Source organism: Mesocricetus auratus, unplaced genomic scaffold (assembly GCF_017639785.1).
Source record: "Mesocricetus auratus isolate SY011 unplaced genomic scaffold, BCM_Maur_2.0 Super-Scaffold_100676, whole genome shotgun sequence".
NCBI lineage: Eukaryota > Metazoa > Chordata > Mammalia > Rodentia > Cricetidae > Mesocricetus > Mesocricetus auratus.
Window position 1 is genome coordinate 51,639,984 of NW_024429266.1, and position 144,179 is coordinate 51,784,162.

Sequence of the window (144,179 nt, forward strand, 5' to 3'; positions counted from 1 at the left end):
TATCTTTGTCAGTTTATAATAATATGATTTCTTTTCACCCTTTGTAACTCAGAAAGCACTGACACATCATCCCACACAAAAAGCCGATGCCCTGAAGACAAAAAGACCACATAGTGAAAGTAAAATGACAGAAATACAGATAAACTCTCTTATGCTCTTGGCATTTGGCACTTCAACATGAATTCAGAAACTTCCGGGTCCACTGCGATTCCAGGAAAGCAGATCCCACATTAAGATCCAAAATAATGAAACGAAGTTTTATTCTACTAAACAGCACCCTTGTGTTTGTTTTCCACTCCTGAGACCCATCCAAAGGTAAAGTGCTTTGCATACCATGCAGGGCTGGGCCACTGAGCTACATAGTCCAGACTAAAGGTCAATTGAGATTATGAAAGGACTAATTATGGTAGTTAATTGTGGTGCAGAGAGGCACCATAGTCATTTGGCTCCCCATCCCATGATGGATCATTGGTGGGATAATCTGAAAGCTAAGGAACTCAGAACTGTGGATGCTCAGCCATCTACTGGCTGTAAAGTCAATGTGTCAGTTTCAGAAGAGACAGTTGCATATCTCATCCTGTAACTAAATGCCGCTTCCATGCCAGGTGGATTCCAGGGCATGTACCAACTTCTTTAATGATGATGAACTTAATATCACCTAAGGAATTTAGAAATGGACAGAGTAACCTTGCAAGAAGTTACATGGTTTAGGAAGACAACTGTGTAGAGTTCAAAAGGTGTTGTCTAATTTCAATGTTACTACTAGTTTTCTCACTTCTCAAATGGACTTAACCATGTCTGCTTCTTCAGACTTTTGCACTATTTCTCAGAAGATTCAATGAGAAAGTCCTATAACTTCTTCAAACGTATGAGATAGACCCCGATGATGACACAGAATCTCAGAGACCTGTGATGTATCTCTCACCATCTCACTGCTATATATGTGTGTGTGGGATGGTGACAGTCAAACCAATGGTCTTGGCCGTTACTCTTTCTCCCTTTTTAAAAGAGCCTATAGCAGTCAGTTTTTCAGTAGACTGCCCCCTATAGTTATTTGTTTTTTACTTTAAAAACAACAAAAGCTGACTACTTTTCACCTCAGCCTGATGGACACATAGTTCATTCCACACAGAAGCGGGAGGAGTATAACATTTTACATCTGCATTTGAGTATTCTCCTCTTTGAGGCAAGATCATCACACATTGTAAATTTGTTTGCAAACTTCTGTAGGAGAGAATTAGTCACAATCCTTAGCTGCCAGTCTTGGAAGCCATGCCCTTCCCCTTGGCAAGCATGCTTCCTTTAGACAGTTACGCTAGTACTCAACATATTGGGTGGTCATGTGGATTGAATTTGATAATTTTCATGATTAGAAACAATTGTAGCAGAGAAAGCATTAGGTTATTGCTATGAGATTTCCCATTTACCTGTACTAAGTGCAAAATGTTCAAGGGTTTTAACATGCCCGAATGGAACAGTAGGAAGATGACATGCTTATAGGAGTAGCATTCCTATAGAATTCTAGCTTCCTGAAATGTTAGCTGATCATGTTATGATTTACCTGGTACTTAGAAGCTGCAAGTCAATAAAGATTTATGTAAACAGTACACTGCGTGATAATGTGCTCTTTTGACAGGCTTGTATTTCCTTAGTTCATAGATAAATTAGTAGATCTAAGAAACTTGCAGGCAATGTATAGTCAGTGTAAGAGACATCAACCATCAGTACCTTTGGGGAGTTATCTGGCAGAGTCATGTTTCTCTGAACTTCAGAGTTGCATCTTGAACCAGTCATATCATCTATAGATAATTGTTCTAATTCCAGTGCATAGTAACTCATTAGCCACCCTTTCTAACATATTATATTCATATCTTCATGTTCTGATCAGGACTCCCAGTTTCTGATCACAGTCTGTGACACATGTCTCTAATAACAGCTTTTGTTGTATCAATTCCTCTTTCCCATTTTGCCTTCTTAAAGGTACATGGCTTATTGAGTAGCTTAGGCATTCTAAGATTAAACTGATGAGATCAGGCAAGCCTAACTGCTTTGTTTTCTAGAAGTTAAACAGACTGCAAATTTACAGGATATAAGTAGTTCTGTTAGACAGGGAGGCACCACCAGGGAGACAGATGCTTATTAAGTTCATGGATTAGGGCAGGAGGAGCATGTGGAAGACTGCTTCCAGGGACCAGCTCTCAGCACTGTGATTTGGGCCCCACACTTGCTCTGGCAGCCAATTGGAGCCTGTTCCAGGGCAATCAGCAAAATCCTCCAAGTCCTTTTCCTTTCTGTTGCTTTCTTGCAGCTTACTGTAATGTTTAAGAAAAACATTTTGTTTCACTAGTTTTTTTAAGACTGCTTAAGATCTGTGCAAATTAAAAAGTGATATTAAATAGAATTATAAAAAAGGTACTGGCAAAAATGACCATATTGCTCCAGCTAAGACTTAGATACAGAAAGAATAGATTTCCAATAAATCTGCTTTATTATGGTGAGGTATGTACTTTGTATCACTAGCCTCTCTAGGTCTTTTATCTTGAAGGGGTGTTGGATTTGGTCAAAGGCAAAATTTACCTTCCCAGTGAATGGCTTACTAATACAGTGCAACATTCTTTGATATGTTTAACATAACCTTAAAAAACACACTCTCAAGGAACATGGGAAGTCTTTGGGGCATGTCTCCTCCCTCCCCATTATATTTTCCCATACCAATTTTCACGTTTGAGATTTTAAACCATTTTGTCTCTTTTCTTTCTATTTTGATATTGGTATGTTTGCTTCTGTTTCCAAGCATTTCTGTCTCTGAGTTTTACAGAGAAGTTGCTACAGGGGTATGGAGGAAAGGCTGAGCAGTTAAAAACATTACCTCCTCTTCTAGAAGATGTGAGTCTTATCCCAAGCACCCACATGGTGGCTTACAACCCTCTGTAACTGTAGTACCAGAGTATCTGATATTGTCTCCTGTCCCCTGTGGTCACCAGGCACAAGCATAGTACACACACACACACACACACACACACACACACACACACACACATGCACGCACGCACGCACGCACGCACGCAGGCATGCACACCACACACCACAGAGTAAAAACAGGTAAAAGCTGTGCTCTTTGTCTAGGTTTCTCAAATATTTTCTTACCTGTGTCCCTGCTACCTATAGGAAACTCAGTGTGAAAGAAAAGACATGAAACAGGTGACTGGGGAGTTAGGGAGTCTGGATTATTCATCATTGTCACACTGGGTACTAGTGGTGTATTTGTCTAACATTTATAATTTGACATCCTAACCCCCAAGAGCTCTCATGGTCATTATAGAGAAATATGACATTTGAAGAGATGCTTATGTATTGTGAGAAGCACACAGTGGTCACTTACCCAATATAACTGATGTCTTTAGGAAGAGGAAACAGTTGTAGATGAAACAGTGAAGACTGGAAGAAGGTAACCACCAGCAAGAGAGGACTCAGAAGAAAGCAACCCTGTCACATCAGATAAGGAATCAAGGACAGACCAAAGTAAATGCCACAATGAAGTCAAACTTGGCATACCTGAGTTCATTGGGGTTTCATAGGAGCATATTTCAGAGGTTACTTCCAGAAGCAGGGATGTCTCAAAGACAGCTAAGTCACTGAAAATAGTCACATGCCACTGTGGGTAATGACTCACAAAGGCTGGAGCCTTGGAGTTCTCTGCATGAACATGCAGTACAGACCCTTGTAACGGTTGCAGAATCTGTCCCCAGCAACTGTTTACTGCTCTGCAGCCTTTGCGAATTTTGCTTCAGCTTTCCCACACACATGAATTTTGTTGACTTTATGCATCTCGTGATCCTCCCACTTCTTCCTGGATGGAATGTTTCAACTTGGAACTGCTTGACCTCAAAGGAGTCATCCAAGAGGATGGAATGCTTCCACTATGAAGAAACTGCTACACCTCGTGAGAAAATGAAGAAAGAGCTTGTTGTGAACTGATGAATAGTTGAGGACTGTTCAGAATGCAAAATCTATTTTTGATGCCTTCATTAATATACAGTTTATCCTATAACTTATCCTATACTTAGTTGTAGTTGTATAAGTATACAACTAAGTTGCCAATAATGCTTCCTTTATATAAAGAATATCAACTACTGGGGATGATGGGGGAGATCCTACTTCTAATTGTGGGTCACAATACCACATGGCTTTTGGAGCTAAGCATGGAACTTAGAAAAATTTATCATAGTAAAAAGTTTATGAATGTGAAATTACAAAAAAATAGTTCAAGATGTGTGGTGGAGGCACATGCCTTGTATCCCAGCAATTGGGAGGCAGAGGCAGGCTGATGTCTGGGAGTTCGATGCCAGCCTGGTCTACAGAGCGAGTTACAGGACAGGCCTGTATTGAAAAAAAATTAGTTCAAAATCAAAGGCATAGTAAATTCAAGGTGTTTCTGGCAGTGTACATCACTGTCATACGGTACATTTTCACCACAACCATGGATCTGGACACACGGCAGGCACACTCTTCACTGTGCATGCCACCATGAAATGCCAATGGAAACATGATGGTTTAACTATCAGAAAACAAGATCCTTTAATATTTCCTATCATCATTCTTAAACATATAAGTACCAAATTAGTGCATTTTTGTTTTGTGTTGTGTTAGAATATTCAATTAAAAAATCACTGCTTGAGTTTCTGACTTGAATTTCAATTTAAATGAACTAAATGAGCTTGTCTTGGCTTAAGACATTTTTCAGTAAGTTATGACATGGCCCTCAGCACTCTTCTAGACTTTGGTACTTTGTACTTATGCAAAACAATGTTCTCTTTCCTGAAGAGAAGGGGGAGGAGGAAAATAAATGTCAAAATATTATGTCTAAATATTGATCAATTCTGAAAAATGTTGGAAACACATCAATTCTTTATGTGAACCTACAAAGCTCACCTATCACTGTCTCAAAATTTGTCTCATCTTTAACAAGTACTAAAATGACATGCATACTAAAGAATTGTTGTTAAACAGTTTCGTGGTTTCTAATGCATATTTTGCATACTCACTGTATATATTCACTTTCTGTTGCTGTGATAAAATGCCATGGTCAATGAAAATTTAAGCAAAGAAGAGTCTCCTTAGGCTTATAGCTCCAGAGGGAGAGTCTGTAATAATGGGGAATGCAATGACAGCAGGCAGCCAGAAAAGGAAGCTGAAGGATCACATTGTCAACCACAAACAAGAAACAGAGAGATCTAACAGGAAGTAACATAAGATTGAGAACTCTCAAAGCCCACCTCCATGACATATTTCCTCCAGCCAGGCTGCTCCACCTCCCCAAATAGTGCCGCTAACTGAGGATCAAGTTGGTTTCCAAATACCAAGGCTACGAGAGACTTTTCTCTTTTAAACCACTTCACTTCCATACCCCAATCATAGGAAATTTTCAGGGTGAAAAGGAGTTGGGAATAGAAAAATGTTAGAGTTTTCTGGCCTAGATCAGGATTTGAAATTTTTCTAGGACATCACTGGTCAGAAGGGCTTGTTTTCTTTGTGGGAGCACTGAACATTTGCTGCTGGTTTTATGAGAATCTCACCATGACAGTCACATTATTGTTCTTAGTTGTTACTGCTCTCCCTGCAGGGGGATTGTACTTCCTGCCCCACTGAGTTCAAGCTTAGCCCAGTGACTTGCTTTGGCAGTAGTGGGAGTGGAGTGGGTTCTTTATCAGTAGCAGCTTGAAGGATGCTCCCGTGGTCACACCATTGATCTTTTCCTTTTGAAATCTAATGGCATCTCTCTGATAGAGGCAACTTTTAAGCCTGAGTACTGGAAAGGCTAAATGCAAAACAAGACCCAAGTTAACCATACTCAATAGAAAAGTAATGCAAATTAAAGATGCCATGTGACATTGATAATTTTGGGTTATTTGTTACTGTGGCAAAATCCAGCACACGCTAATTGATACAATACTCCAGTGAAATTTCTTTTTTGGCCTAGACACAGTTAAAATACTAAGATGAGTTACAATACTCCAAGTCTACATTTATTTTCCTCCTCCCCCTTCTCTTCCTCTATAATTTATTTTCATCAATAGTTTTGAATAAAAAGAAAATTGCTTAAGTATGATTAGCATTCCTGAGTTCTTCTGACAGTATTAAATACAGGGTTCCCTCTCCACTTATCAAAAACAAATCATAGAAATGTGACTGGATGTCTCATGTCCAGTGCTGCCACAGCACATAGTCCTATAAACTCAATCCCAGAGACACACATTGGCTAGTCTAGCTTCTTACAGCCAAGGACTGACAAATCAAACTACAGAGATAATGCTAAGGGGCAGTTTCCATTATATACTTAAGCTTCTTCAAGGAATTTCAGGGGGTTATCATCAGCTCTGACACATTATTTTTGTCTTTGAAACATTTGGAAAATGACTCATGTATATAACACACACCAAAGGAAAACAGACATGAAGCATTTAGGGAACAAGTTTATAACTTCTCAGTCTGTTTCCAAGAACTGAAAGGAGACCCTGTAGAGGCATGAAAGCAAGCAACACTAGCTATCTACTCTCATTGGGTCAAAAAACAAATGTTCATCAGTACAAACTCTATGGAACCTAGGAACACATGAACTTCCAAATCAAAGTTATTTCATGACCACAGAAGAAGAAGGCAGGGTAAAAACTCACAGCAAAACTTCTCTCTACTCCCTTCATTTGGAAAAATGAACCTTTTTCATCAGGTTGTCAGAATTAAGTGGGTGTCCCCACTATTTTCTTCAAGTCCCATCACTTCTTCCTTTTTCACACAGAGATATGGAGGTGCCCTTATGTTTTTCCTTTCCCCCACAAAATACAAAAACACAGAGATGACTTATGAAGAATCTATGGCCATGACTTACTAACTCTGTCAGAAAGGGAAAGGATCCTGGTTTATCCATGGTCCTGTGACCTTGACTTTCAGGGTCTGATAGGGAGGTAAATATAAACTAACTCATTTTGCAGGAACTATGCAGTCACTAACCTTTGATTCCCTTCAAGAACCCTGGCCTACATTGCCTCTTCCCTCAGCCTATGTGTGGGGATGCTTGCTGAACTTTTACAGACAACATAGGGCTGATTTCTGATTTTTATGCTCAAATAAAGAATCTACTATATTGAAATTTAGTATAAGGTGATATCAGACAAGTAAGAATAATTTTAGCTCGCAAAAAGCTTAAACTTGGTAGTCTTTGGTGTTTATGGATGTCTTAAAATATGTGCTTATTCCTTAATAACTCCATTTGCCTATGATAACAACTAGACCTTTTGCATTCTGATGCCTGATAATTTCCATGGTATAGTTTATCTGATTTCTACATACCCTGCTTTGCAAGCCTACAACCAAAATAGCATTTGTACAATGCCTCCTCTTACTATCCACATACTGCTGTGGCATAACCACATAGAATGACCTCACTTTCCAATATACCCCAAGTACATGAATCCAGCTTCTGATGATGTCATTTCAGCCATACTGGCCCTTCTAATAAACCATCAGTTTAGATGAAGCATCTTGAGGAGGTATTTAAGCACTGATCTTATACATCTTTCTCCCAATATACAGCTTCATTTTCCTCCTTACTCTACATTCTACTATTACTGGGCTTCGCTTAAATCTGAAAACAATGTATATCCATGCACCAAGTATTCTATAAATTATTCTCTTTGGCTGTAAAATGTATTCTATCAACCTCTGTTTCTTCTTCTTTTCAGTCTCAATTCCTATAGGCATCTAAGCCAAATTATTCATATAATAGAAATTTGCATGCTTATAGAATTTCATACATGCATACATGTTTATTTATTAACATGGAGATATTAATCTTCTCCATACATGTTTTCATAGCCAAGAAGATGCAAGTTGTCATTTACTCAAAAGAATATCTGCTTCTATTCTTTAAAAATCATCACCATCTTCTTCATATTTCATTATTAATACATCCCTACTCATGAACCATTAGGGAAAAAGATTAGTTAAAGGCAACTCTTGATGGGAAGGGAATATGGAGAATATAGGAATTAACAGTGTTGAGAACAGGGAGCAAGAACACAAAGTCAAATGAAAGGGACACTTAGAATAAGAAAGCCTTAGAGAAAGGGAATAAAATATTTAAAAGGTTGTTGATCCCAAGAAAACAGGCAAGAGAAGGAAATACAATGAACAAGAAGAAAACCGACAAACAGTAAACAGCATTTAATGGGTCTTGCTTTCTCTAGCAAATCTCAGCAATACACAGAAATCAACGTAGAAAGAAACTCAATGTTCCAGGCCACTAACTAGGAGTTCGAGTGGCTTCTGTATCTGTTATTCCTCACACGTCAGACCAGAAAACACACACAAACACACACAAGATCAGATGGCTCTTCAGTTCATCAGGCGTAAAATGCCTGAAGGCTCTCTGGGGCTCACCATATTGACAGACAAAACAACCCTGCTTGTCAGATAACATCATTATGCCTTGCTTCGTGGGCACTTTATCTGACCCTATGGTATTCCATGGACAGTCCAAATGATATACACTTCTACGAAGCTTTGCTGAGACCCATAGTTTTGATCTACAAATATCATTGAGTATCATGCACATATTCTACAGTAGATTATTTTAAAATATCACTATTTGAGTATCAAGAAAATTGACACTTGACAAAATCTATTTTAGACTACATAATATTGTTTTGTATGTGAAAAGAATTTTTATATGAAAATGGCCATGTGTTTGGTGTTTTTTAACTGACAGTGTGCTGAACACATCTATATTTTCAGGGAAAGTACAAGATAATAATTGCTTAAAATGCTTACATGTAGGGGCTGGAGAGATGGTTCAGTGGTTAAGAGCACTGACTGCTCTTCCAGAGAATCTGGGTTCAATTCCCAGATGGAAATTCACAACTGTATGTAACTCCAAGACTCTACACCCTCGCACATACATACATGCAAACACTAGTAAAATAAAAACAAATAAATTAACAAGCAAAACAAAAACCATTTAAGTTTATATCCTTGTTTTTATTTTAAGCCAACACTAGTGGTATTTTATATCCCTATTGCAGTTCAACATTAGATGTCTAAAGAAATGTTTTAAAAGTACAAAACTGGAGGACTTATGGTTTCTAATTTCAAAATGTACCACTACAAACCACAGCTAAGGCAGAATCAAATTGGCACAAAGTTAGATATGTGGATTGATGAAAATTTCAAGGCTGGACCTCACTCAAGAAGTTCCCAATAAAAGAAATTGTCAAGCTTCATGGAAAAGAGTCTAAACAGAAAGGAGGCTGATGAATTGAGGACTTTTCTTGATATAAGCATGCAAGAATACCTTTACTACCACTGCCATCTGGATCCCAGGTGAATTCCCCTCACCCTTTCCCCATATTCTCATTTGTCTAGTGGCATGAGCTAGTGTTCTAAAACCTTGGGTGCGATGTGAAATTTGGATATAGCTCCTTTCACTCTAGATGTTTCCCGTCAGAAGTGACAAGTTATCGGTCCCTACATCCCGCTAGCCTCTCAAAGTGGAAAACAAACGAAGGAACCACATGAAAGGAGAGGTGAGGAAGGGAGGTTGCGCTGACCCATGGAATGGGAGATGACCCAGGGCATGGGAAATAACCCAGGGCATGGAAATGATACACAGCGTGGGAAACTCTGCAGAGCAGATTCTGACAGGTGACCTGCTTTGGAAGTGAATGCCCTTAGCTTTGTTCAGAGAGAGCCTAGTTCTCCTACCTGGGACTGGTTCATGCCTGAGGTGTGCGTTTGTTGTTTGTTTTCCTGTGGGCTCTGGTTTTAGCTCTTAAGACTCACTCTCTTTTCCCCTCTCTTTTATTGTTTCTGGGACACTCTCCATTTTGGGAAACTTCTTTATAGTTATATGTCAGGAAGAAATAGAAGATCTTCAAATGCTCCTGTTTTTAGTCATGTGATACCTTTGTTTGCTTATGCCTTTTAAAAGTGTTTCAGGAGCCTGATAGATAGCTCAGGGGAAATAGGCGCATGTTCCTTAAGCCTGACAACAGGAATTAAATCCCAGGGACTCATCTGGTGGACACAGAGAACCGAGCCTGGTGGATAGTCCTCTGATTTCCAGAGGTGGCTTCACATGCACGTTACGGCATGCCTGTCCCTAGCACATACATAAAAGGTGTGCTTAAAATATTCTATCTAAATTTTCTAGATTCTACTCATTTATATTACAAATACTTTGTCATAAAGACAAACTTCTAGTCTGGATTTACTTAAAAAGTTCATGTGGGTTCATAAACATTGGGTTTCTTGGTCCCATTATGTGTTCTAGGTAAATAGGACTGCCTACTAGAAAGCACATTTGTTCTCTTTCCTCAATATAAATTGTGTAGTTAGACTTGGTACTGGGGTATATGTGAGATTTTGATAGATGCAAACTGTGTTAGTTTGAGTTTCTATTGCTATAATGAAAACATGACCAAAGCAATTTGGGAAGTGTGATGGTTTGAAAAAAAAAAAGTCCCCCAAAGGGAGTGTTACTTTTAGGAAGTGTGACATTGTTGGAGGAAGTGTGACACTGTGGGGGTGGACTTTGAGGTATCCTTTGCTTAAGCTTCCCTCAGTGGGACAGTCAGTTGACTTCTGTTGCCTGCAAGACATAGTACTCTCAGCTACATCTGCCTATACTCTATCCTAATGATAATGGACTAAATCTCTGAAACTGTAAGTGAGCCACCCTCAATTAAATGATTTCTTTGTGAGAATTGCTATAGCCATGGTATCTCTTCCCAGCAACAAAAACCTGAACTAAGACAGGGAGAAAAGGGTTTGTTTGGCTTACACATCCATATTGTTCATCACTGAAGGAAGTCAGGACAGGAACTCAAACAGAGCAGTAACATGGGACTGGGATTAGGAACTGATGCAGAGGCCATAGAGGGGTACTGCGTTCTGGCTTGTTTCCCATGACTGGTTTAGTTTGCTTTCTAATAGAACCTAAGACCACCAGCCCAGAGGTGGCTCTACTAACCAAGGGCTGGGCCCTCACATATTATTCATTAATTAAGAAAATGCCTCACAGGCCTGCTTATAGCCCAATTTTATTGAGGCATTTCCTCAACTGAGGCTCCATTCTCTCTAATTACTCTTGCTTGTATCAAGCTGACATAAAACTAGCTGGCACAACACACTCCTTATCAATTTGATACACAAAAATTACTATTAAGCTACAACTTTTCCATTCTTATTCATTCCTAACATCTTACATTAATAAGAACATTATAATATAAAATATTCTATTAGAACCCCCCAGTTTTAAAAATTTAAAACACTTTAAAAATTCAGTCTCTTTTAAATAGCCAATCTCTTTTAAAAATCCAAAGAATCTTCACTGTGAGCTCTTATAAAAATAAAAATAAAGCCGGGCGTTGGTGGCGCACGCCTTTAATCCCGGCACTCAGGAGGCAGAGGCAGGTGGATCTCTGTGAGCTAGAGACCAGCCTGGTCTACAAGAGCTAGTTCCAGGACAGCCTCCAAAGCCGCAGAGAAACCCTGTCTCGGAAAACAAAAACAAACAAACAAAAAATATCAAAATAAATTAAGTTCATTTTTACTTCAAGAGGGAATATCCAGGGCACAGTAAAAACCAAATCAAAGCAAAACCAAATGCCAGAGATGTAAATTACTCAATATCCAATGTTTAGAATTCACTCATGATCTGGTCTCCTTGGAGAAGCTTGGGTCACTTCTCTGGTTCTGCCTGTGCCACACACACACAAAATTTGTCTTCTTTGCTAGGATTGGTTCCCCTCCACTGATGTTGTTCCTCTTCCTAGGTTATCCATGGTTCTGGCATCTCTAACATGCAATGGTCGTCTGCTGCAACTGGGCTGCCAAGCCTCAACTTCTCTGCATGATCCATTCAGTGCTGGGCCTTCAACTACCACTAAGGCTGTCCCTTCACCAATGGCCTCTCCCAGTGCCCAGCCTCAACTGCTTCGAAACCAGTACCACTTGGGTGGCTCTTACACTTCTAGGTTTGGCTGACAGCAAGTGATGAGATTTTGGCTGCCTCCTGAACACAGCTTCTGTTTGCTGACCCTGAAGAAACACTTTCTAGAAGATTTTACCTCAGTAATGCTGGTCTAGGCTTAATTTACCCTGCTAATTTCTCAGTTCCCGTGAACCAGCATTGAATATCCCAGCAAAGCAAAGATTTCATTTGAGTAGTTAGGCATCTTGTTAATCACAGCTGATTTTTCAGCCCCTGCTAACCAGAACCACAGAATCTTAATTAAAAATAGCAAACTGCCCAAATGGAATCTTTGAACTTCCCTCTGAAACTTCACAAGCCAAGCCACCATCATGTGCATGCCCTCAACATTCTTACTTTCCAAGTTCCTGCAAAACAGCTCACAAAGCGTTGAACACTCATTATATTTTCTTGCACAAAGTTCCAAAGCCCTTCCACAGTCCTCCTCAAAACAACATGGTCAGGTCTGTCACAACAATACCCCACTATCCTGGTACCAACTTGTCTTAGTTAGGGTTTCTATGGCTATGATGAAACACCATGACCAAAGCAACTCAGGGAGTAAAGGGTTTGTTTGGCTTATGCCTTCATATTGCTGCTCGTTATTGAAGGAAGTCAGGACAGGAACTCAAGCACAGCAGGCACCTGGGACTGGTGACAGGAACTGTTGCAGAGGCCATAGAGGGGTAGTGCTTACTGGCTTGCTTCCCATGGCTTTTTCAGCCTGCTTTCTTATAGAACCTAAGATCACCTGTCCAGGTATTGTACAACATTTAATGCAGGCTTAACATAGCTCTATCCTCTAATGTTAATCATTTGCCTATGACAAAAACCCTGGAAATCTTTTTCTGTGACCTTTTGAAATGTCCGGCACATTATTTTTGTCTATAGTGGCACAACCCATTGCTCAACCTCTCTCCTCTTCCCATCCTCCTACTCTCCCCTGCTCTAGGAACCACAATTCTCTCAACTTGTACAATATTTGTGATTTCTGATTGTACACACTACTTGGGATCATTTGCTCTCTATCTTTCTGTGCCTGCTTATTTTACTTAACCTAATGATGTCCATTTCCAGCCATATTGTGTACACAATAGAATTCCATTCTTTTAATGGCTGGGTAGTTTTCTATTATATGTATGTACCATATTTTCTCCATCATCAGTTGATGGACTCTTAGGTTGTATTAATATGAATAGTGCTGCAAAGAACATCTTCCTTCATTATACTGAATTAATTTTCTCTGGATATGTGCCCAAGAGTAGGAATGCTTGATCATATGTGATTTCTAATTTTCATTTTTTGAGAAAAGCACCTCTATCATTATGGAAGTCTTATAAATATTGTACAAGCACATACTTTATTTGATTTCTTTCCTAAGTCATATTTTAATTTTTACAATTTTCTGCTGGCAAGGCAACCAGAATAATTATTTTCCAACTCAGTAACTTCTTTTCTTCATACTTTTATATTCTTCTTGAAAATTCATCAATTCTGTCTTTAGATCATCTTTTTCTTTTATTTTGTTATACTGAGCCAGCAGCAACCAGCTAGTATGCTAAATATTTTACTGGAAGTCAGATTTGGTTAACAGACTTTCCTCCTATTATGTACCACATCTCAATTTTCTTTAGTCACCATTTTCATCAACCTTGTTATTGGATGACTATGTCTACAACTAAGGCAGAATCATGCCTTTTAGATTTTGTTATGGCTATCACTCTTCCTTGGCCTCAATATCTCTACCAAGTGTATGTTGCCACAGTGACTCTCTGACCACAAAGCAGCCTAAATACCAAGTTTAGTTTAGGAGCCAAGTGATCTTGTTGGTGTCTGTATGGTGATACACATGTGTCTGTGAGTACCAGGTAGTTCATGAGGTCACCTAATTCCAGGGGAATTTCACCTATAGGGATAACAGCAGCTAGCTTTAGCTAGGGTGATAATGGGAAACCTGTCTTGGCTTTTAAATTATCTATCCATCATTATCTTAAGGTCAAAATGTATGGTAAGTCTATTTTTATTTATTAAGCCAGTTAGAAGTTTTAAATAGTTTCTGCACACAAAAGCAATAGCTCTAGCATCAATATTAATTGTTATATCACCTTTATATTACATAATTATTCATTTTCATGTCTAATAATTAATGAAATTCTAATGCATGAAAGTATTTAATAAAAACTATTTACTGATCAGTTATATAATCAGTCTTTTGTTATGCCTGGTTTCCTCTCTTAAGGTTGGGTTCCTCTCAGAGATGGTAGCCTCAAGTTCACACTGCCCTTGCTGTCTCTGAAGAAGAGCAAGGCTGTAAGTGCTGGTAGCCTTAGGCACCTGAGCCCTGGAAACACCTGAAAAGAATGGAAGGTTTGTAACAAGCTCTACTGTGTAGCATCATGAATTATGTCTTCTCCTGGTTCTTCTGGGAGGAATTAGCATTCATGTTTATAATGAGACTGAGATTTAAAAACCCTAAGAAATCTATACTAAATTGCAGTACTTGAAGTTGGTTATTTTCAGTTTTAAACTGTTAGATTATAGAATTATAATCTAGAATTATAATAAAGATTGGACAGTAATGATGGCTGAAATAGATTCAATCTTTTATCTATGACAGAAGTGAGTTGATGAGCTCAACTTGGCTCCATTCCTACTTTCCAAATTTCTTTTAGATTTTATGATCTCTACCAAATCAGAACACTGATTGAGTCCCAGTGGATTGTCTATCTGTCATCAATACCTACTTTCCTGTAATTGCCTTGGCTTCAGGATAATCCAGTAGTTCATTTTCATTAAAACCACATAGGGAAGCTCTTATATTGCAAATTCAAATACAGCTATTCTGAGCAGAGTCTTGTGAGTTAAGGGCTGAACTCAGCCTGGTTATGTTGCTTGAGGAAATCTTTGTTTCTCCTAGGAATCTAACAGGAAAAGAGAAGTAGGGCCCACAACTAAGTAAAGCTCCCGGGAACTTCAAAATGAATCTAGTGAGCAGAGAGTGATGAGTCGCATATGTTTTCAATTTTCCATCTGTCTAATAATTTTTACATCATGTTCATGAGATTAAAATCATTACAAAGATACTTAATTCATTTTACTACAGTTTGGTCATCATGCCTACACAAGATGGATATAATGTCAACTCCTTTCAGTAAGTAAAATGTTTTCAGAGGATTTACTTTAGTAACAGTTTACAGAGATTTGTAGAATAGAAGCAAGTCATATACAGTAAACACTATTGTCATCTTTAGTTCTTGCCACCATAGCAAACTCAAACTCAGTGGGCTCCAACAAGCATTCCACATTCCTGTTAAGAGTGAAAAGGCAGGTGAGTTGATTAGACACAAAAGAGGAACAATTAGAACAATTAGACAATTGGAGGTGAAAGTTTCATGTGAAAAGAGAAACAATCAGAATATTCAGATAACAGGTGAAAGTTTCCTGTGAATTACCACATCCTTTTGTAAAGTCCAGTCCTGACATAGGACTGAGAACATGGTTGCTGTGTGGCTAAAACTTTCAAACTTTTAAAAGCACAAAATATCAGTTTGAGAAGTGTGGGTAGAAAGGTTGAGATTTGTTTTCAAACATGAATGAATAAAAATATGCCATCATTTCTGTCTTCTGTTCTTTTTTTCTTTTCAACCAATGACAATCTGCTTAAGATCAAGCTCTGTAGTATGACTTCCCATTTTCATGTAGAGGGGGCTTTTCTGGAGGACATTTGTGGCTAATTGATGACTAATTGGTATCTGAAGATGAAATAACATTTGTAAAGTGAAAGGATTATGCTATTTTTCAGGTGAACAGAATAAAATTATAATATGTAAGCTAGCGAGATGTCATCATGAGTAGTGAGGGATGCCTACATTTAGCCCAATGTTCTAAATTTGAACCCCAGAGCCCATGAGGTAAAAAAGGAGAGACGCTGGTCTCTGGCTTACACACAAACACACACATAGCTAAATGAATAAATAAATGTAAACAAAAATAAAATAGTAAGATGAATAGAAAGATGTTTGTCTGCACTGAGTGTGAGTTCTAAGTACAAACAGAAAGATGACTCTTCAGTTGTGGTGAGGTTTCCAACTGTGGATTCCTAGGAATGACATAATGAGAGAAGTCCCCCCAAAATTTACAATGCTGTTGCAGTGTGTCCGTTTTAGAAGAGATGTGGGATGGTCAGTGGATTGCTCAGCAGGTAAGGGTTCTTGCCTTCAAACCTGGTTATCTGAATTCAATCCCCTGCAAGTTGTTCTCTGACTTGTGTATCTAGAGAAATGTATGCATACATACATACACACATACATATGCACACTCACATACATGTACACATGTGCACACATACATTTTTGCACACTCACATACACACATTACATACAAATACACATGTATACACATACACACAAACATACATACATGCACACATCTACACATACATACTCATACATACGTACAAACACACATAAATACATACACAAACACACACACATATACACATACATACCCACACATACATACAAACACACACACACACACAAAGTTAAAGAAAAAAAAAGGAAATATGGAGGGAGCTCTCCAAGGCAATGACTCAGCCCTTGCTCATCTGATCCTACCAGGTGGTCTTAGCCCAATAGTGAAAACAGGAACAAGAAACAAGCTTTCGGTGGTACTGTGCCATCATTGCAGCTTTTAGGATCTTAACTGTCAACATTGCTTTGCAGCCTTTACTTCTTGTGATGTCTTTTTTTTTCTTCCCACAAGCAAATGGGTGTAAGTTACTACTTACCCACTTCAGTTTTCAAATACTTTAAAATATTTAATGTCTTCTTTGGATACATGAGTGCTTTCCATCATATAACCTGTCCTCCTATTAGTATTGTCTCTCCATGTGTGTCCGCATTTTACTCCAATCAAGCTGTTTTGGCTCTTTTAAACTTAATGCCGTTGTATGACTGTCCCCTGTCATGAGAATACAATGTCCCCTGATCTGAAGTCCTGGAAGTCGGGAGTTAAACATGGGTTGAGGCTAAAATCAAGGTTTCAGGAGAATTTCTTCTGGAAACTCAAGGGGGAACATCTGTTTCCAGAAGCCACCTGCCTTTCTTGGCTCTTGGAATTTATAGATTCCTTTCTCTGTCTTCAAAGCCCTAAGTGTGACATCTTCAAAGACTTTTGTATGACTCTGATATCCTTTTATTTCTAAGAACCTGTGGGATGACATTGGGACCACCCAGATATGCAGGGTAAGCTTTCCATGTCAGCGTTCTTAACTATAAAGGTTCAAATTTCCTTTACAGTATAGAATAATGTGTAGGTTTCTTAAATTGGAATATGAACAGATTTTGGGAAAGGTAATACTCAGCTCACTGTAATACCTCTGGGAACTCTCCAAAGCCCTCTCATAACTTTGTCTCTCAAGTACTAATTGTAATCAGAAAGTCAGGGTTTGGGAGAAAATTACCTGTTGTAATTCCTGCTAAGGTGATACCTGATAAAATTTAGGTTTTCTACGTTGTGGTGCTTGCACCCTCATTTCTATTATCATATGCCTCAGTTAACCAATGCCCCAGTTAACCTCTACTATGTAATTCCTTGTACCGACAGTTATATTCCATATACACAATATATGATAAATAGTTATGATGCAAGAAGCATCTGTTGTCATCATTTAACCATGAAATATTATAACACCATTTAAAAGCCTTGAGAATAGACGCTAATGAGTTTAAACACAAAGTTTCAAGAGAAAAGACAATACCCAGTCCTTACCATAATAAAACTGAGGTAACCTTCAAGGCTTTCGGAGAGAAAACAGAAGTATACAGAGAAAACAGAAGAATGAGTTATGGAGCAGTGAAATGAACAAGAACTCACCTTGGAGACAGCAGAGGCAAGACTTCTCAAAAATGTCTCCAGTGCTGACAGCCACCACCAGCACCTGTTCTTACCAAACCTGAGATGTGACATCAGAATCCAGTGCAGTTGGTCACACATTTTTGTCATAGCACTTGAATATAAATGATAAAGGTCTTCAGAGCATATTTCTACTGTATCCAATTTAACAAAAATAAACTTGAATAAGCGTATTTATATGCATAATGAATCTAAAGTATGCTTCTTAAAGAACATACATAGTTTTCAAAACATTCCTTTAAATGAACAGGAAGTTCATTCAGGGCTTTGAGCATTATGCACAGATCACAATGAGATCTCAGGTTGCAGGCTGAGAGCAGCTTTGGTCTATCTGGCAAAGCTTCTGTGCTCACTTTACAGCAACTTGTAATGAGCATTCTTCCTGCCAGCCTGGTCCCAGAGCTGGATCAACCCCAAATAACACACACAGACTCCATTAGTCACAATGCTGTCAGCCAATGTCTGGGGCTTGTCATTGGCTAATTTTGTCTTAGTATTACTTATAACTACTATATATATGGTCTTACCTTAATGAGGACACTATTAACTCCCTGCCAGCCTGGTCCCAGAGCCGCGAGCTGCATCAGTCCCAAATGTACATGCAGGACACTATATTAATTATGAAGCTGTTGACCATTCGCTATGGTTTCTTATCAGCTAGTATTGACTTAATTATTAACCCATTACTGCTAATCTGAGTATTTCCACATGGTCTTCCCTTACCTCTTAATCCTCTCGAGTTCTACATAGTGAATGACTGTGCCTCCATTTCCCAGAATCCTCCTCAACTCCTAGTTCCACCTATCTTGCTTCCCTATTGGCCACCAGTGCTTTATCAACCAATAAGACAAACATATACACAGAAGGACTTCCTCCATCAGCAACTGATGTAAAAAAAAAAAAAGATGAACTACAGCACTAATGGGGACTCCAGGCTTCCCTGCAAAGCGGTCCTCTTCACCACCGTGTGTGATGCTCAGCCTCTGGCTACATGTCTTTGGACTAGACTTTTTATAAGCTCAATAGATTGTTTCAGACCCTTAGCTGTTTAATTTATTTCAAATGAAAGGTTAGTGGGTTGTAAAGAGAACTGAGATACTAAAAACAAAAGAGAAATACTATCTTTTGTTGTTCCATTAAAATTTTAAGGACTATGGTAAATTGTTTTTAGCCGGTTTGTTATATTTGTATTGCTGTAACCTAGCGCTTGACATAATCAATCTGAAAAGAGGGAAAGTTGAAATTGCCTTGATAGTTCTTAACTTGGCAGAATTCAGAGTTGACAGTTCTGAATTCTTCAGGGTCAACTAGGCCTTTACTTTTGGGCTTACCGAAAGATATGACATTCAGGAGAGGGGCCCAGCAGTAGAGCAGGCTGCCTATGTCAGGGCTGCTGAAAACCAGGGAGAGGACACTGGAGTCCCATTGTGTCCTTCAAGCATATCCCTCCAATGACGTAAGTTCTTTCAGTAGGCTACTTCTCCTAAGGGTTCCACCACCCCACTGTAGTGTCCAGCCTGTAAGGCAAGGGGCTCCAGGGACATCCAAAAGTCAAGGTACAGTACAGGGGAAGCAAATGTGGCCCACTGTAGAGTGATAGTAGTCATGGATATACCAGCTGCTGATGTCATATAATGTTCCCAATTCTCTTAGATTTTATCAGGGAAGTGTGGTTCCTCTTCATCTCTCACATGGCTTACTTTGGTGATGCTGTCATAGGAATGGCAAACAAGCTTGTGGAGACTTGTCTCACAGGCTCTGAGCTACTGTTTAAATTCAGCTATTGTCCTCTTTTCCTGTTGATGCTGTTTCATGTAAGCCCTGAATCCCAGCCTGCATGATGGTCATCACAAAAATAACAGATTCAGTTTCAAAAACTCAAAACTTCATCCTGTGAGCAGGACAGTCGTGCGTTCATTCTCTGTCTGCAATAATTGTAAATAAAAAAGTAGGCAATGCAAGATAGCACAGTAGTTCAAGGCATCCTAACAGAAGACTCCTGTATTCTCTTGAATTTTCTTGTTGTACCTCCAGTAACCATGCTAACTTTTCATACAAATAGAAATATAAGCAAATACCACAGGATGAGTGTCTTATAAAGGGTCTTGGTAAATTCTGCTTGGACCCGTTCATCACACTGAAGGACTATAATGACAGCTTTGAGAGCAGGGAGAACACATTGAGCTTTTTTTGACAGTGGTCATAGTTGATCATTTTTATGTTCTTTAGAGCAATAAACATTTACCTAGAACATGCAGGCTTCACATGACATTGGAAAGGTTGGTTAAACTGTTTATAGTTAGTAAGGAATATAAGAGTTTCAGTTTGCAATTGATTCTGTAATTGAGAAGCTTCTAGAAACTTTCCACTTCAAAGAAAAATGCCAGTAACTTTTAAGGCAGTTCTTTCTTTCAGCATTCTTTTTTCTTTTTACTAGAGGAAAAGATTTTCTTACTCCAGGAGAGGAATGGGCTGAATAAAGACACTGATTCTGTATATATGTCTGTTTCCTGAAACTTCACTTTCTATTTAGTTAACTTGAAGCATTGATACTTAGTTTCCAAATATGGAACAACTGAGAGACTTGCAGAAAGATCTTAAGAAAATCAGAAGTGTCATATAAATTATAGTAAATTTCTTACTTCTTAGAATAGTTCTAGAATTCTTCTTAGAGATGGGAAGAATCCTTACCCCAACTTCCTCTTAGCTGCTTTAAAGTAAAAACAAATGTGGAAATAATTATATCCTCTAGGCAATGTGGAGGAAAGTAGTACCTTACATGGTTTATTTAGACCTCCAACACATCTTGAAATGTAATAGCCATTTTCAGTAGTTACATTTGTCCCCTTCTCATTGCTGTGACAAAATGCAAGAGGAAAGCAACTCAAGGGAGGAAGGTTTGTTTTGGCTCATGCTTTGGTACAGATCATCTCGGTGGTGGCTACATGGTGACAGGAGCTTGAGACAGCTGTTGACATTACGTTCTCACCCAGGAAGCAGAGAGAGATGAGTGCCAATGCTCACCTGCCTGCTGCCTGTCTTGGTCTCTTCAGACTCCTCCTCATGGAAGGGTGTGCTCAGATTTAGGGTAAGTCTCCATTTTTCAATTGACCTAGTCCAAATACTCCCTGATAAACAAGCCTAGACACTTGTTTGTGTGGTGATTGTAATCCTACGAAGTTGATGATCGAGATTGAAAAGTCAGTTTTATCATTTATCCTTTCAGTGTTTTAAAGAGGAGATCACAGTAATTATAACAAATCTTCTGTGATTTAATTCTTGTAAAAATTTATAGATCATTTCTGTATTATACACAAAACATTGAGTTATAAACATTGGAAAACATTGCAAGGTATGCTTAAAGTGTTACATTTTATCCTGGCAACAAGGATAAGTGGTTAAGATAGTTACATATGATCACATATTTAAAAAGGCATTAAAGGAAGAATGATACTTATACTTCTATAAATTTTATAAATTTATATAATAATTTTTTATAATTTATGTTTCTAGTCTGTATAGCTTAATGGGGACCTGACTTAATTCAGTTCCCAATGTCTTTATACATTAGAGACAGAAGGGATATTGAATGGCATGTAAAATGGGCAATAGGCTTCAATAGGCTTTGAGACTTGGGGAAAGGATATATGTGTTCTACTCTCAAAATCATAGGCCAAAGGACTAATCATTGCTAATGGCTTAACACATTGATCCTTATGGTTTCAGAGGACCAGTATCCTTATCTGGGAAATAGGTTGTAGTACTCAATTCACCTACTTCCTGTGTACTGAGTTAAATTAAAGTATGTAATCCTGTTCTTTATGAACCTAAAACTCCCAAGGAGTTTTTATTCAATTATAGAAAAACTCTCTGAGGTGATATGGTGATAAGTCTTATATTAATGGGGTGAGTCATATCAATCTTTGTCAAATTGACTGACTCAGATTTCATATTTGTTAATCAAGGAAGTTAAAATCAGTAATGCAAAATAGAACTCCTGCATAAATAAAATTGATTTTCAAACTAAATCCCAAAATAAAACTTAGAACTCAGGCTTAACATGAATCCCAAATCTTGGTATAAAATAACTCAATCAAGTCTGCTTTAAGACATATGATGTTCATAGCACTATATGATTTGATTTTGAAACTAATTTCCATTCTGAAAAGGATTCTCAAATTGTCACTCTCAACATCTGCCACACTGACTAGATGAAGAGAAGCTGTTTTAAATACTCTAGAACATGACTGTGTTACCAACTGCGAGCACCAGTCAGTAGATCAAGTCAGGACAGGAGTGATTTGCTCCACTCTCCAAATGCAACAAAGAACTTTTAGTAAGGTTTTTGCTAGTCTTGTGACTGTAGCATGCCACTCTTTCTCCCAAGAGAATCGTTTGTTAAACTAGTTGAGCGAGCTCAAATGTAGGCTATCCACATGTTAACAGTGACTTGTATGTACAAACATGTTAAGTTAAGAATTTCAGCTCCACTGTCATTCAGTTCCTCTTTGTTGGCTTGCACACACTGTAATGGTAGTCTGTTATCTCCTTTACTATCATCCAAAAGCAGTTTTCACAATACAGAATGGTTTCCAACATCCAAGGATTCTTGTAGATACATTAGAAGTTGAAGCAAAATTTAAGATGGGCTAAACCTTCTGATCAGCTCTACTGGTTTCCAGCACTTTCTCTCCAAGCACCCATCTCCATGTACAGAATGATTTTAGAGCCAACTGAATGGAAAGAAGTAAAGATCTCTGTGCTTTCATTTAGTTATCTGAAAATTTGATCATTAGGCTAAACGTCCCCAGTATGTTTCAATTACCTGATATAATGGACAATCTCAAAACATTGGTTGTATCATAATTAAAGATGTCCCCTGGTTCATGTTGACTGAGACTTGTTCCTTTTATGTTATACTTACTTTTTAAAATCTTTTTTATTTTAAAACAAATTTTTCTCATTTTATATACCAATCTCAGTTCCTACTCCATCCTGCTCTATCCACCTTCTCTCCATCCACCCTTCAGAGAGGTGAGGCTTCCCATGGGGAGTCAACCAGTCTAGCACATCACTTTGAGGCAGGACCAAGTCTCTCGTCCCTATATCTAGGCTGAGAAAGGTATCTCTTTAATGAGAATGGGCTCCATAAAGGCAGTACAAGCACTAGGGATAAATCCTGAGCCCACTGCCAGTGGCTCCGCAAACTGTCCAAGCCACACTATTGTCAACCACATTCAGAGGGCCAAGTTTGGTCCTATGCAGGTTCTCCTGCTGTCAATCCAGAGTCAGTGAGCTCCCATTAACTCAGGTAAGCTGTTTCTGTGAGTATCCCCAAAATTATCTTGACCCCATTGCTAATACTATCACTCCCCACTCTCTTTGGAATCCCAGTCCAGCGCTTAGCCGTGGATCTATGCATCTGCTTCCATCAGTTGTTAGATGACAGCTCTGTGATGATAATTCAGGTAATCACCAATCTGATTACATGGGAAGGCCAGTTTAGATACCATGTCCACTAATGCTGAGAGTCTTTGCTGATGTCATCCTTGTAGTTTACTGGAAATATGCTTAGTGCCAGGTTTCTTGCTAGAGCCACAATGACTCCCTCAATCAAGATACCTCTTTCCTTTCTCTCTTTCTCTGTCCTTCCCCATCTTGACTATTCTGTTCTCTCATGTTCTTCTCCCTCTTCCCTTCTCTCCTTCCCCTCCTGTCCAACCTCCCCTTCTCGCCCCTCTTCTCCCCCCATGCTCCCTCCCATTTTTTCTCAGGATATCTTATGTATTTCCCCTTCCCAGAGAATCCATGTATATCTCTCTTAGACTTCTCTTTGTTACCTATCTTATCTGGGGTCATGGACCATAGGCTGGTTATTCTTTGCTTTACATCTAATATCCACTTATGAGTGAGTACATATTGTCTTTCCGGGTCTGGGTTGCTTCACTCCATTGTGTAAATGTACTACATTTTCTTTATTCATTCTTTTGTTGAGGGGTATCTAGGATGTTTCCAGGTTCTGGATAATATGAATAATGCTGCTATGGTCATAGGTGAGCTAATGTTCTTGTGGTATGAGAGTACATTCTCTGGGTACATGCCGAAGAATGGTATTCCTGGGTCTTGAGGTAGATAGAGTCCCCCAATTTTCTGAGAAACTGCCTTCCTGATTTCCAAAGTGTTAAGCATAATTTTAATGAGAGCATGACCTTAAAAAAACATAAAAGTGCAAGGCCATGGCATACCTTTAATCCCAGCATTTAGGAGGCAGAGGCACGCAGATATCAGTGAGTCACAGGTCAGCCTGGCCTACAAAGTGTGTTCCAGGATAACCAGGGCTGTTACACAGAGAAACACATTCTCAAAAAAATCACAAATATAGTTTTAAGTAATGATAGGGGAGTACACTTCGTCAAAAATAGTAGAATTGATGTGGAAATTCAATAAAAGGGGTTTCTTTCACTGAACCAATTCACAATTAATAAGGAGAATGGACACTAAAAGAATTAGTAGCGTCATGATTAGGTTACCACAATGCCTATATATGTTCTGAGTACTAAGCTAAGGTATGTAGTTAGAATAATGGACTATAATTCATAGTTCGTGAATCAAAATCAGCCAACAAGAGACAGGTTATGAGTGAATGCAAAGAGGAGTCAAAGAAACTCTGAGCTGTCTATTCTGAGCAACTGGGAAGGCAGTTGCTAAATAAGATATTCAGGTTTAGTGAAGTAATAACTGGTTTCATTTTGTGTTAGTGTTCTTAAGATATTCTTGGACTAAAGAAAATGTTAGTAAAGTGCCATCATATTCAGGTATTGGCCTGATTTTTATCTTTCCTAATTCTTATAAAACTGTAATTACTTACTGTCTTATTGCTCAAAAGGTCACAGCTAGTATGATCACTATTATTATCAGTATAAGATGAATCTTGGAATATCAGCTCTTTAAAAAGTGTTTGCATTTGAGCAGCAGATTTAATGCATAATGTAATGTTTAACATCCTCCACCCTCAAAACACAAGCATGCATGGACAAACACACACATTCTCTCTGTCTGCCTGCCTCTCTCTCTGTCTCTCTCTGCCTCTCTCTGTCTCTGTCTGTCTGTCTGTCTGTCTGTCTGTCTGTATGTCTCTCTCTCTCTCTCTCTCTCTCTCTCTCTCTCTCTCTCTCTCTCTCTCGCAAACACACACACCCCAAAAGTAGAACTGTGACATGTACAAATGGGTGACATAAAAAACTTGGAAGATGTGTTAGACTGAAAAAGAAGGCTCTTTTGCAGTAATGTGTGTTTTTGGCTGCCTTCTAATTACAATACTGTATTAACTGCCTCCTCCACATAAATGCCACTAACTAATGTCAAGCAGGAGGTGTCAGTCACATTAGAAATTATCTAAGTTAAACATTACAGATGTTTTCCAGGCCTCCCAGATGAAACCTGTGACCTCAGAATATGGAGAGCTATTGCTGCCTCAAGAAATGTGGTTCAGGCACTCAAGGTGGAGTCTGGATGTGACAAAGGCATGAAAGGGTACACAGTTGGTCAGTCTTCTACAAATAACAGTCCATTGATTCACTGGCAGTGCTGTCAATCCCTGCTGGGTTTTGTGTGGTTCTGAAAGGCCACCCAGACCAATTGTAAGAGAAAAATATAGATAGATCACAGCACATGTAAGTCAGCTGCTGAAGTGAGAACCTGGGACTCTTCAATCTACTGGTTAATCTTCATAGCAGCATGAACACACTGAAATAATCAGTGTGAGGGAGGTGGGTCACTATTCCTTTAGAAATTTCCCTCTTATTTCTGACTAACCCCAAATTGACTTTTGAATCAGTATTTGATCAGATGCAAGTTAACTTTATATGCAAAGCTCATGCTAGTCTCAAGACAGAATGATGTTTTTATAATTTGTTAAAAGTTCTAATTCTTAGTGATTGATAGTGGTTTGTTAGAGTCTTATCCACTGTAAAACTCTTAATCTTGGTTTGAGACATGCAAAAAAAGAAAAACTGAACTTAGTTGACATGTCATTCAAGGTTGGTAGAAGAAGAAGGCCAGACCAGACCCCATGAAAGAACATTGTTTCTGCAGTTTAGGTTTATAGAGTTCAAGGAATAGTTTAGACCCAAAGCCTCCTCAGGACAGGCCACACCCACCATGTTCCCACTGCCTTCTCTAGTAGGCCATTTCCACACACATTCTGAGAGCTCAAACATGCCTTAGTGCCTCAATATGTCTTTATGGGCACTTTCTTGGTATTTCAAGAGACAGACTCTTTGTATGTAAAAATATAGCAATCATTTGCCACGTTCAATAGCCATAAAAGTTCCCAATTTTCTCCCCAAGTTTTGACACATGACAAAGATGTATCAATACTATCAACCACTGGTGAGTAGTTCTGAGAATTATTCAATTAGTAGCAAAACATTTAAAAATTTCCAGAAAAGAACAGACAAAGAATTCCTCAAAATAAAATAACTTTATTACGAAACAGCAATGTGTTCACTTGAAAAAAATCATCTTTTCAGAATAACGACATGAGAAGAGGAAGAACATAAACTTCTTAAATCCCTATGTCAATTCTACTGAACATCTTGACTCTTAGGCAAACCTAAAAGCAAATCTCATAAAGTAACTCTACTATTTTACACTAAACAGGTCTGCAGATGCCTTCCACTCAGCAGGAAAATTGTTAGGTTGAATTGTCACCCTTGGCTCCCCATGCAAATTCTTTGTATGTTCAGAACTTGCTATATTTTAGGGCATTCCTGCTGACCCTGGCATCTTGGAATTGCATGGATATAGCCTGTTATAAGAGGGTCAGTGAGGACTGTGCAGGGCTTTCCTATCTTCCCATCATCCCTGTTTTTCCATCATTGATGTTGCTCAATAAAGATAGGCACTTCAGCGTTTCTAAGATTGTGTGGAAAATGACAGAAAACCCAATAAAAGAGGAGTCTACAGTTTCTTTAAACATGCTTTTCAAAATATAAGCTTAGGCAAGGACAGTGTATAGGGAACTGTGAAGTCTCAATCAATTTTAGCTACTGAGGTTCTGCCTAGCTGTCCACCATCTTCCTGGCTCACCCAAATGATTCATTGACATGGATTTGGTCCTGACTGGGAAGCTGGATCGTATGTTACAGAAAAGAAGAATCCTGCCTGAGAATTATGCACTTGTAATCATTATTCTACACAAGGAAAGATGCATGCATTCACACATGTAAGCGTGTTTCTTTCTTCTCACAGTGAAGCTCAGTGACAGTGAACAGCAGACATGGCGTCAGAAGGTGGGAAAGAGCTCGGTTTTGGATATGTTAGCAAAACTACTGTCCTCCCATCTCTGTGGTAACTTTCTGAGAGAAGTAATAGTGGGCAAGGATGTCAAGGCAGATATAATGATTTGTCTGTGTTATTTAAAAAGTGAGGCTTGCTGGTATCTCAAACTTTGAAACCTTGATCAAGCCTCAGAATCAGCTTACTTTTGCTAAAATAAGGTTGTGTTTTCACATATTACTTAAAATATATCCAGGTAAAGATAGCAAAATGTTGGCAGTGAAATTCTGTTCTCCAAATAAAGCACTTTTGCTTGGCAGGTGCAGTCAAACCACAGACAGAAAGCTTCTCAGAGCTAAGGCATCCTCTGGCTTGAGTCCAAGGGGTGCACTCAGATCCCTTCTTAAAAAGTATGTTTTGAGCCATCTCTCATTGATTTATAATTTACTAGTTTTGTTAACTACAGAATACCAAAATCAACTGAATGAGAAACATCATTTTAATTAATAGACATGATAGTTAAAGTAGTTGACACAGAGTTTGATATTTTTGACATTTCCCATATTGATTTCATGCAGTCTCACTTATAAGCTAATTTCCTTGCTCAGTAGATGGTTTTCAATGCAGAAACTCCTAACAGGCCAGAGTGTAGAGAATAAGTGGTTATGGAGTGTTCAGCTACAAATGGGACATGTATATCACACTCCTCCCCTCTAAAGCTCAGGGACTATCATACAAAGGGGGTATAAACTTATATGAACCAAAAGTGGAAGGCCAGAGGAAAACAGTATCTTCCAGTAAAGAAAGGGCAACTGCACACACGAACTCCTAACAGCTGCAGGTGCCTGCATTGGAGCTGCACAAGACCAAGCCTGTTAACTTTGTAATGTGGAGAGAAGGGGAGCCAATGGACTCCAGTCACAAACTGAAGGGCTATCACAGCAGAAAGCTTCTGGAGTAGGTAGAATTAAAAAAAATTGAGGCCCCTTGTAAGATGACCATACTCCAGAGTATGGCCCCACACTAGTGAGTATATGGAAAGCACAAAATTGACAATGTGTGTTATTGAAAGATAAACAAAGAAGAATTAATGTAGGGAGGGGTATAGAAGTGGTTAAATCTGGGAAGAATGAGAAAGAGGAGTGTGGGTGACTGTTATTAAAGTTCATTTCATGCATGCATACAGTTCTTAAATAATCAATAAGTATCTATTAAAAATAAATTTAACATAAAATTTAGGGGCTAAAGATACGGCTAGTAACACTTGCTGCTTATGTAGAAAACCTGGGTTCTTATGACCCACATAGTGGCTTACAACCATTCATAATTCCAATTCAGAGAATTCAATGCCCTATGAGGGCACATGGTGTGTGTGTGTATCTAAAGGCCAGAAAATGACTTCCATGTAACTCCACAGGCATTATCCACCTTTAAAAAAAAGAACAGATTCTCCTTATAGGCCTGGGAGCCACTAGGTAGGCAGACTGGCTACCCAGGAAGTCACAGTGATCCACCTGTCCTTATCTCCCCAGTATTTTCCATGTGCCTCTATGCACAACCTTTTATCTTATAAGGATTCTGGAGCTCTAACTCAGGTTTATGTGCTTGTAAACCATAACCAGATGACAAAACCTATTTCTGAATAATGACACAATTGATTAAAGGACATAGAGAATTCAGTCTCAAACTGACTTTGATATCTTTCTGTCTGCCTTTCATAGTACTGGAAGGAGCTAAGCAGGCTGCTGGGAGAGAAACATATCAGAGGTCTTATCCATCCTGGATACTAGAACACTGACCTGCCAGGCAAGATGTGTCCTTGCTATGTCCAGACCCTTCCAGTTTGGAATAAGAATATATATTCTGTTACTGTATGATTAGAAACAAGTAATTTACTGAAACATTTTATATATTAAAAAAATTGGTTTACCACCATACTGTTCTTAATGCACCTGATCTTGTCTGATCTCAGAAGCTATTCAGGGTCAGGCCTTATTAGTACTTGGATGGGAGAAAGTCTGGGAATGTTTTTAATTTTAGAGGTGCTCGCAGCTAAGCAATTGCCTTGATAAATGTGGACTCTAGCGTTTTAAATTGTTTGAACTGTTGGCTAGGGACATTTAAAGTTGGATCGTTTTTTGTATTATGAAATGAGACCAGGGGACAAAGGGTGGGAGGCTTTGATTTGAAATGATGTGTTTGGTGTCAACTTGGCTAAAGACAGGGTTCTGATAGTTCATCTGCATTATCTGCTTCAGAGTTACAGTCTCCTAGGAGAAGTGAAAGGTTACCTTGATTAGGTTAGTTAAGTAGCAAGGGTGGCTCCCTTTGAGTACCATCCTCTGCTGAACTGGGATCCTGGACTGTATAAAATGAGAAAGTGAGCTGAACACAGGCATTTGTTCTTCTTTGCTTCTTGACTGTAGACACGATGAGATCAGGTGTTTCAGACTCATGCTGCCTCAGCTTCTCCACCATGGTCAGTTGGATCCTTGAACTATAAGCCAAAGCCAACCCTCTCTCCTTTATGTTGCTTTGTCAGGGTATTTTTATCAGGTGAACAGGAAAATCAACTTAGACAACCAGCATTTATTTTATGCTTGTATTGAAGTGAAGGGTTTTGAAAGAAGAAGGAAAACCCAGCTGTGTCAATCCAAGTCCTCAAAAAGGCAGACTTGGAGATAGGATCCAGCTTGCAAAGGTTTTATTAGGGGAAATGCCTGTGTGAAGGAACACTGGGTGGGGAGGGAGCCAGGAAAGGCTGGAAGAGTATTCAGACTATGAATCAAGCCTGAACTTCATAAAGGAGAGATGGAAGAAAGACCGGGTTGGACCCTCTAGATTACTTTACAGCTGAAAAGAGCTTCAACAGACATGTGAGGGACATTTCAAGCTCAAGTTAGTCATTAGAGAGGTGATTGCTGAGGTGCAGTGGGCATGCCTTAGTCACCAAGATGTCCACGGTGATTGGCCAGAAGCAATTCAGGCTTAGCCTGCATGAAAACATTGCTGAATTCAAACAAATGCTAAGGGATATCTGTAACTAAATCCCAAGTAGCTGAAGGGTGAAAGCTACATCCTCACAGCTGTCACACCGGCTAATGAATGTCAGAATTCCTGGGCCACCCAATCAGAGCATCTGCCCTATAAATGCCGTGCCTCATTATCAATAATCTGAATGCTTCAAATCCAGGTTTCTTGGGATTAATCTTTTAACAGCTACCATCAGGTGTCCTTACCATTTACTAATGATAGATGGCACTTTTCAGACTTCTTAAGCATACTAGTTTTCTGTCTGTATAGTAAATTACTGTAATCTTCACTGCCTAAAGAAATAATTATTACTATGTTCTAGACATGCAGGTCATAAACCCAGGTTTCCTCAAGTGAGTCCTCTGTTTAGGATGTAAGAAGGTTGAAATCAGTTTTTTCTTGGGGGTGGGGTGGGGGGAGGATTGGCCATTTATTTGGAAGTTCTTGGAAATAATTCACTTACAGGATCTTTCAAAGTGTTAGTGAAATGTAGTAGTGAAATGTAGTTCCTTGTGGTTGTAGGACTAAGTCTTTGTTGCTGAGAACCATGAGTCCTTGATAGAATTCAAAATCTGCTCCTATAAGAAGTCCTTCTACCTATTGCTTCACACTCTTTCTTGTGTGTGTGTGTGTGCTGTTTTGTGTATGTACATCTGTGTATATACATGTGTATGTGTGCATGAATGAAGAAGTCAGAGAGGAACACAAGGTTCTTTCTCTATTACTCTCTAGCTTAATTTTTGAGAAAGAGTCCTCACTGATCCTAGATCGTATGATTGGCTATACAAGATTGCAGAAAGTTCTGGAATTCCTCCAGTTTCTGCTACATCAGTTCTGGAGTTACTGATCTGTGCCACCATGGCTGAATGTTGACTCAGGTTCTGGGGTTCTAAATCCAGGTGCCCGTGCTTACCTATCAGGCAGTCTAGTGGCCATCTTCCCAGCCCTTACTTCCTTTCAGATTTCTGACTTTCTCTTTTGTTGTCCACTGGAAGGAACTAGCTTGTGTTATTAGGTCAGGTTGACCTGATGAATAGCTGTTTTTTTACCTGCCAGAGTGTTTTCTGGTAGAATCACTCACCATTATGACAGACTTTCTTTGACCACTAGTCCCCAAATCATGACACAGAAACTTACTATTAGTCATAAAGTCATGAATGTTCAGTCTTATCTCTTATCTTATGCTTGTCCCACTAGCTTTTATAATTAAATTAACCTATTTCTCTTCATCTACATTTGCTTCAGGGTTTTTTACCTTTCTGTATGTCCTACTCTGTCTGTCTGTCTGATGGCTGCCTGGCTGGCTACCCTAGTCGTCCCACTTCCTTGTTCCTTCTCTCTTCTCTCTCTCCTCTCCTCTCCTCTCCTCCTCTTCCTCCTCCTCTTCCTCCTCCCCCCACCTCTCTCTCTCTCTCTGTTTTCTCTCTCTCTCTTCCTCCTAGTTATTCTTTCTGCCTGCCAACCCTTCGCATCCCTCAACTGCCTAGCTATTGGCTGTTTATCTTTTTATTATACCAATCAGACGCCTTAGCAGGCAAAGTAAAACAGCAACACACATTATCATAGGTAAACAAATGCAGCATAAAGAATTGTAACACATCTCCACCTAGTTAAAGTAATACTCCACAGCACACCATAGTGATACATTATGTTTGCATAGGGAATCACTTCAAAATATGACAGGCCACAGCAAATATCCCTGCATTTCTCGGTTTTCTTCTTCCGGGTCCCTCTGTTCTGCTCTGCTTTTTTTCCCACGACTTTATCTGATACTGGACAAAACATTATTTCCCATAACAGATCAAGAGCAGAATGAAGCAACCACAGCAAACTATTAAATGTGGCACACTTTTACAGTTGGTTTAGCATAGCCGGGGTCTACATGACCACAGCAAATACGCAAGCTGGATGGTGAAATACTTTCTTCCTGGTCAAGCATTTAGTACTTGCTTTGCAACATTCTTCTCTGTGTCTGTTCCAAACAATTATCTTCCTCCTCCTCTTCCCCCTCCTTCTGTTGTTTGCTGTTCTTCCCTCATCTGTTACTCCTGCCCCTGGTACTCAGAAGGAAATGGACATTTGTGAGAGCCTGCTTGCTCCAAGTGGTCCTTTGTTGGAGTAGCCCTTTCCTTGCAATGCCCCCAGAAATTTCTCCAACCTCTGAGGTAATTCATGTTCTAGCAACAGGCAGGCCAAGCATGAACAAACATGTCTATGGAGAATGCACCATCATGTCACTCACGTAGGAGAATATGCAAATTATACTTTTCCTTGTGTACATAGGCAATCATGCTTCCAATCCCAGCATGTAAGTGCTTTCTCAGATTCAATGTCAGATGTGAGATTGCCTCTTTCACTTCCCATTTACATGCCAAGGCCACTGTGTTAAGTTTTACAGATTCTTTCTTGTTTTGCTCCATATAAACTGTCTGATACTGAGTGGCAGAGCTTAATGAATGGACATTTAAAGAACATGCTGGTAGTGGAAAGGACTACTTCTGTAAAATTTCTACCCCACAGTCCCATAGTGTTCATACTCCAGTCTGTTTAACTCACATGATGTTGAATTACCTTTTATAGTTAAGCTAGTTTATATAAACTTAAATATTGACTTCCATGTATGGGTTCTATCAACTCCAAATATTGGTGAGGATAAGAAAACAACATCAAAAAAAACAATAATGAGCAGCTTTTAAAGTCTCTTTACAGGAGCTCTTTGTCTCCTAGTCTCAGAATCCCTTGTGCTCTTTTAATACCTCAAATAAACATGGACATCTGATGCACTGTGAAGCACCTTGCCAATGCCAGACAATTATAGAAACACTCATTACAATAATTCCTGTGAGTTGACAAGCATTGTCCATCACAAGCACTAAAGAACCAGATAACTATAGATTATAAGAAAATCTGGTTTTGTTAGCTGTAAATGTAAACCTATTTTCTTCATTAGTGCTTTTAATCTAGGGCCTGGGTGGAATCTCTGATAGGCACTTCTTTAAGAATTTCAAAGTAAAGTATGGCAATTTCCTTACAGAATTCATCTCTTAAGCCCAAGAAAGACAACCTGGAAATGAGTAAGTGGGTGCTGAACATGAGGCAGAATACTTAGGATATAACTCACCTTCCTTTATGAATATACTCAGAGAAATACAAAACAAAGCATTTGTCATCACTCATGGGGGACTAGAGAGTCAAATGTCTGTTCAATTAAGTTTTCTTGTTATAAAACAGCCTCTTCTAGGAATCACTAATAAATCTTTATTCAAAGTTCTTCAACATGATAAAATAATGTCTTTTGTGTTCTCCAGAGTTGATTCTAGGAAAATTAGTTGTTAAAAATATAAATAAAGTTGGCAGAAATGGTGCATGACTAAAGATAGGCAGGGAATACAAGAGGATCAAGATTTCAAGGTCTACCTTTGTTACATAGCAAGTTCGAGGCCAGCCCAGGCAACATGAATCTATGGTGTGTGTGTATGTGTGTGCGAGAGAGAGAGAGAGAGAGAGAGAGAGAGAGAGAGAGAGAGACAGAGACAGAGACAGAGACAGAGACAGAGACAGAGACAGAGACAGAGACAGAGGAAATCAGCTTATGAGCCATTTAAATAGTTCACAGATGTATGCATAGTTAGGAGAAACCTAACTCAACAAAGTTGTTCTCTGACTTCCACAAGTATATTCTGATGTGTGTGACCCCATTTTGTAACACATAATGTACATACTGTAGTGGTTTGAATAAGAATGCCTAAATGCCCAAAAATGACTAAATAAGTTTAGTCACCAGAGAGTGGAACTATTTGAAAAGATTTTAAATCTAGGAGGTGTGGCCAATTTCTGCTCAAAGAACAAACTTAGCACAGAAGCTTAAAAGTATTAGGAAATGATAAATTCATATTCTGAAAGTCAATTCCCTGTCCCAAAGATGGGATGTTTGGGCTCAGTGATTATTCTAATTTGGTTTTGGTTGGTGTGATAAAACATTGACAAAAACAAGTTGGAGAAGAAAAGGATTTATTTGACATATAGATTCCAGTCCAGCTGGAGAAGCTGAGGCAGCAACCTCTGAGACCACAGAGGAGTCCTGCTTATTGACTTGCTCAGGTACCCATTTTAGACAGCCTAAGTCTGCTTGCCCATGGATGACAACACCCAGAGTGAGCTGTGTTCTCCATCAATTAGTAGTCAGGAAAAACACCCCACAGATATGCCCAGAGACCATTTTGATGGAAGTAATTCCCCAAATGAGATTCCCCCTTTCCAGGTGTGTGGAGGTTTGTGTCAAGTTGACAAAAGCTAATTTACACCTTTGTTAAATATAATAATGTGTATGTATTATTCAGACATTTAAGCTTTTGATGCCTGGTGTTTGTTTTTTTTTTTTTACATTGCAGACATCATCCAGGTATATTGGAATTCTGTGGTTTTAGTTACACCATCTCTATTCCAGGCAAGGATAATTGCCTCCTAAAGTAAACATCTCAAATAGCAAACCACTGCTTCTAACCACTGCTCTTGCTCTATGCCTCCAGATTCTTCTGGGAATTTCTACTGCTTAGGAAAATAGGCCAAGCCTTAACATGATTTGTTCTCCCCCCACACTATTTATTTATTTATTTATTCATTTTTCTGTTTTTTTAAATTCCTCCAAGCTCTCCCCATCTCCCCTCTTCCCCATATCCATTTCTTCTTCAGAAAAGTGCAGGCCTCCAAGACACAAGCACCAAACAGGACAAAAAAGATGCCATTAAACACAACAAATGCCCTCATATTGAAGATGGACAAGGCAACCCAAAATAAGGAAAAGAGTCCCCAAAGTAGGAAAAAGAGTAAGAGATACACCTGCTCCCACTGTTAAGAGTCCAACAAATACACCAAGATAACAGTCATAACATATAGGCAGAGGACCTGCTGCAGACCCAGGCAGGCCCCATGCTTACTGCTTCAGTCTCTGTGTGCATGTATGAGACCTTCTAGTTGAGTCTGTGTTTTCCATCCCCTCTGACTCCTACAATCTTTCCTCCACCTCTTCCACAGGGTTCTCTGAGCTCTGAGAGGAGGTTCTGATAGAAACCTCCAGTTTAGACCCTGTGTAATGTCAAGCTGTGGGTGCTCCCATCTTCTGCCAGAGAGCCTCTTTGATGACAACTGGATAAGGTACTGATCTATGACTATAGCATAATATCATGAAGAATCATTTCATTGATTTTCTTTTTTTCCTTCATGTTTTGTTCTATCTCAGGTCTCTGTGACATCCAGGCAGTAGAGGGCACAGGCTCCCCCTCTTGGTATAGGCTCTAAGTTAAACCAATCACTGGTTGGCCTCTACCACAAATTCTCTGCCACCATTGCCCCAGCACACATTTCAGGCAGGAGAGATTGTAGATTAAGGATTTTGTGGCTGGATTTGTGTCTAGGTTTTTCTTTCTGTAGCCTACAGAGAACCTTCTCTTGCCAAAGAGACTAGAATGTAGAGGTTTATCTACTCTTGAGTGGTTTTTCTGTAGCCCACCTCCCCAGGGGGCTCTGTTTCCAGCGCATACTGGCTCCTCTCATTCTTGGAATTTCCAGGTGCCTGGAACTGTTATTCTCTTTAACTTGCATGTTTTCTGTATTAGCTCCCTAACCCCATTCCCTTAACATTTTAACTTCTTTTTTTAATCTACAAGAGGAAAATATTCCACTAGAGCAGCTCAGGCCATCTCAAGACCAAATTTTATTGCAACTAACTCCAAAAAGTTGAAGCTATTAAAAGACTTGGACTTTGAATCCCTTTGGTACATCAAACCTTAACCAGATATAACTAAGCACTCTTTACCAACTAATAACTGACGTTTTTATTTCTCACCATGAAAAGACCTCAGATTCACTTATTCTGTCTCAGTAAAGGAGGTTTTAGTCTTTAACACATTATCAATACTATTCCTTCCTAAGTATTAAATATGTTTCACTTTTCCCTATGAGTTAATGACAGAGGTATGTGTTCCTTTGCTTTGCACGTTAATAAGACTCAGCTGTGTTTTGACTTTTTCTTCTGTTTCAAAGGCTCTTGTGGTTGGGCTCCTTTTCATTTTCTAGTCCTTTCTTTTAGAGCCTTCTAATTACAGAAGTGTGGTTGAGTTCTTCCTCCATAAGTAGACTTCGTGTTCTAGGAGATAATGACTATGTCTATGCTTGCTCCGGTGTATCCCAGCACTTAATTGTACAAGTAAATGCATGGCTTCCTAGCGCATATATTTAAACAAATGAGTAAATAACTGTTGATTTCATGACCTCAGGTTCAAAACCAAGAAAGTGCACACACATGTACTACTTTAATTCTTGGTAGTTTGGGATCTTGAAATTTAGGCAATGGTTGATTCTTTTTTCTACTTAATAAAGATGGCTCAGTCTTCACTGCTGTATTCATTTTTGTTTATCAGTTGCAGAGGCCATCTAATGGTCTGGAGAAAGTCGATCTCAACACCCTTTCCTTCTGACATTAGGATAACATGCCTGAGCAGCTGTGCAGCACCATGGCTGCTACAGAAATCCCTCTCTGAAAAGCTGAGGCTATCATATTACAGCTCAGAGTCTGGGATCTGATTACTCTTGGTATAGAGGCCTGGAAAGCTACAAATGTCATTAGTAGCCTTTAAATGACTTGGCTTGGCTTTCAAAGACCATCTCTGCTGTTTGCCTCTGTGATCTCTCGTGGCTGTAAATTCTATAAATTGGACATATGTGTTCACAGGGATGCCCATTCCTTGAAAGATTCTATGCATTATTGCCCCATTATTTGAAGTGAAATCACAGGCTGCACCTAGGAATTCAAATGGAGATCCATGTCCTGGAATGAAGTGTGTGTGAGCACTGACACTCAGATTGTCTTCTACACTCTACCCACTACTCTCTTCTATTTAACTGCTCAAGCACTTTCATTCTGCATCTAATTTTAATGTGCAATTGTAAAGCATTTGTTAGCACTTAAGCAGCTGGAGGAGGTTGCCTAAGGTAAGAGGATTGATAGCACAGAGCAGGCATCTTAAAATGCCTTTGTGTGATTTGGCACTACTAACTAAGCCTTTGTGTTCATGGTTCCAAGCTGTCTGTTCAGGGATTAGAGAAACTCAGGCAGTGAGCAAACGGGGATATTTTGTTCCTGTTACTTGGTGTTGATATTTCAGGATATTTTTGCATGGAAAGCATATACTTAAGGAAGTCTGCAGTTATTCAAAATCTTCTTTCTTAAAGGGGCTGGAAAAAGGAATCCATTTGTCTAAGGATGATGAAGTGGTTGGAAAGTATGATCAACAGCTATCAAAACTATTATGTCATGGAGGAAAGCCAAAGGATTTGTGAAAATGCAAATTTGATTACTGCTTAACCAATGTCTCTTCTTACTACACCTTTGAGATTAAGAAAACTCAGTTTATGTCTACATGTTGTCCTCACCTTAGCGAAAATCAGGAGTCCAGACTTAAGTCAGCACTTTGGCTAAAAGTGACCACAGGAATCCAAAATAATCTGAGAAAATTCTTTAAATAGTTGTAAACTTTAAGCCATTAAACTATGACAACCAGTACCAAAAACTTTCCATATGTTTTATGTGCATCACTTTTCCAGGCTTAATTTTTTTCTCTATTTTTAAATTTAAATTAAAAACAATCTTATTTTATATACCAATCCCTGTTCCCTCTCCCTCCTGTCCTCCCATGTCCCCCACCAACTCCCATCCTACCTCCATCCCCTCCCCAGGGAGGGTGAGACCTTCCATGGGGGGGCAATCAAAGTCTGTCACATCACTTAGGGCAGGACCTAGGCCCTTTCACATGTATATTGGATGAGAGAGTATCTCTCCATAGGGAATGGGCTCTCAAAATCTGTGCACTAGGGATAAATACTGGTTCCACTACCAGAGGTCCCATAGACTGTCCTGGCCTCCCAACAAACATCCATGTTCAGGGAGCCTTCTAGGAATATATATATATTAAGCAGTGAAACCCAATCATGACAGTCTGTAGGTACACTCTTTGCTTATTGATCCTGCAATAAATCCTAAATACATGTTAGCATCTTAGCAGTTGGCAGTGTCATAACTGATGATATTTAAAAATTATGAACCTTTCCTTCTTTTCCTTTCCTTTAATGATGGTTATATCCTGGCAAGAGTGTATTCTTGGCTTTGAATACATGTATTGTGGAATATGATTTTAAGATGTGTTATATTTGTTTATGCTGTGGAATATTTGTTTAATGATGCAAGGATATGTTGCATTCTTGTATGTTACCTTTGTTAAACTCTGTAAAGCTATGCTATTTTGCCTGCCTAAAACACCTGAGTAGTCTAATAAAGAGCTGAACAGCCGAAACTACTCAGGAGAGGTATAGGCAGCGCTGCCAGGCAGAGAGAATAAATAGGAGGAGAAATCTAGGAGAAGTAAGAAAGGAGAGGAAGACTCCAGAGGCCAGCTGCCCAGCCACATGGCCAGACATGGAGTAAGAAGGAAAGAAAGCCATATAGAATAAAGAAAGGTAAAGGTCCCAGAGACAAAATATAGAAGAAGAGAAATGGATTAATTTACATTAGAAAAGCTGACTAGAAACAAACCAAGGTAAGGCTGGGCATTCATATTTATCCCCATCTCCATACCTTCCTCAAATACATGACCTCTTTTAGTAAACAGCTTCAAGTTTAATTCCTGTTGATTCCAATTTGTGATGTCCATATACTTTTGCTCCCAAAACTATATCCCCTGGAACATGGTTGATCTACCAGGAGATACCCTCTAGAGAAACCCAAATATATTACTCTGCAAAGAATCATCTATTATTTTCTTAGAAATGGTTAGCCATCTGAATCTACACCCTCAGCAATGGACTGTGAACTCTACAGTATAGCTCTCAGTTTTCCCTCATTGTAACATTAGGTGCCTTAATGTCTTGTCCTACTTATAAAATAGGATCTTCCTTCTCAGATGGTTTTGTGAGGATTAAAGGACAAGATGTACTTGTGTTGCTGTGCAATTTTAACAAAAGTAATTTCATTTAACTTTATTTTTGTAAGTTCATCATATCTTAAGAGTAACTTTTTATGTTTTCTTTCTCTTGTAAACCAATGTTTTAGTGTTTAGTTCAGCAAATAAGCCAACATTGTGGCTTGAAACACAACACAGCAAAGAAAGAAGGAGCAGACATTTTTATGTGTATCCATGGAGATATGCCACATACTTACAGGTGCCCATGGAGGCCAGTAAAGGATGTTGGATCCCCTGGAAATGGAGGTGTAGGGTGTTGTGAGCTGAACTTTGTCCCTGACTTTCTTTAAAAAATCTATAAGATTGGTAATTCATAAATTTCCAGAAAAAAATCACTACATATTTCATGTAACAATAGTACAAGCACATTGTGAAAATAATCAAAGCCACACAAGTACTTAAAATGTTAATGTTTTATTATGCCTTGAAATCACGTCTATGTACATGAACAGTATAATATTAAGAACATATTTACATATAAACTTTTATATTATTTCATATTAAACACTCAGACTCCTTTAAAGTAACCTAAATGATAACAAACAATGTCCTTATAACTTCAAAACGCATTTGTGTAAAGGTTTCACATCCCTATCAGAGAAATGTACATTGAAAACATAATAAGCTAACACCTGACACCTGTTAGAATGTACATTAACAAAAACATAAATGGTAACAAGTGGCAAGAATGGAGAGGACAATGACAAGGATGTAGAGAAATAAAAAAATATTGTAAACTTTTGGAGGCTGTAAATATGTGCAACTATTTTAGGAAACAGGATGAAGGTTCTTAAAAAAATGAAAATAGTATCCCTATATGTCCTAGCATTTCTATATCCTGTGTGTATGTGTACATGTGTGTGTATGTGTGTGTGTGTGTGTACTGAGATAGGCATTTCAAAGAGGAATTGGCACTCTGTCTTCATTTCAATATTATTCATAGTAGGCAAGCTATGAAAACAAATAAAGTGTCTTTCAATCAATGCATGGGTAAAGAAAACATGGTGTATGCTTTTATATATGTGTAAACATATTTATGTAATGAAATATATGTGCATAGGAAATTATGTAAATATGGATATAACTGAATAACTTTATAATCAGTGGGATAAAGAGACAAGAGCTACATGATCTCACTAAATGTGAAACTTAAAGGTAATGATTGTATTGAAACAGAGCAGAAAGTTTATCATCATGGGTCGGGTGGGGAAAAGGATGTCTTACTAAATTTTAGTTCAACTAGAGGAAGAAGTTTTAGTGATCTACTACGCTATGTGTTTAATCATAATATCTAGACATTTCCAAATAATAAAGTACAGGTTTTAACATTATCACTATAATAAGCAATGGTGATAAAGTAGTGAGTAAGTTTATTAGCTTGGTATGCTCTTTCTGTAATATATAAATTTATCAAAGATGTGCTATACTTCCCAAATATGCATAAATAATATTTAGTAATCAAAATAAATGATAACTGAGAATCCCAGAAATTAAATCACTGATGTCAAATATTTTAATATTATTTGTTAATAATATCCAATTGTTTCCACAAAGTTTATCTCACATCACTTCTTCTTGAACACTGTATGGTTCTGATGGCCAAGAAAAAAGGGTTTTCTTCTCAAGAAAGTAGGGTTATCTAGAGTACAGGTTAGTACAAGGCATTAAAGATCATACAGAACCTGCAATAAATAGCAAGAAGCAGAGTACAGATGTCTAGAAGACTCCATTCTGGTCAAGAAACTTCTTGTATTAACCCTAATTCATTCATGTCTTGAGGACTATGAAACATTTCATGCCTGCTTCCTATTGTTTTTTTTCCTTTGCTAATCATTTCTTGTCCTGATTTACAGACATACACAGCAAGATAGTTGCTAACTGACTGAATCTTCATGACTTTTAGCTATGGTACATATCTACTACAGCATGAAGGATTTGATAAATTATAGTTCAAATCCCTAAGAAAGGGAATATATAAATCACATCCTAGCCCTGGAGTGGTTCTCCCGAGGACAGGTGTGTTTCTTTGGCTAATACACAATAGCTAGTAGATGAAGATCACATGTTCAAAAAAGAGGTGGAATGAAGGGAATAGGAAACCAATTGTAAGCATATCAAATGTAGGATGAAAACATTCACGCTGGGATCACTCAGTGTTGCCTCTTGTTCCTTACCCTACTTTATTAAAATAAAGTCACCTATATCTCATTAGTTCATGTTTGGATTTTCATGAATGTTGCAATATTTTGAATCATCTTTGTATCACTCACTGTTACTCCATCATTACTCTGTTAATCCATTGTTTGCCTTGCAAATTATCATTTTCCCTTGGAACTTTATACGTAAGGATTTATATATGCAGGTTCCTAAGGCTCTCTCACTTGTGGGCCACATGTCTTCCTTTTGCACTTGCCTTCTCATTGAAGGTGACTCTGATATGCTCCAGTTGAGTGCAAGCAACATCTTCCATCATTTTCTTCTGTTTTGTTTTGTGTGAATATTGGAAAAATTCCTTGTAGTTTTGAGAGTACATATTTTATTACTTTTATTTTAGATTGTATTAGACAATTACATGTAATTCCTTAAGGAATAAAATAAATTTTGAGACTGTGTGAGAAGTTATAGATATTTTGTTTTGTTTCATTTAGTTAATATTCATACCTTTCTCACAAGAATATTTTACTATTAAACATATTAGCACATGTTATTCTATCCAGGGTATACCAGAATGTTTTAAAAGCATCATCCTATTTAAAAATATCCCTTTCAAAGACCAGAGAGATAACTCAACAGTTAAGAGCATTTACAGCACCTCCAGAGGTGAGCTTTTTAGCACCCACATTGTGATACAACTACCCACTAGTTACTCCAGTTCAAGAGAATCTTCTCATTCTTATGGGCACCAGGCACACATGTGATATATACACATGCGGACCAGATACTCATACACATAAAGTAAAAATAACAAACTTTAAAAATCCTCTTAAAATAATGTTGATAAAATAGAAACAGAGGGCTAATAATAGACATAGTGTTAGCTAGAATATTAGAATATTGCATCTCAGAACAACATATTTCTGGACTGAAGTAGAGAAAACTACACCAAAGAATGGGAATTTTAGTAGGATATCAAGCAGTGAGGGTCTTCAGGACTTTGTTATTGAATGCTCTGAAAAGACAGGAAACAAGATGTAGAAACAGGAGATAACCTCAAGACCTATGGTGTGGGCTACTCAGTTGATAGAGGATATGGTTCTCATGGGGAAAGATCAGAATAAATATGATTATAGTGAGACTCAGACCTATGAGCAGACTACAGATTGGCAGGTTTAGGAAATCCAACTTGGAGGCAAAGACTTTGGATGTCAGCGACATATTAGCTGATGTTCACACCATGCCTGTGCGGGACATTCCTTCAGTTCATGAAGCAGAAGAGAAGAAATCCAGGAATCCAAGGGTATACCTTACTAGGACACTTACTTTTAGATTTTAAGCAGCTTAAAAAGCAAATACAGAGGCTGAAGAGATGGCTCAGTGTCTAAAGTGCTTGCCTCATAAGCATAAAGCCTAGTTCATACCCTGAGAACCCTTGTGCAAGCTAGTCAGGTGTTACAGCCACTTATAATCCCAGTACACTAGCCAGCAAAACTGAGGGTTAGTGAAAGACCCTGTCTTAATATATAAAGTGAAGTGTGATGGAGAAAGATACCTGATATTAACTGTAGCTTCTCTTCTCTCTCTCTCTCTCTCTCTCTCTCTCTCTCTCTCTCTCTCTCTCTCTCTCTCTCTCTCCACACACACACACACACACATGTGCACCCCCATATATAAATTCCCATCACACCTATACAGCAAGCAAAATAAACCAGAAAACAAACAAAGACAGACAACATGATAGAAACCTAAAGGTGAAGAGTGAGGTCAGGAGGGTTAAGGAGCCTGGAGTTTTGGAGAAAGAGGACCAAAGTGCCATGTATTGAGATCAGATTTAGGAGGGTGGTTGGCAGAAAAGCCTAATGGTTGCTTGGCAATTTGAATACCACTGGTAATTTGGCTTTACTAAGAGCAGCTTCCACTAGAGAAATCTACACAAGTGGGAAAGAGTAATGTTTAAATATGTCAAATTATAGGTAGGAGAAGAGTGATGAGAAATCTATAAATGTAGACTCAACTGCAGGTTACTAAATGCTATTTCCAAACTCATAGCTTTTAGAGAGAGAGAGAGACAGACAGAGAGAGAGAGAGAGACAGAGAGAGAGAGAGAGAGAGAGAGAGAGAGAGAGAGAGAGAGAGAGAGAGAGAGAGAGATGACCTGTGTAGTGAATGAGGCAAGGAAGGACGGGGACATTTTTTTCCTCTTGAATTTCTTGGGTTTTGCTTGAGAATAGAGAAACTGAGACCTGTCACATAGTAAGTGGAAATAGCCAGATGGTGGGAGGAAAGGAAAGACCTGGAGATGACTTAGGCAAGGCAGTAGCTTGTGAACTAACCTTGTATGATACTGTAGTATTATTCTGAACATTAGAGCAAGGTCCCAGAAATGCCTGAAATGGATGTCAGCAACAGGAGTGGAATGTATATAAGACTTAATACATCAAAAGAGAGGAAGGACAATGTCTGACAGATTTTCCAATGAATTAAAGCTTTCTAAGTATATAATGCACAGTTGCTGTATATAGAACATACAATAATCCAAACTGCTCTCTGTATCATAGATGACGATGAAACTAAACAACAAAGGTTCTCTGTGAAATTATAGAACCAAAATCAGGAGGCACACGCACACAAATATCCTGTAACTTGACAAGATAGGTCATAGAATTAAGTCTACCAATTCAGATTAGGTTCTTAGAAGGAAAGAGACAAATAAAGAGGGTAAAATCTCATCTTTAGTGTGAGGTCTCTAGGGAAGTAAATCTTCTGCATGATTATCACAAGCACTTGGATAGATGCTTAGCTACTTATGTACATTTCCTCTTCTTATCAAATTCCATATAAAGTGGAAGTATTTCAGTGATTCCTTAAGCAGAATGAAAGACTTAGCCATTACTGCAAGTCCAAGTCTGACCAGGAAATCTAATGACAGATGAGAATATGACTATTATGTATGGTGTAAAGATATGGGTCACAATGGCAAGGGGGTATGACGCTTCTTTCTCTTGCTCTTCCTTTCACCCACACTATAGAGCAGGAAACCGTGCCAACTCAGAGCTATGCTGTTGAACCTTGACATCCAACACTGTGGCATTTAGAAGAAGTCCCTCATTTGTAACACACAGAAACACAGAAAAGCAGTGTTCTTGTATAAACTACTGACTTCCTAACAGAGATAGAATTGTATGACACAAATTGAATAAACATACCTGAAAATTCAGACTGTAGAAGTCAAAGTGAAGAACAGTGTCCATACCTCCAGAACCTCTCTGGGGGATGGAACGTCTGTTGATTGTGACGGCAAAAAGTGGGGCCACAGTTGCATTCATTGTTCAGTGAGCTTTTCTACACAGTTCAACCCACCGACAGCAATGAATGTTGATTGTGACCTTTGTAAACCATCTCTGCACAGGCGAAGGTAGTCCTGGTGGGTCCTGTTTTGGAGTTCTGTCTTCAGCAAACACAAGAGGGCCATGGAGTAGATGATGGTTAGCTACAGGGTACAATCAACGGTCGATGGTTTTTATTTGAATTCCAAACTCACCGACAGCGTTGAATGTTCACTGAAGCAACCAGAGTGGTGCTGCTTTCACAGGATCTGGAGGTGTCGGGGGTGGGCGGGAGGCAGAGGAAAGCCCAGTCCTTTAAGCAAACATGTCACACATTTTAAACCATTTCAAAAGGGTAAGGAAGAAAAGAAGTAAAGAAGTGGTATTCTTCCAGCCCAGAGTTTGGCAAGCCTCCATTTCGTGCTGTGTGAAAGAAAATGATCTGATTTTTTTTCAGAAAAGAAAAAAAAAGCCTTGGAGGGGATGAGGGGCTTAGTTCCAGACTGTTAAAGCAGACAGAATGTATCATTCAAAGTAATTTGAGCTATCAAATAAAAACAATATCTCAGTATTTCATGTTTAAATATTGGTGTTCATATATTAAGGATAGTCAGGATGCATGTGGATTATGCAAAAATGAAACAGAATTCACTTTGGTTTTCTGAAATAAAATCCCAAATGACATTGGTCCTGTATGTTTGCTCTGTACATGGGATAACGATTAAATATACAACAAAGTTTTTAAAATTAATATAATTTCCTTTAAATATATTTTCTTACAAAACAATGTACAAATTAAACCCATTTTTCTTAGCCTTTGACACAAGATTTCAAATGAAAATGAGTGCAACTTACAAGTAAAACACAAGACTTATCTCTAATCACTTTGGTTGTTAACGTCCTTACACTGTTGTTTTTTATGATTGCATGGAGCTGAGCCTCATTTCTATCCATTTTCTAAATGTTTTCTGAGTAACAAGTATTTTTAAGTTAATATGAACTCTGCTGAATATGTACTTACAACTGCTTTCAATCATCAATTTCAACAAAATTCCCTTTGTGTGCTTCAAAGCCACAGTAGGAAGCCACTATATTATACTAAAGTAGAATTTTATGTGGCTTTAATGAGAAAACAGATAAAAATTTTGACTCTGACTTTGAAGCTGTTCCTAGTTTTATACAAATTACTGGGACCATTAATAAAATACCAGTGACCCGCATAGTCCAAATTTTTAGACATACTGACATTTCGTTAACTTAGAATACTGTCTGCTAAACCTGTAATTGTTTAACATCGTGTAGACAAAAGGATTACGTGACAATTTTCTCTAATTGGTATTTTGAGGTAAATAGGGTAATGATCTGCTGACACCAGGCATTGACATAGCAGATAGTCATGGGGCATGAAATTGACTAACATGAATTTTCCTGTGTGGCTCCCTTGGAGATAAGCAGTTTTCCTGCAGAGGACTACATTTTGTGTCAGGAAAGCATCTTCTCCTGGGATCATCTGTTTGTATTATCAATTTCATCTGAATGCATGTCACTGCTGTTTCCTTGCCTGGCTACTGCACTAACATTTAGGGGCAACATTTCATTGTTTTATACTCACCTACTATCTCCTTCTACATTCACAGTATTTGGACAAGTATGATGAGGCAAGAGACTCTAGGTCATTAGTATTGTCTTAACTCAGAGTACAAACTTCACCTACAATCAAACAACTTTCATTCCAGCCACAACTAAGAGCAAAGCACAAGCAACTGAGGAGATTCCAGAACTGTGTAAAAATTATTTGTGAAGACTTTAGCCCAAGCATCTCGAGTTCTTATAATAGAAGAATGGAACGTAATATCTTCATATTTTGAGGTGTAAAGGGATTCATGTCTAGTAAGGAATTAGATTAAATAGCACATCATTTACATGTGTAAGAGTAGCAGTAGAGCAATGACTGACTCTTTTTACCTACAATAGCAGATGAACTTTTCACATAGATATATTTTGTTGATGGAAGAAACCTCTCTTAACAGTTTAAATATTCTCTCCATGGGGAAAGGGCATGTCTGCTCTTGCTCCGTCTGTCTTGCTGAGATAAGAGTAACTTCAGGACTGTGTTCTAAAGGGGAAAATGTCTACTTGGCTGATTTAGCTTACCTTGCCACTAGTTTATGTGATGCTGATTCCAATCAATACCAATTTCTATTAACTAACCTCTTCTTCACTGTTATTTTTCCAATTTAATCATTGGCTGAAATATTATTGTTGGGCAGTATTGAAATTTTTACATTTTCTGTTAGAAGGTGCATGGTGTTATTTTATTTTGTTTTTGTTAGCAAATACTTTGATTCTAGGATTCTGAATTCCTTGCATTAAGAGTCACAAGAAATACATCATTTATATACAAGTATCTGCCCATGTCTCCTTCATGATTTTGAAAGATCTTTACACAGGTTAAAACTGTGCATGGCACCAATGCCAAATTTATTTTAGCTTTTATTTTTCCCCGTGAGACTTCGGGAGCATTAAGAAATTCAGTTTTGCTTAAGGTTACTAGGTCATAAATAAACCAAAGCAATTTCTTTGCTTTGAGCAAGAGGGTCAGAGAATACATGAAATACCACTTTTAAGCAAAGCAAACTTTAACATGAATTGACAGAGGAGCATGAAAAAGAAGCACAATGTGCCTCAGTAAAAGGCCACGGGGATTTGAAATGCTTGGATTGTCTGTTTTAGAAATAGATTGTATATCCTGTTTGATGACCTGTATTTAATTTAAGTGACTGCCTTTGCCAGTCCTTCCAGAGGGCAAGTGTGTGAACTAGAGCATCTCGATGTTAGTCTGCAGCCCTTGCCTTTGCCTGATGCCTTGACCTGAATCGGGCATGTGGGCATTGATCTAACAAATGAGAGGGAATGAGATGGTGCTACTGTGTGCATTTTATCCATACTTCTAGTCAGCTAGTCAGCTGGAAATTGTCATAGGAGAGCCACATACTCAGAAGCACATTTATACATTAGTTTTCTTTTCTGTCGTGAATATGACTCTTCAAAATGCAAGAAGAAAACAAAGAGTCACACTTGAAACAGGAAACATTACTGACCCCTCCCCTTCCAAAGCAAGCATATGCCACCTGTGAAACTCCATGATGGTGACTCCAGCACTCCAGCATGACTGGTAGTGGGTGGCCTCAAACTGCCTTTGTCATGTCTATGTCTGTTTTTTGGGAGGTGTCTGTTTCTTGGGAGGTGTTGGGGAAACCACATGGAATGGCTTAGCACCAGCAATTTTACCTTCCCAGTCAGACAGGTGAGTGTACAAGTTACAAGTGCTCACTCTAGGCAACTATTATCATAGCCATGGGGTTCTCTGCCTACCATAGTAGGAAAGGCAAAAGCATCGAAGAGGTCAAAATTGACTAAATATAGTAGAGAACATAGGCATAGGTCTCCATTGTGTGAGAAGGGAAATTAGGACAAGCATGCTGAAGTTTCACTGAAAGACAGCCTCCCTTTAGAAATTCAGGCCCAAAGGGATGGTGATGCTCTTCCAATGGCTTCATATTGATTGATAATCTACATTACTGACCCTATAAGATGTATGATGATTTTGCATTGGAGAAAGCAAAATTTCCTATCAGTCTTCGTACTATTTAATAAAATTGCCAGTGATTGAAAAAACTTGACTGATTTTTAGTGAACATGCCAGCCACATTTACACATAAGAACCCCACTCATAAGTGATTTGTGCTGCACATTTAAAAGCTATGCACAAACTGAAATGTTTACAGTAATTAAAAAACATAAAAATGAGCCAGTACAACTCCAACATGAACTTCACTTTTATTTTCTGATAACTTAAATAAAAAGAAATCTTTCATCTCTTTCCTATTACATGTATTGATTTATTTGGGGAGAGGGCCACAGCAGTCTAGGGCTTGCATATAGAGGCCAGGTAATGACTCTCAGGAGTTGGTTTTCTCCTGCCACTATACGATTCTGGGGATCAACCTCAAGTCATCAGGCTGGGCAGCAAGAGCCCTTACCTGCTGAGCCAGCTCACAGCTGCGCTGGTAAATTTCTTTAGTCTCCTGAGATGCAGTCACACTGACCTCAAATACTTGGTGCCCCTGTGGAAGCTTCTATAGCGCTGGGACTATTCATTATCCATTTTTTGCTTGTATTTATTTTTTGCCTTGAATAATTGTTTAGCACATATACTGAATTTCAATATTTTTAGTAGTTTAAGTGCACATACATCTCTATCTCTGCATGTAAAAATTCTCTCTGCACACTATATGGAGCATCTTTGAGGCAATATGATAAAATTAATACACAGAGAGTACTAGAACTCAGGCAATGACTTGGGGTTGGCCACATGCTGACTTGATTATATAACCCCTCTGCCTGGATAATATCTTCATGCTGAAAATGTTCTCATTTAGACACAATTGTTTCTATAAAACTGAGTGTAATAGATACTCTCTAAAGTTTGGCATTCCAAAATAATTATTTAAAGGACAAATTGAATCCAGGTTCCCTCAGTGTCTAATGCTTTCCCACAAAAAGTTTTCAACCTTTAAAATTGAGATACTCATATATAGACATGCATGCACATATACAATTTTCTTATGAGTAGCCTCAACGTGCTTTTTTTTTTAAATTGCACGTTTGCATTCCCAGGAAACCAGAACTCTCTGCAGCAGTGGTGTTCTTACCTGTCTTGTAGGTGGTTATGACTGACAACAGGAAGAGCTCTTCCTAGACAGGTACTTTGGAAAACGATTGATGTGTACGTAAAAGTTACAATTAAATTTAAGCTCTTCTAAAGTTAGGAGCCCTCACTTAACCTAATGTATCTCTGTCTTTATCGTCAGCATTTACTGCAGTGTGAGGATGCAAACAGACTCAGGGTAATTATTCCTGATCATCTGTCAAAATGGTTGTCTGTCCTTTGGCGTATGTTCTATGATGCTTTGATTTACAACATGATACCACATAGAAGTGCACAAATGTTTAATTGTGCTTCAGAAATGTATTCAATCATCATTTTAAAAATGTTATCCACTAGAAAACCCTTTCCATTCTCTCTCTCTCTCTCTCTCTCTCTCTCTCTCTCTCTCTCTCTCTCTCTCTCTCTCTCTCTCTCTCTTACTCTCCCTTTCTCTCCTTCTCTTCCTCCCTCTCTAGCATGTGTGCATGTGCTATCTTTATTTTCTGGTAATTATAATTTTTTTCTAAAGCAAGAAACGAAGGGCAGGAAAAAGGGAGAACCAGAAGTTAACTTCATTTTCCTCAAACACAAGAACTTCTATTTTAGACAAACTGGTGCTATCCAAAGTATATTTTTATTTTCGAGTAATTATTTTGAGATTATAGTATAATTACATCATTTACCCCCTTCTCTTTTCTTTTCTCTCTCCAAACCCTCACTTAATTTTGGGTAACTAATTGGTGTGTTCTTCTCTAGGGAAGCCTATTTCTTCCTCTCTCAGCATTCCTTACTTGCCTATGGTTCTTTGACTCTGTGCTAAATAAGAGAAATAACTCATTGACAAGAAAAATTAATTGGGTGGAGTTATGTTTTTATACAAATCACAATAATGTGAAACCTAGAATAAACAATGTAATAAGTTATTGAAACCATAGTTGAAATGAGAATCCTGTTCATGATGAACTTAGAATCCTGTGATATCTACAAACTGTGGCACTGCCATAATGAACAGTGTTAACTTTCCATCAAAGAAATGCCCTGTTCTTGGTCCTAGACTCTGCAACAACAGTTGACCACTCCATACTTGACCAAATATTAACAACATGAACTAATGAAAATTGAAAATAACCCATATATTGGAGGAATATGTCTTTTTCTGTAAAAAATCACACTATTTGAAAAGAAACAGACCTCTTATTTATGCAAATTGTTAAAATTTGCTTGTTAAAGAGAACCAATACACATAACCAAAAAAGCAACACAAAGCTAAACACAAAATGTCACTCTATGCTCTTAAGGTTGTGTTTCACTTGAAGCAATGCATTGTATTTTTCTATCTAGAATCTATAAGACTAGTTAAATTTTTATTTTAAGAACACAATTAAATACCTTACATATTTTCTGAGCTCTATTCAAAATTTATTTCTAACTTAGTCTCTTCAGCCTTATTTTATTTTTGAACTCTATTCTCTGCTTACTACATCACTAAAATACCTTACTGCTTTTACAAGATATTGTGGATGTATTTCTGGCTTCATAAAATGTCCAGGCATCTGTTCTCTCAATCAATAGGGAACCAAATGTTTTGTGCATTACTTTTTGTGAACAATGCATATACTATAATGTATCTCCCATGGGATTTTAGTGAGTCCTGTGTTTGCTGTCAAAAAGCACTTGAATGACTAAGATTGTGGGAGAGGGTTTAAATGTAATAATAAATAAATACATTTAAAAGAAAATCTGTGTGAATTAAAAAGTATGGTATTTAAATCATAGTAGTCATATTCCCTCTCTAGGTAACTATTCTGCACTGAATGTCAGAACATGACAAAATTGAAGTACAATCTACATTTCTGTAAAATATTGATTATAGCATGAATCATATTAAATTATTGTGCTTGGAAACTATGAAAATTAGCTAATAAGAAATTCCTGAATCTTCCCTATTGGGCTACTTTCTTCTCAATTTTCAGATTTTGGAAAACTGACAGGCATAAGTTTTCAAAAATGAGAGCCTATCAAGGACAGAAGGGAACAACCTTCTATATTGTTAGCACAAAGTGGGAAATTATGGTTTTACTTTATTGTGTACAACTCTAATATGATGCCCTGTGACCATGATTAATCCAGCTTGGAAATATTATGACAAAAACATGATGTGATGTCATTGTGCCGTGCTTTTCAAAAGTATATTGAACTTAACTTGTAAGCAACTGTCTCCTCCTTTGCTCATAAATAGTTATTGGAGTTCAATGCAGAGGAAAACCGACACCATTGACCTGTTTGTATAACTGCTTTCACCAATTCATTTACCATTAATAATATACAGGGTTTATGCTTTCAGTTTTCTTTACATCAAGAAGTGCATTGACTTGATAATTTTGGTTCAAACTCTGTTAAGGTACTTTAGAAAATTCCCCCTACAAATGCAAGCAAACACACTATTATTGGCAGTTTCCTGTCTTAAGGCTGTATTTTAGTATTGCCTGGAGGCTGATAAGCAGCTGCAACATTCCAAATATGATGCAATGTTTCGAGTTGTGAGTGAAGCATACAACTGCAGAGGCAGTTAAATTCCACCTGGAATAAAGTGCCATGCATATGCTGACCTTGGAAAAGTAAGCTTACTTAAAGAAATTCAAAATGTGCACATTGTAAACATATCCACAAGTGTGCACTGCTTTGTATAGTGAATGGTGGTTACTATAATAGCAAGCAAAACAGCATAATGTGCAACTAGAGGAGGAAGACAGATATTTATTCTTTAAAAACTCACTTATATTCTCAAATTGGTACTGAATCAAAAATATTGAATAATTGTGAACAAGCCTCCAAGCTTAAAACAGTGATGAAATCTGATGGCCACTGCATCCTAAGCCCTTCCTCCTTTTTATCATCTAATGTCTAAAAATTCTATTTATGTCTGTTACAAGACGACATATGAAGACTGTTGAAACAGTTAACTTCACTATTGGGGCTCCACGTATCCCACATGAACTGCACCAATGCAGCCTTCACGAGCTGCACTGGTGCATCCTGCATGGACTGCACTGATAGCTGAGTCTTGTTACTCCTTCTAAGAAGTTTACACACAGAAAAGTTGAAGAAAGAACATTTCCTTTAGACAAAGTGTTCCATTAAAATCAGAAATTTTCTCTCTTACACAAATGGACCAGACATTTTCTTCAAGCAATATGAACAGAAGATTACATTTTAAAACCTCTACATATTTTTATTGCTCTTACAGTACCTTTTGACTAATTTTATACTGATTTCAATGATACTTTCAGTTCCAAAATTTTTTCTATAATATTTTTGTTGAGCAAGGTGTAACTGTGGAGAAAGGCATTATAATATGTTGCCCATAAAAAATCCAAGGATTATTACAATTTTTATTTAGTTAAAGGCAAAATAGGGCAGAACAGTGAAGCAGGAAAGTGATCAGGTTGAAGGAAGTCTGACTTCCTTTTAAAAGGAGCCAGAGCCCTCTGCTTCTGTTCTTTTTTGTATGGTCCCATACATCCTATGACAGGTTGGTTTGGGTCTCATCTGCAGCCCAGCTGTCCTGGGCCATGAGACGTTTCTGCTGTCTGCTCTGGGACTGCAGGAAAGCATACTTCACTACTTACTCTAATCTCACCCTGAAGTTTAGTCGTATGTTACTGTCTCACTGAGGTAAGCTCTGACACAGAGTTCTCCTCTCTAGTCTGCAGGTTTTCCAAATTTCTTGCCGTCTGGTGCTCAGGGAAGACATGTAGCTAACACTGCTCTGTTCACAGTAATGACTTTCAGTGGTATTTGCAGTTACACAGATAAAAATCCATGTAAACCAAGCTGACCACTTGCTTTATTTACCAAAGAGTACCATTGATTAATTATAGATCCCCCTGCACATGACCATCCCCCAAGCCATTTAACTCTGAGGGAAACAACATTGTTCAGATATATACCTAGGAACAATTAAACCAAAAGGCAATCAGTGTTAACATAAACATTGAAAGTCAGTAAAAATGAAAAAATAATGTATTCCGCAGACAAATTAAAGCAACCCACAGGTTCCCTTAATAATAGTTTAAGTTGCTGTGGATTTTATAGTTCTCAGAAAATGTTCAAATGATCTCAGTACTTTTTAATTGAAGTATTTTAGTTGAATGATATTTTCTCTCAAAGGACACCAGTAGAAAGATTGTTAAACAGAAAATACCTTATCTCAGAATATGCATTTCCATTCTTTTACTAAATTCAGTTCGTATCAATGTCTATAAAAAGTGATGATCAGGTCTAGGAAGATATCTTAGTGGGTTAAGAATGTTTACTGGCAAGGCAAATGACCTGAGCTAAATTCCCAGCACCTATGTTAAAGTTGAACATGGTCCTCTATGCCTGTAACCCCAGAGTTGGGGAGAAGATACCAGGAGTGTGCTGAGCAACCAGCCCAGCAAAAAATGGAATGCTTCAGGTTTGATAAGACACTCTGTTTCAAAAAATAAGTCATACACTGATAGAAGCTGATACCTGACATCCTCTCCTGGCCTCTTCTTGTGAATTTACATACACAACACACACACACACACACACACACACACGCACACACACACACACACACACACACACTCGCTCACATGCACATATGCACGCACAAACACACCACACATACAGGCATACCACATATAAGTTGACAAGCATGTTACTGTCACATAATCTCCTTTTTCATCTTTCCATACTTACAGAACTTGTGATCCTTGTATTTTTCTTAAAAATGCATGCTTTGAGACAGGATTTCTCTGTATTGCTTTGGAGGTTGTCCCGGAACTCGCTCTGTAGACCAGGCAGGCCTCTAACTCACAGATCTGCTTGCCTCTGCCTCCCAAGGGCTGGGATTAAAGACATGTGCCACCAATGCCTGGCTGAAAATGCATTTCTTAATATTACATTTCTGCTTATTGCTCAAAGGGAGACATTTTGAAATTAGTCACCTAAAAAGATAGGACTCCCCAGACTTGCTTCAAACATATTGGGCTGGCCTGTACAGTCCAATCCATTTCTCCCCACATCTTACATTTAACCAAAGGAAACTATAATGAAATTCACACATGCATTATCCCTCTGAGGAGAGTTTGGAAAATATGCTATGTATCAGTCTACTACTTTTAGCTTTTATTTTCTAGTAAAAAAATTGACAACTTTGGAAATCACATTTCAAAATGTTTCTGTATTACTTTGTAAAGCAACAAAATAGTGACTCAGTAGGAGTTTGCTAACCTAAATATTCATTTGTAAAAAGCTTCAGATTGTAATCTCTGCAAGGTGTTACATGAATTATGATGAATGGACTGTGAAATAAATTACTAAAAATTTTAGAAAACAATCCTATTTTTTGGTGTCCCCCAAAAGCATACACTGACTTCTGCATTCCAAATGAGCTGTGAAATACCTTTTAACTTATTCTAAGTTTTGCATGCTACTGTAGAAACATTTGGGGACATTCCGTTATCATCTCTTTGACATTAGATAATTAAGATCAGAGGACTAAAAATATCCCTTGAACAGACAGGGTATGAACTAATAAGCTCTCACTCCTGTTATGGGAAATAGCTGCAAGCATGGGCTAAAGAAACAGAAAGGACTTCAGTTTTACTCAGCCCCTAGACATAACTTTGACTTAGTTTGAAAGCAGACTTTTCCTAAGTCTTTGTTGCTACTAAAGATGTCTTACTGGAATGGACAGTAAAAATTTTAAATTAGATGTACATTTATTATTATAAATTCAGAATACTTTGGGAGAAATAATGGATTTAAGATACACACAGCATACTGGAAATTAAAAGCACATGTCTCCTAACATACAGTACATTCACACACTTGTCAACAGCATACATTTCCAAACATGGCCTTCTTCTTTAGCACACTTGAATGGGTCTACTGCAAGGTGGGGGTGAGAGAGGAAGGATACATTTATTCAAAGTTTCTCAGTGGGTGAAACTACAAAAGCCCGAGTATTTACAGTTAGTCCAAGTGTGAAGAAATGCTTCTATTTATGACTGAATATAGCACAATGACGTTTCCCAGAACTTATTTTCATGCTTTTGTACATGTGAAACAGAATATGTTATCAGACCTCATTCTTTGATTATGATATGTGTAAGGATGCTGCATAAAAACAATTGTTCTGACAGAAATTTTCTGCGGGAATAATGCTGAGCTTGGAGGATGTGGTAGCTTTAGTTTCTGGCTTAATACCTTGCTTTGGGAAGCCCCACATAGTAAATGCAGAGAGTTGCCAGGAAACATTAAAAAGATACAGGAAGCCCTCATGAATAGGAAGATCGAAATAGGAACACCCCATTTATACTCAGAAGTAAGCATGAAAACCCCTATTACTAATTCAATCAACAGTCCAGTTACGGAATAAAAACATTTGCCGCCCCACTTCAATACAAAGCTTCCTTTACTTGAGTATGGTTCTTAATGGAAATACAGGGAGGGGAGAAAGATGAGCATGAGGGAGGGAAGATACTGGGAGGAAATAAAAACAGAAAAAGAGGAAGAACATAAACAGAAGCTTTCAAAGCTGGGGAGTTGCCAGTGCAACAGATGGAGATGGTTCCTCTGGACCTGGAGCAGCTCAAAGGGATGAAAGGGAATCATGTGCGGTGGGCAGTTTGCCTATAATCCCAGCCTCAGGGAGGCTAAGACAGAAGGATCAGGTGGTGGATTGGAGATAACCTGGGCTACACAGTAACAATCTGTCTCACAAAAGTCCCCAAATTAAAATTAAGCAAAGCATCAAGAGACAAGAAGACTGAAGGAAGAACAAACTTGGACCATCTGAACATGGGTTCTTTCTGTAACTTCGAGTTCCACTTCAGTTGAGATGATAGCTCCGATGTGCTTGTGCAGTAGAATCCTCCTATTTCTTTCTTAATATCAACAGTAGTGCTCTAGAGAGTTGGTACCTAACTAAACTGAGCTTGCACTTTTTCTGCCCATGTAGTCATTGAGTTGATGGAATTGCGCGCGCGCACACACACACACACACACACACACACACACACGTACGCACGCACGCATGCACACACACGTATGTAACACCATCAACTCACTGCTTCTTAAATGTATCTTATTCAATAGCAGCTCTATTTGAAGATTAAAGGAAACCAAAACAAAACTGGCCATTATTTTCCTCTGTGAGAGTGAAAATTATACAAGGGTTTGATTTATTTTAAGAAACTGTACACATGAGGGGTAGGTACTTAGCAAAGCCTTTATACTTTAGATTGATAGGTACTATTTTCAGTGTAGACTTTTAGATAAATATAGGTAGAAATTTGGACTATTTACCTGTCATCAGCTAAACATACAAACACAAACATTCGCTCAGGAAAATGTGGTAACTATAAATGAATAATTATAAGTTAATGGAAAACTATTGAATTCTAATGAGAAAACTCAAGTTAAGATAGCATTTATCATCAAAATAGATTGGTGTGTAGCTTTCCAGTTGTTTTGAATTTTACCATTAGGTTTAGTTTAGTTGAGTTTTCTTTCCATCAAAGAAGAAATGGAGACTTAGACAGTGTAAGTGACTTGCCTTAAATTCCTCCAAAATGTACCAGGAGTAAGGAGTGACTGCATAATCCAGAGCCCATGGTGACCTTTAACTCCTGTCCCCATTGGTGCTTGGTGAAGTTTGTGGGTCTTGCTGTGTGGTGTTTTCCAGGTTCTATTCCACAGACTCAGTCTTTTTGTGTGTTTATTTCTGTTAGTTCAGCACAGAGATAACACCTAGAATTTTGTGTTTCCTCATGACAGTATGTATGTACTTCCTCCTTGCTTCTAATTGCATTTCTCTCCTTTTCTTCACAAATACATTTAAAAATCTGAACTTCAAAGTTATTTTAGATCATTTTCATCACACTGTAGCCCCACGGAAGGCTAACACCTCTAGCCAGGCCACTCTTGCTTCTACAGGATAGCCACAGGCAAATACATTTGATCTTAAACTGTCATGAAACATCAATGTTCACTTTGTCTCTGTTGTTCCTGAAGAGCAAGTTTACTTAATGGATTATCTCTAAGACACAAGATTATATGTTTGCAGTTAAAAATAAACTATTTAAACCCCTGAATATATTTCCTTCCTCCCCATTTTCCTCCTTCTTCTCTCTTTTAATTGAAGCCATTACCTTGCTTCGTAATATTTGCAATGCAAAAGAGTAAACCAAGAGTTAAATAGAGAAATAAATTGTGCTTGCCGAAATTCTCACTGAACCTTCAAAATGATATTTTTCCATTATTAATTGATGTCCCGAACTAATGGAAAAATGTTCCAGTCCTACAGGACCATGTGAAAGGTCCTTAAGACATACCTCCAATGTCCATTTGTACTTAGGAATTATCTTGATTACTACACTGGATTGAACTTTATTTTATGTCTCAGTCTCATACACAAGCCTCCAACCTAGCAGCACACAGATCAGTAGATTCTCAAAACACAAAGCCTCCTCTCTAAGACTGTAGACCAAACTGTAACAGTGAGAGAAGTGTGTGGCATGTATAAAGCGAGTTCTCTGAGGCTGCATCTGGGTGGGCTCAAAGCTCATTCCAGAGGCCTGAACTGACAAAGTCTGCAGCTTCTCAGGAATGGAGACCCTGTGTGGCACGAGCAGCTGAAACATGTGTTTCTAATGGGATCAGTGAATACAGAGGGTATTTACATCTGTCTGATAAGCCGATAAATGAGTTTCCAGCCCATAAGTAAATTCACTTTGAAGTAAAGAAGGCCATTGTTAGTTCTTTTGGTTTTTAACAAATTTATTCTCTGTAGATAATTTCTCTACATCACGACATGGACTAAAACGAAGAGGTCAGATAAAGGGAATACCTTTTCATTTGAAATGAAATCTAGACCAAATTAATTGCTTTCCATTCCTCGGAAGCAGAGCAGTTAGTTTCCAATAGCATATTGTGGAAGGACGCCTCTGCCTGTCCACTTGGGTCCCTCAGTCAGCTGATGACCTAGTTAGGGCAGCTACCCACCATGCTGCACTCTGAGCAGGGCTGGGAGCTTAGGGTAGGTGGAGCCACAGAGGCTGAGGAAAGCTGGCCATGCTGCCTTGTGACCATTTTAGAACCTCAACGCTGTGGTGACAGCTTTCAGGTGACACACTGGAGGACCCAAGCATACAATCTGCCTGAGGCTCTGCTTTGTTCTGGCTATACATTCTTCTTCAGGACTGGCCCATAAATCAGAGGCTCAAGTCTGTGGAAGTCAGGCTCTGTGAAGCCTAGGCAATTGTCTGTATTGGGCTTCTATGCAAGGTGATTAGGAGCCTTGCAGGGAGGGGCTCAAAGTCTGAATTATATAACAGCCATTAATTAGGCAGCCAAAGCTCAAAGTAGGGAAATAGTGAATGGAACTAATATCCAATGTATAGCAGGCATTCTGTCCAATCACTTTGGACAGGGAACATAATTAAAAGCCTTACATATTCTCTGCTTACTCCATGCAGATTTCTTTTCTATCAATTTCTGTAACTCTTATTGAGCCTAAGTGCAGTATATGCTTTTCCTTTGATAAAATCTGCGGAGTGCAGTGTACTCACTGGTACCCAAGAATTGCAAAATACACATGCACAGCTTCTGGTTTTAAAAGCCTCAAAGATTCCCATTTTGAGTGTTTTTATGAAGTGGTTTCCCTTTTCTCTGGAAGCCTTGTAGTAACACAGACGGTACCTTGCAGGGTAATACTATGTGAATTGAGAATTTACTCTTCTAAAGTGCTATTATCTTTATTGAAAACAGAGAATGTGGTGAATGTAGAAAATAATAAATCATTTATATATATAAAGGCATGTACTTAAACATGAGTTTTACATTTATCTGTTGCCTTCTTGCTTAGGAGTGGATATTAAAATACACACCACTTTGATCCAGATGGTTAAGCACCACAGAACATTTACACCAAGGCAGCTCATTTTGAGGAAGGAGGGATGACCAGGCTGCTAGTGTTTTGGTATGTTTATAGGCTCAAACAATAGATTACAACATAGTGTCCGCAGAAGAAAATCACTGTTATTTCAATGACTGAGTATTCAATAAATTTCAAAGTGAATAAAATTCCACAACCTGGAATAGTGGAGTGATATTTTAGATTTTACACAATAAAATTATAATTCATCTTTATAATTTATCTACATATATTCTCTTAGGGGGACTTTCCACAATCCCTTGCTATTCCGAATCGCAATTTATGGAAGTCTGTGCGTTTGCTGTGGTAGTTATTAATCACACGGAGAGGAAGAGAGTGGGCATGCTCATTTCTCTTTCCATCACCATCACCTCTACCTTTTGACAGTCTATCCTTGTGACAAATTCCTTCTCTTGAAGACCTGGAGAAGCTTTCAGAAGCTCTCCCTGCTCAGTTTGGTAGGGTATCTTTTCAAATCAAAGTCCATGGGTGACGGGAATTGGCTGATTTGTTTTATTTTTCTTCTTGCCTCTCTGTCCTCACTCTGCTTCATTTGCAGGATGTCCTTGCCATTAACAGAGCATGCTAGTCAGAGGTCACCATCGGTGGCCTGCCACATGCCATCTTTTATGCCTGGAGTGCTGGACCATTAGCTAGATTAGCTTTTCACACTTCAGTCATGTCTCGGTTCAAAGTGACCCTTTGTGGCGTGTCTCAATTTTCCAGGAGAAACAGCCTACTTCTTTAGTCTATGTGGTGACTACATTCCACTTCACTCAGTCAGATAGATCACCACAGGCCATTGTACTAGACACTAAGGCAGGCATTGTCAGTTAAGTTATGGACAACTCATTAAATGTACACACATATATCAACCATTTCCCCCCTAGGATCTTGGCACGTGACCAAAGAGAAACCAGTAAGAAAGAGAGAAGGAAAACACACAGGGACTAAAGGTTTCAAATAACAGTGCAGAGAAGAGGCTGTGAGCCGAAATGAGGGTGCAGTTAACACCAAAGCAGGTGGGTTTTCAGTATGAACGTGACACATAGAAGGGCTTACCTTCACATGTCTGTAGGAAGAAAATGTAAGGTCCACACTAAGAGATGGGGGCTGGCGGAAGCTGGGCTCATCAGTCCATCAGCTGATTGTCTGTGTGTCCTGTTGGAAGGGTGCGTCTGTCAGAGCAGGGACTCTATTTCTGTGGTTGACTACTAAATTCCTAGTCTGCAACAGAAATTTCTGATCAGGAGTGGTTGAGTACATTAAACAAGCTAATTATTTTTTAATCTACCAAGGAGGAAATAGACACACAGCAGTTAAAGTAACAGCTGTAAATAACCTGGTTCTGGGAGGACACTTAAAATAGAGCCACCAGAAAGTTTGCTTGTGCTGCCCATGGTCTAACCACTGCTGACTGCTGTACCAGAGGCTCCAGGACTCTCTGCACGCAGGAAGCCATGGAGTACTGACTAAACAGGAGGCAGAAAATCCTCTGGATCATGTATTTTTATTCTTGGTCTTAAACTGAGATGTAGGGAGGGTGACAAGGTTGCCAAGGTCAGGTTCAGAACTGTCTGAATCAAGGGCTGCCGTGATCATTGCTGCACACTCACAAGAAAAAAAAACACCTTGTCCTGTTCCTTTCATTTGTGACTGTGTGGTTTTGGATAATATCTTTTTCTCAAGGACTCAGTTTCCTTAGCTGAGACATAAAAATATCTGATGAAGGTACTCTAAATATTTCCCTGTTTTCCTATTTTTATTGTTCTAATTTCCACATATCTTGCTGCTGTGTTACTATAAATTCTTGGGGGGAAAGAAGTATCAAATTTTGTTTTTGTTTTTGAACAACTGGAGCAATTTCGTTCCCCTAAAGAGATGAACCGAAATAATCTGCAGTAAAAAGTAGAAGCAATCTAGGGAGAGTGAGCTGTTTAGAGAAAGGCAAAAACACATATCGTTAGTGAAATGTGGCTGGACACAGAGCGCAGAGAGACAGGAGGGAAGTTGGAACTGCTAAGCTTGGACTCCAAATACGTTAAGTTTTCATAGCTAGGTAGGCACTTTGGACTCCAGTCTGTGGGCAACAGAATGTACAAACAGTTTGTACGGTTACCAGAGATGAGCATATTTTTCTATTTTCTATAGCTACATGATAGCTTATGGCAGGAATTCATTTGTTTTTTTATTCTATGATGCTTTCTTTGACAAGTTTTTTTTTTGACAAGGCAAGGTGGACAAGGAACAGACACTGTTTTGAAAAGTCACTGGAATAAATTTCAAAGGTGTAAGAATAACATTGGGAAACCTTCCTTCCTTTCCTCTCCTCTCTGTCAGGCACTGAAACCCTATAGCAGCCACAGCATGTGGCACGTTTTCCATTTAGCTGGTCACAGGCAGAGGGGAAGACAAACACAGCAATTTACTGTCAAAATTACAGGACAGTAAAGACAATGTGAAAGTTAAAGGGTCGATTGGGTTTTTCAGGAAAGTATTAGCATGGGAAGTTGTCGATTACAGATGCGAACTGAAGAATCACTGGATCCCTGGTCAAGACACTAAGGAATGATAAGAGATGTGTGCCTATGGGAGCATTTCCTAAACACACATGGAATGGCTTTTACCTTTCCACTTTCTGCCCTCTCCTCCTCCACCACTTCCTCCTCATTCTTATTTATGCTTTGCTGCAGCCATCTGGGTGGAAATCCCACAAAGCTTCCTTTAGAGCTCATCTTCCATGGTCATCGTACAGCCTGGCACTCTTTGTTGACCCTCACGTGGGATGAGCCAGGCATGCCCTTCACTGTGAGTGGAGCACTACGGTTCTCTACAGCATACACAGTCTGTAGCATACTAGTATATTTACAAGAGAACTTCATTAAAAACAGTAGAGTTTCCATTAATTACCTGTAAAAAGCCTTCAAATTTTACTAGAGATATATTTCTTAATGGATGCAGTTTTTGTTTTTTTATGCAAAAACATACTGAGATTTCTGGGGTTTGACCATATAGAAAGTTGTGGTTACGTCAACATTTAGGTTTTATGTTAAATTTATCAAGTTAGTGGGATATAAATATTTACAAATTGAGTGAAAATAGCTAAGCATGGAGATACACAACTCTAACCCCAGCATCTGGGAGTGTGAAGCTAAGACAAAAGGATAAATGACTTTGAGGGCAATCAAGGTTATGTAGTAAGACTCTGTACCCCAACACTTGAGAAATTTGCCCCAGGAAAACCAAGTTCACACCACAGGGATAAATTCTAGAAAAAAACTACACTGTCAATGTAGTAAAGTCTGAAATGAAATTCATTGTAATATTATAGTAATTATTCATAAAAACCAAAGAATCAGTATACTAATGCTTCAACTTAAAAAGTCACATATGTTAATATATAGCCAAAAATCTACCTTATAGTAACATGCACATACATACTTAACAACAATTTTATAGCTGTAGGGGTAAGTTCCCTAGAAATGAGTTGGCATGTCAGTTACAAGCTTGACTTTTCTTCCCTTCAGCCTGTTATAATTTTTGAAAGATGACAGATACAGGATCCCTGTTGTCTCCCCATTCCTTAGTCATTCCTCTCTCTTTTTAATAAACTACATGCATCCCCTTTCACTGAAGCCTTCTATTACTCACCTTGCCTCATGATGTTTTAGAATGGTGTATCAAGTAATTTCAAATTGAATTTTTAATAAAAAATACAATCACTCTGGTTTTACTTTGTGTGTATTTTTATAAAGCAAATATTTAAAAGTGAAAGGAAGCAAATTAAAATAAAAGAAGATATGTTTCCCAAACTTGAAAACAAATGGAATTTAGAACAATATTTTTACCCAAGCAAATGATCAAATTAGTGGTCAGTGGCTTGCTTTTTGAAAATTAATGTTTGAGAAACCACTAATTCTGGAAAAATAAATAGACAAACCCCAAAAGCCACCATGGAAGTACTTGGCCCACAACTAGAAAACCTTTTTTATTTTATTGAGAAGAGAAAAACAGAGTCCAAATTGCCATTCTTCTCAGGAAATTGAGAATGAAGTTGTGCTGTATTAATATTTCAGAATGTTTGTATGATTGATAGGTATACCAAAACTAACTTATCTGAAATATTTTGGCATTGTTACCATTTTTAACAAATAAAATATCTTTTTCTTTATCTCATCATAGGCTAATATTATTATTATTACCATAATATATTTTACGCTTCAGTTAAATAATCACGATACTTTCTAGTGCTAATAAATTAAAATGAAATCAACTGAAGAAAAACTAAGATGACCCAAGACTCCTGATCAGATAGAGACTATAGGAAATCTAGTGACAGCTTGTTACATTTCAGGATTCTTGAAGATTTCCTGGGTAGAACTCTCTGGGTGGAACCCAGCAGCTGTAGATGTTAAAAGGACATTTGTTATACAGGATGTGTAGTGAGAAGTAAGAGGTTGTAATATCTATTTTCTTACTAAACACTTTGGAAGGTAGTATATTTTAAGTACTTCACTAATATTTTATAAATTAATAATCACATAAGTTATTTGTTATTAATTGAATTATTTAATACTGTCATCACCTTTTTCTCTCTTCTGTGTGGAAAGAGATTACAACAGAAGAAGTAAAGAAATGTTAATGGAATGACAAGGGTTGGGACTTCTTTAGTCACATAGAAAGACCTGTTTATTTGCATGTGAGAGTGAAAAATGATAGTCCAGTTTTTTTTACATGGATTAATCCAAAGGGTAATGAGTAGTTAACTTCTGGGGATTTGTTTCTGTGTGTTAAAGCATGAATGACATTTCTATTCAGAGAAATTCAATAGCAGTGAATTGGAAAATGGCCCTGGTGAAAATGACTGAATTTCTTCCTGGACAGGTAACTAGGACTTTGGAAGATCCTCAAGTGTGCTGTTATCTTTAGATTAAAAAATGAGCTTAGGGGCAAACCCTTGGAATTCAGTCTGAAGCATCTATGAAATACCTACTGTATCAAGCCAACACATGGAATTTGTAGCTGGGAGCAGAAATGTTTTAATTCTACAAAAGTGTTTTTTTACTTGTATGCCCATACTTAAAAGTATCTCAACAGTTCTTCATAAAGGCAATGAGATTAAGACTTAATTGTTATGTTCTTAAACCCGACAAATACAAAATGGGAGCCTTACTCTCCTGATAAAAGGTTTGCAATGAGATAGGAATAGCGAGGTATGCCAGCAATCCCAGCTTTTTGGAGGTGGAGGCTGGGAATATTTCCACAATGATTTGGAAGCTAGCTTTGGATACAAGAGCCCATGTCTCAAAACAGGCACACAAATGAACAAACGAACTAACAAACAAGTTAGTGGATTGTGGCTAGGTGATGGGTTTGATGGTACACCTGCTTTAAGACTGAGGCAAGAGGACTAAGAGTCCAAAGTCAGACTGAGCATCATAGTAAAACAAAGAAAAAAGAAATTTGATATAAAACATGTTGTATACTTGTCATAATCTATTTAGGTTGCATTCTATTTACATGGATTTTACCTGTCTTTTGAAAACATCATGGTTTATTAGCTTCAGCAAAACCAGTGGTGGCCATGCAATGCATGGATTACAGGGAACTGTAAAGGACCAATACTCCAAATGAATACCACACCAATTCTTAGCTGTGAGATAACCAAACATGATGTCATCTCTCAGAGATCATCTCTTTGGGGAAGATGTTCAGCCAACTGCACTGTGATCTATCTACCACAGTGCTTTTGCAAGGATTCATTCACCTTGAGACACATTGTGTTTGAAATAACTTTGATACCAGAAAGACATGAATTGACACTCTGTCTTTGTCCCTGTATAATGGATGGATTTTATGGCCCTTATCCTTTCAAAATCTCACTTTCATCCCCTCTAAGATTGGCATGGAAGAATTAAATGAGACTCCTTAATGGCTGTAGACTTACCTATTCAGTGTTTATTAACTAGTGATTGAGGCAAATATTTTAAAAGTGTAAAAATACTTTCTGACTAGTATTTCATCTAAGTGCATTCCATCGTTTGAAGAAGAAATGAGAACTGTCTCTATAAGGTGCACAAGATTGTGTTAGAAGAGAGAATTCTCAGTTCTACAGCCTGAAGTTAAGAACAGCAAAATGGATATTAAATCAACATTTAAGTTTTAGCTGCTGAAAAAGAAGAAATATTCATATCAGTTTAAAATTTTAAAAAAATTAGAAATAATGATCTCCTACCTGCTTTCTGCTGATCTGAAGAAAGTATTAAAAGGAAAACAAAATAGCATCCTACATCACAGGTGCTCATACTGATTCATACAAGCTACAAAAAATCATACCCAAAATGAATTGGGAAAAAAGGTTAGAGTTATTGTGGTGGTGTATTGTTGTTGTTGTTGTTTGTTTTGTAACACCATTATTTATAAGAGAATAAGAATGACAGAACCTGGTGCTCCCTGATCATAGATTAGATAGCTGGATGAGCAATGGATATGTACATACAATGAAAGATTATTATTAAGTCTAGAAATGGAGGGATGTTCTTCCCCTAAATGAATGAAATCTGGGGGCCTTGTCATAATTGAAATGAGTTGCTCAAGACAAGGAATGCCATATAATTGTTCACACAGTGTAACAGAATAGTCAATTTCACAGATACAGAAAGTGCACTGGCAGTTGACGCGATGCATTGGGCATGTGTCGTTATGGGTATGCAGGTTTATTTTGGAAGAGGGAGAAAATTCTACAGCTGGATGGTAATTTGAACTGTTCTTTACATGAATTCTTTGTAGCATTAAAATAGATTTTTCACATGAAGTACAAATTCTACCAGTGTTGACCTCATATAATATAAAGTGAAGTTGGATGAAAGATGAGGCTTTAAAAAGTTACTCAAGCAGCTACCAATATGTCTTCATATTCACAAGCATATTCCACATTTTTAGATTTGTAAAGAAATTCCAGTTGAGTTTAAAATTACACTACTCTAAATTGTTTTACTTATTCTGCAAGCACCACAATACTCCTAGAATGCCATTATATGACTTTAATGCCAGCACTGAGGAGGCAGAAGCAGGCGATTCTCTGTGAGATCTGTGATAGCCTGATTTACATAATGAATTCTAGGCCAGGAAAGTTTCATAGTGAGACCATGTATCAGAACAAAACAATGTAAGACATATAACTAAGCCAACAGGAGACAAGAAGCATTATACAGTACAGAGTGAGCAGGCTGTATTTATATACTGAGGAATATATATATGAACAATGAAAGCAAAGAGGCCAAAGGACATGAACTTGAGAGAAGGATAAGGGTATATGGGAAGGTTTAGAGGGAGGAATGACAATAAGGAAAAATGAAAATAAGTGTAACATGAAATATTTTCATTTTAAATCATAAAAATTCAAACTTAAAATGCACAGATACTGTTGAGCGAACACTAGGACTAAACATAGTAAGCAAACATAAAAACTATGTCCTGTGGGGGTTAAGACAAGCAAATAAACAAACAAAAGCAACAAGTACAAAACCAAATCTAAAATAAAACCCATGTACAAACTAATACTCCAGAAACCTAAAGATTCAGAAATTACTGATATACTACATATTTGATAGTATTTCTCACCCATGAGTGACACAATAGACACAAGAATTGTGACATGACGTTTCTGATGACTGCATAAAGAAGGTAACTCAAATGTCAAGAAGAGAAGGAGAGCCGAAATTAGGCATGATTACATTCTACTCAGCAATGAAATACATATGGTTTCCTGACATAGGCAGCTATGCACAGGAGTCCTGAAAGTATGACTTACAGGTTCATAGCAAAGCTATTAACAAAATGCTACATTTTATAAATCTTAGAAATGAAGCAACTGCATCACACAACTGCAAAGAGAACCTCAAAACTTAGGGAAGTGGTAGCGCGATGGGAAAATCTCACATAGGTGGCATGTAGCCTGCTCCATGTGGCCTCATTCTTATCAGGCCTGGACTGGATGGTGAACATTTCTTTCAAGGTGTAACACGATCATTCTGCAAAGGAGATATACAGCAACGATGAGGAGGAAGTTCTCGGGAGAAGAATATGAGTTGGGAGAACGAGGGAAGATGTGTCATCCAATGCGGCACACCTCTAGCTTTTATATAAATGGATTTATAGGTGTTCATCACACTGCATATGCTCAATTGTGTTTACCAAGCAATGGACCTCCAGAAATAAGTCTGTCCTGCATCCTAGTGAGGGAGGGAGAGGAGTTTAACAGACTAAAGTTAACTGTTATGTAATGTGCAGAATTTCCTCTCTATGATTTTACTTCCCAGTATGGCTACTCTATCATTCCCATCACTTCATACAAAAGAAAAATTCATTTTAATAAAAAATTACGCCAAAAAATCTAGGTAAACTACTCATCATGATTTAACCCAATTCAAAGGAAAAATTGATTGTCCCTATTATTAATAAATATTTCTGCAATTCCTCACCTGGATTCTTAGAGAGGTAAATATTCTGTGGGATCTTAGGCATTTCCAATTTGAGAACTGTCTGCACAGTAATTCTTTTCTATTCCTACTCTCATATAGCTTACACACACACACACACACTAAAGTTGCCTAGAATTTTCAGAATTTTAAGAATTTGCTTATTTGTAGTAAATGGCTTTTTCCAAAACTGAGGCAAAAATCTTCATATAAATATTCTCAGCTAAAGCTGACTTATTAAGACAGTTTCAGATTACTTAAAAAATAAAACCTCCCATGGCAGTATTAAAGTCACTTATCTCACACCTCAGTCTGAGAAAGCACATTATGTAGAGGCTCATTATTTTGTCATGTGATTTAAACCTATTGTAAATACATGAAGTCCATGCTATACTATAAAGAGTGAAAGAAAAGTTTGCCATCCACTCAAAAAGGTAGCATGTGTTCTTGGGAAAGAGTTTATCTCTTTGAACACCAATAGTACAGGTGTATAGATACATGGGTTATTATATAAATGATTGGATGGGGTGAAGGGGTAGTGCTTTTATAGAAAGTGAAGCGTCTTGTTTGGTTATCTGTAGGAATACTGAGTGAAATGCTAATTTTCAGAAGGGGTTTATTGTGAAGTCACTGTAATAAACATTATGTTAAAGTACATATTCCAATTAAAACTTTTTTCTTGGTTGACATTTGAAAGATGCCATCTGTACAGAATGCTGCTGTCCCAGAATACAGAGCATGGTGTCTCTTTTTATATATATGTATATATGATAGATATTCTAGTCTAAGTCAGCCTTACATCCAAAATCCCTGTTATTCTCTATTGAAAATAACATTTTTCATTTTCATTCATTGTGTGTGAATATGACATATATGTGATATATTAGATATATGAGGATGCTAAAATAAAATTACGGGAGGAATATATAACACAAAAGGAAGATAAAAACTATAAACTAAGTCAAGATATTATAAATAAATCTTGTCTTTTATCTATCTTGATTAGTTAAACAATAAACCTAGTTTAAACGACAATTTTTTCGCTTTTGCTATCAAAAGAGAAAAAGAAGGGTAAGCATATTATATGGATTTTAAAACTGTGACATATCTGACATAAAACTATGACTGTAATGTGGTGTCCCTTCAGATGAAGTGGTGTTTTCACTGCGTGGCTGCAGAAGGCTGTAATTTAAATGCCACTAAAGACACGTGAGCTCTCACATGGAGGCAGGAATGCTGTGAAAATTTTGGCCTGTAGTCATGATGCAGATCCAATTGTTCCTCTGATCTCTCAGTGTTGAAGTCTGGTCTCCAGAAGGAAAACGTCTTTGTGCTTCTGTCTTAAACTTAGACAGATTTCATTTTCCATCAGAGTCACTTTGTTCACACCACATAAAAAGTAAAGCACATTTCAGGGGGTGGGGCTTCATGCTCTCCCATCCTTATTTCAGGCTGCATTACGATTGTGTAGTGATGAAAACAATGTGCCCAAAATAACGGCATCTGGTTTAAAGAGCCTAGACTCTGTCTCCATGTGTTGATAATGACCACTTTCATGTTTTTATACTCGGAAGTCAGAACTGTGTAGATTGATGTTCTTCTCTGTAATTTTTCTTTTGGATCAATGGAGAGATATTTTGCTCATGAGACTAAGCAGGGCATCAAGACTTATTGGTCTCTGAAGAAACTCAAGAGCTAAGAGTCTACAGTAAAATATTCACCACACTGCAGCAAAACATGTGCAGTCCCTGTCAAGACTCCAAGTGAGAGCTATATTTGCGAAATGTTAACATTTTTACTTTAAAATTTAATTGTAAAAATGTATGATAACTTCTCAAGGGAAGGGCATTATCTGAAAGATATTCCTAGTAGACTCACTATGTTTCCATGGAAAATCCAACAGCAGAAAAGCCAGTCTGTTTTAGACATCTTCTGGTGTATGTGACAGTGTGAAATCTGTTCTCAAATCAGCTATTTCAGATGATGAGTTAGTGACAGTTTTCAAATATAGTATATTTTAAGTCTTACACATTTGTTTGGTGACTCTTCCTTTTATTTAAAAAACGAGTAATAAATTCTTTAAAATATAGAGGGTTAGGATTTTTTTAACCAAGATTCATTATGTACATCCTCATAGTCAAGAATACATTTTAGTTTCTTTTGTCAGTGAGAACTTTGCAGCAACTAAAGACACACTATTTAATAGCCAACAATACTATTTCCAATATGGAGATGTAATTCAGTCGTATTATGCATTCCTGGTACATGCAATGCCCTGGGTTGAAACCCAAGCACTACAAAAAATAAAATCCATCATCAAAATGTATAATATGGGAAAATCTTGATAATGAACTTTGCCAAGGTTGGCTTAAATACTTTAATGGTGCAATGTCTTGCACATAAATCATCTCAAATTTTGCCTTGTTACATTTTATGTTGGGACATAAAAGTTCTGACATTGAACTTTGAAACTAAGATGTCTTTGGAAAGTCAAAAATGATTTCTGAGGTGTGAGAAAAACCGAAAAGGATAAAGAGAAAAGCTTAAGCAGAATTTCTCACACAAATTGTATCCAACAGAAACAATTCAATGTCAGTTTTGCAAAACTCTCATCAACAAGCAGTCAACTAAAATCAAGTCTGGAACTACTCAGTGACATCTCCCTTAATCTGGCCTTCTAAACAGGTGTGAACAGTTTGTAATCTATGGAAACGGGGGCTTCTCTCTGTGTGACCAGCACTCAGGTTACAGCAGACACTTCTGTTGAAGGATCTTTATTACACAGCTGAAGTGCAATCTCCCTGAGAGCAAGCCTTTGCATTCCCCTTGGCACATTCGCTCACTGATGGACCTTCCACTGCAGACTAGAGCACCCCAGGTGCTTTTGTTTAAATAGCAATGAAAAGGAGCATTTGCCCATATGCTGAAAAACATTGGTGGTGTGTGAACAGACCATCATAAACACAATTCTGCTTTATTTGATTTTGAAAATACTTCACCTGTGTCTCAATGCTCACGTATTACACAGACCAATCTAAAGTTAGCTCTTACACATTCTGTAGTGTTGAAAAATGAATTGTCACTAAGAGAACACAATGTAGAAGCATAAAGGCTGCAAAGCAATTGGACAAGATGAACTATATATTTTGTATATGATTTTCAAATGGGTTTTAAAAATTTATATAAACATCATTCTGAACTCTATAATTGCTATTTACAGGGAGATGAGCCTCTGGCAAGGTTTTGTAGAGTAGTGAATGTAGAAAAACCAGTCACTATCCAAAGAAAGATTTGTTTCAAAATGAGTTAAAACCTTCAGTATAGAATGTCATGTTAAAATATTAGAATAACACCCAACAACTTCAGAGGAATATCATCCAAAGCTAACACAATTTTTAAGCATGTATAAAAGTAGTATCCCATGAACATATTTTAAATACACTGTCAAAAATGTTAACCAAAATAGGATATTAGATATTGCAGTCACTACCTATATGATATAAGCCTGCTTTAATCATTTGAAACAAACTGTTGAATTATGGGAGATGACTTATTAACTATGAGCACAAATTTAAAAAAAATCAAGCAAAGGGAAATTTGGAATTAAGTAGCAAATTAGGGCAAATTATATGCTGTGGAGTGTGTTTTAATATGTTGGAGTAAATGAAAGAAATGATAAATTGATAAACAGAAATAAAAATACAATTAGTACACTAAATAAAAATCATATTCAATTATATTTTTGTCAAGTGATGCTGTAAGTTAGAGCAATCCTTAATCTATTCTGGAGCAAATCAGTTTGGTTTCTAGAAGATTGCTGGCAATCATTTTGATTAACAAAATGATTGTAGAGCATTAGAAAAACCCATCTCACTCTTAATTTTGTGAACAAAACCCACTAATGCCCTTAAAATGAGGATAATCATTATGGCTTTTTTGAAGATCAGTTAATAGTAAGTCCATGTAGCACACACTGCTTTTGATCATTTTCAAAGAATAAAAGTGAGCCATGTAAACAGCCATAAATGTTCGTCAACTTTAAATCACAAAATCATTCCACACATTTATTAGTGTCAAAAGACAGTTGGGTTTTCCTGACAATTAGTGATTCTGTACTTCATCTGGGAAACTAGATTTTTTTAGCTGATTCTCGAGTACTTGAAATGTGTTTGCTATCTGAAGTACTATATGAACAAATACAGAGTGCTATGTTTCTCACAACACTTACTACCTAATTCTCTCCCAACAGTTTTAATAGGAGAGTGTATTGAAGCATACATCTTCCTAACTAGCCTTAATCATTTGAGAAACTGATGGCAATAAAGTCTCAAAATCAAAGATAAGAACACTAAAAAGAACACTGAAAACCAGTGTACATCTAAATAAAAAGTAAAAATGGCTAAATTCAAGATACTTCCCCAATATGTGTGTGTGTGTGTGTGTGTGTGTGTGTGTGTGTGTGTTGCTAAGCAAAAGCCACACCACCTGGAAATAAGAGGTTCATATTGTGATGTGTCACACATGAATATATGATTCTAAAGTATGTGGTAGCAAGTAATGTTTTTGCCAATAGCCTTGGTTTTGAGCTCCCAGAAAATAGCAAAACAATGAGTGTTCTTTGGAACATGTGCTTAAATTCCTGCAATGGGGCAGGAATCACAGCTGTGACAGTAACTGGGGGCTTCCAGATGTCAAGGCTGTAAGGACGCTGAGGTAATTGCAGGAAGAAAGGGATACAATTTTGTTATCACAGATTATCCTCCCCCTTGGAAACCGTGGATCTGGCATCAATGCCAGGACTTTGGATATGCACATGACAAGCTGGAGTTCTTTATGTTAAAGAGATTTTTACTTTTGCCTCTGTGGAAAGGCAGGGGGCTAGGATTGTTAAATTAGAAAACGTAGAAGTGAGGGGCTCAATCCTGCATTATTATATTTGTAAACTATTGTAGTTGCCTGAAAACAGGAGTCAACTTATAAACCTAAATCTCAAATTTAGATAATGTTTGCAAGGTGTTGGAGAACAATGAAGTATAGTTATTAGCATTCCAATATACTGCTTATCCACTGTATTGGAGAATATAAAATATTTACTCAGGAATGAATAGGCACTTGTGCTCAAGGTTCTTCGAGTAGCAGTAATTGAATACAGTAGGGGATGATGACTTTGTGATATTCAATTCACAACAAATACTTTCTATCTTCCTTTGCTATGCAGTCAGAACAACTACAAATTTTTCAGATCTCTGTAAACTTCCACAGATAAACCTAAGAGGCCATATTCCTATGAGGAATCTTAAAGCATATATGCTTTAGTGTGGCTTAATTCACTGTCAAACATAATACATATGTATTGAAATAAATATTAATGCAATTTCACAGTATCTTCTTTTGGAATATTTATGTTGTTTATTTGGCTAAGTGACTCTGTGTTTCTGCCAAATAAGCAAAAGTTGGTGGCCTGGTGTACAGGGAAGAGTTGCAATTCAATTTTGGATTCATTCTCTCCCAATCACAAAGAGATGGGCTTCATATTGTCTTCATTACAGCTGCCTTCATCTTCTCTTAAAACATCAAGCATTCCATATTTCCATAGTTTCTGTGGAAATCTGTACAATAACATCTGACTAGATGTGGTGCAGGATAATCTTCGGCTGAATGGTCACACATCACATGGGTCATTCTTACATCATGCTTCATAGTTGTGTCAAACTAGGGAGTTAGGTTTAGAAGTTGACTTCTGTCTTAAGATGGACTAGTCTATTACATCTGACTCAGGGACTTCTCAGGTAGCTGGTTTACTTTGAATGCCTTCAAATACTGTACAAAGGATAAGAAAACACTCAATGACCATGGGGCTCACACTTCTCAACGTCTCATCCACAAGATTAACTGATTAACTACACCAGTACTTCAGATGTATGTCTTCCACCATCATTGTGGGGAGCCCTGACCATCTGCCAAAATGGGTTCTGTAGTTCTGGCTAGTATATGAAACAGATTATATTCCATGTATTAGTGTTTAAATAAATGTAATAGAATCCTGATGAATTTTAAGTAACAGTATTGAATTAGTACAGACTTGCAATACTCATAAATAATAAAATATTATATAAGACTGAGAGATATTAGGGTAAGGTTGAACACTAAGAGAACAGAGTCAATAACTCCTTGAGATTAGGTGGCACATAGATAATTAGGAGAAAAGATGGATAAAATATTGATGTCAGATATTTTTAGCATTGTATTACTATATAGTATGCATTTTAAAATTAAGCTGATTGAAATTTGTATTTGGGAAGGGATAACCTGTTTTGTTTATCTCTTAAAGTTTCTTGTCTTTCAATAACACATCAAGGATCACATTGAAAACAGCCTCATTTATAATCCATCTATTCCACTGGTAAAGCAGTCAGTCTATTACAAATGAGTATTCCCAAGTCATGAATTTATTTACTTAACCCATATAGTCTTTGCCATTTCTACAAAAGGGAAAGATTTTAGCTCAAATGAAGAGTTGGTTCATGAGTGTGTGGAAAGCTGTAAGACAACGACCATCTGACATCGCTGGAGGTTGGCTATGTATGGAGATTGCAGGCTCACCTGAAGATATACTGTAGGCCCAAACTGAGCAGTCTGTGTTTTCACAAACCCATTGGGAATTTCTGATACAACCAAAGTTTGGGAAACTCTGGTCTAAAAAAATCCATGATAGTTAGAAGGGGCTTTACTAACAAAGTTGCTGAAAACAGTTTCCCAGTCTATCATTTAAACCAAATTGTAATTTCTTCTTAATGTGAACTCATTCACTTCACATGCAACACCTACTAACAATAAGTTCTCATACATACTTACATACATATATATATATATACATATATATATATATATATATACACACAAACATGGTATGTTTAATTTTTTCTGCTTCCACATCACCTGGAAAAGGTCATAAAGCAGAAAACCACAGACACCTTAGAAAAATTGACAGAAACTGAAACAAACAAGGAGAAAATCATCCTTGTAAAAACATATGCACAATGGGGAGGTCACAACATGTACACACATGTGTATATATGTGTATGTGCAAATACATATGCAGTCTCACTCAATGGACAATTACAACCTTACGCAGTGTGTTACTCTTCATCAGTTTATACATGCAGATTATTCATGTAGCATTTTTGTTCATGGAATGTCAACAACTTGGAAAAGAACTAAGGCCATGGAATGTATTTTCTCTGTTGTTTGAATCCTAAGATGCAGAAGGCACTTTCTTTTGATGACCTATCTTCTTAGTCTCTGTGTGACTATCATATTTTTATGTTTTTCTTTCCAATCAAAATCACCACCAGCATAAAATAAAAGAAAGGTGTATCAAGTTTGTAGTTTCTCTACTACCTCCTTACTACATAAAAAGAACCAAATTTCTCAATTCACATCCCTGATAATCCTACATAATCTCTTCAAACTTTCATTATTGTTCAACATTTTATGTACATTCCCAAGAACACTGCTTAATAGAGAAATCCCAAGCTGACGACAAAATACATTTAGAACTCTTTCTGTGAGCTCAGTTTCATATACAATCATTCAAATCGTCTTCTTCTCTGTTATCAAAACTCTGTTCTGAACACATATTACTATATTTAATGAAAACACATGAGAAAAGTGTTTCTTTTCAAATGGCAGCAAATATTTTATGTCAACATAGCTAGATAACTTGAATCGTTTCAAATAAGGCATTAGCCCACATTCCATGACCCTTAAAATACCTATGTTACCACATGAGTGATGCAAATGATGAATTCACAGTTAGAATTGCAGTTTAACATACATAGATAAAATATTGTTCATCAGAAGCATTTGTGTCAGAGCTGTTCTCTCTGTTCAGAAAATGGCTGCACACAAAGTTCTATTAAAGTGAGTTCCAAGATCTGATATAACTCGTTTTATGTATAGATCAAAGAAGAAACCCAAAATACTTAAACAGGTAGTATTCAGTCAGGTAGATCTTGTCAGTGAAGGGTGCAGGCCTATATCTGAATCTGAGGAGCTAGGAGAGGGTGGGACTATAACACAGTAGGCAGAAGCCAAAGCTGCTGGACCTCCCCACGAAATTATCTGGGTTAAAATATCAGCAAAGGCCAGGATGAGTGACCCTGACCTAGAGAAAAATAACATGTTCTCCACTCAACATTAATTGGTCATAGTTACTCTAATTCCTGTGCCCACGAGGGAAATGAGAGCCTCCACGTCAGTGGTGTGGCCCTGTGAGATGAGCGAAATTCCCCTCTTCTCCACTCAAAGCTCCACTTCAATTTCTAAGGCCTCCAAAGAGTTTCCACCCTAGTGCAGAAAATACAGATAATTGATTTGCATCAGCAGGGAGTCTGTACTGAAGGTTTCTTTCTGTGCTGAAATTCTGAGTTATATGTCTCATGCTCCACATGAATGCCCATCTTAGTTAATCACCTTCTTGCGAAAAAGCAAGCTGCTATATAAGATTGCACGTGCTAACTTCGATGGTAGTAAAAACAGTGTTCTTGGTAAGACCATATGTTATCTGTAAGTTTTCTCAATTCAGAATTATATGCTAAAGCGTTAGCCTGGTTTCCATATGAGATGAATTATGATTAATACACACCTTTTAGTGTGGCTTTAAAAATCCTAAGAGCTCTGGAATATGTTCAAGTGTGCAAGATGTGACCTCTCCCATAAGTGTTCCTACATCTCCCTGACTGAAGATGCCTTTCAAAATATAGTATAATTTTACTACATAAAGTTAACACTGGAGAAATATGACTGATAAATTCTGGTTTAATTATTTTTTCTTCCTTTTTTATTTAACTTAGAAATAAGCTTGCTTCACATGTAATTCCCAGCTACCTCTCCCCCACTCCTCCCCTGCTTTCCCCACCAAGTCCCTCAGTTCCCCACTCAATTTCCACTGGAATCCCCAGGGAAGGTGAGGTCCTCCATGGAGGATCTCCAGAGTCTGTCATTTCATCCAGGGCAGGGCCTAGGCCCTCCATCAAGAGTCGAGGCTGAGAGAGCATTCCTTATTGTGGGATGGGCAGCCAAAGTCCATTTGTATGCCAGGGACAAAATAATACTTTAGAATTATTGTTTTACTTAGGTGCAACCCCAGTTTGTGAGATGTTTGTCCTGCATACATAGCAAATAGCATTTTCTGCTAGAGACTCAAACCACTCAATGGTTGCTATTTTGTCAAAATGTTCGTGTTGCACTGAAGAGACAGCTGTCTTTAAAACATTGCAATCCAAACATTGTAGAAATATGGTGCCCTTATTTTCTAAAATCACTTAGGCTTGCCTTCTTAACTTTGTCTCAAAAATCAACAACAAAAAATTTTCAAAATTTTAATGTACATAAATATTTATTGGTGTACTTAATATCCTGTTTTTAAACATCATTCCAATCATATCTTCCAGAATAAACTGTATTTGGCACAGAATTCTGCCAATTCTTCTAATGAGAGGATGTATTGGTTTATCTATCATGCTTCTCCTCCTTGATCCTTCAGCTAACATTTCTATGAGAATATTCATAACTGAGAAATTGGGCTGTCATCTCACCCAGTTGTTTAAAAACTATGATAATGAAAACAAGGAATGAATTTCCAAAGGCTTAATATGACTTATTCAGTAACTTACCTTCCTTTCTTCTGGGCCTCCCTCCAAGCAGTCAAAACTATAGGAATGAATGCTGCATGTGTCCAAAATATTTGATTATGAGCAGAATTTTTCCAGCTTCATATGTATACAAATGTTAAAAGATAAATAATTGAAGTCAGTTTACTGTGTGAACAATATCCTCAGGCAATTTCAAAAACATTCTTATTTGTGTTGGATGGTAACTCCAGTTAGCTCTATGTAGCTATATTTCTCCCTAATCATTTCTACATCAACTCAGAGTGTGTGTTTTCTTGGTGTGCATATATGCAAACTTGTAATTAAACCAATGGCACTTCCAGCTAGTCCTATGTCATAGGAGCTACCTTCAGGACTTCCTGATTCTCACCTGATAGAAGTCACATTGTCCTATCATCTCTACAATTCCGTTAAATTAAAAAAAATAAGGATAAAACTAAATAATGAACTGAAACTCCCAAAAGCATGGTGAATACACACACTAGACAGGCCTCTGGATTTTAGCACTTTTAAAATCTGTGTATTCCTGAGATGGGTCTGGCCAATCTACAACCCCAGCACAGAGAGTGCATGTGTCTCCGGTTCACTGGGGATGCTTTTAGATGCAGTGTCTCTTTTGAAAACATGTTCTTTACTTTTTTTCCCCTTTTTTCTCTAGGAGCTCTCAGCAAGCAAGGACAGAAGTCAAAGGACCTGGTAGATGTTGCTTTTGTTTTGTTTTGTTGTTCTTTCAATTAGGAATTATGAAGAAGGAAAATCAAAATGGAGCTGTCAAGGACTAGGATACAAAGACTGGGAAGTGTGTCACAGGCATGGGGTGGTGGGCGCGTGGTGGGTACTAACTGGGGAAAGCATTCAGTGAGGATTTCCCATCATACCACATAGCACATCCTGAAAGGCAGGGTCCTGCATACCACCAACTGGGCAGCCTGTTCTTCTAGGCTTCAGGCTCCAGTAGCCATGGCTTATTCACCTGACTACAGGAGCTGATATTACGGCCATCACACAGATAGAGATTATAACATTTTACCCTTCATTTTATTCCTCTTACATACAACTGTCTAGTTCCAGCCTGTCTGACTACTTAATGAAGTTTTGTTTTGTTTTTTTGGTGCAGGCAGGGGATGGTGGCTTTACTAAAAACAAGTAAAACACAAACTATTGTATCTTTGGGGATACATTATATACAGAGAGAACTGTAGACAGTTCTGAAATTTTGGATATGAAGGAAAATAAAAATAAACAGACAAACACCCTGCTGGGAACATAAAACAGCACAGAGGACACACAATAATGACCCTCATAATTGAGATTGTCATGTGTCTTATTAAAGGCCGTCATTTACCTAGATGTCTCTCTTGATAAAGATGGTAAGGTGCTTTGCAGATTCTTGTACAAGCATGTTTTCAAAGCCTTGCTGATCTATTTTCTTGTGTGTGTTGCATCATTGGGTCCTTCAAAGGGCTTCGAGGGTTACTTTTATATTTAAAAAAGCATGAAGATGAAAGCTGTCATGTGAGTGCAGCTTTGCATTCAGTGGCACCAAGATGCTTATTAGAACGGCCCTGATGAGACAGTGGGAACATTTCCCGCATGCCGCTCCTCCACTGTGTACTGAGGTGCTCTGGCTGCTGGCTCACTTAAGTGATGCAGCCTACATTTAACAAAAGGACAGTAAATAACATAAATTATAAAAGACATCTGCCAATGAGAGCAAGAAAAGGGAGAAGAAATGGGAGAAATGGGATGGAGGGGGAAAAGAGAGGAAAGAAGGGAAAGAGAGAGAGAGAGAGAGAGAGAGAGAGAGAGAGAGAGAGAGAGAGAGAGAGAGAGAGAGAGAGAGAGAGAGAGATCATGGAGACATTGGGTCAAAACAGAAAGGAAACTCAACACAAAGAGAACAAAGTGTTTCAAGTGAGCTCAAAGAAATGACGTACCTTGATCACATCCTAATTGTAGAGTACAGTGAACCAACCTCTACGTTTCACAGAGACATGCACATTGCTGTGTTCCTACTGGATTGCCACTGAACATGTAGATGGAGTTGCTTTCAGCCTCCTTCATGGATTGGTTCTTGTGTCCAGAGCCTATGCAAAACAAAAATGACTCTCTGTTGAACTCAGGTCATATCGAGCAAATTATCGTAAGTTCTTTCTGATTCATTTTTTTTATTTAAATTAGAAACACGCTTGCTTCACATGTCAATCCCAGCTTCTTTCTTACTTTTTATGAAGATGACTTTCCATCCATCAGTCCATAGGGATTGCTCACTTTTACCATCTTACATTCTGCCTTCTTCATGACTAGTTTTAGTCCCAAAGATCACCAAAGTTCTCCACTGCCATAAATACACCTTTTCCAGTAACAGAAGACCCTGGTAAAGGTAAACTAAAAATGTTGGCTATCTCAGCCTCTGAATTAATTATCAGGATTGGTCTTCTCTGCAATGCATTTCCCACACAAAAAAGCATCTAAAATATTTTTAAATGCTCCAATTAGCAATGAAATGTACCTTCATTCTAAAATATCTTAAATATGTTAGTTTTGTTTATATCATCTCATTTCTTTAAGAGAGGAGCTTACCTAGTGACAGCATGTTATTTTTATGTCATTCTTTTAGCCTATCATCATTGTTGAAGTTGCAAGTTCTCAAAAATAGATTTTGTGATTCAGCAATGTGATATATTCTTTTAACTGGGCTAGAGGCAGGCAAGTGACTATAAAAGAGTTTCCTTTCACTAGTGAATTAGAGAATCCTAGCAAATTGGAAACAAAGGAAAAATAATCCCCCAAATAAAAAAATAGTTTCTTATTTGTTTGCTGACTTTCTTAGGTTTGTCATTGTGTATTTTTTATTTAAATATATTTATATTACCTTTATTTCCAAAGTCTATGGCTGTCTTTCTTCAATTACTATTATTTTTTAAATCTCATGCTTGTCTCCTTCCCAGAACAAGCTGTTTTCATTGTCTCCTGGAGCTGAATTCTGGGGGCCTCTTAGGATGCAGCTAAAGAGGAGAACCTGTTGGCTGGCAGTGTGAGGAAGGGTACCAACCATTCCACACATCCTCCTGACACAGGCCATCTGGGGTGGGAGGAGGATGAAGAGGCCTGTTTTCTGGTGGGAAGTTTCCTATCATGCCATTCTACCTCAGCCCGTGTCACTCGGGTTAGTAGACTAATGGTCAAGGGAGAACAGGGAGAGTCAATATGTATGAGTAAACATGTGGGGTACACATTAAGAAAATCTGAAGCAGAGTATTGCACTCTGGGTCATGGAGATGATGAAACATTATGAAATGTGCACACACCCATCAGCACAGCAGTGTTCACATTTCAGAGCTCTGGGCTGGTTTGTGTCAATGGATGCAAGAGGGAGAGAAAGCTGCTTAGCACGCTGTACACTTGTTTTTAAACAGTAAAATATCTCACACCCTTTCCCCTTACCACAGGAATTTGCATTTAGAATAGAATGTTTCCTCCAATGATTGCTCTCCAAAAGTTATCTGTAACCTGCAAAATCCTTTATATTCTAGGCAGGGGAATTGAGATGTCATCAGGGAAAGGTTGCAGCATGACTGAATAGAGAATAAAAATTATGCTTCCAGACAAACTGGTGTTTGTTTCTCAAAAGCATATTGACATATAGGTAGAGTATTTTAATACCATACATGAAGTGTCAATTTTGCTAATATTATAAATATCTTTTAAAATATTAAAATACACAACTCCCTCCCTTGGACATGATACCTGCAGTGTCCTGAACTGTATATTTTTGTGAATAGAGAGTTTATATAAAATATTTTAACAGCAGTGAGATTTAGCTAATAGTTTCGTTATCCTCCACAATATTTCATTTTGGATTCTGAAATATTTGCTAATCTCCCTTTCTCACTCTCTCTTCCTCTTTCTCTGTTTCTACAGGCTAAAGAAATTTAAGAATTGTAGGATCTTGGAAAAACTATAGAAAAATACAAAATATGTTCATTTGCTTGTTTTTTAATTTGTTGTAAAACATTTTTAAAAATTAAAACATCGTTAATGCACTTTCTTGGTCTATTACCCCTGACAGCTGCTATTCATTTTATCTTAGCTTGTTAAAGGTACATTCACATTCTTTCTTAAGTATATTAAGCTAAGTTTTCTGCAAACATTGAACTCATTTTCTGAGTAGTGTGGATGGGCATCCAGGCAGACTAGTAGACAAGCACAATCTTTCTCAGGAGATAGATTTTCTTTGTCTCCCCATCCTGGCCTTTGCACCTACCTTTGCCTGGCATGACCGGGAGGCCAAGCAGATGGCCTTTGCTGTGGAAGCAAGGGCTCTGGGCCCATAAGACAAAACCTACAGGCTTGGCAAGGCTGATATGCCAAGGTTTCATCTCTAATAAGGTACTCGCTGTCTCTCCAGTAATGACATCCTGGGGCTGCTAGAAGTAGATTCTTTCCACAGGAAATACACTCATAAGAATTTAATACTATTTTGCTAAACCTTAATTCAATAAGGTTTTAATTAAAAAATAATATCCCTCTTACTTTGTAGACCCAGCGTCGATTTCTCCTTACCCAACAGTCATCTATGATGAATATCTCTTTAAAAAGCTCTAAAGTAATTTACCTTCATAACCACGTGCTTAAACAAATAAAACATCTTACCATTAGATGTCGTTTATACTGAAATACTTTTAGGTTAAATAATATTTGTTAGGTTTTGATGCAATCAAGTGAAATTTCAATCTTCAGAGAGATTCAATCCTGCCTCATGGAGACTGCACATGTGTCAACTTTCAATTTTTCTCACCAGTGTTTTACACATGAAATCTATTTTCCTTGAGAAAATGGAATCTTTGTGTCTTTGTCTGGAAGGCGCGCTGTGCTCAGGCGTGTTCTGGCAGAAGCTGTGACTGCCAAGGTCCTGGGGGAGGGGTCTGGCAGTCATTTGTCAGCTGTCCTGCATCTGTAATTTCTGGCCACTCAGCACTATCAGAGGGTCTTAGAAAGAGGCGCGAAGGGTGGGGGAAAGAGCTTGTCATTGATGAAAGCCAAATCCCGAATAACTGCCTGATACTGATGACTGAAGGCAAAGGGAGAGCATGAAAAATTTTTATTGTGCTTTAGGAAATGGCTTATTTATGAAATTGCACATGGTAACATTTTCAGACCCCACTCTAGAAAGATTCTGTCCATATTGTGTTACCAATTTCACTGCTTTTACCACGGCAAGGGCCCAAGAAAGAAAGTATTTTAATTTTCCTCTGGTGGCTTCTGGGTATTTCTGCTCTTACTCCCTTGTACCAACACTGACAGCACAATTAAACATCTGCATTTTAAAATTGAATTTTCTCCCCTGACCATTTTGCTTTGCTTCTAAAATTTCCAGATGTTTTGGGTTCTTTATGATTTTAATGTATGCAAATATATTTGCTCATATTTTAGAGAGGAGGGAGTAGAAGGAGGGGGGACACACGCACTTCAAGGGGCAGGGAAGCATATACAAAAACAGGCTAGATGGACTAACCAGATGTTTCCATAAGAAAAGCTTTGTAACACTTCAGGCAGTGTTTTTCCTCTTTGTAGGTTTACATTAGAATACATTTTGTCTCTTAACATTTTACTATTTTAGTTGAATTTTCCAACTTAGTTAAGTGAGTAGAGTTCAGAATTCACATGGTTCATCTGCAGACGACCCAAGCATATACATTTGTCACCTCAGTGTCTCACAACTGGGTTGAAGCTGGTTTTGTCTTTTCAGGCTTTTCATTTCAGTAAGAGATCAGAAGTTGTAGGGCAGGAGAAGAAACACATGCATTCCAGCTGAGCTTGCTGCTTTGTAGGCATGCTAAAGGGCTGGTGAGTATCTTGTCTGAAGTGTCTGAACAAGAATTACATGAGTGTCCCTAACATTTTAAGAAAATCTGCTTCCCATAACTAACAGGAAGCTGGTAAACAGACTCCTGCCTACAAGTGAATCGCCAACAGTAACAGAAAAAGAAACTGGGAAGGCAGCAACTGCAGTGTGGGATACCCAAGTGGTTCAGCACAGAAATACTTGGAGATGTGCACTCACGTAATCCTTGGGTGTAAATGAGTACTCATTTTCCATTCCTGACTGTTCAAGCACATTTTTGGCATGTGCAGCCATTTCTCCCACTTCATTATCTGCCAGTGATTTCAGGACCCTGACACGGTTAACAGTCACAAAAATGGCAAGGAATTATGCAGGAAGACAATACATTTGAAAGGTATTGTTTTGAGATTTTTAAGGTCCATACTTAGTGTACCTTTTAGGAAATGGTAATAGCTAGTAAGGGAATGTGTGTACATGTAAAGCGTTTGGGGAAGTGGATGAGTAGATTTACAAGTCTTGAACTAAATGCATCATTAATTAGACAGATAACAGGGCAGGGCGATTGACCCACTTCTGCTCAGAGCTCTGGGTTAAGCCCTCTGAGAATTGACAGGTCTTTATCTTCTAATTGTATCAAAAAATGGGCACTGTCTGATCCCAGTCATGACCTTGAAAGCAGCAAACTGAAGTGATGTGTGGTGTCCTTATTCTAAGGAAAGTTTAAAGTCAAACTAAAAGTTCGAAGTTTCAAAAATGTAACTAGATGCTTAATTTATCTTTCATTTTTATAGTGAAGTGTTTCATCTCTTAAGTAAAAAAAAAACAAAAAGCAAAAACAATTAAATCCTGTAAGGGAAATGTGATCCTTCTGAAAATGTTAACTATGAGGCTCAGATCAATCAATGGTGGATTTCTGACTTTGTAAAAAGAACAGGAGAATAAGGAGTGCTATCAAAAGCAAGGGGCAGTTTCGCTCATCAGGTCATGTATTGTGTCCTATCGTGTGAAAAAAATGCATTTGGGCCATCCTGCCACAGCAAAAGCCACACTTCCATGGTGCCATGGAACTTCAGCCATTTGCTCTGTTAGCTGCTCCCAGGAAACCATGTCTTAGCTCCAGAGAGATAAAAATTGACATTGTTCTTCGAGGCAGAGTATGTGTAATGCACATGCACATGGCTGACACCGGGACTAAAAACCTTGTTATCTTAGCCAAACCTTCAGTAATTACATCTTTAAGGCAGGAAAATGGTAGGAAAAGTTAGCTATGCCTAATTGTTTCCGTGTGTTTGTGTGAAGAGAAGTGAATATGTGTCTCCCTTTATCTCTCTTGCATCTACATTTACTGTGCAAGTTGTAAGCAATGAAATGAATATTTAAGAATAGTTAAGTTGGAACAAATAAGAATACAGTTTTGTGAAATTTTAGATAATCTAGAGATGAGAAATAATACAAAAATTCAAGTAATTATAGTTAAGGTGAACTTTCTTAAGGAATAGATTGACAATGTTTACCATTGTTTGGAGTAGAATTCTCTCAGATCTCCATAGACAGATACATAAAAAACAGATTCATGCTCTTTCTAAGTTGATGTTTTAGAAAGCATAAAGTACATCCCATTTGTTTTTAAAGTAGAGATCTTCTTGGAAGCTTGTTAGCGATAAACTATAACATTTATAATTTATTAGTTTATATATTAAATATAATTTTTACACAAAAGCAGATGAGGGCTGGAGGTGTAGCTATATAATAGACTACTTCCTATGTCTGGATTTGGATACTCTAAAGTTAGTGAAGGGAGAGGAAAGAAAAGAGGCAGAGACCAGAGGAAGAAGGATTTTAAATGATCTATTTTTGAAGGTTAACTCATCCTACTATATGCTCATGCTGTGATGTGTAAAGATGTTCATTTGTGAAAATGATTTGTCCTAAGAAAGATGTAGGTGCTGTTAGTGCGCAGTGGAGTAGTCAGAGCCACTGAGATCTGGTTAGGCTGGTTTTTTGGGTTGTATAGAACCCCTGATTAATGTGAAGATGAATATTTGCTTCCTTTAGTTGGTTCCCTCAAAACATAATTGTTAGACCCTAGAACTGGCTCATGGGGAAATTTTAGCATACTTTAGAAAGAGAACAATATCCGGGCAGTGGTGGCATACACCTTTAATCCCAGCATTCGTGAGGCAGAGGCATGGGGATCTCTGTGAGTTGGAGGCCAGCCTGGTCTACAGAGAGTGCTCCAGGACAGGCTCCAAAGTTACACAGTGAAACCCTGTCTTGACAAACAAGCAAACAAAAAAAGAAAGAAAGAGAGTAATAAAGATCCCTGTGCAGAACTGTCACACAGTCACTAAATCACCTTGCCTGTACAGGAAATTATTAAGAATTTAGTGATATTTATGGATGTGATCAAACACTAGGGATCTTAGGTAAAGGGAGTTGTTGGATCTGGAGACCAGCTTAGTTTCCAGGTGAGTTCCAGGCCAGCCTGAGCTACGGAGTGAGATCTGTCTCAGAACAAAAACCAACAAACAAAATTTGTTTTACTTCTTGAAAATATGTAGAAGAAAACAGTGCTATGGAGACATGAATTCAATGTTATGTATTCTCCTGGACTTGGACAAGTATTTGTATCAAATGGGGCCATATGCATAGCTCAGTGAGGGGGTGATTGACTAGGATGTGTAAGATCCTTGGTGGAAGAACTAAGATCCATGAGGTAAAGTCGTGTTAGTACTTGGGACCTGGTGTCTTAGCACAGTCTCAAACAATACAGACACATGACACTCTCCCATTTGCTCATGCCACCAGTGTGTGACAGATGATTTCTCTGTTTTGTTTTCTATCTTTCTTCCATTTTTCATTAGGTTTTGTTTTCGTTTTTGTTTTTGGAAACCTGCCTCAAAAGCACCTAGACTCTGCTTCCTGAGTTTCGCCTCTGCCATTTGGTCATGGATAAATTTTCTTTAATAGGTATTTGAAAGAGATAAAAATGCTTGAGTATAGGAGGAAGCTGGCAAAATTAACTTTAGGACCAATGTAGTACATCTGGTACAGGATGGATTTGCAGTGCAAGCTGCATGGCTCCTGCGGTTTGACAACCATGAACTGGGAACCGGAAAACCCTCATTAACAGATCTCACAGAAGAGCAATGAACCAGCTACAACATTGGTGTCTTTCAGATAATCCAGTAGTTTGGACAGTCCCTTCCTGTTCCTTCTAAAGATCTCTTATCATCAAGCGAACATCTAAGACTATCTCACAGTTCCTCAAATAGGGATGCTCTTTCAAATTCTGGAGATCGTTTTGTCTTGCATTTCTGTGTACTTTAGAGACCACTTCCCTATACATTTCCTGTCATTGTCATTTTCTAAACATTGTAATCTGTAATACAAACTGAGCCTACAGGAAGAAAACACGTTATTTTTGTAATATAATAATGTGCTAGCAGCAGAAACTATTAACGTCGAGGAGCAACATCTTTTCAATCATGAATCAGCGTTGGTTACAATGGACCTACATTGAAGTAACAATTAAAATTTTATGGGCAGTATAATTATACGTCCAGAATGGACACATAAAGTGTCATTAAATGTCAGAATATCACTGATTTTCCCATGATAAATAAAAGAATCTACTCAAGATATATTTTAAAAATTGTCTGCCTTACAATCAGAACGAGACAGTGAGCTATCATTGTTGCCAATCAATTTATTCTTTCTGCTTCCTCTTTCCCACCATTTAAAAAGAGAATCAAATCCACTTGGCCACACACAGTAAACTGTGTTTAGAAATTGTAATTTTAGAAAGAAAATGTATACCATTTGTCTCAGTGGCTTAACAAGTATTCATAACACATCCCAACCTTAATACATTAAAAATACTAAATCTTGGACTCTTGTTTATTTATTTGTTCATTTGCTTAAACCAAGGTCTATATGAACACTTCAGAAAGCAATTTTAACTACAAGTTAAATCTAAGTAAGAAACATGAATGTTGTTCAAAAATGTCCCAAATTTAATAACTTTTGGATTCTCTGAAGAGTCTGTGGAAAATCCAAGCACACATGAGTCATCTCAAACTCTACTTGCCACCTGGTAAATGACTTATTGAAAATTTATTCTCACATGAGCATTCGTTTCCCTTAGCAGAAAACCAGAGAATGTGCGGGCAGCTCGTGAATGGAATGGGTGCTGCATCACTCTGCGTGGGATGCAGCCGCTCTAAGTTTTCAGTTCCCCTTTCAGGGTGATATAGGCATGCCTACTCCCACCTAGAAACCAGAAGCAGGCAAAACAACTCTGCCTGCTTCTAGCATTTCTTTGTCCCCTGCCTGAGTACCAACCAATCGCTCTTAAAACAGGCGTGTGCCTAGTTATCTGGCAAATCCTGCTTCATTGGTTATCACATTTCATAGGGTAGGAGGAGCAGTCATTTTTAGTTAGTTATATCTAGGAAGAAAGATGTATTAGAAGAAAAAATATGTCTCTTCTCTCTGGTTTACTGTAAACATTTTCCTATGGTTCTTTAGCAGGACAGAGTGATAAAGCCAGAATCACTGTATAAGCGAGAGTCCTATAATTCATTATGTTTACAAAGAATTTCTTCATTTTCATATTATGTTACTAGTTTCTCATCTACAATCTAAGAAGTATTTGCTCATGACCTAACATCCTGTAAGAAAGTATCTTCTATGCTTGTTTTAGGCCTAGTAAACTTAGACTTAAATATTTAAAATATTTGTGGTTTTAAGAGATAGAATGTTTCGATGGAATTGGGACATGCTGGACCCTGATCTGGAAGAATGTTACCATGTTCTATTATCATCCTACCTCTACTCACTGGAATCAGGACAGAAAAGTTCAACTCATCTATTATCTCCTCAAATTATATAAAATTTGCAACAGTCCTTAAGCATGCTGAATTTCATGAACATTATCTCCAAAAAGACAGAATTGAGCATCAATAGCTTTGACAGAACAAGTTATTACAAACTGCTTTTTAGCAAATTTGTGTGAATCCACGGTGGTGTCTCCACAGCAAGATAAAGCACTCATTTTCCTTCAATTAGATACGGGATCATTAAAGACAAACTGAGTTTTCATGAAAACAAAGCAGACACACCTTGTAACCAATGACCCTGTTCACAGAAAATACCCAGTGTGCTCTTGGTTCTCCTTGGTGAGGGTGCATTCCTCAACTGATGAGGTTCCCTTCTTATTCCAGGACAGTCCTTCCCCATTTTACTAAACAAAAATAACCCCAAGAAGAAGAAAGTAAGAACTTCCCACTCCTTGCAGTCTTCTGTCTCCCACACTTACATACTTCCTCTAATCAAGGTTCAAACAATGCTAAGGAAAGTATTTGTTTTAATATAAGATTAGAGGAAAATATCCTTAAGGGAAAAACAGAACACATCATTACTAGAGCAGCAAAGGGGTTAAAATTATCTCTGAATACTTAAAAGGTGTTCACTTCACTTCCTTTAAGAATAAGCCATGGGAAGACATTATTAGACAAGCAATTATTTAGCTTCTCATAACTAATGGAAAGGGTTTTCTGCCTGGTTACATTGAACTTCACTGATTATTTAGAGAACAAGGTTTGTACCCAACTCTGTCATTATTCCTTCTCAGCCAAACAAATGAAGGCTGTGAATGGTGCACAGTGCATTAAGCTTCCATAGGACAATGCTTGGAAAAAGAATTAGCCTTTGACTCAGGAGGCAGATTCTACATGAGTCAGATGTGAGCCTAGTGGAGTGTGTGAAGTGAACGCCGTGGAGGAAAAATAACTCAGTTTTATGCGAAGGGAAGACTTTACTACTAGTATCTACATTTCCTGTTTAAGAAGTGAGCAATTATATCATGTTCTATCATGCTAAACACCAAAATGTCTACGAATTACTAAAATTTTATTTAATAATAAGAAGAAAAGAATAGACTCAGACTCTATAGTTCTGATAATATGCATTCTTTAGTACAATATAGTCATCATAAATGAATTTATGAATTTATTGATGTGTTGAATATCGGCATGATTGGTTAAAGAGGTATTTTGAGACAAAAATATGTCCTTTATTAAGAATAAGCAAATGTAAGAATGACCAGGACTCGCAAGAACCTTACATTTGAACATTTAATGATATTAATGTTTAAATTTACATTAGACAACTTGTTATGTGTATCTTTGGATACCCTTTTATGACTATGTAAATCTGAAACGTGTGTATTTAAAACCCAAGTAGCACAGAAAACACAGCTCACAAAGACCAAGAATGGCCCTGTACATAATATTTACTAAAGGTCCTCAAACTGACTTGCTAAATGGAATTCAAAATATAGCTGAAAATCATTATGCCCATCTTTTCAAAACATATTAACAGTTCTTTATAAAGCCAACCACTTAAAAAAATAAACTTTTTTTCTAATTCTACTAAAATACTTTATACATTAAATCAAATCTCTTCTTGGATATGTAGAATTGAAAAATAAGTAAAATTTGGTGGACAGAACAGTATCCTTGAGCTACGGGATCTTGCCTGACTTGTGACACAATGAATGTTACCCTGACCTCTCAAAAAAGCTAGGCTAATCCTGACAGTGAGCTCTCTGGAGAGTAAGTTGGAGAATAATTATCTTATGAATATAATTCAAAGGAATCCTCTCATAAAGGCAGTTTTAAAATCTACATCAGATTGAATCTTACCAAACACAAGTCTTAGTGAAAATTACAAGCTTACTGACAATTTAACTGTATCCAGGCTCTGGATATTTCTCACCATCTCCACCACTATTCACCCTGGTAAGCACACTATTTTAAGCAGGCTCCATGATAGACCCTTACTCAATCCTTCTGGGCCTGCTCTACAAGCAGCAGTCATAATGTCTGTTGACAATGAAGATAAATCACATAGAAACCTGTTCACATTCTTTAGAAACTTAAAAAATAATACACCAAATCTTAACCATAGCTCTAAGCAACCTACATGACCTCCCACCCCAACTTGTTCATTGTATAGCTTCCTACCTCTTCATAGTCAATCTCTATTGATGATGATAGCCTCTTTACTCTTGCTCATTAGCCACAATGACATTTGTGTTTCAGGACATTTGTACTTTTGTGTCACAGGTCTGGAAAGAACTTTTTGAATTCATGTTTTGTCGATATCCTTTCATTCAAGACTTAGGTCAAATACCCCACCTCTCGGGTACATATTTCTTGATATATATGTGTATAATTTCACAGCTCTCCTTCACCATACTTTGCTTTCTCTTCTTAGTATTTATGCATATAGGATCATATTCTAATGGGTGTTTATGGTGAGCTAGGAAGTTGCTAACCATTCATTTATCATTGTCTCCTCAGCAGCAAGAAGAATGCTTGGGTTTAAGTATGTGATCAATAAATATTTGTTGGATGAAAAAGAATGACAAGCAACCAGATACAGAATTATGTGCATCACAAGAACTCTTTGGCTTATTTATTTCTTGAATTCCATAGCCATCTCTTCTCCTGGTCATATAACGGTTCTTCTTCTTCTTCTTCTTCTTCTTCTTCTTCTTCTTCTTCTTCTTCTAAAGCCTGATTCCTTCCTATGATTTATATGATGAGTACATTTATATGATTTGTACTTTGTAATGTTTGATTGATTGATGCCATTGTCATTTGTTGAGTACAGACTTACAAAGTCATGGGAATTAAGGAAAATGCAATTTATATAATATAAATCAAACAATTCCTACCTGATTTTCAATTACAGAGGAAATTTTTATTCAGACTTTTGAAATAAATAAGGCTGTTTGACTGCTATCATTCAGGCAGAAAGAACTTGGTGCTCTCAAAATTTCTAGAGATAGTTCCATCATCAGATTTCCTATTTGATGTCTGCAGGCTTTTTCCCCTTATTCTTTACCCATTAATTCAGCATTTCAATAAATATTCAATTGGCTTTCACTATATCAAGGGCATACTGTTGAGTAAATGAGAACTCCATTTACAGAATGACCTTCAAAAGATGATGAGACAATACAAAAGGAAAACATGGTAAGTATCCAGGACAGAACAGAGCATTAAAATTATTGGAATTCAAAGTAGGGATTCCATTGGGCAAGGATGGATATGGGTGATGCATCTAGAGTGATTCCATCTCAGTTGGACTGTATTTCACGTTCAAAAAGTAGTAAGGAAAAGTAATTTCAATAGGAGGAAATAGCGAACTTGAGACGTATATGGAAAGACAACAATAGCTCCTCCACATAATGAGAGGAAACCTTGGGCTGTGATTGTTTATATACTTACACTCTCTATAGAAGAGGATTCTAAATCTTCTATAAAAGCTACATACTCTTGGATATACAGTGGATACATGCTTAAAGTGGAAAGATTTCTATTGTTTTCTCTGGTTTATAGTTTAACACCAAAAGAAATTCTCATTGACCAAGGTCAATTAGAGAAGTCACTAAATAATATATAGAGTCACTATTGCAAGCAGTGGCCTCATTTCTAGCTTTGAGCCCTTATAGATAGAAATGATATAATCTTTAAGTTACTCTTTGCATTTGTTGTAATCAGGGCATGAGCCATATACACGGTCGCTTCTTAAATGTGTTAAAGCTATTAGAGTTTGGCTTCCACAGTGAGATATGCATCTGTGCACGCACACTGAAATGCTTACACTGTTTTGTGCACCCAGTGAGTACAAACCTGAAGAACTTGTTAAAGATCCTTGCAGAAGACTGCTCTTCTATTTTGGAATTTCTAGTGAAAAATCAACATTTTATTATCTATCTGCAAATAGTTGTGACTTCACTATAAGTTTCTTGATCTGTTCCAATGTGTAGCACAAGAGAGGAACATACCATGAACTAGAATTTCAGCACTATGCAACACACACACACACACTCACACGCACAATCCCTTCCTTTTTAGTTGCTTTTTAAATGCTGTTGTGGAAACTGGATTGTTGGCAAGGCAGCACATCTAGGCGAGTTGTTGAAAGCTCCAAGCATCATTAGCCTTTAATGATACAGGCTCCTATGAAGTCCAGGATGACTAGTGAGAGTTCTTCCCATGTAGACTACAGGTGTGTTCTATACTTATAGACTATAGCATTCTATTGAGTCTGAAACCACACTGAATGATTTGAAAGTAAGGTCAAAGCTAAAGAGTGAAAATGGCTCCTTGTTCTTAATTATTTCATTAGTACAAACAAGGTTACATTTCATGCTCAAACCCCAGTATCTCAGGTCAGAAAATCTGTAGTAACTCATGTGAATGAATTCCTGAATCATTTTTCTAAAAGACAAATGTATCCTTTCATACTTTGGTTTGTAATCTTCAAAGGACTGTCAACTGCCTAATGGAAGTACTTGGGAGGCAGTGCTGTACAGATGAGTCATCTGCAGTAAAAGAGTTAAAGGGGATTCCCAGGAGAAAATAATCTGCTTTGCTTGCTGAGTTTCAGTTTGAGGAGGGGATACTGTGAAAATGCCTCTGTGAATACATGTGTTATGAGAAGTCAGTCAACAGGCTGGCCTTACGCTCACAATGCAGCTCTTCCTGGTGTCCAGCCTACACAGGCCTACTTTATAGATTCTGGTCTTGACAGCACCTACAGTCCTTTGAGCCAATTCCTCAGCTCCACCCCAAGTAATATTTTGTCAATTTTGTATCCTAAAAATCTGAATGCAAGCATCTTCTATGTCTTAAAGATGTCTATCTACGTACCCATAAGTTTCTTTTGATATTTGAAAACCTTAGGCAATCTGTCCCATACTCCTTCTTAAAATTATTTTATAACTCAGCCTATAGTGTTAGTCTTCCTAGTGTTCAATACTACCATCTCTTAGAAGTGCTTTGAATATTTAGGCAGTGGTAGTGCATGCCTTTAATCCCAGCACTGGGGTGGCAGAGGCAGGTGGATCTCTGTGAGTTTGTGGCCAGCCTGTTCTACAAAACTACACAGAGAAATCCTGTCTTGAAATAAAAGTTATTTCTGTCTTCTGCAAACTAAGTAATATTGCACAGTAAAATGACCTGGATAGAGAGGTCCTATTCTTGGGATAGGGCATGAATTATTAGACATCTTTACAGAGTAAGAATCTAAAGGAGTAGTTTTTTGACATAACAAAATATTTTCCTAGATATTTCCACACATTCTTTTATTTTAAGTGTCTGTGTTAGACAATTTTCACAGGACTTTTCTTTTAGTGTGTTGAATAGTAGAGTGTTTTTAAAGGCTATGCTAAATCTGCCGAGGTCAGGAAGCTTGTTTTTATAGGTGTGAATAGTTGTCTGAGGGAACAATCCTGCTGAGGTTGCTTTGGAGGGAGGACCAATTTGTTTTGTGTCTGCAATTCGCAGTGCCATTTCTTGTAAAAGTAGGTAGGTCTGGGTCTCTAGTATAAAATTTCAAATGCTCTTTAATTACGATTGAAATTTTGGGAACCACTTCAGTTCTCCTAGCTAGAAAAGCCACTCCTTATCATCCTTTGTGTGTGAATTGAAATTCATATTTTTGTTTTTCAACTCAAAAAGGCTTTTTATACTTTATGTCTCATTCAATTTCTATAGATATCTTTATGAGGAAATGTTTCTTTATCCTGACTTTTTATGAGTAATGAACTCTACCAACCAACATTTTTAGTGCTTCCATTCACTCTGCCTCCGCACTCTACTTATTTGGTAATAATGAAGTTTGGAAGGAAAAACTGGGCTCACGGGCATCATGTTTCCATATCTTCTTTCTTCTCTTTGCTATAACCTTGTCTCTGTGTCTCTTTCCTTCCTCATTTTCTCTTTCCTATATACAAGTAACTGATCAGTCTCCAGAGTGTGTAAGTTCTTGGACAGTCCTCTCAACAGTGTAATTTTTTTCAGTCTACATGCTTGAAGGTAAGAGCCACATTTGAAAATAAGAGCCCCCTGCTGCAGGAATAATGATAGTAGTCTATTTTCACTCATTTTTGCTCTGTTTCAGAGCTTGGTCGAAAAAAGAGGGTCTACTTTGTTACCCCAAGGAGGACAGGTGTTTGAAGCAATACATAGCTTGAAGCAAATGTTTGCTTCTACACAGGAGTTCCTATTGCCAGCATACAGCAACACGTATATCTCATTAGCTTACTATAATGTCTCACTTTCCAAATCTATTCAATAATATGTGTATAGTGGTATCTAATTTAGCAAATTTTTCTTGTTTCCTGTTTTAACAACCCTGATTAGACCTGTTGATAATTAATTCTCATAAAGAAAATGACAATGTCTATGAAAATCATGATAATCTCTAACATAAATACATGTTAAGACTTACAATGTAAACACTTATGTAAGACCTTCCCCTGATCTGATAGGGGATTTAAACTCAACTCTAAACAAATCAAATAGCCTTAATAATGTTATTTTTCTTATATTTTACTAATATTTGTTAATGTTATTGTTACAGAATCTTTTAATTCTTTACTTTTTTGGAACACACCAGGTATCAAGGCAGAGGTTGAAGATTCTTGCCCTGGTCCTATATGATCACTTCTTAACTTCTTCTTAGAATGTTCTCATTAATTCAGAAGCAACATTTCTCTCCAGTAAGACTAAAACATGAAAATCAAGAAAAGATAAAATTCACCCTTTGTGGATACAGCTCAATTTGCATGTGCAAGGCTTTGGGTTCAAGTTCCAGAATGAAAAAAAAATCTTATTTTTCACTACCTTGTCAGTAACAGAAACTCCACCCCACAATAGCATTTGCTGGTCAGTTAGTCAAAATCTCTTGAAACTGGTTGTATTAAGGCAAAGAAATACAGCAATACAGTAAAGAACATAATCCGAGGACATAAAGACCTAACAGTAGTTCAGAGACGGTTAATAAAGAGCAACATTGACACCAAAAGGCTCATTAGGGAAAATCAGCTCTGATGTCAGGAAGGGAGAACACACTCCAGGGAGCGCATCATTGTGGCTGTTACGATCACTATTGGGAAACCTACTGAAGTGTCATTTCCACAGAAACGAGAGAAACATGCAGAATGGCAGAGAATGCTTTTCATGGTACTTGAAATCACTATAAGGTTAGCATTGTGCACCTGAATCTCTCTGTTATCTGTTAGCTATGTAGCTTTTGTTTCTGAATGCCGCAGGGGCTCTGCACATATTTCCAAATCATAATGTCTCACATCTGGCCTCCAACTCATCTGTTTGCTGTCAACCTAAACTTTTATTTCATTTATAAAATAATTTCATGTATTTTAGCTAAGAAACTGATTTTAGCTCAAAATCCTTGTAGTGATTCACATTGGGTGACTCTGAACTGCTTATAAATGCAGCTCTAGGGGTATGATTGTCTGGCATTGATGGGTACCTACACGCACATGGACATAACCCCTACACACACACACACACACACACACACACACACACACACACACACACACACAAACTAATGACTAAACACAAAGAAAAGTGAGAATTGAAACCAGTAATCTAAATTCAGGACATAATAATCAGAATGATGGCCGTGATGCTGTTTACTTCCTGGCTGTGTCTCCTTAAAATTGTTGGTTCAGGGAAACATAACGGACATATGAAGTCATCTTGCTGCAAACATTAGCTCAGATAGAAGTTCCGCTGCAGGGAACAGAAGGTGAGGTCCAGCAGTCTGTTTTGATAAGAAGGACCAAACTTCCTGCAGAAGCACTCATGTCTCTGCTGTTGTTTCCACATCTGTGCTCAGTCATCCTTTAAATGCACATCGAAGTACACAGGCAGATGTCTCATCATAGTAGACACTCATTAAGTCTTTACTAAAGTAAATCATGTGTTCGTGTGTGTGTGTGCAAGTGTGCAAGTGTGTGCGTGCGTGCATGTGTGTGTGTGTGTACTGAATCTTGTTTTCAGCAAAACCATCTTAAGATGAATCCCATTATTATCCTCATATGGAAATGAAGCAATTTTAAAAGGTGACTAAGTGATAATTACCAAGCAGTGTAATATTTAAGGACACATACTAGAACCTAGATCAAGATAAACCTATCTACCTATGAATGCAAATGATTTGCTTTCTTCCATTTTTTTGTTTTTATCTTTGAGAAGTTGGGGAAACATCAAGGAAGTAAAGCATTTTTAAATGCAAGCTGGCATTCACTCTAAGAAGGATGCAGTGCTATCTCATAGTATTATGGGTAATCAATATTTCAATGTGGTGGTCAGATCTCTAATGAGTTCCATTACAGGGAAGGCTGAGAAGGAACACGTTTAAACATCACAGAAAAGCCCATTTACTGTACTTGTTAATATTTCTGCATACTGATCTCTCTTGATACATTATATGATAAAGTATGAACTCTGTATATAATAGTCCATTATTTTTTATTCAGTTAGTTCTTTCACAATTTCATGTGTATGGAATTCATTCTAGCTGCTCTTTCCTTCCACTATGGCTTCTTACCTCCCTTCTGTTCATGTTATCTCCTCTTTACCTACCTGTCCTTTGCCCAGATTCACAACTTTGGTTCTCTTATGTAACTCATTTGTTGTAACCAGGGTCATCTGTGTGACCATTGAATTAGAACTACCTGTTGAAGGCTGGTGGTGTCAACAGGAGTACAAAAGTGCTTCTTTCTGTGGTGCTAAATATACAATTCGTTTTTACAGCAGTTATATTTGTTTCAAGAAGATCATTGGAGGTCAGTCATATTTCCTCACAGCTCATCAGTTTTCTGGTTTTTAATCTACTTTACCTACTCAATATTCAATTAGTCCACCAAAACTGATAAATTGCCTTAAAATATATCATTTTAATACATTTAATACATTTTATAACTGTATGAAGCTTCTGTATAAGTCATTCACTGTAGCTCAGAAGTCCATCCCACATTGCCTTCCGTTCAAATGAAAGGAGTCGCTATAGTCCTTACAAAAGGACCAAACTGAATCTAAGTGCTCAATCAAAAATACCTATTGAGTAAGGCAGTGGAAATTTATATAATTCATGCTCTAATTATCTAAAAATATGTTGACGATATTCTCTTTAGAGATTTCATGGGGTTTTCTGGGGTCAAAATATGCAACTAGGAATATAGAATTGTTAAAACTCTTGATTTCTTTGATTTAATATTTTTCCCCACCAAATTTTGATTTAATCAGAAGTGTGGTGCAACCCTTAAGATCTACCTCGTGACTTCCTAAGCTTTCAACTGAAAACTTCTAGATGTGAAACTCTGACTCAAATCAGCTTCTTTCTTGGAGAAGGCATGTAAGTCAATGCCTGAATATTCTTGTTTAGCCTCTCATCTTTCTAAAAAATCTTGATTGTGGGTTGGATAACGAGCACACTGCAGAATTTTTAGTCATCCACATGTTATTATGATCATGGGTTTCTTTGTCAAGTTTTAAGAAATATGCCAATATTCTCTCATTCATGTAACATTTTATTTATGAAACTCTTGAATTTGAAGCCAGCAAGCTAACACATGTATAGAATCCTAATGAACAGAAATGTCAAGAAAAGACATTCTCAAGATTCTTCAACATGTGCCAAATAATTGAAATTCTTAAGGATAACAAGAGGAATAAATATTCCCAAATCCTACAGTTATACAATAAACACTGAATTATGTGGAGTGTGATTCTTAGTAGCTCATAGGGTTATTGATTTGGGGGAGCTGCTCATCTGACTCTCATCAATGAGTTGTTTTTTCTGTTGCTTTCAGACTTGCTATGGCTTTACTGTGTAACAACTCCTGTATTCTATCTGTCTCACCAACAATGCCTGTCTTCTTTTCTATTGTATACCCTACTAATGAGGAGTGGCTTATTTTGTCTCTTACTCATTTGTAATTCACTGTAATGATATTGGAGGCAGATGGATAGATTCCTCATGCTCTCTAATAATTGGCCAAATTGATGTCAGAGACTTGGAGATTTTCTGGGGATGAAAGTGTGTGGTGCTGGGAATCAAACTCAGGTTCTCTGCAAGAGCAGTATCAACTCTTAATCACTCATCCATCTCTCTGCCCCAGATTCATTTTTGTTGTTGATTTGGGATTTATTTGTTGTTGCTGTTAATGGTTGGTGGTGTTTTTGTTTTTTGTTTTGTTTTTTTGGGGACACTGTTTCTCTGTGTAGCCATGGGTGTCCTGGAGCTCACTCAGTAGGTAGACCAGACTGACTTCAAACTCACAGATCTGCCTGCTCTGCCTCCCAAGTACTGGAATTAAAGGCATGCACCCCTCCCAACCTGCTTGAATTCAATTTTTTTGATGCTTTAGTAATCTCTTGGATTTTTTGAAAGAAAATAATATTGCATCATTTCATTAACTAAATCTCTTGAACACTGAATTTTTACTTAAAATGACTGACCTTCAGTTAAAAAAGAACTATTATTTTGATTAATAAAATGCTATATTTAATGCACACTTTAGCAGGCACTGACAATTTCTAGTCCAATTCAGTTCTTTCTTTAGATTAACATTACAATTAAAAATGTCTTGTAAAAGTATTAAGACCTATACGCTCAAAAGTGAGACAGAAGTAATGGAATTCAAGGCCAAATATAATCATTAATAATGGATTCTGAGTATTTGAGTTTTTACAAAAGCTATTTAGTTTGTATATATTCTATGTTTGTAGACGACTTTAGAAGCACTGATATTTTGGGCACACAAATAGACTTAAGAAATTTGTTGCCGTCAGATTCACGGCATGTTGTGAGTGGTTGTTGGATTACCAGTTGTTAAATGAAAAAAAATTAAATCTTTTACAGGGAACACACTAAAAATAACTTCAACATAGTTAAAACTTTTATATCTTGATAACAGCTGAAGTGAATATTATATTCATTATTTAAATCACTTGATGTCATATTTTCCAACTTGAGCTCCCATTACTCATGCTGCAATCCTGACTTTTGGTATTATTTTGTGTCTGACATTTGAAACTCTAAGTTCAAATCTCTATGGTCATTCCCAGTGTGAGAAAGCATTTGTTCATCACAGTTACAACCTGCACTAAACTGGAGCATAGGCTTAACTAGTAGGAGAATTTACAAGGCAAGTTTTTCACAAACAAGAAACCTGAGCAAGTTTGCATTGCTAAGGTTCAGGGGAAACACACTGGCAAAGTTCTCAACATTCACTCAAGTATTAACTTCCTTGTAATAAAAATTGTGACAATGCCAAATTAAAACTTAGTACATTTCATAATACATTGAAAACACTCATGATTTTATTCTTCCTATTAATATCCCAGTTGGTGCCTGGGAATCCTTAGGTCAAACCATGGTTTTCCAATGGTAGCAGTTGAGGCCTACCCCTTGTTGCTAGGCTACTGAATATTCTCAGATGACCACAGAATCTTGGAGAGTCTTCAACAGCATCCTTACCCGTGAGTGGATGAGTGGCAAGGTTCCCTCACTTCACATGCTTTATCAGCATATTATCAGATATATCTGACCTGTTCATCTATGAGATTTTCACAGATGACGCGTATCCTCAGAACAGCAGTGGGGTCCAGTGAAAGATACACCCCGGAAGAGACACACAGGAATACAAGTTCAGGCCAGGTGACATTTTAAAGAGGAAAAATAATGAAAAAGGATAATGCTGTATAAAGGTGAGTGTGCATTTCAAAAAGATGGAACACTTTTATAACATATAGAGTATTTGGACAGCCCAGAGCTCATCGGTCAGTAATGGTCTAATTGTACTGGCATAGAGAGATGCAAGCATTGCCCAAATTCTGTCAGTCACTGATTAGAAACCAGAGGTCTATAGAGAATAATTACACTGTCCAGGTTAAAAAGTCATCACATTTCTAGAGAAGCATCCTTCTTTGGTGCTTACCAAGGTATTTCCTATTTGTTGGATAAGAACAGTGAGAACCAAACATGAGCATTTTGAAAAAGTGTTAATGAATTTATTGGGACACTGGAAAAACAATCAAAATGGCTAAGTGAGTGACACCGACATGTAATTATTTGAAGTGACAGAATAATGGTAGCTTAAAGGCTAACGGATATAAAGGGCTGAAGAATAAAAGAAAAAATCTCACTATAATACTAGCACATACATCTGTAATTCTAGGGATAAACCGTAAGATGAGAGACTTTAGAAAACCTTACTCTTTAAGGTCCTCTATAATGAAAATATGTCTTTTTTTTTGGTTTTTCGAGACAGGGTTTCTCTGTGGCTTTGGAGGCTGTCCTGGAACTAGCTCTTGTAGACCAGGTTGGCCTCGAACTCACAGAGATCCGCCAGCCTCTGCCTCCCAAGTGCTGGGATTAAGGCGTGTGCCACCAACACCCGGCGAAAATATGTCTTAATAAAAGGCTTTACTATAAAATATATCTGAAGATAATCTTAAATTGACTGTGTAGTACTAACATGTTTTAAAAAGAAACGCCATAGTTGAAGTCATTGTATTAGTTTTCCTGTACATATAGAATAAAATAATCAGTGGTTATATTTAGTGAGGCTTGGATTAACTCTAAGTAGAAGCTAGAAAAAAATGAAGGCTTTTATACTCTTCAGTAATCATATTTGGGTCATGTTAGGTTAATATTTATTACTGGATTCTAATTACCCAATCTCAAGGTAACATGTAGTTTATGAAGGGAAGCATACTCTAGCTTACACGACTACCTGCCTTTAAGCATCTAACCTCAGTGTCTTAGTTATGCCTATTCCATTGAAGTGTTATGGGTTTTGGCTTAAGTTGTAAATTACTACAGATGTCTCTTCATATACTTTGTGCATGTAATTTAATTACCAGGGAATCTATAAAAGAATCCATTCATCTTTCCCATGTGTTTTGAAGTTTTCTGTCTTAGATTTTGTTTGAGATTACACATGAAGTGATGATGGAGATTTATATTCTAATGACCATGCACAGAAAGACGCCTGACAAGCCTGCATAAGAATATATCACCATGTGGCTAATGTACATCTGTAGTGACAATGCTTGGTGAATGCACATCTATAGTGACAACATGTACAAATAAGATACTTTTCCAGAAACACATTCATTTCTTTTTAAGGTGGACATTTGACTACAAATGAAGAAGCCAAAAGAAAAAAAACCCTCAATGTCAGTGTAAGTTTCTATAACTATGTAAGATATTATTGAATTCCCTTCACAAACGAAGCTTAGTGTAATTCTAGGAGTTCCTCCGAATATTTTAAAATAAGGCATTCTTACAATCATCTGCTAAAGTGAGGAAGATGAATAAACTGATGAATGAAGATAATTCTAGTACACGATCCTGTATAAAATCAAAGGAACATGATAAACAGGAATAATGCTATGGCCTTGTTAGCCATGCCTTATGCAACTGGAAACATGGATTAGAACACTGAATTGTAAAGGTGATGAAGGAATGGAAGCCACACATAGGCTTTCTCAGTTTCTGCCATCCAAGAAAACTCTTGTGTCTTCATATTTAATCACTACAAGATTCACCAAATTATAGAAGTGAATATATATCTAATGGCAACCACTTTGTACCCCCTTCCTTGATTTTAGGATGAGTTTTAAGCTAATTAAGAATTTTACTCACAATGTCTCATTTTTTAATAGTTTCTGACATATAACTGATTAAACCATGAGAACAGAGATATGAAAGTTGGCCAACCAACTATAGGACAGGCTTCCATTCTATAGCCAGAGGGAAATCAGAACATAGTTTTGGGGTCTTTAACAGCATTTCAATTTTTTAAAATTGTTTGGAATAAATAAAACAAAACACTAAAGACCATAAATCTTGGTATTAGACACATGGATGTAAATATTATTTTTGCCTTCAATTTTCTGGATATTTTGAAGTAGTTTAAAAATAGTATGAAGTTTTTATGTATTTTCTAGCCACAAGAAACATTTGTACATTACTCCACCAGTGGAAATTTAAATCGTGTTTCTGGTAAAAAGTCAGAGATGTAATTTTCCTTGGAATTCAAAAATACATTTAAAATAAAGTAAAATAACCATTCTTTTTAAATTTAGTTTAAAACCTGTCTAAATTTCTCTCTCACTTGTTTTCTATGTTTGAGTGTTGAGCCATCTCATGCTACATGTATGCAATTTATCATTAGGTTTTAGAGGCATAAGTTTGGCTGTTTTACTCAAACTATCAACATTTATCAGACACGATATAAACACTTAAATACAATTTATAAGATATCATTGCAAAAATGTTTTCCAAATACTACTGTTTTTGTTTTTTCTCTCTCTCTTAGCTATGCTTTATAAAGTAAAATAGTCTTTTAAGAATAGTCAATATAAGAGTATACAGTTTAGAATACCCCTAAGTACAAAGATTTAAAGGGAAATACCTATGTAAAAATATCTATGCTCCCTAGAAAGAGACATAGTTTGGACAGAAGTGGCTATTTTAGATATTCTCAAAGAATATTAAAATACTAATATACTACTGTGTTTTAGATGCTAATTGTACTTTAACAGCCTCAGTTAAAGAGCAGTCATATTCACTGCTTATTAATTACAAAGGATATGGGTCTAAGTTTACAGAGACTTGAAAAATGTGCCCATCACAACCATCTTGTGGTGAGTGTTTGAATGTTCAACATAGTCTGTTCTTTCAGGTCTGGAAGTTTGCTCAGAGTGCCTAATAATGGCTGAGCACTTGCACAAATGTTGCACCTGGAACAGGGAGGAGTGAAGGGGGCAAAGGTCAAAACCAGGCCTTAATAAGCATTGACTGAACAGACTTTAACATCAGTGAAAAGTCCAGACACCCCCTGCAGAGTCATCTCCCATCTGATTTTTCTCTTTTCAACATGTGGTATAATCCATAAATACAATCAAATCGCTGGCAGCTTAGTCTTTGGTTTTGGTTTAGTTTTTATCTTCCAGAGGAACCCCCCAACCCGCCCCCTCTTCGAATAGATTTTAAGCTTTAACCCTTTTGCATCCCCTTCTTAACTAAAGAATGTCACCGTCACCGTTAGCTTCCATCCATATCTCTTTCCAGGACAAGAGGCACTCTAAGTGTTTCCTAAGACAGAGAACTCGCTGAGGGCTTTTCTCCTAAAACATTTTCAATAAAATTCTGGTAAATGGCTAATGGATCAAGACAATCAAACAACTACACAGTCAGCAAAATGTGCCTCTTTCACGAATATTTCCACTGAGGGAGACTTAAATGAAGACTTAAAACCTTAAAAGGAATTGTCTTTCTCTCACTATCACAAAGACGTTAAATTTACATATGAGTTTCCATATGTGCATATGAGTGCTGAAAATGTCCAAATTTTGAGACTCTTCTAACTTCAGCTTAGGTGACACAGTTTGTCCTCTCGTAATTTTATCAGAATAATCTCTTCCCTTTAACCTTTGTGTGTGTGTGTGTGTGTGTGTGTGTGTGTGTGTGTTTAATGAATTACATACTTTCAAAAGAGTGATTTTCCTCCAGGAAGTGTACTTACTCAAGGGGAACACAAGAATAAACTGGGCCTCCACCTGGAGCATATTAAATGAAAGAACCCTTCCACTTGGAGGTGGGCTCACTACTGAAGCTAGGACTAACAGCCGCAAAGGCAAATTTGGTGGCTTGTTATTTACGGCAGATTTTCAGAATGCCAAAGACATCTGTGTGAGCCCCTATATTTATCCTCACATCTATCCAGATAGCCCTGCTTCCTTTACAGTTAAGAATATAAAATTAGTAAGCAACACAAGAGCATGCTAGTATGTCTGTGACTCATAAACCTCCTGAAGAAAAAGGAGGCCAAAGCTCACTGAGATCCGATGGCTGAGTGCACATTAACTGGATGGGAGGTGTTGGCTGCTGGAGAAGAGAGTTTAAGCTGGGGAATGGTCCTAAGAAAAGAAAACTGTAAATGGTGTCCAGCTGAAGAGGGGCTGAGTTTCCCATGGATCTCCAGCTCAGAGTCATTCCCCCAGTTTCACAGGACAGGAAAAGGGGCTATGGTGAGGGCAGACATTTCACACAGCTGTAAAGATTCCATAACTGACTGTAATTTCTCCTGAATTTTTTACCTAAATGAAAATTAGGATTCATGAAGCAAAATAGAGAGAGAATATCAGCCACAAACCTACATAAACAAAAAAATACTGACACTCACTGTAATGAGATGTAAAGTTAATGTTATATTAAATATTTGTAATCACACTTGACCCCACAGAATCTAAACTTGCATAGTAGCCAATCATACCACAGAAAAGAAGAAAATGGAAGTAGTCTAGAGTCATCATCCTTATTTAAATCTACATTTTGATTATTTAGTAGGAAAGAACAAAAATTTCAATATCAATTTAATAATTCTCACAATCCCATTATCCATCATCTTCTATATTTCAGCTACAATTCAAGATGAAATAAACTCTGCAGTTTTGAAAGGGAGGCTGAGATTTAGTCCTTTATATATTAATACCTAGATGCCATTTTATTGTCATTTTTGTTGTTAGTACATAATTTTGATCTCAATACTTTACACATAATCACTTTGGGTAAATCACGCCTATGAACTTACTTTTGTAATTGGCTTTAACAATTCTTCTCTTTTTTTTTTTTTTTTTTTTTTTTTTTTTGCTTTTTGAAGCAAGGTTTCCCCGTGCAGTTTTAGAGCCTGTCCTGGAGCTCCCTGTGTAGACCAGACTGGCCTCGAACTCACAGAGATCCAAGTGGTTCTGTCTTAAGAGTGATAGGATTAAAGGAATGCGCCGCCACCACCTGGCTTTGACTTTGCCAATTCTAAGTTGTTGAAAAGAAATCATTTAATATGAGAACAGCAATCAGAGCAAATGCTTGATGCCATGATGCTGATTCTCAGTCTAGTGTATGGAAAGACAGTGGACTCATAGGAAGATACATATAAGGTGTCAGAACTTTAATCTTTCCAAGGTTTGTAAAGACTGACTTCATGCATTAGTGACTAGAGAACAACCTTCAGAATTATAGATTCCAGAACAGTCTACTTCAAACTTTGTATAATTTTGACGCAAAAAGAATCTAATGAGTGTTTCCATTCCCAAGACATATTTTCAAACATTTGCAGGGATGTGACCTTTAACAAACCATCTCTTATGGGACAGTTGTTATGTTTGTTTCAGATAGGTGATTTCCCCAAAACAGTAAGTATAATCCTGAAATCAAGGACTAGTCTGCTGTAAGCCCTCCTCAGAATTTTTCAGTGACATTGATAATTGATCTTGATTTCTTAATTTCTTCCTGTTTTTTAAATGTACACCTTGACTTCAACTTTTCTTCTAAGATTGTATGTCAAAATAATGTCAGCATATCACAGATTTGTCATTCCAGAAACACTTTTAGATCAGAGTAATTTTAACTGAAAAAAATAAATATTGAGGTAATGATTTGAGTCAAAACTTTACCCAAAAGAGGGTTTGAGGTATAGCTCAGTGGTAGAATGGGTGCTTAGAACATTTTGGACCTTGGGTCAAGCCTCAGCACCGACACACCCCTAGAAAGCACTTGACAGCAACAAAAAAAAATGGATACCTACCAAAGAAGATACCCAACTTCAAAGCATATATAACTAACTGAACTATACATTATATTTACATATATAATATAGAATTCACCAAACTACATATTATGTTAAACATATATACATATTGACCTCATTTTCTATTTCTAATGCATTTGCTAGTAAAAGTATGAATAAACCTCCAGGAAAATATTTTTCTTTCTCTATTTTCTTCACATACACAATAAATCAAAACTCTTGATGACTGATATTTCCATGGAAAATTGAAAATACATGCATAAATTCTAATAATGATTTATTTAAGTGATGAGAAGAATAAATATGGTATTCCATTCTTTCATCTCAGTTCAACTATCATGATAATATTTTAATGTACTTTTTAACCCAAGAAAACCAAGCTGTGTAAGTATATGATAACTTTCTGAATTTTTTATGATGAAATGAGAGAGTCAGATCAATCAAATAATTCTCAATGAGGAATGACATTGCAGCTCTTTTAATGTTAAAAAAATGTAAGTATTTGCAGTTAGTTTAGATTGTCTAGCAAGAGAACAGTACAAAGACAGAACTGAGGTTCACAATGCCTCCACTGATTTCTGTCCTGGCCCTTCCTCTGCACATGGTCAATTAGAATTGAAAATCCTCTGCTGATTTCATTCGCTGGAATTTTTAAGCAGGTCAGGAAGAAAGATGTTATTGAAAGGGAGAATCTCATCTAAATAAGAAAGGAGCATACGGCCATCTGGCCTCAGCTATACGTATAAGAAGTTGTTTCAGCTGAACTAAGGATTGGTGTTTTAAAAGATGTGCCAAAAAACAACACCAAATCCATCTATGATTTTAAAAAATGGTTCTAAATTTTTTAAGCCTCCAAATATGCATTTGGTTCATTTCCTATCTGTGCTTCATGAACCCGTCTGACCCCAGTGTCTCACTGAGCCTGAGTGCATTGCAAGCAGAGGGTCAGTCAATCACTTTCCCGAACTCTCTTACTTCTTGGGGCATCTAACAAAACAGTGGCCCTTTTGTAAGCTACAAAAATAACTTTGATAGTCTTCACTCAAATTAATTTTCAGTGTAGCATGCATCCAGATTGGAGGAATAAAATTTGGAGCATAAAGCCGCCAAACCAGCTTCCCTTCTTTGCTCGTTGCAGCCAGAGTTTCCTGTGTGCTCTCTGAACAGCGCCTGGGCATCTGTGCACAATAATGTCAGGCCTTCAGCCTACAGGCTAAGCTGAAAAAAATGCTCTCTCTTCCTGAAGAGAGATTATGACAGCTGAGTCTACTTTTAGGAATGATCCAAGTGCTCAAAAACTGTTTGATTTTGTGGTAATTTTTGTTCTGTTCATTCAGTTAGTACTGGAGTTTAGGGTTGATTTTTTTTCTGTGAAGTACACATAATAAGTATTTCATCAATAAACTCATTTGTTCAATACCTGAGCATGATTCTCACTTAGAAGAATCAGAAACAGTTGATGTTGTTACCCAAATTTCATTGTATTAAAATGTATCACAGTTTACAACATTTCAAACACTCATTTAATATAATAACAAACACAAATTGTGATCACAAGACTGTATTTACATGTATATGTTAAATATAATGTGTACACTCTCCCAGTCTCAGATAACCCTAAGGAACATAGCCAGCAAAATCTACAACAAGAAACTTGTAGGGAGAATAATCTCTATACACCCAGAATCTTGATGCATCCCTGACATAAAATACCTCTGGTTGTTTTTTGTTTGGGTATATCTATCTACTGTTTGTCCTGCCATTTCCAATAAATCATTACCATTGTGCAATGAGAATAAACTATAGGAAATTGTTCTTCACTATGCTCTGAAAAACCATTTGTTCTTGAATTGGTCTTACGTAGTCCAACTATTTCAATCAAGTCCATTATCTTCTTGTCTTTGAAAGATGCCTTTCTAGTAACCTGGATCCCCAGAGGGCAATGGCAGGCCTGGCTTTCAGAAAGTAGGTGGACTCTAAATAAAACTATTTATTCACTTTGTCTCTTTGATAAAGAAATTAAATTAGTTTTCATCAGGCCAGAAGTCTAGTATGTGTTGGAAGGGATTGTTTACATAAAACTAGAAAGTCATGCCTCCAAAGAAAGCTATTTATTGGTTTACAGTGGAGTGTTACACCACAGAAATATCACTCAACATGTCTAGATTGTTTTTTCTAAGAACAAAATTTATCAGTTCTTCAACTATAAACTTTTCTGAACAATAACCAAGTGAAGCAGACATTCTTTATTCTTTTGCTTTTAAACAATCATTTAATGTATTGGCAAATAAATCTGCTAATACGTTAGTGGAACTCTTCGCATATGTATGCTTTGAAAATCCCTTTCTAAATTAGAAGTACGGAGAATGAATTTCAGATCTTACAAAATTGTATGTTCAATGTCAGGCATGTCTGAGCTGGTGAATACCCCATCATTCTATATTATTCATAAGTTACATATCAAAACTTGACAGCTAAGGTGTAGCATATATTTGGATTTTTTTCTCCATTTGTATCTCAAATCCAGTCATATAGTGTGGTAAAAGTAATTATCTCCCTCCCATTTGATACAAGAAAAATAACATAATATTGCATGTACATTAATAAATATATGAGTACTTGTTTGGTGAGTGACTCTTTAGGGCAAGACCCACAAAGTAGAAAGGAAAAACAGAGTGAACTCCTGCACAAACTGCATACAAGTTTCATCTAATGCAGGGTCCTACTCACAAAGGCACGGGAAAAGAGCATCACTTCAAAATCATTGGTACAAATTAACCTTTCCTTGAGGAATTGTAATAGAAAAAAAATCATTTAAAAGTCACCAAAATTAATACCAAATGATGGATGCTGATTGATAATGATTGTTGCTGTTGTAAAATTTCGAGCCAAATGATTTAAAATCGCCTTTTATTTCTACACCTATTCATATTGAAATTCAGCCACCTCTGACATGTTCAATCAGCATATTAATACGGCATCCTAGAACAGAGAACTCTGCTTAACTACATACATCATGGTAAGCACACCCATACTGCCCCGTAAATACATCTTCAAAACAGAGAGATGGCTCCGAATAAAAGACTGATTCCCTGTGGGTGTAGGTTAACCCCACAAACACTTGAACTTCCTATGGGCACACACCCAGCAGACTCTAGCGTCTAGGTGATCGAAAATGTTGCCCACAAAGGCGAAATTTTATCTGTGATGACATCACCAGCTAACCTGGGCTTGCTGTGATAGAGTAATGTATTTGTCTGCCTGGTGTGTACGTCTTAAGTGTGTGAGAGAGAATGAGAGGAAGACACCGAGGCAAACAGAAGGATGCTTCCAGTACAGCACCCTCAGAAACCCTCTGCAGCCCTCTGCAAAGCTTGCAAGAACCTACCCACAGACCTCCAACGATTGCCTCCCTCCCCCTCCCACCGAGATCTTATAGAGCTTAAGTTTGTTCAAAAATGCTTTCCCCGCACAAGCGAATTCTGTTTCGTTTAGTTAACACACTGAATCCTCAAATATTCTGCCAGGATCTGTGGAGATGGTGTTTCCACATCAAATGAGGTGTGTGCTTCCATGTGAATTGGTGCTGGAGTTGCAGAGTCCCTGGAGACCTGCTTTTGAGTGCCTGAGACATCTTGGTTTTAAAGGTAACGAAAGGGTTAAAAATTGAGTCTGTCTAGGGCAGGAGAAAGGGGATATTGTTGTCTTTAATCTTTCCGCAGTATGTGTACGACTTCCATCCCGGATCTGCACATAGCAGTGGAATAGGCTCGGCATGCATTGCGTGCAAGCTCCTTGATTGTAGAAGGGGGGGGGGGGGGAGAAAAAAAACTGGCTGGAGTCCAGACAGGCTGGAGCTCTGTTGATCATTATGTCTAGCCTTCAGGTGTCTCAGCACACAGTGGGCGGCGGTGGGGGAGGTGTAGATAACATGAGAGCAGACAAAGAAGAACGGGTGTATTTTTAAAAGATTATGTGAAAATTCGTGCTCCAGCCTCCTTTAAAAAAAATGATTCCTAATGTCTTGGACTTTTGTAATTACAGCACCGGCTCAGCCCTGGTACCTCGCTAAGCCATAATTAGTTATGTCTGGAGCCTTTAAATAATTCCTTTCAATAATTGATGGAGTTAATATTCTCTTTTAAAAATGGGGAGGGCAGTGTGTTGTTATAAACTCTCTTTTGGGCAGAGTCTTTGTTGTCCAAAGTCCTCATCAGTCATAATCACACGGTTTTGATTTGCAGTTTCATTTCTTACGAGACTAAACTTAGAACTTTTTAAGGATTTGGTGATTCTAGAAGGAAAGACACGATGCATTGCTAGATTACTCTAGCTGAATATGAAAAGAAAGCAGTCACAGGAACATTTTCTACCATTTGTTTCCAATTACTGTATAAATTTAAGAAAAAAAACTGCTTTGAATGTCACTTCTGTTTAAAACTCCATCCAGAAAAAAAAATCTTACCACAAATACAACTAAGATGTAAGCTATAGCTTTGCCCCCTCCGGCAGGAAGACATCCTAAAATATTTTATTCTTTGAGGATTCTTCTATGAAGAAGCTTCAGCATGCTTCCTCCCCACCCCCACATACTCACCCCACCCTATTAGGAATTTAAAAAAATCTTTCTATGGAGGCCTGGCTCCTAAGACAGAAAGCTGTCTTTGGCTTCTCTGCACCAGCCACTCTCAGCTGCCGTCAGTCGGGCTCGGTCCTTGGTTCACATTTTGTGGACAAAACCCAAAAACCAGTTCAGTCTCTATCATTATTGTAAAATTTAAAACACTTCAAAAATGAATCAGAAGAAAGCCCTGGCTTGAAGCCATTGTTCAGATTTAAGAGCTATTTGCCTCCAAGTGTCTTTAGCAGTCTTTCATGGCTAATTATAATAACTGTCAGATGTCTGGAAAGTGTGGGGTGTCCTAGTCAGTGGAGTCAGCAAAGTTTGTCTTTTATTTTGCCTGGGGACAAATCAAACCTGATTAGACGTAAAGAGAGAACAGACCAACTAAGTGCATATGTGTGTGCCTTCATTTTTCCTCATGAACAAAGCAGCATGCTGGAGCAGTGTCCCAGTGCAGCGCAGAGCCTCCTGCAGTTACTCTGCAGAGAGCCTGACTTTTTTTTTTAATTCTTTATCTTTCACACAAGAAAGCATGCAACAAATGCCCCTGGAATACTTTCCTGCCCCTTGGCTCCCTTTCAAAGTACACATAAAAGAATTCCCTGACAAATCTTCGAATACCTTATGCTTCTGGCAGAAAACTATTTTAATCAGCACCCTTGACGGAAAGAAATGTATACTTACAATTTCCCACTGCTGCTTCTTGCTGTAGTTCCTTGTCCCTGCAGGCAAAGCAGGGACTTCTCCCCAGACTGACTGGAGTGCAGGTGCAGACTCCTGTTTGCACGACCAGGAAGCCGGGAAGCATTTCCTAAAGTCCCTCGGAACTCAGCCATAAGTGCTCAGGCATCCCTGCTCCTGTGGAAACCGTACTATCTGCAGTTCTGAATTGAACTAAATTAGAGCCCATGCGAAAGGCAGGGGCAGGCAGTCATGTGAGAGACACACAGCCATCCTATTGGCCACAGAGCCATAGCTTAGGCATTCTGCCTTTTCCACTATTGGTGAAGAGTTAAAACTGAAAGCATCAAGGTCCTCCTCTTCTGCCTATTTGTCCTTTATGTGTGGAAGAATGACTGTAGGATTTTACAGGGACAGAATCAGTTAAGAGCCATTGAAGTCACCCCTCACAGAACTGTGGGAGGGGGTGGAAAGCTCAGCTTTTGCAAGATTCTTTTATCCCTTTTCATCCCCTTGACCTGAAATTTTGTGTGTGATTTGCCTTTAAGAAAAATGTTGTTGCTGTGGCTCTTCCCTCAGCTTCAGAGATGACAGAAATAAATTATCATTGCATTCCTTTGCAGAATCTGTCCTATTGAGGAGAGCAGAATCAAGGTCTTCCAATGATAAGTTTCCTAATTTTATTTTGAAAATTAAGGAGGCTTTGGTACAGTTCTAAGTCAACATACTAAATTATTCAATAGTGACACCAGCAACAGAATTAAGTTTTTGAATCTTTATTTCATTTTGGAGAAAACCAGGGGGGGAAAATAACACTGGAAAATATCAAAAGACAAACTGTCAAAGTAATTAAATCAGAGATTCAAATTAACTGGGTTAACGAGGAAATAGCATTCTTCTCACTCAAAGTCCATCTTGAGTGACTTCTTTAGAGTAACATAAAATGTCCAAGAAACTAGGAGACTGCAACTTCCAGTTATTCTGGGAATATTTATGCACCAGATTTCTTGAAACACCGAGGTGTTTGTTGAGACTTAAAGGTTAAGGTCCCTTAAAGATCCATCATCAAATTGATCACTACTGAAGGTGATCCTGGCGAATAATGACTGCCTTATATCACTAATGCAGAATTCTGTCAAACGAAAACCATCTTGCTGGAACAGCACCCTGCCCTCACTGACAGTACCTCTAAAGAGCCAGTCCCTCTTTTGATTTATTCTGTCTTCACAATAACCCATGGAGTCTGTTTTATCTCTTTCATTTCTCAATGTGAGATTCACACTTCACAATGCTGTCTTCAGATCTTAACTCATTGTTCATACCTCCATTTTCATGCCTCCCATAACAATCATGATTATTTCTGAATACTGTACTTTATGTCAGGGATATATCCCATCCTCACAAGTGTAACTGACTCAGCTGTTTGTTTGTTTTAATATATTTTATTAATGTTTTGGGAAACTCTTAGAACATAGTTTGATCATATTCACCCTCTGGTCCTCCACCTAATTCCTCCCAGAGCTACCTCCACCACCACCACCCCATTTGTATCTTCTTATGTTTTTCTTTTTCTCCTTAAATGATCCGTCTAGTCCAATGTACTCACTGGTGTGGGGCCATCCACTGGAGTGCAGTCGACCTACCAGCAACCACACCCTTAAAAACAACACATGAAATTTGCTTGCCCAGAATCTGTCAGCTATTGTCATTACCCACATTTCATAGGGGAGGAAATGAGGTTCAAGAGTTCTAGGTCCTGAATTGGTAATTGGTGCTATGTGATACTTAACTCATTTACATATACAACTCTCATCTTTTTACATAGACTACACAGGAAATCTCATGAAGGGTCCATAAGCATCATTTACCTGGATTACTGCATTCCTAATACAACATACTTGAATATTTGGCATAAGAATGGGATATTCACTATTGTTACCAATGCACGTTAGTTTCAGATTCAGGTTATATTATAACACGGCCCACAGTTAAGACACAGCTGTGGACTCATATTTACATAAGAGCCCACAACAGACTCACACTGTAGCTTATGGTCATAAGAGCTTGAAATTTTTCCAAAGTGTCATTCTGGGCATCAGAAACATTGGTATGGATCCAAAGCTGAAACTCATCAGCTAGTGGGCAAATAAGTCCTGGAACCTTTCAAAATGAGGTCAAAAGGTCCATCTCAACCTGGGAAATTCAGGGTCCTGCATTTCTCTTCTAAATAGGACAATTAAATACCTCTGTGCCACTAAATCTTACCTATAAATTTCAGCCTTTCAAATAAGTCAACTTCTCTGAACTATTTGCGAAGCCCACTGCTCTCAGTTTTTGAAAGTGTGCCTCCTTTTGGTCATCTACTTTCCTTCCTGCCTCTCCAAGGCTGTTTGTGTTCATTTCTTGTACTGTGCTTTCTCTGGTTTCTTTACAGGTGTGTGTGTGTGTGTCCTAGTCACCTATATCACTTCACTTTTTACTGCAAAGATTTTAGTATATGAATAGATTGTACTTGTGAATGCTGAACCAAAGCAGACTGAGGGTAAGAATACAACGAAGAGGGAAAGCTCTGCTTGCCATCATCACAGTGTTGTCAAATACAACTTGATGCTGAAGATTGGTTTCTATTTGCCCCCACCCAAGGCTTAATGCCAAATTTGTAGATCTTTTGTAGAGTGCACAACATCCTTTCTGTGGATGTCTCAATCCTACAAACACAACACTTTCGACATCAAAGTCACTGTTTCTTCCTTAAATTGTGCAATAACTCAATGAGAGCTTTACTGTCTACCAGAGACCAAAAGTGATATGGGAGAAAGATCGAATCTTTCTTCTCCAGAGGCCTTTATACATAGATAATTAGCATCCCCCACACATCTCATGATTACTCTGTCTCATTCCAGACGAGTGTTCTGAACTAGGATGAACTAGTGCATCCTAATTAGGATTACATCTTTTCTCCTACTCAAAACCTCTTGGAACTCTACTCCCTTTTCTCCTTGTGGCAATGAAAATACAAATAATACCAATAAATTTATTTAATGATGATGTATTTTTCTCAAATTTTCAAAGTTGCATGAATGTGCTTTTGAAATGTGCTCACATAAACTTTTCAAAAAGTCTGAGTCCCATAAAAATATTTGGGCTAAAATGAGTAATTGCTGTTTGTGGGCATTGGTGGTATATGCCTTTAATCATAGCACTCAGGAGGCAGTGGCAGGCAGATCTCTGCGAGTTTGAGGCCAGCCTAGTCTACAGAGCGATTTCTAGGACAACCTCTAAAACAATACGGAGAATCCCTGTCTCGAAAAAGAAAAAAAAAAAAAAGAAGGCGGGGGGGGCTAACTGCTGCTTTAACATTCAGAAAGAAATCTATTGGAAAATGAAAGTTGTTGATGCCAGAATTGGACACACTAAGCTACATACTGTTAGATAACCCAGATACATAACATGTTATGAATATTAAAATGTCTCAGAGGAAACACATTTTTAATAACAGTACATTATATTTATGTAGGAGTCACTACATCTCATAGCTCTTTAACTTTTATGTCATATTTATCAGTAATATTCATATTATAAAACAATCAAGAAAGATGTATAAGTATTACCCTTTAATAAAAGAAAACCACAACCTGGAAAAGGTTTTGTGTCTAGAAATCACAACATAGAAACAGCTCTATGTCTCTGCACCCCCAACATTTAAAGCTACAGTGAGGATACAATGACCTGTACCTTGCACATGCAAACAAATTACTTACTAGATTAAGAATTGAATAATGGTGTCAAACCTTCATTCAAAAGGAAAAGATTAACAGACATTTCTGCTTTCACACATTTGTGTTCAAATTGTTTTCATTACAAAATTTGGTCTTTGTGGTAATTTTGTTTATTTGCCATGGGTGGTCTGAGCCTTGGGTGGGAAAATTGGGATCTGATTAAAATGAGCTATCTGAACAGGAAGTCTCTCAGCCATTCTGAATTTACAATAAGCTCACATTGGGAAGTGTGGACAGATCACAGAGGGATGAGTCAAGCACACCACAGACAAACACTCGTAGTTTTTGTTAAATGCTGAAAGACAAAATCTGATCTTTTGGGGAACTTAGATTTATTTTTTTTACCTTGAAATGGCTGAAATGTTTTTAATTTTTCTGGATCATTATTTTCTCTAGAGTGTGAAGCTACATTTCTTACAAGTAAGCAAAAGTTAAATAATTTAGCCAAATACACATTGTTTATGCAGGGCAGAGCCAATAACTCAATATTTTGATTTTTTTTTCATGTGGCTGTTTGGCATCAGGTAGAAAAGAGAAAATAAGCAATCTGACCAACTGGCATGTTAATCTTTCAATTCCAAACCCTCAGCTGATTTAGAGACAAAGTGTATTTCCTATTTTCCTTTAATCATAGGAAAGCAGCTATGTAGACAGATTCCCCTGTGTTTAGAATTAAGTTGACCAACACAAAGTGACATCGTTCCCGAGTCAGACGAATGTAGCATACTTATATTTGAAAAAGAAAACAATGATTTTTATGAGTTTGATTTTTCACTTGTCAATATATCACACTTTGATATTTGCATACAAAACAGCAATGCTTCAAATCATTGTGCCCATGAAGGACTTGAGGCCTTGTTAAAATGCAGGCTGTTTTTATGATGGTCGGAAGCATGGTCTTAGACTCTTCATAGTGAAAGTCCTGAGTAGACTGGCTCCAGTCAACTGACTTCCCTCATGCACAAGTTTTGACTCTTAGATTAGGACATAACATCAAAACCCAGCACCTTGCTGGTGGTGCAATAGTCATCCCAAGGAGAGACGCTCTCTCAGCCTTCCTGTTTGTTTCTGTCCCCCTCTTTCCCAACTATAGCTGTCTCTTCTTGCTGTGTGCCACAACTTGCTCTCAAAGGATGGCGTATCACTGAACTTCAAAGGATACCTTTGAACAAGTCCCAGAAAGCTTCATCCATTCACCCTTCACATAGCAGCAAACTGAGTCCACAAAACCCAGCCCCTCTGCTCCACACACACCCCAGCATGTACCCCAGCTTCTGGCTAGACATTCCATTTGTCTTCTCCAGGTCATTCTGCTTCGTTTTGATTTACAACTTCAACTGTGGTCAAAGTTATTGGCATCTTGAGTTATATGTTTCTTCCTTCTCGAAAATTGATACTTGGGGCTTTATTTGTGCATGCTCTTAATTTTTGGTGTGATATTGTTGTTTTTGTCAAAACTGGCTTTGAAATTAATCTGCTTCTTTTTTAAAATATCTGTGTGGTGTTCTGCTGCACTTGTTGGGTTATAGAGCAATCCCCAGGAGTGTTGTCTTCCTAGCCAGTACCTTCTCAGGTAGGTACAATCAGATAAAACATTTATTCATTTATGTAGCCAGAGGGAAAATTATAGACAGTGTGACACTTGGAGGGAAAATGTTTTTGATTAGAGTAAAATCATTTTGTAATCCTCAAGTTAACACCATGAAGTATCTCATCATTTCCTTCTGCTTTGGGTATTTGTGTTTCTTCTGACACCACAGGTATATTTAACTATGATGATCCAGATTTTCAGTGCCTAAAATGTGTTTGTGACACAATGACATGCTAACACTGAAATAGTTGAAACACTACTTGGAAGCTGGGTATACTTATGAAAATTTCATCCAAAAAGTTTTGCACTTTTAGTGTCCTTATTTGACAAAGGTTTCCTTCATAATTCTTAATTGCCTTAGGAAATATCCCTGAGGCCAAGATAACAACTGACTTCAATTTTCTTTAATGGTAGCCAGCATCTAAAGGTCCACTAACTTTAAGAAAGTCATGACTGACTCTGGAAATATAATGAAACACAGCAGAAGACGTAGGATAGTGTTTTATTCTGTGACTCTAACTCTTAACCTGGACAATTCCATCTTGGACACTGTGTTTATTCAAGTTTCTATTGTGAAAAGTATTCAGTTTTGCAGACAGCACTACACTTCTGAGAATCATTGATATAGTACTCCAACTTCATTCTCAGCACTTGGGTGGTCTAGTGTTGAGATTATTAATTAAACCCCAGGAAAAGCATCTGCTATTCACATTTCGTCTTGGACGGGAGAAACTTTTTTATCCATTACTTAAGGAAAGCTAATACCCAAAGGCTGCACATTAGCACTGTCTTGAATTAGGACTTGCTAAATCTGAAAATCAGCTATTCACATGGAATCTACTTTAATAACTTATGAAAATTTAAATTAAATTGGATTAATAATTTAAGTAGAATTTTCCACCAGTGAAGGCTAAAAATTTAAAGCTTTAGTATAAGCAGTGCAAATAGTAGACAGAAAATGTGGTGCTGGGTGTAGTATTTTAAGATTGGTCTTAAATGCAGGAGAGAAATCCTCAGTTAGGATCTATCAGGGTAATACATAAAGGAGGAAATGAAAACCTTGACTCAAAGGTTTAAAAAAGTAGACTAATTACCATGATCCTACATATATGAAACCCAAACTGTTTTTCAACTATAGCTTAGTCAAAAGTAGTGGAGATGGAGGAAATGAAAACTCTACTATTTTTTGGCTGCTTTAGGAGATGATGGTTGTGTTGAAATTATCTTGTTTAATCACTGACATTATAAAAGGAACCAGATCATGAAAAGCTATGAAAAGAATTTCAGAGGACACAATCTGATGTGAAGTGTGATGGAACCTGAGGTTCAAGTCTGCCTGGGGGGAGAATAAAAAACAAATACAGGTCAATCTAAACTTGAGTACTGAGGTCATAGGACTATCCTTTATGTTAAAATGTATTAAAGCAAATAAAACTCCACCATTAAATCTCATGAAGGGCATCAGGAAACTTAAAGGCATTGCAAAAAGGAACAACATATCCGTTATCAACTCCTCTGGGTCATCACTTGCATGATCAAGTCAATATTGATGGACACCATGGATCCTTATAGACCGGTCTTTTAGGAAATCCCATTGAAGCACATCTGATGGCTGTGCACCAGTCCTCCATCAGCTGGGTTTGGCCCTTGGCTGAAAATCAATGTACCCAATTTATTTCTTAGAAATGGCAAGCTATGACTTAGAGGCTTTGGTTCAGAGTACAGAATGGAAAGAAAGGAAAGCCCACATTATGCTCAATAAGAACATAGAGGAAAAGTTATGTCAGTCTTCAGCAAGATAAAAGCAGTGTGGAGCCCAGAGATGTGCAGATAATAACTCTTCAATTTTCTACAGTGATTTCTCCAGATTTTGGTTTAGTGACAAATTATGTTTTGGATCTTATATGTCCTGACAGCTGTCCCTCAAGGCCCAAAGAATCAGTCCTAAGGGCTGAGAATTGATACCTGCTGGATACAGAAACAGACATCCGGACTACATTGCTAACCACTCCTTCACACCATAAATAAACAGATCTCAGTGCCTCTCTGGAATAGTTGACATGTGGAATTTTAATATAGAAAGAAAATCTTTCTTCAGTATTAGTCAAGTTCTTGAAAGAACTGGTGAATGTAGTCTAATCTTTTTCAGAGGTACCATATGAGATCTAACTAATTTTTATTTCTAATATTCATGGTAAGACTGAATCAGTCAGTCAGCAAATAGTTTTTTATAATGTACTATTTACTAGTATCACCAGTATGGAATATAAAAATGAAAACAATGTTCTTTTCTGATTTTATAGAAAGAGATGATAAGTTGTGACTAACAACACTGAAACAATGCATGTAAAATGATAAGTAGCATTAATTCCTAGGCTTTAATATATTATGTGTAAATATATGTATGTGCATATATTTAGTTACTCTGTTTAACATACTGTTTATATGAGGCTATAATAAAGGAAACAACCTCTCATATTTAGGAGAAACAAATTTCATCAGCCCTAATACCCCAGCTGTCTAGAATATTGCTCTGAGTGTATTTCTTATGACTGTGTCCCTTTGATGTTTTATGTTCCCTAGTGCCTCTGAATTGTCTGATGTTCATTAAGGTTCTTAGATCAGCTTTTCAATCAGTGTTTTTATTCTGTCTATATCGTTTATCATTTCACATCCAAATTGTCTCTTTGATTTAAAGTCATAGCAACTCCCTAAGAGGAGAGGGCAGTTCAAGTGTACTATTGTTCTTCAATTGATTCTAACTTCCACCTATAAAAGGGCTTTGCACAACTATGCAGAGCTTTGCAAAGAAAGAGAGGCCACCCTTCTTATTTGCTAACACCCATGAAGAAAACAGTGAGATCAAACATCGTATCCCCAATGGAAAATCTCAGTTGCAAGGACTGTTCCCCTTACATCCATCCCAAGGCTTCAAAGCCATAGCCTTTGCAGTCCTCTGCATTCCCAGATCACTGCTAACCTTCCTGTGCTCAGATCACAATTAGAGAGTTCACCTATCTTGCTCTCCATCTGAAATCCAGAATTGCTGCATATATCTAAGCAGCCTTTTCCTGACATTTTCCCAAATATTAGGGCATCTAATTAAATTATGCATGCTGTCTTGCCCAAATAAGGCATTTGCTTCATTTTAATGGGGAGTGACATTTATTTCTCTACCCTAAAAGATTTCTACACAGCTTTCCACGCAATGAAGTCTAATTTTACACCAAATATATGGACATAATAACACCATTTTTGTCCTTAAAATACTTTTGCTCTGCTTAAAGAGGTAAAATTTCCTTGCCTATATCTTAAAATTTATAATTTTCGATAACTACCTTCAACTTTTCTTCTTGTTTTGTGGCCTATATTCTTGTCCTATGCCCAGACTGAACTGAATATAGCATTTGAGTTCACAACTTAGAATCCACATTAATTATTTTGAATGGGTTCTTTCAATGTTTCAGATGACTATTGAAATTTATACAATGGGGTCAAATTGCAATTTACAAACTTTTGTGCATATTGAAGTGATTTCTTTGGAAGTGATAAGTTTTCAACAAACGATGATGACGGCAGTTATCTACTGCTGGGCTAAGTTTAAATTTAGTCATTTTTATTCATGATATTCTAAGCCATATGCATGAAAGAAGGAGTAACTTCTAAAAGCGCTGCATTCCTTTGAGATGGAGGTCATCATACTGCTCAAGTCTATGCATCATAAACAAACAATTAATGCAGAAAAGTATGTCAGTTCTTTGGTGGGAGCTAAATAGATAAGCTGTCCAAGGTACAAAGAACTAGAGCGTGTAGAATGCACATTTGCGATATTCTCTTGCTTAAGTGACGCATTCAATCAATACACTGCAAAGCCCTTTTCATGTTATATTATTTGTTTGGATACTGTCATAATTTTCCATTAAATTGTCTGTTTCAGAAGCTGTATTTTTCTCAGTTTCAAATTTCATTTGATTAGTTTTCTTTAAATCCTTTGGCTATGTATGCAAATTATCATCTATCACCATCATGTCATTCTTCTGCTCAAAGAACCTCAGTGGTTTCCTATCTCTTGTCATATTGAATTTAACCATTTTATCTGATTTTTTAAATGCCTGTAGTTCTGTGCCCGTCCTCTAATCACATAACATTATTTTCTAGTTTCATGTAATGTTCTCTAACGTAACCAGGACTGCCACTCACAGTTAAACACACACACAATGTGCTAGTCTCACTCACTGTAACTTGTCCTGCTCTTCTTCCTGTCCATCTGTGTCCACTGTGTGCTTGTCCACATATGTTGTATATGTGTCCGTACATGCATGCATGTGTGTATAAATATATTTCTGGGTCTGTATGTGTCCATGCATGTTGAGCATGTATGAATGTGTGTATGTGTATTCATGTGCATGTATACATCTCTCTCTCTCTCTTTCTCTCTCTCTCTCTGTGCGTGTGTGTGTATGTGTGCGTGTGTATGTGTGTGTGTGTGTGTGTGTGTGTGTTGGTTTTTATACTCATTCCTTCTGTTTCTTCTTTTCTGAAAGGCTGAGGACCCACATTTCTGAATTCCTTTCTAAATGCCTCCAAAATAACCTTTGTTATCTTTTAAAATGTCTTGCATACAGAGGCACACATAACCTGTAGCCAAATAGCTTAGACTTTATGGAAACTTTTGAATACTTATGGCCTACTGTATCTAGGCACAATGTGCAGCAGTACAGAAAGCAAATGTCCTGTATACTTACACATATGCTAGAGTCATGAAATCAGCCATTGGCTACAGGGTCCAAGGCCTCACGTCCACTCACTTTAAGAAACACCATACTTCATAGGGGTAATTTTTCCGTAGAATGTTAAATTCCATGTATGAAATGAAACACAGGCAGAATAAAATAATGTGAACCACATGAGCGTATGCTTTGCTTTATTCCTGTTGTACTAGCTGAGACTCTGTGTCTGTTCAAACTACATCACTTTCCCGTTTCCTTAAGACTCTATAATTCCTTGACAATAGTTTATGCTTTCTATTTTTCAAAGACAATGGTAAAACACTAAGGACGTACTTAGCATTCTAAAAAACAACATTTTAGCTGGGATGTGCTAATTCAAGCCATAGCCATAAGGAATTTGGGTAAATCAATTTGATTCATTTTTACTGGAAGTTATGAAAATGTTCATAATTAGGAACACCTGTTTTAAAATATTCAGGTGAAATTTTCAAAGTGTTTTTTTAACTCACAGTGGGCAGTGGAAAAAGTGTTCCATGAATGAACAATTCAGCTCTTAAGAAAATAAACAGATTATTGTACCATAGTTTTGAAAAGAGTAGGCATTTTGTATACACCAAACTTTTAAACGACAGAAACATAAAGCATAATTCAAAAATAAGCAAAGTGAGCTGTAAATATTAATAAGACGACTGCTTGGCACTTCACTGTGGCTGTTTCTGAGTGTTGCTGTGCAATCCTAGGGGACCTGGTTCCTATCATGAAAGCTGAGTGAAATACTTAGGCTTCCTTATAGCAGATTCTACAAATATTTAGGCCTTTGTTAAAGGTGATGGGTGATGTGTTATACTGATGTTGAGTGATCGCACCTGGCTGCCATGAACATAATGTTATGTAGTAAAAGATGTGACGCAGGATTTTGAGATGAGAGGACAATTCTGATTATCCAGGTGGGTCCAAATATAATCACGTGTCCTGAGCAAGACGGGGTATTTGAATGCCATAAAATAAAATACACACAAAAGACGGAGCAATAGTGTGACAAGTTAAGGATAGTCATCAGTTGTCAAAGAAGCAGCAGCAAGCAGCCTCCTGAAGACACTAAAGTAGTTGGCCCTTGGCCTAATGATACTTATTTGAGTTAATATGTACTAAGCCATTTCATCAGCTATGGAACATAAGAATGCTAGGAAATGATATATATTAAATATATAATTTTTTAAAAACCAAGAATCCATCAAAATATTATGAAAAAGAGGAAAGTTAGAGGTTCTATAATCACCAATTAAAAGCAAAAAATCAGTGGCATGTTTTACACTAACAAGATATCCTACAATTTAAAAAAACTCTCTAAAATCGAGTTTTATAGAAGCACTGAGAAATATATTTACATTGTAAGGTAAAAAATTGGTGAGGTGAAAATAATGAATTGCTAGAGGAAGAAATAAATTATCTAAACAGTAGGTAAGCTCCTGAACTGCATATCTATGACTAGTTTTGTCATAGTGAGCTACAGTCAGGGCAGTCTCCATTGGCAGCTTTGCAGTTATGATCAAATCAATTATGAAATAGAGAACACACATACACCAAAAGTATTAAAGAGGCCAGATAACTTTAGAAAGGATGACTCTGAAGAAATCACACACCGTATTTCAAGTTATGTTACAAAGCTATTATAATAAAAAAATGTGATTTTTATCTTAAAAACTGACATACACGCCAATGGAACACAGCTGAAAGTTCAGAAATAAACTCAAATATCCTGGAACTAATTCTTGACAAAAGTGCCAAGACAATTTCAAATAAAAGACTGTCTTTTGGTGTACAGTGATAGGAAAATTGAATCTTACATGTTTCCACTGGACTCCTGTCTTACAGCATAGGCAGAAACAGCATAGAGGATTGAAGACTCAAATACAAGAATTGAAACTGGAAAACTCCCAGAAGAAATGAGAGAATCCTCTTTGCACTGATCTTGGCAAAGATATGTTGGATTTAACAAATGTGAGTGATGGATGGAACTAGATGCATTTAGATGTTTCCAACAGGCCATCAGTTTAATTGCACTTTCAGTGCAAGCCAGGTGACCTGAGCCGGATTCCTGCAAATAACAGAAAGGTGGAAGGAGAGAACTGACTCCACACAGTTGTCCTCTGGCCTTCACATGCTTGCCACGATACATGTCCACACACACACACACACACACACACACACACACACACACACACACACACACGTAATAGTAGCACATTAAACTTTAAAGTTTCCAAACAGCAAATGAAACAACCAGTAAAAGTGGAAACACAGATTATGAAAGGGTGATGAGGAGGTTTTTGAAAAGCATGTATCTAATAAGTGCGTCGTATTGAAAAGATACAGCTAACTTGTAAAACTCAATAACATAAGACAAATAATTTAAAAATTACCCAAGGACCCACACACACTTTTCTTTAAAATAGTCACCGCCACAGACTGTTGGAAAAATGCAAATCATAACCACAATGAGATACTAAATCACTGCTCCTTGCATGAATATTATGGTATGTGCCATTAAGTGTAGTACCTGCTAAAGGTGTGTAGCAAAAGAACCCTTTCATTTCATCCAAGGAAATGCCAACTGGCAGTGCCGTTGTAGAAAGCAATATGGTAGTTCCATTAAAATTAAAAACACAGCAACAACCCCTCTTCTGGACCTCTGTATCTAATTATCTATAATGAGATTAGTACTTTTGATATATTTACCCTCATGTTCATTAAATCTCTGTTCACAAAAGCATATTCACAGCATATATTATCTTGACATCTGCTAGGGTATTGTGTTGGCTGGTTTTATGTCAACAAGCTGGAGTCATTTGTGAAGAGAGACCCTCAGTTGGGAAAAATGCCCTGCTAGATTGGCAGGTGGGCAAGGATGTGGTGCCTTTTCTCAATTGAAACCGATTGTTCATCTCACTATGGGTAGTCCCACCTTTGACCTGGTGGTTCTGGAGTGCTATAAGAAAGCATGGTGAACAAGCCACTGGGAGCAAGTCAGTAAACAGCACTCCTCCATGGCCTTTGCATCTGCTCCTGCTTCTGAGTTCCCACTCTGGCTTCCTTCAGTGAGGTATTGTGATGTAGAATTGTAAGTTTAAAATAAAACCTTTACTTCCCAAGTGGTGCTTTGTTACAGCAGTAGAAGCCCTAACATAGACATGGATGCAACTAAAGGGAATTATGTCAAGTAAAGGAGACATAGGAAGATGAATCTTGTTTAGCATCACTTATATATGAAATCTAAAATCTTGATGTTATAGAGACAAAATGAAATAGTAATTATAAGGAGTTGTGGTGGGGAAATGAGAAGAATTTCAGTATAGATGAGTAAACTCCACCAATCATGCATTTAATAACAACCTGTTATATAATTAAATTTCGCAAAGAGAGTCTTCAGTATTTTGACCATGAGTACAGACATGGCCCCCACAAGACACAGACTATCTGAGGTTATACGTATGTTAACTGGATTGATTTTTTAAAGGTATCTACTTATATCAAGTATCTCCATATTTTAAATATGTATAATCCTCTGTCATTTTTTTACCTTAATGAAGCTGGGGGAAAGGGACAACCATGCTCTAATATTCTCTGGTTATGTGTTTAATTTTAGCCCAAATGAAGGCAATCTGAATATAGAGTATCAGGGCTGATTTGGCTGACAATGAATGACTAAGCAGGTGTTGTCTTTCTTTCTTCCTATTTAGCTAATCAGTCAGAACCAGACCTCTTTTTCTGTGGGACAGATTCTGTCTTTTACTTTGAGTGAACTTAGCTGAATACTGGATGCATAATAAATGATGAAACAACCCTATTATATTTGTAGGCACGTGTGTTGGTCTTTCTTACTACTGGCAAATGAGTCTGTGTTCACCTACATGTCTAGTAGAGCCGTGTTTAGCTTTGTATTTCCTCAGTGCAAAAGGAGAGTTCCCCTGGTCAATTCTAGCCATGTGAAAAGAATTCTGACTTCTTGCTGCTTGCTGGATCCAGCTCTGGCTCTGAATCTTTACTTATCACATTAAGTATTTGCAAGAGATTTGGAAATGTGATGAAATACTTCGCTGTTCAAAAGGCTAAGAAGTGAAATAATTTGGAGGTAAGTTTTGTGGTATTTGGCATTACTTATGATACTCTGATTTATGACAAAATCAGTACTTAAATAATTTCCTGTTCAATTTCCCTGGAATACCCATTTGCAACTGTTTTATCCATCCAAATATGAAATTCTGGAGGAAAAAATATTCCTCTGAAACATTAAAGATAACAAAGGGACTCCAATAGTATTTCACAGACTTAAATTATGATTTCCTGGGATTTGTATAGAGTCCCACTGGATATCAAAAGTTTATACTTGAAATAATATGTTCAATGAATATTTAGTTTCAAAACTGAAAGTTAAACAATGGCCAGACTCTGTTCCCCCAAGTGAAGCCCAGTGGACATCAGTGTATTTGGAGCACATCCCTTAATACTCTTGTGCTTTGAATGGGAACCCTCTAGGCTCCTGTATTGGAACACTTAGTTTTCAGCTGTTGGTGGTTTTTTGAAAGCTGTTGAACCTTTATGAGGCAAACCTTCCTGGTAGGAAGTGGGAGGGAGCCTGGGTCTGATATTCTGCCATACTTGCAGTTTCTCAGTTTTGTGGCTTCAGATGCAACATAACCAGTTTTCTTACCATCCCACTCCTGTGCCTTTCCCCCCATATTGGACTGTCAGCCCCCAACTTCCTCTTCCTTTAAGTTATTTCTGATCATGTCACCGAGATGAGAAATGTCACTGAAGCTCAGAGATTGACCATTTCCTATAAGGATGCATGGTTTTTGCATTTAAAACCTGTGGATTCAGGTTGTTGAACATTTTATATGAGAAAAAAAGCTTTGTCTTTCTAGTAATAGTAACTGAAAATAAAAACATATTTTAGATGTAAGGGAAAAGTCAAAAGCATCCTTTATTTTCAAATAAATAATTCAGTTCTACATTTCACACTTGCACACTTCTATAGAATTTTAAGTAAGGACACAGTAGCAAACATCCATTAGGAAATGGTTTTTCGAATGACAGGAATTGTTTCTTTTTTTTCTACAAAGTCTATCCACTCTGTGTATATATTTAACAAGTAGATACTCATTACTCACTTAGTATATATATATATATATATATATATATATCAAATTATCTTGAAAAAAGTGAACATTCAGGCTTCTTAATGTGCAGTCATGTGATCACTTCTGTGCAGCTTTCAGATTGCCCAGGAGTACTGCTCTGGTTTTTCCTATAATTGGATCTCATCCAGTTAATGTACGACCCCTTTTAGCCCTTATAATATCTGCTCCATAATGAACAGGAGAAGGAAAAAAGCTATTGAAACTCTATCATGTAGTAACTGTAGCAAGAAGATGAGGTGGTTAAATTTAATGTGTAGCTTTACTAACCAGTGAAAGGAAACATTCACCCCCAGCCTGTTGGGATGAGGCGCCACATCCTTCACTTCTTGCAAGCATGTAGGGAAATAAATCTCGGGGTTTTCATTGTGTGGGGGATGGAAAGGAATCACAGATTACTGATTAATGTATATTTCACAGCTCTGTGCGTGTGTGTGTGTGTGTGCATGTGTGTGCGTGTGTGTGTTAATGCTATACACTTGAAAATTTGGTTATGCATCCTATAAAATCAGATATTTGTGGCATTAAAAGAGTTCAAAAATATACTATAATACTTATAAACTTAACTTAAAGTAGTCTAGTATTGCTGTATAATTTTCATGAAGGAAAAATTGTCTAAGCTTCTTATAAAATAGTAGGTAATTTGGCTATATTAAATTTCAACTGCTCAAAAACACTTGCAGAAGGAGTCTGATGAAAGTCTATGTTCATTTTGGATTTTTGGATTACTTTTTTTTTGATGCTCATCATTTCAGTCTGTCTTTAGTCCAGAAAAGGCTGATGGTTTCATTAAAAGGGAATTGGGGTTCGCAATATACTATGACAATGCTGAAAGGAATTATTCCTGCTTTAACCACATGCAAAATTTCAAAAGCATTATCCATAAACATACCAAAATGTCTCTTAGAGCGTGCACCAGCAATTTGGGGAGAATTTCAAGAGGGCAGCAGTGTTTCCAAACAAAGGAAGAAGTATAATCGTGCAAATTTTTAAAAATGGCAAATAATGAAAAGGGTTCTAGAAATTACAGACTGGAAACTTTGATGTGAATTCAAAATAATAGCTGAGAAGGAGTTTTAGAGAAAGTTGGACGGGGATGAGGAATTACACAAAGAGAACACCTTATGACCCTCATGATCTAGAGCGATGCACACACTTGTCCTGTGGTCATGGAATGACATCTGCCCTTCCACCTTGGGACAGCTGAGTTTCATTTGGGAATGAGGTTAGAAAGTGGGACTTATAGGGTAGACGGTGCACCGTGTCACTGGTCTAAAAAGAAGACATTTGCAAACAGTGTGGGATATTCTCAATCTTCTCTTAATCCTGCTTATCTGCAAAGGTATTGAGCACCCAATCAACTGGCATTAAGGGTCAAATTAGATGCCACTATTTACAGTTTAACTAAACAAAAACCACATTTATGTCTCCCATCACACAAAACTTCCAGTGTTGAGGAAGATACGTTTGAAAGTCACACCACTTTATCTCCATAAATCATATCCTTGCCCTGGAGAGGTGACTCAGGGTTTAAGATCACTGGGTGCTCTTCCAGAGAATCTCAGTTCAATTCCCAGCATCCACATGATATAAGACACTACTATCTCTAATTCTAGTTCCAGTGAATCTGACGCTCCCTTCTGGCTTCTATGAGCACTGCACATGTGAGGTCTGTAGTTATATATGCAGGTAAAACACTTATATACAATCTTTTAAAAATAATCATATCCTTTTGTAGTATATTTTATTAAATAGTTTGTCCTTTAAATTTTTATTTATTACAATTTAATTGAGATGAAGATTTTAAATGTGTTGGTTCCAGATTATGGTTTAGCAGTGAATATGCACTTGAGTTTTCTAATTTCATTTTTTTCTTTTTTTGTTACCTGCTAATTTTATAGATACAAACTAACAAAGTAAGAACTTATGAAATGGTAAAATGGAAATACAGAACTTACTCCCTTCTCCCAAAACAAACTATTGTTTCCAGAATGCAAAGAATGAAATTGATGAATTATAAACTTTTTTCACTGTGTAAACCAGCCTGACTTTGAACTCACAGAGATCTTCTGCCTCCCAATTGCTTGGATTACAGGCATATTTCTGCATCTGCCGCCGCCACCACCCAACTGAGCTATAAACTTTTAAAATGCTTTTCCTTCAAAGCTGTTTGAGACAGTGCTACAAGCTCTCAAGAGAACAAAGGGGAAAAAATTAAAAACCCTAAAGCAAGCCAGAATAGTAGAAATGTTTACATGTTTCCAGGACAGTAGGAAGCCTGTGTTCTCAGCTGAAATCTCCACCTTGTAGTGCCTGCCTCTTTGGATTAATTGTGCAATTGAATAAATTTTGAATCAGCTAAAGAGAAGTGCTACATGTGAGTAGAAACCCTGCTGTGTTTGATTGCTTGTGTCTCTGGAGACAAGGCACTGTGGTATGCTCTCTTCTTTCTGGGAAGTGGAGGGAAGCCATGCTGTAATCAGGTGAGTCAATTAGAGAGTTATTGTAGTAGTAAAGGAAGAAGCAGGCAGGATTATGAGGAAAGCAGTGTAGGAAGAGAAAAGAGGAGGCTTCCTGGGTCATGTCTGATGCTGCTGCTGAAGGAATGTCTCAGTGTTCCTTAGTTAGAGAGTGTCTTGTCTGCTTCCTGTAACAATAACTGAGCATTCGAGCCGGAGAAAATAATTAAAGATGCTCTTTAAGGGATGTGTCCTGGGTGGTCTAAGATCTGGAGACCTTGTCTGGCAAGGTTTCCTTCCTTGCCTTAGAATGGTGTGGAATTCAGAAAGGCAACAAAGTCACCCAGAAGAAAGAAAGGGGGACCCCAGTCACTCAGCAGTTAGCCCATTCCTATTAGAAAGGCAACCACCCCTTCCAGGAGGGTTCTGCCTCCCAAATGCTTTTTCCTGGGCTTACCTGGGTTGCTGCATCACTGAAGAATTAAGATCCTCAAATACACATGAAAAGTAACCGGTAGTCTTATACCAATGGAGCTCCTAGTAAGCAGCACAGAGCAGTGTGTGCTAGTGTCCTTTTCTGTACTAGGCAAATTCAAAAAGAAATCAAATCGAAGGCTAAAGGTGAAGTGAGATCAAACATGAACATGCAAAACTTAGATGCTTATGAGGTACCTATGAAGATTTGTCAAAGTAAGTTACATTAGCCTGGCACTCAGAAAAGCTACTTTGGCTAGAAATAAAAGACAGAAATGTTTATGTGGAATTTAAAGCTACACCAAAGAGTAAGAAAAATTGAAGAGTATTCAGGAACGTCTGTGGAAATGGAGGCTGACCTATGGAAAAGCACACAAGGATAATGCATCTTTTGTGTTGTGGTGGAATTCGAGCTGTAAGGAATCAAATTTGCTGAAGAGTTCAGAACTGAGCCCTGAACTTTACATAGAGTCATTTGTGAACAGATCTATCTTCAAGAAAATTCTGATGGTAAAGGTGTAAGACTAAACAGTTTAAAGAGGTAATGGGAAGAAAAAAACGAATGAAATAAAACCCATGGACTATGCTTGGTGGTAGGAGATACTGACCTAGCTTTAAAATATGAGAAGCTTGGTCTGTCCTCTCACATGAGCAAGAACAGACAAAAGTCTGGAGAGATGGTTCAGCAGTTAATAACAATATAGAGGACCCAGGCTTGGTTCCCAGTACTCATATCAGGCAGCTCATGACCTCCTACAACTTCAGTTCCAGGAGACTTGGTGCCCTCATTTGATCCCCCTGAGAAACTTCTTGCATGTGGAGCACAAGCATAGTTTCAGATAAATACACACATATGCATAAAATAAAAATAACCAAAGTAGAACAAATATTATGGTTGGTGATATGTAACCAGAGTTGGTAATGGATTGTAACTGATGGACCAAAGTAACAAATACTACACTTGATGATCTGGGGGAACTATGGGTATGTAAATGAAGCTAACAATCAGTATCTCTTTCTTCTAACCAGGAAGTAATCCGTATCCAGAAATTTGTAAGTGCTAGGGCCACCATCAACATTTTAGCTTTTAATTAAGTTACCAGATACTAGTAATACCCTTCCTATTGAACTCGCACTGGCACAATAAACATAGCTTAATCTACAGTGAATGTCCTTACTCTGTTACCCTTTATCTTCTTTCTTCACTGTGGACATTCTAATGATGTTTCTTGTTCCAAGTTAGTAACCTGAGTGTAAATCAAGTCATATTTCCCTCCTTATGGCTCCCCGGATACAAAATAAAACCTATGACTGTCAAGGCTCTACTGGTCAAGTCTATGACCCAATTTCTCTCTTCATAGTGTAGGATGCTACCCTCCTACTTAGAACTGGAAACTCAGATTTGCTTTGTGTTTCACTTACTCACATATCCTTTACTCACTTCACTGTTAAGACTGCTCCTGTCATTCTTTCAGATTTCAGGATGCATGTTACCTCCTCAGAAAGGTGTTTCTGTATCTCTTTTTAAAAATAGTTCCACTCTTTCATTAGCATACTTTTCTCTTCCTTTTTTCCCCCAAATAAGTTATTGACTATACACTGCAGGGACCCAGTTCCTTTCTCAACTGTGCAAGTCGACAAAGAATTATAATCATAAGTCCATGTCTTAGTTAGGATTTCTTTTGCTGTAAAGAGACACATGACCATGGCAACCCTTATAAAGGAAAACATTTAATTGAGACTGGCTTCCAGCTTCAAACTTTTAGTACATTATTGCAATGGTGGAAACATGGCAGTGTGCAGGCCCGATATGGTGCTACAGAAGGAGCTAAGATATCTGCATTCTGATCCACAGGCAGCAGAAGGAGACTGTGTGCACACTACACATGGCTTGGGAATATGAAACTTCAAAGTCTATCCCCACAGTGACACACTTCTTCCAACAAGATCACACCAACTCCATCAAAGCCCCACCCTCTAATAGTGACACTTCCTGTGGGCCATACATTCAAACATATGAATCTAAGGGGGCCATACCAATTCAAACAACCACCCTCCAGGTGAGTCAAATTATACAACAACATCTGTCCGTAAATTTGGATACTTTGTTTACTTAATTTTGATGTGTTTTGGTATACTGTTCTAGATTTGAAACTCAATTGGTATCCATATATATTTATACTTAAATTGCTCTAGACAGTGAAAATTATTTTATATATTTAATGCCGAACAAATGCAGGATAACTGATTTATTTATTTCCTTTTTGTCACACACACACACACACACACACACAAAACCGTTAAAAAATAGTGCCTTGTTATGTAGCATTCCTGAGAGACGTCGAAGATAGAGACAGGAGGATTAGTCGCCAGAAGCTCACAGATCAACTAGCCTAGTGTACACAGCAGCTGGGGGAGATGCCAAAAAAGAAAACCCAAGACAATAGCAAAAAAAACAAACAAGCACCAGAAACTCTGTCTCAAACAAGGACATCGGACACCTGAGGTTGTCTTGTGTCCTACACACACACACACACACACACACACACACACACACACACGTTCCCACATAAAAAAAGGGAAACAAAGAGAGTGAAAAGATGAAGAACAAAGTCAAATATATTTTAGTGATGCAAACTTTAGAATATGCTCAACAAACTCAGTAAAAATTTAAAAATTTTCACTGGTACATATAATTCAACACTGGGTATAACATACATTTATGAAGCACAAATTAAGCTTGTAAAGGTATATGCTAAAATTATGACTTATTTTGAATAATGGAGTCACAAATAATTTTGCTTGTCCCAAGGGAAAAATTGTGCTATTTGGGGGAAAGCTGTAGCAATCATAGCTTTGTTTTTGTTAATATTCCTCCAAAGTTCATCTTAATTGAGCACATTAAGATATACTTCATTGTGGAAGCAGGGACATAAACGACTAATGCAGTTTGCCTTGAAAGTGCTACACATAAAGTTATTTAAGTCTAAGTTGAGCCTCAAGCCAACACAAGATAATCTGGAAACAGGATGCCCAAAACAGAACGCCACTGAAGGAGTGAGAAACTAAAAGAGCTTGTGGAGGATGGAACGAACAAACATATCAAGTACTCTGAAGCAGCCAGATGTCTGTATATGGGTGAAAACATCATTGCCTTTTAACCTCTATCATTAGTCCTCAACCTTCCTAATGCTGCCACCTCCTGATACAGTTCCTCCAGTTGTGGTGGCCCCTAACCATAAACTTATTTTTATTGCTACTTCATCACTGTAATTTTGCTAGCTATGAATCATATTGTAAACATCTATGTTTTCAGATTGTCTTAGGCAACCCCAAATAGGTCACACTGTACAGGTAGAGAACCACTGGCCTTGATGCTTAAGGATGGGACTTTGTGTTAGCAAAGCCCAGTGGCTTCCACTGTAGATCACCCCCAAAAACATGGCAGGAAATAGCCCTCCACTCCAGTCTTCTATGAGCCGCTCCAGCTCCTCTACAGGTAAAAACTTTCAGGGATGAGGATCAAGGAAGTTCCTGGTACAGCGGCCGATTCTACTTTGCTGCAGCACTGAGCACAGCAGAGAGAAGGGGAGTGTGGCTCTGGAAACAGCAGGCCAGAGAGTATCCTCAGCCTAAGGAGGTCTGGTGCATCCATGTGCCATACTGAATTATGCTTCAGAAACAAGAAGTCAGCAGATCTCAGGATCTGTAGGTGAGCAGAGCTCTACTTTGTTTCACATAAAAGTAACTATTTTATTACACTGGCATTGGTTATGCTTATGTGGTGTCTGAACAAGAGTTTATTAGAGGTGAATAGGTTCTATCACCCCCAGAAGGAATTAATTGACATGGTATGTGCTAGTGTAGTAGACATTGGTATCCCCAAAGACTTTAGTGCTGAGGGTTTGACCCTTGGTTTGACATGTTGAGGAAATGGTGTTGACTTACAGGCCATGGCCTATTTTGAGATACAGGGGTTCCCTCATATTGTTTTATTAGACTTTGGTCTCTGTCTCTTTCTTTGCGTCCTACTCATGGAGAAAGCAGGGTTTTTTCTGCTGTGTATTGCCATAGTTACATGCTGCCTTACATGGAATTGGGAGAAATGAAGCCAATCAATCAAGGCCTGACCCTCCCTAACCATGAGCCCAATTGCATATTTTCTAAGCTAATTATCTCAGGAATTCGCTATGGTAATGCAAAGCTGGGTAGCTTTACACACAAAGGGAAAGAAACAGGAAACAGTGGTGCTTTTTGTGAGTAATACATTCTTCTGTCTAGGAGAACACAGGGACCGTCCACATGGGGTGTGATGCAGGTTTGGGAAAGTGCAACTTTGGAGAACGACAGCCCACATGTCATTTGGGACAGGCTCAGAGTTTTTACCCTGGACTAAGAAAGGAAGACAGGGCAGTGGGCCCTCCATACAGTGAAAGTTGGCTCTCTTCCTCAAATGAACTTTGTCTTTTGAGCAAAAAATGTTGGAGCAATTTCATTCAAGATTAAATCTTTTGTACTACAGGGAAAAATAAAAACATGAAAAACTGATAAATGGCAATTATATTGTTTACATAATGAAAAATAATAGCTCTTAAAATGTGCAGGAATGTCAAGGTCAAATAGTCAATTAATAACTGTGAAAGTGAAGCCATAAATGTTTTACCAAACACATATTTGGCAGTGATTATGATTTGATTCCTTGGATATTCAGACCAAGCCCATAAAACAGTGTGAGAAAAACAGTTTCCATTTATAGCTACATGATTGTGTGAATCTGCAGATTTTTGACACATTATGGCTTTAAGACAGAAGGGAAAATTTGGAGCTGCTCAGCCTATGAGGTCGTGTCAGACCTATAGGAAAGAGATGTAAGGTTTTGCTCATGTACAGAGGCGACTCCCTGGGGAAATGCAAGCAAGAATTAGTTCTAAGGTGAGAGAATGAGAAAGGCAGGATCATTTTAAAACACACTGTATCATTTTATGCATTTGCCAGGCATCCAACCACGCAACTGGGAAGACGTTGAATTATTTGGTACTTTTGTTTCACTCTGTTTTCTGGAGACGCTAGCCTTTTATTATTGTAATGTACAAAAAGAACCAAAGACTTCAGTAGTAGTTTCATCCTCTTTTCTTCGTTTCTTTTCATGACAGGGTTTCTCTGTAACAACAAAAAACAAACAAAACACTCTTCCTCTTCATCTCCCCCTTGGCTCTGCCCTCCCCTCCTGCACTTCATCTGCTTCCTCAGTTCCACCTCCTATGCAGATCTTCAGAGAGAAGAGGTTAAGGCACTAATTGCTTTCTTTGAAGAATTATTTGCAGACTAAGCATCCTTTTCTGGATTCTGTAGCTGATTCCAACAGGAACATGAGATACCTGCAGTGTTACATGGTGATGCTAATATGTTCACTGGAGATGAGCTAGATGGGACAATGGCAGCATGGATCCACCCAGCAGATCTATCAGAATGGCGTGCAACAGTTGTACAGAAAGTTTCCAGGGTTTAAAGAGGTGGTTCATATGCTACAGCCTGCCTTGACTTGCCCAGGAAGAAGGCACCTGCCTGAGAAGGGAGCCAAAGTAGGGAGCTGTATGTGGTCCATGCTTATCGTCAATACACAGCTCACTTAAATCAAGTACCTCAAAGAGAGAAGCAACAATACTAAAAGTGAATCATCCATCAAACATCCTCCAGACTGATTTATCTGGCAATGCTCCACTGAGAACAAAGAAGATGCCTAGAGTTACCAGAAATTAGAGGGGCATGGATCAGAGATCCTTTTCACTCCTGAGGAACAAGAATGGTCGCCTGCCCTCTGTTACGGAGTTGTGCTTTTGAAGATTATTTGGATTCTGAACCCAAGCTCATAAGCTCACATGGTAAATGCATTCTAAGGTTCCATTCTCTATTCATAAGCTATTAGTAGAAATATTTTCAGTAATTAGTAGAATTTTCATGTTGCTTTTCAGAACTGACAGATTAAGGGCATGTGCTTATGTATGTGTGTGTTTATGTGTGTATACTTAAAGTGCTATATTGCTTATCAAAATACCAAACCAAGCACAATTCTATGTGTGTAGGATGTCTCACAGAAATTAATATCTGAGCAGACAAAATGGCAAGGACAAGAATTACTGGTTCAACACAGTAGATATCTCAATTCAAAGAGTTCAAGACAGGAGTCTTATGGTATGGAAACAAATTATGCACATTTTATTTTAAGTTCAATCTGATAGTGACTGTTGTTTACTTTGCTATTATAGAGTATGAACTTAAAGGTATTAAAAAAGAGTTAGGAACTGAGCCATATGTGAGGATCTAGGGGACAAGAAATAAAAGGCAGACAGAAAAAGTGAAAGTCCCCTCTACGGGTTGCTAATATTTTTGTCTCCTATAACCAGAGAGGGAACATTCTGCAGGGGAAAAAGGTGTGTACAGGCCAGAAGGAAGGCACGCGGAAGAGAAGCTGAGAAGTGATTCCACTGTAACTTCTCCCCAACTTGCAATACCCCAAATATCCTCAAATCCCCATTCCTTCTTTCTCTCTCACACACACACATGCATGGAAGAAATGTATACCATGTGCGAGACTACTTTTTATTCTGCAGATTAATAAATACCTAATATTTAAGTTTTTATTCTTACTAGTCTTCAAGTTGAGTGATTCCTACCATGGTACAAAAAGCCTGATGTTTTCATTTTTCAATTCCAAGCTTCTGTTAAACACCCTGACTTTTTTTCGCTTCAGTCATCATACTTTCTAGTTCTACAATTTTTACCGGTTTACTTTTAGGATTTCCATAGCTCCCATCTTCAGATTTCTCATCTTGTCTCTATTGTATTCATCCTCTTCATGGTATTTTTAACAAAGTTTAATGAACCTCTGAAAGGTTCAAAATTTTATAACACCTTACTATTTCCAGTAAGTGTTTTCTTTCTGATATTTGGGGTATATTTCTGGAGGTCCATTATGACATTTGCTTTCTTTGGTGGTAGGGAGGTTGAGGGCAGTTAGGTTGAATTGCATTTTGGCAGAGAGCTGCTGTATTGTCAAATGACCTGAGTCTTCTGACGATTTCTAAATTTTTTGGGAGGTTTCTAGTTAAAAACTATTACAGAAATTTCTAGACTGAAACAGTGTACAAGCCCAGCAATGAAGCTACACAGGCCTTGTACTAGCTCTGGTTTTTTTGAGACTGTACATCTGAGAATGTACATCCCCCAAGAGTGTGGAGATCAGAATCTGGTCAGCTCTTGGCTCTCTTTCTGGTTGTCCATTGCACATCATCTAGGGCAGGCATTCTCAACAGGTGGGTCGGGACACCTTTTGGGGTTGAATGACCCTTTCACAGACACATTGAAAAATGCAGATATTTACATTCATAACAGTAGCAACATTACAGTTATAAAGTAGCAATGAACATGATTTTATGTTTGGGGGTTACCACAAAATGAGGAACTGTACTAAAGGGTTGCTGTATTAGGAAGGTTGTGGACCACTGCTCTAGGGTCTTTCCCTTTTCACACACATATTTGACTGGCCTAAAATACGTAGAGCATATCATCATATTTCTAGCTCACTTTCTTTGGACATCTTCTTTTCTTTAGCAGTCTATCCTATAATTTCCATCTGCTTTCACAGCATATTATTCTTATTCAGCTGAAATATTATATCAGTATTCTACAGCATATATACAGGGTTATCAAGGTGATCATTTTAATACAACACTGCATTTCTGAGGAAGAAAAAAAGAAAAGAATGGAAATTCATGAAAATATTCAAATATAGATGACACAGATAAGAAGGAAATATGGATAGATTCCATGATTTGTTGTCTGCAGTTTATACAGTACAAAGCAGTGGAGAACCAAAGGAATTGGGATTATATTATGAATTGTTAGCTTTGCCAATAAAAGAATTTGATTATCAGAAGGGAAACTTTATATCTTTTAAGTATTAGGATTACAGGTAACTATAGTGACAAGGCAATATATTAATTTTGTTAATAAAACATGAAAATAAAAGTTCAGATGTAGTCTTATACATTTGTAGTACTTTGAAATACTGACCATGTTAGCATAATAAGTAAGCTGGTAGGACCAATTAAAAGATAACACTGAATATTAATTGCACAGTCATGATATAAAGCTCAAAATGTTAAGTCTATATGTGATATTAACACTGACAAAAATGTCTCACTTCAATATTGGTTCCACTTGTTTGATTTAAACCTGTCAACTGTCTTGACAATTTTGCTTGAAGGTGCTTATGTATTTAAAATATTTCAATGAATGTAAAATAATCAATTTCAACAGAAAGTTTAAAATATGTAGGTGAGAACAATTAAGCATACAAATGAAAATAACTGATTATGCTCTACTTAAGGTCAGTAAAATTGGCTAGATTTATGAATAAAGTTTAAAAATGAAATTAAAAAGCATAAGGAAAAATGTTTAGTACATTAAATCTTAAAGGTAGCATTAAATTAAGTTTTTTGTCTGCATAGAACTTGCCATCAAGGTTAATTAAACTTCTCCACATTCATTTTACAGTGTTGTGTCCACTTCTGCATGTGATTACAAACATGTGATTGTACATTTGTTTGATTCATTTATATCCCTTCCATTGCCTATAAGAATTAATAAGGCATAAAAATAAACCAACATGCTGACTTTTGTACTTCATTTTCCCAAGAGATGTGACCAAGGTAAAATGTCAAAATATATAATATTTAAAGGGCAGAGTGACACATTACTGCAACCTCAATTGTTTGGGAAGCTGAGGCAAGAGAATGGTAAGTTTAAGGCTAAAATTTCAAGACTCTGAGAAAAAAAATAATGGAGATGTAGTTAGTGGCTTAGGGATAGTGTTCTACCCCACTGTGTACAAGATTCTGAGTCCAATACCTGGGGCTGAAAACATATATCCTAATTCCGCTATCATTTTGCATTCAATAATTCAGCTGTGAACTAACTTTGTATACTAGTGTTTCAGTTAGGATTTCTGTTGTTGGGAAGAGACATCATGACCACAGCAACTCTTTTTTTGTTTGTTTTGTTTTTTTCGAGACAGGTTTTCTCTGTATTGTTTTGGAGGCTGTCCTGGAACTCTCTCTGTAGACCAGGCAGGCCTTGAACTCACAGAGATCTGCCTGTCTCTGCCTGCCAAGTGCTGGGTATAAAGGTGTGCAGCACCAATGCCCAGCAACCACAGCAACTCTTACAAAGGAAAACCATTTAATTGGGGGTGGTTTATGAATGAAGCATGATGGCGTGCATGCAGACATGGTGCTGGAGAAGGAGTTGAGAGTTCTACACTTTGATCTGCAAGCAGCAGAAGAAGACTGTGTACAACGCTGGGCATAGCTTGAGCAAATCAAGATCTCAAAACCTGTCCCCACAGTGACACACTTCCTCCAATAAAGCCATACCTCCTAAAGTGACACTCCCTATGGTCCAAGCATTCAAACACATGTTTTTAGAGGGCCATACCTATTCAAACCACCATAATAAGTAAATGCATATGACATGTGACCTATTTCTCAGATTAAATAAGACATAATAACTTTTAGATTCTCAGCAAAAGATATTTCATTTTCTCTCTTCTAACACCAGAAGATCGGAACACTCCCCTGGGAAACCCACTGAGGTTGAATTGGTGCCCAAAATGGAAAATCCTTTGTGTTCATTCACTGAGTCCATATCCATTGAGAGAGGCTGGGTAGGGAAGTATTGTTGAATTGGTGGACCTGTTGCAGAAGTCCAGAAAGTTAGTGACTGCCAATGGCTGGATACAATAGTACATCTTAAAATGTTGGAGATATGACTGCATTTGAATTCTTGTAGATAAAAAGGAATGTCCTGTGTTTAGGGAAATGCTAAGGGTACCTTCTCTGTATAAAGTGTCTAGAATGGTGTGAGCACCAGTGAGGTTAACTTAGGATTTGGCAAGAAAGAAGGTGAGAGATATAGAAGCTGTTCATATTAGTCTTAGCTGTCAGTTTGACTGGTTTGGATTCAATTAAGAGATTAGCTGCTGGGCATACCTGTGAAGGGTTATTTTGATCATGTTATTTGAAGTAGGAAGACCCACTTTAAATGTAGGTGACACATTATCAGGCAACAACCAAATAAAAGAATCTACAAGGAGAAAGCTATGCCTATTGCCTCATTACTTTCATATTTTATTGGCAAGGTTTTTTTGTGGCTGCTGCTGCTGCTACACTCCTTTGCTGTTATCAGAATCTAGTTTTATCTTCAGGTTCCAACACGAACTAAAGACTAGTGACTTCCCAGGGATGTAGCAAGCCTTGTATGGAGCCTCATGGGCTAAGCAGCTAATGCGTTCTAAACCTCTCCAAGGTGAAGAAAGTCATTGCTGGACTATGCAGACTGTATCATGTAAGGCAATCTAATGAATCATCCATAGGCATATCCATAGTATCAGTTCTGTTCCCATGAGAAACCCTGGCTAAGGTGGGAGTAGACTAAATACATGCAGAAGCCATAGGGAATGTATGGGTAGTGCAATTTAACACTATTCTATTGATGATTCCTTTTCCCCAAATCTGCCTAGATCAGGTTCTAAGTATTATACTGTGATTGTATTCTCCAGACCTTCAAGGAATTATTTGTCTTGGGTTTTCATCTTTACTCTAGTTTTTATTTTTTGGAAATAATTTTTACTTTTTTAAAGTAGAAGAATAAGTTAATGACCATCAGAACCGTGTATGACTGTGGATAATTTTGTGAATAATTATCTATCCATACGTTTATCTATCTGATTCTCTGGGGAAATAATGCCACCAGATGGACACAATGAAACACACTGAATGAGAGTATGTTGTTGTTTATTTCAGATGTCAGTGTCTTCTCAAATACCTACCTTATACCGATACTGATAGAATAATTCCTCCATTCCTGAGACATCAAACAGTGGTTTGGCAGTTTTTCCATCAAGATAAAAAAACGGAAGTTGTATATGTATGAAGTATGAAGTTGAGAACAGAGTAAAAAGAAATGCACTCAAACAGCAGAGCAAACATGTAATATGAAGACCAAGAGAAACAAATAACTTGGACACACAAAGACAACATCTGTTTTACCTATGTTCCTTTGCAGTAACCCCCAAGTACTTTCCACAAATGATCCATTCAATTTAAAGACTGAAGGATTGACTAAAGGATTGCACAATGGAGCCAGTGAACTGGGCCACCTTAGTGACAAGGCAATGATTAGCACCTGATTTTCCACTTTGCTTTCAATATTGATTACCCCAGCATCCCGCAGCACACTGATATAGTTTTGACAAACCACACCAACATCCGACTCTTTTCTTGGCCATTAATCTTTAATTTATGTGCGAAGATCTAAAAATAAATTGAAACACCTGTTAGTGAAAAGATTAAACCTTTAGGGATTCATAAAGAAGCAGATATCAAGAAGAAAATCTGTAAATTAAGAAAGCATTTGTCTATGGGTTCCATGACACAATTCTCTCCCTATTACTCTCTCTCTCTCTCTCTCTATATATATATATATATATACATATATACATATATATATATATATATACATATATATATATATATATGTATATATTATATATATACTCTTGTCCTAGCATATCTTCCTAATGGTGACATGAACTGAAGACTATCTTGTTCTTTACATTTGCAAACAGACTTAAGTTAACATAAGAAAAATAATAAAATAATTTATTTATTTATTTATTTATTTATTTATTTATTTATTTATTGGTTTTACGAGACAGGGTTTCTCTGTATTGTTTTGGAGGCTGTCGGTCCTGCCCAGCCTCAAACTCACAGAGATCTGCCTGCCTTAAAATAATGGTTTTAAAATGCAATGTTTTCACATTATATAGGCTCAATAAAAGCAGTGCTTACATGTCCCATTTTCTGTGTATAGAGCATCTAGGAACATGGATGAGTAAGAACCTTGTGAGGAGCCGCCCTCACTATCGCTATCGCCATTAGAAGATGGCGCTGACATCTGCTGTCAGTTGGAGTTTACCGTTTAAGCTGTGCCTCACCCGTCATCTGGGGTGATGAGCAAACCACCAATCCCGGCTCTACACGTCTTACTCGGAGCTCCTAGGCTTATATAAGGGGCTGGGTTTCTTAGCTTGGGGTCTCCCTCTCAGAAGCTGATCATCTATCTCTCAAGATGTATTAAAGCTTTACTGCAGAAGGATCCGAGTGTCCTGCGTCGTTCTTGCTGGCGAGACGGTAGCGCGGGACATCTGGTGCCGAAACCCGGGAACTCTTCAACATCGCCGGCGCCGCAGGAGACCCCTCGGAAGACGGGGCGGATTCAGAACTGCAGGGACGTAAGTTCAGAGAGGTATGCTTTATCCTGAACACCCCTTTTCTCGACTTTGGCCTTAGTTTGTCATCACCGTGGGACAGGTCAGTGGAGGCTTTGGTGCTAGTCCTGTTTGTCCTTCTTCATCGTGGCTGGTACTGACAGAACGGTGCTGTCAGTCTGGTAAGTCGAGCGCCGTTTTTTAGATAAGCCGCTAGCGCGATGGGGTTGTCACAGTCAGTGGTTACTGCCCTACAGACTGTGCTAAAACAAAGAGATCTCAAAATTGCACCACGAACACTTCAAAATTTTGTGAAGGAGGTAGATAGAGTGGCACCATGGTATGCTTGTTCCAGGTCCCTCACTGTGGCCTCATGGAACAAGCTAGGTAAAGAACTAGACAGGAAGCATGCAGAAGGAGATCTCCACTTAGGTACCAAAGCCATTTGGAAGCTAGTTAAAAACTGCTTGGAGGATGAGGCCTGTCACCCTGCTATAGTAGAAAGTCAGGGAACCTTAGAGGAAGTTCAGGATAGCATGTCAGAAACTGAACGGAGTGAGAGAATGGGAGCTCGCAAAAGGAAAGACATGTCTAAGAAAAAAGGCCCTCCCCAAGAAGTTAAGAAAGGGGGAGAGAAAGAAGGGAGTGATCATTCACCCCCTAACAAATCTAAGAAAAAGAAAAAGCCAGAATCTAGGCTATACCCTACGGTAGAGCTAGAAGCCTTGGAGCTAGATAATTCCGATTCTGACACTCTGTATTCTAGCGAAGAAGGTGGTCTAGAGGAGGAGGTGGCACGGTATGAGGAAGAAAGATATCACCCTGATAGACACCGGCCGCTGAAAACAAAAATGAATGTGAGGCCACTGCCTATAAATCCGGCGGGCTCACGCCCCTCGGCGCCTCCGCAGTATGAGCTTCGGCTGAATACTGGTACTGACTCCTTTTTACCTTTAGAGGAACGGAGAAAAATACAAATGGCTTTTCCAGTATTCGAGAATGTGGAAGGCAGAAGAGTACATACTCCCGTAGATTACAATCAAATCAAAGAATTGGCCGAATCCGTTCGTAATTATGGGGTCAATGCTAACTTTACCACAATACAGGTAGAAAGGCTTGCTAATTTTGCCATGACTCCCACTGACTGGCAGACGACAGTGAAAGCAGTGCTTCCCAACATGGGACAATACATGGAATGGAAGGCTCTCTGGTATGATGCAGCCCAGGCACAAGCTAGAGTTAATGCCACAGCTGAAGATGAGAATCAGAGGCAGTGGACATTTGAAATGCTGACAGGTCAGGGTCAACATGCCCTTAATCAAACCAACTACATCTGGGGCGTCTATGGTCAGGTGTCGGCCGCCGCTATTAAAGCATGGAAGGCCCTCACAAAAGGGGAGAATCCAGTGGACACCTTACAAAGATTGTCCAAGGACCCCAAGAGCCATTTTCAGACTTTGTGGCCAGAATGACCGAGGCCGCCGGTCGCATCTTTGGTGATTCAGAACAAGCTATGCCCCTGATTGAGCAACTTGTCTATGAACAAGCAACCCAGGAATGTCGAGCGGCTATCGCCCTCGCAAAAGCAAAGGTTTACAAGATTGGCTCAGAGTGTGCAGGGAGCTGGGGGACCCCTAACCAATGCAGGACTAGCTGCCGCCATTTTACAAACGCACAGGCGTAGAGATTTATCTAGTCGAAAAGCTTGTTTTAATTGTGGGAAAATGGGGCACCTTAAGAAAGATTGTCAATCCCCTGAAAGAACAAGAGAACTGAAGCTTTGCCATCGTTGTGGTAAAGGTTATCATAGGGCTAGTGAGTGCAGGTCAGTCCGGGATATGAAAGGGAGGCTTCTGCCCCCTATTGAAGAACCCAAGGTACCCCAATCAAAAAACGGGTCACGGGGCCCATGGTCCCAGGGCCCTCAGAAATATGGGAACCGATTTCAGAAAAGCAATCAAGAGGAAGTAGAGGCTTCCGAGGAACTCCCGGAATGGACTTGCGTGCCGCTTCCGACTTCTTACTCATGCCCCAAATGAATGTTCAACCGGTCCCAGTCCATTCCCCTGGACCTTTGCCCCCTGCCACCATTGGGCTTATTCTGGGCCGTGGCTCCTTAACTTTACAGGGACTCATTATATATCCTGGGATTGTTGACCCGTATCATAAAGAGGAGATTCAAGTTCTCTGTTCTAGCCCTCGGGGTGTATTTTCTATAAAGCAGGGAGATAGAATTGCACAACTGGTGTTGCTGCCCTCCCTCGGGGATGGAGAAACCTACACTTTACAAAAAAGGGCTATGGGATCTTCTGGAAGTGATTCAGCCTATCTGGCTATACCCCTAAATGAGAGACCTACAATAAAATTGTTAATTAATGGAAAAGAAT

General features: G+C 37.8%; 1 long non-coding RNA gene across 1 annotated transcript; it reads right to left on the minus strand.

The window, feature by feature from the left end:
* Positions 1-66,459: 66,459 nt before the first annotated feature.
* On the minus strand, positions 66,460-111,477 carry LOC110341502. Its single transcript, XR_005874008.1, has 3 exons — positions 111,237-111,477; positions 79,523-79,672; positions 66,460-77,684 (listed from the first exon to the last, which is right to left on the minus strand). It is a non-coding gene; the product is annotated as an uncharacterized LOC110341502 (long non-coding RNA).
* Between the last annotated feature and the right edge of the window lie 32,702 nt (positions 111,478-144,179).